General features: G+C 63.0%; 3 protein-coding genes across 3 annotated transcripts; 2 read left to right on the forward strand and 1 right to left on the reverse strand.

The window, feature by feature from the left end:
• The first annotated feature begins 413 nt into the window (after positions 1 to 413).
• NKD2 (NKD inhibitor of WNT signaling pathway 2) lies at positions 414 to 30,002 on the forward strand. The gene is made up of 10 exons (XM_032469387.1): positions 414 to 620; positions 723 to 758; positions 1,059 to 1,159; positions 24,831 to 24,891; positions 25,779 to 25,906; positions 26,290 to 26,385; positions 27,065 to 27,212; positions 27,598 to 27,682; positions 28,160 to 28,287; positions 28,420 to 30,002. Exons 1-10 carry the CDS (start codon positions 596 to 598, stop codon positions 28,998 to 29,000), a joined length of 1,389 nt encoding a protein of 462 aa, XP_032325278.1. The 5' UTR covers positions 414 to 595; the 3' UTR covers positions 29,001 to 30,002.
• Positions 30,003 to 34,690: 4,688 nt separating this feature from the next.
• Positions 34,691 to 74,869, reverse strand: SLC12A7 (solute carrier family 12 member 7). The gene is given in 25 exon segments (XM_032469410.1): positions 34,691 to 36,480; positions 37,744 to 37,877; positions 41,061 to 41,191; positions 41,193 to 41,240; positions 42,242 to 42,349; positions 43,136 to 43,267; positions 43,564 to 43,733; positions 44,044 to 44,239; positions 44,395 to 44,563; positions 45,009 to 45,140; positions 45,985 to 46,104; positions 46,677 to 46,775; positions 47,024 to 47,142; positions 47,702 to 47,876; positions 48,310 to 48,367; positions 48,980 to 49,078; positions 49,831 to 49,998; positions 51,106 to 51,317; positions 51,548 to 51,789; positions 52,746 to 52,876; positions 54,515 to 54,569; positions 55,818 to 55,964; positions 58,718 to 58,840; positions 59,247 to 59,341; positions 74,652 to 74,869. Coding segments are annotated over 25 exon segments (3,279 nt in total). The 5' UTR covers positions 74,776 to 74,869; the 3' UTR covers positions 34,691 to 36,388.
• Positions 74,870 to 78,509: 3,640 nt separating this feature from the next.
• Positions 78,510 to 86,108, forward strand: LOC116662834. Its single transcript, XM_032477360.1, has 6 exons — positions 78,510 to 78,560; positions 81,161 to 81,279; positions 82,743 to 83,152; positions 83,333 to 83,427; positions 84,154 to 85,017; positions 85,361 to 86,108. Exons 1-5 carry the CDS (start codon positions 78,510 to 78,512, stop codon positions 84,367 to 84,369), a joined length of 891 nt encoding a protein of 296 aa, XP_032333251.1. The 3' UTR covers positions 84,370 to 85,017; positions 85,361 to 86,108.
• Positions 86,109 to 111,627: the final 25,519 nt, after the last annotated feature.

Below are 111,627 nucleotides of genomic sequence, written 5' to 3' on the forward strand. Positions count from 1 at the left end.
TCACCGCCAGACAGGGATGCGGTGCCCCAGCGTTCTCTCCTGCAGAGGGCCCTTGGGCTCCTGTAGGATGCGGGTGCCTGACCTGGGATGAGAGGGGGAGGGGGTGGGGAGCTGCCCCTGAAAGCATCCGCTCGGGACCGCGGGGTCCACTGCAGCCCCCGACATCCTTACAGGCGGCTTGTCCCGGGTCCTTGTCGTTGGCAGGCGCCATCCGCTCTACGTCCCCGGCTTGGCGCGCGCCCCAGCGGGGGCCCGGACTGGGGAGGGCTCCCCTGCGGACGTGGGAGGGCCGGGCTGGAGGCGGGCGCGAGTCCCGGGGGCCGGTGCGCTGCGGACGGCGGCCGCGGGGGGCGCTGCGGCGGCCGCGGTTAAAGCCCAGGCGCGGACGCGCGCGCTCAGAGGGAGTCGGGCCGCCGCCGCCGCCGGCGCTGCGCCCCCGCCCGCCGGCCCGCCCGCCCCGCGCCCCGCGGCTGCACCCGACCCCCGCCCCCCGGGTCCCTGCGGCCGCCGGGGACGCCTGGCCCCCGCGCTGGACCCCAGACCCGCACCTGAGCGCGGCGCCGGGAGTGCGGGCGGGCCGGGGCCCGGGGGAGACATGGGGAAATTCCAGTCCAAGCACGGTGAGATGCGGGCGGGCCGGCGGGCGGCAGGGAGGGCGGGCGGCGGGCGCCGGCCACTCACTGTCCCTTCCCCTCTCCCCCTGCCCTCCGGCCGCGCCGCAGCCGCCGCAGCCTTCAAGCGAAGAGAGAGCCCCGAAGGTGAGCGCGCCGGGCGGCCCGGGCGGGACCCGGGGCCAGAGCACGACGCGGGGCCTGCCCTCAAGCCCTCGGGTTGGGGGACGGTGCCGCGGGGCCTCTGGGAGCGCGCAGCCTGCCCCACCCCGGTCCCAGACCCCGACCCCGGCGCACGCCTGAGCCCTGCGTCCCAGGCCCCCGCGGAGACGGGTGGGCGCGCTGGGCGGTGGGGCATCGCCAAGTCGCAGCTCCCCCGGCCCTCACTGCGCGTCTCCTTCCCTTCTCGGCGCCCTGTTTCCCGCGCGTCCGCCCGCGGGGCTGCAGGGGACAGCTTTGTGGTGTCTGCGTACACGAGTGGCCGCAGAGGCGTGGAGGAGGTGGAGCGGCGTGGCGGCTGCGCAGAGCACAGTGCGAGGGACAAGCAGGTAGGCGTGGTGGGCCTGGCCCCACTGAGGCCAGTGGATGTGAGTACCACAGCTGCCCCCCTGGCTGGGACCCGGGATTGAGAAGGCAAAGGCCCAGATGGCCGAGAGGGAGTGACTCCTGCTGGGCCAAGAGAGCCAGTCCCTTCCCACCTTCAGGTCCCAGGCGGGGGTCCAGTGGCACAGGCCTCAGTATCCCCCTCTGGCGCAGTGGATAGCAGGGCTGAGTCCTGCTTTCCTTTAGGATGCTTGTCCTGCACAGCAACGTCACCAGAGTTAAAGGCCACCCTGCTGCTCATCTGCCACGTGGGTGACCGCTGGCCTGCAGGGAGGCTCCTGGGAAAGCCAGGCTCCAAGCGGACAGCCGAGGCCACCCAAACAGCAGGGCCGGCAGGGGCCACAGGGGTCCCGCTCAAGTGCTCTGTCCAGAAGCAGAGAATGCCCCGGCCTGGGGTGCCAGAGGGGCCCTGGGGAAACTAGACTCCACACACTGGTCACGAGGAGAAAGGGGACGTCAGATGGGGCTCAAGTAGGTGGCCACACAGACGGCTGAGACCCTCCTTGCCCACTGCTTGCTCCCCACCCGCCCCTGGAGTCCACAGAGCACCAGCTCACAGGCATGTCCACTCCCTTTACAGAAGGACACTCTACTGGCCAGTTGATAAATGATAAGTTTTGAGAGTATCTGTAAACACTGGTATGGCATTCTGAGAAGGGGCCCAGATATGCCCTGAAACCACATACTAGAGTTACGATTCTCGCTTTCTGGGAGTGGAGTTTTAATCCCACACGTGTGAAGGTAGGAACTACGTTTTAAAGTACTTGCTGGGTCCATCTAGTGAGGTTGGACGGACTTGCGCTTCTCGTCCCTGGGGATCGGGCGGGACCTCTGGCTGATGCAGTTTGCCTGATGCAGTTTGCCTGGGAGGTGGGTGTTGGTAACAGGGCGTGTCTCCTACAGCTCGGTCCTCCTGCTGCGAGGAATTCAGCGGTCAGTGGCGTAGGCTGGCCCTGTTCTGCCAGCCGTTGGCCTGCGGCCTTCTTGGGAGGCGTGGGCACCATGGCCTGCACTGTCCTTTCAGGCCCTGGAATCACGGGCAGCGCGCTTGTGAATGGGAGTCCGGCCGCGGTGCAGCAGGGCGGCCCCCACACCAAGGCAGGGCTTCCCTAGTGGAGCGGGCTCACGGAGAGCACGCCCTTGGAAACTGTGAGGTGGCGGGGCTGGGGCTGCGCTGGTCTTCTAGGCCCACAGGGTCCGCACGCTTGGGGCTTTTTCGGGAGTGATGAGGCGCGTGGCTTGGGTTGTTCCCTTATTACTCTGTTCTCTGCTGTGGTCTGAATGTGTGTTTTCCCCCAAAATTCATGTTGGAAACCCCCAGTGTCATGGTGTCGGGGGGCCCTTCCGGGAGGTGTTGGGACCTGAGGGAAGAGCTCTCATGTTGGGCTGCGTGCCCGATGAAGACCCCAAAGGGCTCCCTTGTCCTGTCGCCACGAGAGGTCATAGCCAGAAGGCAGCCTCTGGGTCAGAAAGGGGCTTACCAGGCGCGAGTCTGTCTGGGTTGTTCGGGCCGCTGGCGAAGTGAGACAGCCCCGGCTGGTGACAGGTTCTTCTAACACCATGATGTAGGAAGGCCAAATTTCAGAACAATGGATGGTCCTTTAAGTAAAATACATTTTTTCTTTTTCCACGTTTCCCCATCTTTCCCTCATTTGGCCACAGGGCTGTGGTTTAGACCTCCTGGCCCAGGTGCCCCTCACCCCGGCACACACAGGCACCTCGCTGCTGTATCCCTGTCCCCTCCCTTGCCCGCCACCCCAGGTTCTGCCCTGGTGCTCAGTCAGAGGACACTGGGGTGTCGAGTCCTACCTCCCTCCCTTTTCTGGCCCTACTCTTCGTGTGGTGTCCAGAGCCCCATCCACTGTCCCTGCCTCCCCAGGTGATGCTTGGGGAAGGCCAGCACCCAGTGCCATCTGCCTAGGGCCCAAGAGGGGACACATCCTCCTCTCCTGAAGGTGCTTCCCTGCAGGTCAACCCTGGTGGGTCGCGTTGGCACAAGAACTGTGGCAAGTGACCTGGCGGAGATCATGTGAGTGTCTACCAGGTAACTGACTCTCGCCTGCCCTCGCCCGCGCCCCCAGGAATAGAGGAGACGAGGCTGGTTTTGCCCACTGGTTGTTAGTGCTGGCTCCTGGTGCCAGCTTGGCACACGTCTGAAGCAACCTCTGATCGGTGTTAGTGTTTTCTAGGTAGGTGGACTGCCTGCCTCACCACCTGGAGGAGTCCTTGTCGATCCTGAGCTGCGCTGTATTGCTCCATTGCCAGGTGCCCCCAGAGGGTCAGCACTGTGCCGGGTGTGGGGGTGATGAGGATGGTGGCAGGAGTGGCCCAGGGTCTAGGAAGCGGCGTGCCTGACCTGGCACTTGTGCTGCACTAAACTTATGAGGAGTGCGGGGCGGGCTCATGGCAGCGGAGCAGCCGGGATCAGGGTTACTGGTGGGGTCGGCACCGAGCAGCGGGGGTCCTGGCGAGGCTCTGTGGAGGTTGGCTGTCCCTGTCCTGGAAGTTTGTCCTTCTCCGCACACACTCGCTCCCCACGTCCCCGTCTGATTTCTCCAGCACTCCCTGAGGGGCGGGATAGTTCAGAAAACAGGCGTCACCAGTAACAATTGAGATTTTGTTGTGAATAGAACAGATTTCTGTTAAGTAAGCCTGAAAAGGGGACCTTCCAGCCACCTCTGGAGGCTCATATCAACTGAGACTCGAGTTGGGGTGGGACTCCCCGTGGCTTCACACACGGCCCGGACGCCACCCAGTCCCCAGTCAGCACAGAGCCGTGGTGCGGGGAGTGACCACACGCTGGCAGGAGGCACAGGGTGGGACAGCGTGTGCGTGTGTGTGTCCTGCCCTGCGGATGCTGTCCGGCCGCAGGCCACTTGGAAGGAGTGATGTTGCCTGTGTGGCGTTCAGCAGACAGGCAGTGGGCACTGCGGCCACAGTGCGGCTCCACAGGCTGGCCCCTGTGCTCTGGGGACACTATGACCTCTAGAGTCCCAGCCCGTGTGGGGTGTCTGGATGCCATGCCAGGACCTGCCAGAGAGCGTCATTTTCTCTTAGGAGCCCACTGCGCACTGGTCCTTGGGTACTGGAAGCCTGTTTGGCCCAGTCATGAACGAGGCTGACACGGACACACGCAGAGGCCGGGGGCTCATCTGGATTCGGGGGGCACTGACATCAGGCCAGGGAATCCCTCCCGAGGTCGGGCGGCATCCGTGCCCTCACCCCACCCCTGCTTCTGGAACTGCCCATGGCCGCACTGCACCCTCTAGACCGAGGATGCGCCAAGCGGTCCCAACTAGCCCATAGGGGGCCTCCTGCGGGGGACCCCAGAGCCACGAGGTCCCCTCCTGGAGCGGGGCGGGGAGGTGAGGACCCCATGGGGGAGTCGGCTGCTCTGTCTCCAAGGGCGAGTGGCTGACCTTTGCCTCGCGTCTGCACCTGCAGACCTGGGTGGCTGCTGTCTGTGGGGAAGAGACCCCCGGGTTGCGGGGGTACAGGAGGTGGGGCCGTCTGTGACCAGTGCAGCCAGGAGCATCTGATGCCCAGGAGGGCCTGAGGGCACGTGGACGGGCCAGACCATGTGTGCAGCCCCGCCCCGCTGGGGTGCCTGTGAGGGGTGTGCAGGGACATGGACCAGGAGAGGCTGCCGGGCACCCCGACCTCAGGCAGGGGCAGTGGACCCACGCTGGCTGTGGGGGACAGAGGCCGGGTGGCAGAGCCCGTCTCCCACGGTAGGAGGGTGGTTGAAGGGGGCTCCTCCCTGGATGCTGGTCTCTCGAGATGCTTTCCTGGTGGCCAGGGTCGCTTCGGCACGTGAAGGCGTGCTTTTTCTCGGGCAGGCCTTGCGTGATACGGGCCCTCCACGTCTGCGTGTGCACTTGGGGGCTGCTCTCGAGGAGCCCCAGGTGCAGGTGAGGGGCTGTTCACAGAAGGAGGATGCGGGAGCACACGGACACCTGCCCTGGGGACGCTGTTCTGGAGCCGGGAGCTCACACGGCGAGAGGAGGGGCCCGTGGGACTGAAGCCGGTCTCTGTAACAGCCGACTTTGCTGCTGGGTGAGCGGAGAGTTCGACTTCCTGAAGTGAAAGGAGAGACCTGACGTCACCTTGCTCTCATCAAGGACGTGACTGGCCGCGTGAGGACACTCGGGGATGCGTCCAGGCAGTGCCTGTCCCTTCTCTCCTCATCTTTACTTGGGGACAAGGCGTTTGGATGACTTTGAGGGCTTCTGTTGATGTTTCCTTTAATAATCGATGCTGGTTTGCAGTCTTCAGAAGTCAGCCCTCGGCCCCGGGAGCTGTCTGGTCAACCGTGCCCACTGTTAAGGGGGTGTGAGCGCAGATCCAGACGCAGGTGTCAGCACGGCATGCAGCCGGGCGCCGTCTCGGCTCTCACACCAGGTGCTCCGGGCCGGAGGGCGCTGTGCCCACCCCCTGGGGTTGGCAGCCCCCAAGGAGCCAGGTGCCCAAGCAGGCGTGGCAGGCGTGTGGTCGCAGGGGCCCCTGCCCCTCCTCCTCCCTGAAGAAAGGAAGCTGTGGCCGCCGCAGCCATAGCAGAGGCTGGGTTTGCCAACGCCGGTTCCGGCCGGGCCGGAGTGCAGTCCCGCTCATGAGTCTGTGCGGCGGCCGGGGCTCTAGGGGAGCTGTCTGGGTTGGCTGCACAGTGTTGCCGTCGGCGACGCCTGCATCAGAAACTCGCTGGGTTTGGAAGAAATGCCTGTGGCATCTGGAAGTTCTCCAGGAACCTCCCCCAGCCCGAGGCAGGCCTGGCATGTGGATCCCTGTGGAGCCCTCTCCTGGGCGTAGGTCCCGGCACGGGTGCCCCAGAGGGCTGTCCCGGCCGTCTGGGTGGCCCCGTGGAGGGAGAGGGCCCAGCCCTGCCTGGCCGTCGTGTTGGTGACAGCCCAGGACCACGTGTGGGTCTGCTCTCCTCAGCGGGCCCAGGTGCCCTTTCCATCCAGCAAGGCGCCCATGGACAACTCTGCGTGTGGGGGTGGGGCTGCCAGTGTCACAGCAGAAAACCCTGCTGGTGTGAGCTTCCCAGGGGAGGTGGCCTTGGCGTCCGGCTGTGTCTGGGTTTCCTGGGGCCATGGTCACAGCAGGAACTCCTCGTCCCGGTCCTGGGGGCTGGGGATCCAGGGGTCCAGGCCCTCCTGCCGGGCCGTCCTCACAGGGTCGCTCCCAAGACGTGATGTCCTCTTTGTCAGAGCAGCCTGCGGAGCAGGGTCCACCCTCATGACCTCGTCCTAAGTGAGGACCTCTGCAGTGATCCCAGCCCCGCACACAGCCACGTCCTCAGGAACTTGGGCACAGCAGCCCTAACAGGCCACAAGGTTTCCTCAGCTCAGAACTGGCTTCCGCTTCCCGCCACCCTGGCCCCTCCACGTCCACCCTGTACCGGCCCCACCGCTGCTGGGCTGTCCCGCTGTGACGGCCGAGCGTGAGGTGTCCGTGTGGCCTGAGAACACGAGGCCGTGCCCGCTCTCGGCCTCAGCCCCTGGGCTCCTTTTCCTGGCGTTTTATTAACAACCATTTTGCTGTGCGACGTCTGTGCTTTTCTCCAGGCTCCACCCCTCCTGAGACCCCTCCACATCCCCTGGTCCCGACACTTGGGCTGTCTGTCTGTCCACCCCAAGACGCGCTCTCTCCACACCGCTCACCCCAGTGTCACCTGGCGTTCTCGGCTCTGCTGTCCAGACCAGGCCAGTGGCTTGAGTCCCTGAACCAGTGCGTCCCCAGGATGGGGTCTCCTGGGGAGAGAGGACTGAGGAAGGCCTGGTCCACCAACATCAGGGGCTCCCACAGCCGCTCTGACCAAACGCTCCTCCACCCCGGCCAGGCGGCCGCTGCACCCTGGCTGCAGGAGCTGCCTGAGCGTTGCTGCTCCCCGCCAGGGTTCCCCTGCTTCCCGGAGGTCCCCCTGGAAGGGCTTCTGGGAGGTGGGGCCTGGGGAGGGGCCGCATGCCTGGCTTTCTGGTTCCAGTGTCCAGAGCCAGAGCCTGTAATCCTGCTGGCTGCTGTGCCTGGAGAAGGGCGGCTGCCTCTGCGCCGTTCCCCTGCCCCCTCCAGCAGCACTTGTGAATGCCCCCCCTCCCCCAAGAAGAAGCACGGGAAGCTCCCTCTCTCTGAGTCCTGAGCTCCTGCCCTGACTGGAAGGCAGAGAGCCCGCGGGCTGGGTGCTTCCCACACCCACGGCCTCGCCGCGCCTGCTGGGGTCTGTCTGCAGCTCCTGGCCTCTCCTCTCCCCCTCCCCCCTTCTCCCCGGCTCCTCTCCTTTACGTCCAGACCTGTGGGAGATGGGCCAACCCCGCCCGGAGGCCGGGGGCCCTGGCCGTCCCAGGGCTTGCTGCTTCCTCCTGGAGGCTTTGGGTGATTCCTCCTGCGGGGAGCTGGACCCCTGGTCTCACTCGTGGTCAGAGGACACTGGATGTTTGAAGGTAGATCATCCTGGAGTTTCTGGGACTTTGATAGCTAATCAAGGTTAGGAATGCCTTAAAATTAAATATTTTGAAGTAATTATGTGAAAAAGCAGCCTCAGGCTCCCTGTTTTGAGGTCCTGGGGCAGCTGTGACGAAAACCACGAACTGGGTGGCCTAAGGCAGCAGCTCTTTCCTGTCTCTTGGTTCTGGGGCCAGAAGCCTGACATCAAGCTGTCGGCAGGGCCGCACTCCCTCCGAGGCCCCGGGGGAGGGTCCTTCCTGCCTCTTCCAGCTGCCAGGGTTCCAGGCGTCCCTGGACGTGTGGCCACATCTCTGTGGTCTCTGCCTCCGCCTCTGTGTGGCTTCTTTGCATTTCTGTGTCTCTCCTCTCCTTACGGGGACCCCACCATTGGATCAGGGGCCCGTACTCAGCCAATCACAGCTACAGAGGCCAGCCCGTCTCCAGGGGAGGCCACACTCTGAGGCTCCGGGTGGGTGTGGGTTTGCGGGGCACCGGGAGAATGGTGTCTGGCACCGGGATCCACTCAGGCGTGGAAGGGGCTTGCACAAGGAGCGTCGGCAGCCAGGCTCTTCTGACCGGATCTGTGCAGTCTTCAGGTGATGCGTCCATCTGAGATCCTTATTCTGAGACCGCCCCAAGTGTCCCCACGAGCGGCCGAGTTGCTACGTTTTAGTATTTGCTAATTTAAGACTGTATCTCTGGATCGACTTCTAGGCCCAGGAAACCGGCCCCATACTTGTAGAACGAAGATAAGTTCTATGTCATGGCACCGACTCAGGGACAGTCACCGTTTAGCTCCCAGTCACGGCTCCCAGCCTGTCGCCTCTCTGAGATGGATTCCTGATTCTGTGCAGCCGGCCTGGAGGGGAAGGTGGCTGGCAGGGCCTCTCCGAGAGCCCAGCCCAGCCCAGCTCAGCCCACACCCAGGTTGTTAAAAGCCGGATTGTGGATGTGGCTGTGTCTGCATTTGAAACAGTCTGATTAGCTTGCAGCCATTTTAAGAGCATTGAATTACTTCACTTGAGAAGGAGACCTTGGGGGTCTGCTCTAGGCTGAGTAAGCAGCTCGACCAGGCGGGTTATGAAGGTCTTGGCTGGGTGAGGCTCCAAGCAGACACAGCTGCAGGCCCTCCTGGGCCTTGCTCAGCAAGGCCTTGCCCGTTGGGGTGGACCTGCTTGCTCTGGGGGCTTCAGGACTGGCCTTTCGTGTGCCCGAGAGCCTGGAACCTGCTTTCGTGGTGCGGAGCAGGGTTCCACACTGAAGGGGCCTGTGAAGACTGGGACACAACTGCACTTGGCCCGTAAGTCCTCTGGGAACCCAGAAGCCTCCTGAGCCGCCAGCCCCATGCAAGCTGCAGATAAATGTCCTCTCTGCACTGGAGGAACTTGCTCCTGGTGGGTGTGGGCACCTTCCCCGCTGGCTGCAGTTCACCCTTGGTCAGCTCACAGTCACTTGCCCGGAGCCTGCGGTCCCCCCACTGCCTCCCGAGCAGCCCAGGTGGGCTCCGTGCATCGATAGCCCCCGCCTGGAGGTTGAGGTGGGGTGCAGGGTGGGCTCCACACCATGGTGGACGGCCAGGACCTGGACAGCGCCTGCTGTGAGCACTGTGGCCAACGCCGGTCCACTCCCAGCGGGCTTCCAGCACCTTTTTGCCAAGTAGCGGGTCAGACATCAGGGCCTCTGTATTTGGAAGCAATCTTGACCTTACTGCCTCTGGCCAGGAACCTGGGGGAGGTGGGACTGCCGTGGTCCCTCCCAGAAGCTGTGCAGGGGCCATCCTGTGAGCTGCAGGCAGGGTGTTGGTGGGGGGAGCCCTGCTGCGGGGCTGCAGCCCAGCCAGCAATCTCTGTGACCTCAGCCAGTCTGTGTGTCTCAAGGCCCAGCGTCCCTGCCAGTAGGTGGGAGGTGGAACAGGATGCTCCTGGGAGGCGCTGTCCAGCGGGACTGGGCGTGGCCTATATCCACCATGCCCTCGACAGTCACCGCTGGCCGCGTCTGTGCTTGGAACATGGCTAGTGTGGCAGGGAGCTGATTTCTAACGTGGTCTCACTTTAATAAATGTAAACGCATGCCACGTGGACAGCACGGCTCCAGAAAGCACCGTTTGGCATCCAGCAAGCCCCATGTCTCCTTCCTCTGTGGCTGGAGTTTGGAGGCGGAGAGCCCAGGCCATCTTAGCGGGTGTCACTCCTGTGAAGGCCTCATCACCAAGGTGGGCACAACGAGTGTCCTGAGGGCATGTGCAAACCCTGCTCATTTTTGAACACTCTAGAGGCTTTGGTTTTTAAATTGGCAGGAGGCTTTTCAGATGTAAGAAAGCAAAGCAGATTGTAGCACTAGGGTTCTGCAGTTCCTGCTTTTGTGCGGCAGGTGACGCACCCAGATGTGCATGTGTGGAGGCATTCGGGGGCACTGACCACCTCCTTCCTTGCCAGGGCCACGAGCAGGGGGAGGCCGCTCTTGGTGGTCCTGGGGCCCAGGGGACCCACCGCCACCTGCTTCTCGCCCATGGAGGTTTGTTGGCAGAGCAGCAGAAGGGCTGCCGGGAAGCCACCTTGCACCACAGATGAAATTGGCCAGGACGCTGTGAGGCCCTGATTTGTAATCTGTGGTGGACTCTGCTGCAGGGAATGTGGGAGGGACAGTCAGTGCCTTGGGTCTTCCCACTGACCTGTGAGATCAGAAGTGCTGGTGTTTGTGGGTGAGGAGGGAGGGCAGTGAAAGGATGTCATGGGAGGTAAAGTCCTGGGTCCAGACTCCACAGGCATCGGTGCTGACGGGCCATGTGTGCCTGGGAATGGGCTGCTGGGGGGGCCTGCCCGAGCTGCCTGAAAAGCTGATGCTGAGGGGTGTTTAACCCAGCCAAGCTGGGGGGCTGTGTGTGTGATTTTCAGACGCGAGTTAGTGCCAGGTGGCGATTCCCCAGAGGAAGGAACCCAGCCAGGTGCCCAGATTAAAGCTGCAGCCTGGAGGTCGTGGCGTGGAACAGGGGACCCAGACAGCTCCCGAGGGCCCTGGTGACCCACTGGAGGAGAGGGGTTTTCAGAGAGTTGGGGAGCACCCAGGTCTGCTGGCAGGCTGCTCTGCTGGTGTGTGAGAGGTCGGGAAAGAACCACTGGGAAGGGGCGGCACCACAAGCCCTGGGGCTCGGGGGGTGGGGGGCAGGGGGGCGAACGCTTTGCTTCCATCAGTCGGAGCAGAACAGGCAGGTCCTCGGAAGGCATCACCTTCACAGTGTGGCTGAGCACCTAGACTACAGGCTTAAAAGCAAACCTAAGGCCAAAAATCCGCACTCAGTAACAAAATACAACATTGTTTGAAGGAATATAACCAAATCCAGCACAGACAGAAGTCACGATGTCCAGCACACAATCAAAATTTTCCAGGCATGAGAAGAGCAGAGAAGTTACGATCCATCACTGGAAGAGAAGCATTCCGTAGAAACAGACTGAACCACGACCAGTGACGATGGAACTAGCAGACGGGACGTCAGGACAGCAAGGACAGACACACTGTAAGTTCTCCGGGAGGAGGAGGAGATGTGGTCACGGGAGGTGAGAAGGGGAAGAAGGCGCTGGAAACCCAGAGGGAGTGTCTGGAGGTGAGAGAACCGTATCTGAATGAACAGTCCGTGGATGGCAAGCGACACACAGCGGAAGAAAAGATGAGTGACCTGGAAGCCGAATCAAGAGAGAGGCCGGGACGCGGCTGGGCAGGAGGGCGTCAGCCTTGCTGTGTGGCCCTGGTCACGGGGGGTGACCCCTGCAGCCTCCAGCCGTCCACCCAGGAGAGTGATGCTGTTCACTGGTGCCTCCTTTCACGGAGGGCTTAAGTGATGTGCCCAAAGTCAGAGCACGAGGGACCGTGGGGCCGAGACCACCCCCCTCAGCAGACTCCCGGTCCTGCTGTCCAGGCATCTGCGGCTCCCAGGCCGGGAGGAACAGTCAGATGGCACAGTGGTGCGTGAGAGAAACCGGAGGGGATGTCCTCCGCTGATGTGGTGGCCTGAGTACAGCGGGGAGGTGGCCCTGACAGAAGGCCTGACCCGGGGAGCGACAGGGAGGTGCCCCCGGCTCTCAGCTGAGGTGGCACGTGCAGGGGACTTGTGAAAACAGGGGAGGGAGGAAGAATGACTGGGGCCCACACCCATGCTCCCTCCTCCCAGTGTCCACATGGCTGCTTTCCAGACCTCGCGCGGCTCAAGGAGGGTCTGAGATGGCGTCGCCCACTGGGGGAGCGGCAGTGCACTGGGGCGGAGGACCCCACACCCAGCCACCCGCTGCCTCTCGGGGACTCCCAGCCCCGCGTCTTCCCAGCTTTGGGGAGACAGGCTGGAGCCCTTTCTCTCTTTCCATTGGTTTGTCTGAAACAATGTAAGTTTCTCTAAACCAGAGCTGGCTTGGCCTTCAGGAAAGACAGCGCTTTTTTGTGTTTCTCGACGTCTCCCCTGAGGCCTGAGATGTGTTTCTGGTTTCTTCCAGCACTCAGGGAGGGTTGAGGTGATGAGTCAGCTGTGTCTGGGGTCCTCGTGCCAAGGCAGGGATGCCATGGCCCCTTGTCCCTGGGGTGGTGGGGGACAAGGTGGCAGGTACTCTCCCCACGGGCTGAGCCCGCCCAGCTGAAAGGCCTCACCTGGGACTCCGCGGACCTGTGCCGACCTGTCTCTGGCCAGAGGCCACCCTCCGGGGAGGGAGCTCAGGCAATGCTGGCCTGCCGGCTGTGTGAGATGGAACTGCCTAGAAGTGCCTGGCCTGGTGCTCAGGTGCCCAGCCCTCATTTCCCGTCCTATGGCCTGTCCTGGAGAAGGACAGTGCCTGTCCTCCGGGTCCCGGGACAGAGGCACATCATGCCTGATGCGAGGTTTCTCGGGGACCACCCGGAGCAGGGCTGCAGGGCCCGGCGGGTCTCTTGCTCTTGGGGTTCAGCCTGTGCTCCCCAGGGTGTCCGGAACCACACAACTGCCCAGGCCTGGCACCGCTTTTGAGACAAGAGCATCGTTTAACAAAGACGTTTTTCCAGACACCTACAGATGGCCAACGGGTACATGGAAAGGTGCTCAACTTCACTGATCATCAGGGAAGTGCAAACCAAACCACAGTGAGCTATCAACTCCCACCTGTCAGAATGGCCATCATCAAAAAGACAGCAAATAACAAGTGCTGGCGAGCGTGCTGACGAAAGGGAGCCCTCGTGCGCCGTTGGCGGGAACGTAAATGGGTACAGCATGAGGTTCCTCAAAACACTAAAAACAGAGCTACCTGTGTGACCCAGCAGTCCCACTGCTGGGTGTGTATCCAAAGCAAACGAAGACACCGGTCAGAAAAGGCGCGTGCGCCTCGGTGTTCACGGCGGCTCTGCTGACGGCAGCCAGGACGTGGAGGCAGCCCGAGTGCCCAGCGACGGATGGCGGCACGAGGAAGACACGGAACACGCACACAGCGGAACACCTCTCAGCCGTAAAATGGGTGAGATCGCGCCCTTGTGACTAAGGAATGGATGTGGAGGGCCTTAAGCCAAGTGAAATAACTCAGAGAAAGACAAATGCCACGTGATCCTCCTAAACGTAGAATAAAACAGACGAAGTCGAGCTCATAGGTACAGAGAGCGCGTTGCTGGTTGCTGGAGGTGGGGGGTGGGTAGGAGAACTGGGTGAAGGGGGTCAAAGGGTTTAAAAGGGCACGTATGGGTCTCCTCAGAACACTTTTTAACTTTCACACGTGGGGTCTCAACTAAATCGCTTCAAGGGTGGACTTTGGTTTCTGCCTGTAAAAGCAGCTACGGTTCCGTCCCTGCTCCTTTAAGATCCGGCTGTGGCTGGGGTGAGGGTGGGGCAGACTGCACTCCCCTTTGACCCCAGGGGCCTGGAAGCAGCAGCAGAGCTGGTTCGAGGGTAATTACCTCTCAGGGAGTCTTTCTACCTGACGCTAGGGAGGAGCTTTCAAAGGAAGGGAAACCCTTATTACTTTTCTTAGTGTGGTTCAGCCCACTGGGTCCTGGGGCTGTAATCACATACACACCCGTGACATTGCCAGTCTGTTTATCTCTGCTGCGGCCCGGACATCACGTGTTAACACACGGAGCCTTCTAAACTGAAAAAAAAAAACGTAAAATGCATGGGGTTCTTTGGAATTACTGTTCCTTTGAAATAGGAAACATGAGGCTTTAATACGAATGCAAGAAAACAGAAAGTCCAGTGTTTTTTCCTGAGAAAGAATTCAGGTGGAGGAAGATGAATCTGGGTTTGCATTTAACACCCAGGGGCGTTAAACTTCGTCTAAACAGAATGATGGCGGGTGCGATGGTTCAGGCGCATGGGGCGTGGGTCCTGTCAATAGTGCCTGTGCTGTGACCTCTGCGGCCGGGCAGCGGCAGAATTTGGAAGCTCGATCACCCATGATTTGCCTTTTTCTGTGAAGTTACTCACTGCTAGCTCTGAAGAGAGAAACAGTAGCAGGCGTGACTGGGAGAAAGCTAGGTCTGCAGACAAGCTGCAAGATGATCTAGCGTTAAGCTAAAACCAGAGTTCCAGGGTGCTGAGAGCTGAAGTCACTGAGGAAGTTCCTGGCGTACTTTGTGGCCACTTCTCAATTTTCTGGGGTGGAGATTGTGTGTGTGTGTGTATGCACGTGTGTAAGTGTGTGTTCACAGGTATGTATGCGTACATGCATGTGTATATATGTTCACAGTGTATCTATGGGCCCACACGTGTGCGCACACGTGTATGTTCGTGCATGTGTATACATGTTCGTGCATATGCGTCTGTGTATATGTGTGCACCCACGTGTTCACAGTGTACACGCACGTGTCTGTGTACATGTGTGTTCATGCACATGTGTGTATGTGCTCGTGCGTGTGTGTGTGAGTGTGTGTACACATATGTAAGGTGTTTATATAGCTTCTCACTGGCCTCCCCTTGGTTATGCTTTCCCTGCACGGGTCTCATGGTGGAGTTATTTCCCCAGCAGGTGGCCTGGATCCCCCCCCCCCCCCAGTAACTCATTCATAACCGTGCCCTGTGGGCCTGCCACTGGCTGAGCTGCCCGGGGTGTGTCCCCCTGGTGTGTGTTTCCAGGCCCCCTGCACGGGCATGGCAGCCTTTCTGCGGCAAGGTCCGAGTGCAGGTCCTTGGGGACCCTCTCGGGTCAGGGTGTTTTTGGGGGTGACTGCCAACAAATAAACCTCCATGGTGTGTGATAGCAGAACTATGAACAGCTGTGGTGGGGTGAGGTGAGGATTGAGGTGAGCATGGAGACAGGAGCCATTTCCGCTTTCTGGCCTCACACAGGAAGCAGGTTATGGCAGCGTGCTGCCGCGGGAGGTCTACAGATGTTTATTTCAGGAGAACCTTTGATCCCCAACTACTGAGTTTGTAGATGTAAATTCCACATTTGGTTACTCAGCCCAGGTACACGGCCCTGACCCGGAAGCACCGATGGGCGAAGCCCAGGGATCTGGAAGCCTGGTGTGAACTTGGAAGGAAGAGGCTGAAAGCCTGTATGTGTTGTGCAGAAGCCGCCCCTCCCGGATGCCGCGCGGTCCTTACTCTCTCGCTTTAAAATCAGAAGTTCACAGTCACGTGCACAGTGGCCCTTGAATGGAAACCCTCCGTGGGCCTCACTGTGCCGGGACTGCTGAGCCCATAAAACAACACGTCACATCTGAAACTGTTCAGCCGCTGCAGCCGGGACTCCCACCGCCAAGCTGCCCCGGCGTCTCAGACAGACGCGCTGCCCCAGCGCCTTCCAGTCCGTTCTGCTGGCAGCCCAGGCGGAAAGCGCCTCCATCTCCCTCGCGGTGCTTCTGATGAGAAGGAGCCCGGGGCAGGTGCGCCCCCACCAGCCCTCGGTCCTGCGTTGGCAGAAGCCCCACCCCCGACTTGGTAAAAGAGGCCCCGGCGTTCTCTGCCACCTGAGGCCACTGTTCCCCCTCCACCTGCTGCCCCACCTGCCTCCTTCCTCTTCTTCCCCCCAGCCCTCACTGCCATCACCCTGCAGTACCCTTGACCTTTGACCCTTGGCCCTGGTGCTTCTCCCTCTCCCCGCCTTGGGGTTTCTCAAATCCCACCCCTTGCCTTTTCCCGCATGGTCCAGTTCTGTCCAGTGCGTGATGACCGCAAGCCTCCCCCACCTCTCACCCCACACCAGTCCTGTCCACGTCCAGTGTCCTGACAGCCCTGAGCAGGGGCTCAGGTGCCCCCGACCCTGGCCCAGGCATCCTGGCCTGAATGTCGCATTGTCCCCTGCTCCCTGCCCAGCCCCAGGTGCCTCCTAAACTGCCCTCAAGTGGCCTTGGTCACCGGCAGCACAAGCCTGGTGGGTGCCTCCCCTGGCTGTGCCCCTTTGCCTCGCAGGGGGCAGCCCATGGGGGAGCAGGCGGTGCGGCTGCAGAGAGGCGCCTGGGAGCCTGGGAGCTCGTCTGCTGGTGACGGGGTGTCAGAGGAGAGGTCCGGCTCGTTTCTGACTTTGGGAAACACCTGGTGACGGCACCTTCTAGATCATATATGTGGCCCCGGGTGTAGGACCTGCAGGCCCTGTGGCCCCAGACATCTGCCCAGCATTGAGACCAGCCTCTCCTGAGGGACCTGGGGAGCATCCCCGCCCTCCCCCAGAGGAGCCCCTCTCCCCTATCTCTCCCTCTCTGTCTTCCTCCTCCCCGACCCTCACTTGGACTCCCATCCACACTGAGCCCCCTTCTGCCCCCCTCAGTGCCCCTCATCTCGGGACTCGGGAATTCACCCAGTCCAAGGGGGCGGCCTTCACGGAGCCAGGATTTCCAGATCCCTAGAGGTTTTGCACATGAGGCACAAGGCAGCTGCAGCCTCCGTGGAGGGGGTCACACCCTGTTTTCAGGGAAAGGGGGCGGTTCCAGGAGCAGTGGCAGGGGGACAAGGGTCGTCCTCGCGTGGTTGGCGGCGCAGCCCCGCTCTCCGCAGGGGGACGCCCTGGAGACTTGTCACAGCAACACATCCCTGAGGCTGTTCACAGAAAGGAAACCGCGCTCTTGGTCCTCTGGACTCAACACCCAGCTGGAATTCTGAGCAGAGTCAATACCGGATGCGCCAGCCGGAAGCTCCCTGTCCTTAGGGGTCTGTGAAGGGTCCACCTGTGGGGCGGACACGCGTCTCTCCTCCTTGTGTCTCTCCTCGCGTCTCCAGCTGTGACCCTGGCTTTGAAGCCGGGCCACAGTCTCTCTGCCCCCTCAGGCCAGAGGAGCTGGTCATTGAGCTGGGGTTCATGGCCAATATATTTCTGCATTTGTCTCCCGCCCTGTTTCGGGGTGTAGCCCCCCTCGAGCATGTGCATGGTAAGAACCGCTCCTGCATCCCAGCTTTGCTCCCCATGAAGGACGTGGAGGCCACGTGGCCAGGCAGCTGGTTCCGGACTGGAGACCAGTCACAGCTTCTGGACGATGCTGGACTGAATAGCAGCCCTGAACACGTGCTCATAACGCCTTCCTGGAGCCTATGACTGACACCCGACAGAAAAGGGGTCTTGGCAGACAGGATTAAGAGAGGGATCTTGAGACGGAAGTTGTCCTGGTGGCACTGACTGCCCCCACGTGTCTCTGTGAGGGCGAGGCCGTGGGGCTCCGATGGACCACACAGGAGAGACTGTGCGACCACCAGCTGAGGTTGGAGGGACGTGGCCACAGGCCCAGGGACACCAGGGCCCCTGGGAGCCTGAGGAGGCAGGAAGGAGCCTCCCTGGAGCCTCCAAAAGGAGCTCCCATGACACCTGGATGCCAGGCTTCTGGCCCCGGAATTGGAAGAGGATAAATTCCTTTTGTTTGAAGCTGCCCCGTTTGTGGCCATTTGTCACAGCAGCCCAGACGCTGACTTGCTGTCCCCCAGGCACTCTATCCCTGACAGCTCCTGCTTACTGAAGCCCAGGAACCCCGGACCCCTGTGCTGACTCGCACGGAGCACCTAGTTTGAGCTATGCTGGGTCTTCAAAGGGAAGCTCAGGGCAGGTTTCATCTATTCGGAAAGAAGAGATGCCCACCCTTCTTGGGACAAAGCCAGGCCTGAACTGACCGCGAGGGCTGCCGCCTGGAGACCTTTCGTTCTCCTGGAGCTTCTGAGGGGTGTGACAGAAGCTCTGGGGGGGTCAGAATGTGAGCCCCAGGCTCATTAGCCACTGAGCACCTGCCACAGACCTGTGTCCACGCCAGGACCTTGGGTGGACCCTGAGTTCAGAAGCCGAGCCCCCAAGTGGATGCCGGACACACTCCCAGCCCGTGTCCAGGGCTGCCCAGCTGGCTCTGCTGCAAGGCATGATCACATGCCATGCAGCCAGAGGAAAGGGGGGGCCAGCCCGTGGGGTTTTCACAGGGGTGTCCCCTCCCTGGGGCCTCATGTTTCCAACAGACCATAAGGTCGGGCCAGGGCACCCAGAGGTTTTTAACCAGACTCTAGCAGGCAGACGATGGAGCGGGTCTTCTCATGGCACTCGCCTGGCCCAGGTCTCCACGGGGGCAGCAGTAACTCTGGCCGCCCCTGTTTCCTGGAGGACTTCCTGGGAGCCAGGAGACGGGAAACGGAGAGCTTTTGCTCTGTCAAGAGTGTGGGGTTTTCAAGGTCAGCAGGTGGCCCTGAAGACCCAGGAAGGTGATCACAGATGCACCAAAGTCTGAAGGAATATGTGAACGTTGACAGTGGAAAAGCAGATGCATTCAGGAGGTGGTTATTTGTGTCGCCAAAGGTTTCTCCTCCGATCACCGGGACATCCCCACGCCCCCGTGGCCTGAAACAGGAGTCCATCTCCTGCGCCTCGACCAGGGTGTGTGTGGCCCCCCCAGACCTGGCACCACAGGGTGGACAGCCCAGCACCGATGCAGGGTGGGGACCCCTGGACCTCCTGGGAGGCCGGGAGCTGAGATCTCAGGGGAAATCTCTGACGTCTCCGTGCCCATGGGTAGCGGTGGGAAACGTCTGGTGGGCCTTACCTGGACAGATGGGCTGTACTGGGCCTCAGAGCAGGACCTGTCCAGGTCAGGGGCCACCTCCCGGGAGGACAGAGAACTCAGTTCTGTGCTGTGGCTCGTGAAGCAGACGGCCTCGGGAGTCTGAGTTTAGGACAGAGTCATGGCAGGCTGTGTGGATGGCGGCCTCTGGGGGCAGTGACCCACGAGCCTGGGGTCTCCCCTGAGAGCCCCTGCAGGGTGAGAGGGGCAGGGATGGGACTGTGGGGGCCCTGATCCCATCCCCAGGGCCAGCAGAGAGCCTGGCAGGCACTGGAGAGTGAACACACGGTGCTTCAGGGCTGCAGGAGGTGGGAGCCGGGAGGCGAGGGGACAGCAGCCCAGGCCGGGCCTGGGGGTCAGTAGAGCCGACATCACATACAGTGCCAAGGACCCTCTCCAGGCAGGAGGGAGGGGCGAGGGTGGGGGCCAGAACGGAGTGACAGGCGGGGTTGGAGGGTTTTATATGCGGGAGACTGGGGCTCCTTTCTCGGGGGGCAAAGGGCATGAGGGGTGAGGTTGGCGCTGGGGGGTTCTGCAGCAGGAGGGGCTCAGAGTAGGGCCGGGTGCACGCTTAGCACGGCTGGGGCATCCCAGGAGGGGTGGGGCGGGCCCCGCCCCGGGGGAGGTGCTGCTGCAGGAGGGGGCCTTGCCTGGGGACGTTAGAGATGGGCGTCCGTGTGCACCCCAGTCTGGCTTGAGGGCCCTGGCTATCTGGACACTTGGGAGGTCACCCGGCAGGGAGCGGCCGCACTCCTGGCCAGCAGCCCTGCAGTGGGTTTCCGACGTTGCAATGAAAGCTCTCGGCCCTTCTGTGTCTCCAAAGCAGAATGGATTAAAGGGCATTTCTGTGTGACCAGGACGGATTCGACTGAAGTCACCAATCACAGGGACGAGCAGGGTTGCTTCTCCCACAAACGCCCTCTTTTCCCACACGGGCCCCGCCCTGCGCCTCAGAGGTTGCTGCTGACTGGGGTCCACGCTGTGCCGTCTGACGTCGGGCTGAGTGTGGGTGAACGTTTCCTCAGAGGCCCCTCGCTTCTGCCGCTTCAGGGACTATCACGGCTGGCCGTCGTGATCGCTGCGACCCCGGGGTCATCCCGGGCCGTCGGCGTTGTGTCGCTGTGTCATTATTGTGTAATTGTAGCATTATTGTGCTGTTTTTGTTATTGTGGTGTTGGGAGCGTCTCAGGGTCCCACCAAGGGTCTGTGCAGACTTTCTGTCTTGAACCTTCCGCCGGCCCAAAGCGTTTGTACCCTTGTCTGTAACCAACACAATCGCCAAAAGCAAGTGCTCACATTATTTTAAAAACAAGATTGGAACGTATTTTTGAACTTTCAGCTAATTCAGCCTTGCGTGTTAGGGTGCCTGGCTGGGCCTGTCTCCCTTTGGCATCTCTGCTGCATCAGGGGAGCGACTGAGACCCCCGGGCTGCAGCCCGCCGCTCAGGCTGCCTGCTGCCAGGCCCTGCGGGAGCTGGTCTCCGGGCTCCGGCCGTTTCACCCGTGACGTTGGCTCTTTCCGCAAGAAATGCTGTGCTCCGCCCGGCCTCAGATCCTTCCATCCAGAGTGGGCGGCTGCCGCCGATATGTTTACTTCTGTGATTGTAACCAGATGGGCAAGGGAGGCTCGGGCCGGGCTGGGATCCTCTGGAACCGTGCAGAGTCTGGGCGTCTGACCCCCGGAGCCCGGCTGGACGCCTGGAGAGGGCATGCGGTGGAGGGTCTCTTAGTGATCAGGAGTTTTATTCCTTATTAAAACAAACTCCAGCCCATGTCCCACCTGGCACCCTAAGAACCCACAGAGGCAGCCTCGTTCTGAGGGGGTGACGCGCGTGGCGGTTCAGGGCAGGGATTAGGAGGGAGGAGGATGCCGGGAGGGGGCCGCTGTGGGAGCTCCGGAGACAGACGGCAGGGGTCCCCCTCCTTCCTGGGCCCGGCGATGCCAGCTCCACCCACTCATCCCCTCGAAGCTCCGTCGGCACGGCGATGGTTCCTGAACGATCCATGTCCTCCCGCGGTGGCCCACGACCGGCCGGCTTCCTTCCCACGACGTGCACGGGGCCCCCTGGCCCAGGAGGCATCTCGTGCAGACAAGCCCGTCTCTGCCCCCGGCTCCGCCCTTGATGCAGCCCCAGCGAGCCTGCCGGGGTCCCTTCCCCACACAGAGGGCCGCTGGGCTGGGCCTCAGCACACTGGGCAGCGTGCGCCACAGTCACAGGCGTGTGCTCGGCTCCTCGTTCCCAGGCTCACGGGCTTCAGGGTCCTCGCTCCCAGGCTGAGGGGCTTCAGGCTCCTCGTTCCCAGGCTCAGGGGCTTCAAGGTCCTCGTTCCCAGGCTCGGGCTTCAGGGTCCTCGTTCCCAGGCTCAGGGCCTTCAGGGTCCTCGTTCCCAGGCTCAGGGGCTTCAGGCTCCTCGTTCCCAGGCTCCGGGGCTTCAGGCTCCTCGTTCCCAGGCTCAGGGGCTTCAGGGTCCTCGTTCCCAGGCTCAGGGGCTTCAGGGTCCTCGTTCCCAGGCTCAGGGGCTTCAGGCACCTCGTTCCCAGGCTCAGGGGCTTCAGGCTCCTCGTTCCCAGGCTCAGGGGCTTCAAGGTCCTCGTTCCCAGGCTCAGGGGCTTCAGGCTCCTCGTTCCCAGGCTCAGGGGCTTCAGGCTCCTCGTTCCCAGGCTCAGGGGCTTCAGGGTCCTCGTTCCCAGGCTCAGGGGCTTCAGGCTCCTCGTTCCCAGGCTCAGGGGCTTCAAGGTCCTCGTTCCCAGGCTCAGGGGCTTCAGGCTCCTCGTTCCCAGGCTCAGGGGCTTCAGGCTCCTCGTTCCCAGGCTCAGGGGCTTCAGGGTCCTCGTTCCCAGGCTCAGGGGCTTCAGGGTCCTCGTTCCCAGGCTCAGGGGCTTCAGGGTCCTCGTTCCCAGGCTCAGGGGCTTCAGGGTCCTCGTTCCCAGGCTCAGGGGCTTCAGGCTCCTCGTTCCCAGGCTCAGGGGCTTCAGGCTCCTCGTTCCCAGGCTCAGGGGCTTCAGGCTCCTCGTTCCCAGGCTCAGGGGCTTCAGGGTCCTCGTTCCCAGGCTCAGGGGCTTCAGGCTCCTCGTTCCCAGGCTCCGGGGCTTCAAGGTCCTCGTTCCCAGGCTCAGGGGCTTCAGGCTCCTCGTTCCCAGGCTCAGGGGCTTCAGGCTCCTCGTTCCCAGGCTCCGGGGCTTCAAGGTCCTCGTTCCCAGGCTCAGGGGCTTCAGGCTCCTCGTTCCCAGGCTCAGGGGCTTCAGGCTCCTCGTTCCCAGGCTCAGGGGCTTCAGGCTCCTCGTTCCCAGGCTCAGGGGATTCAGGGTCCTCGTTCCCAGGCTCAGGGGCTTCAGGGTCCTCGTTCCCAGGCTCAGGGGCTTCAGGCTCCTCGTTCCCAGGCTCAGGGCTTCAGGCTCCTCGTTCCCAGGCTCAGGGGCTTCAGGCTCCTCGTTCCCAGGCTCAGGGGCTTCAGGCTCCTCGTTCCCAGGCTCAGGGGCTTCAGGGTCCTCGTTCCCAGGCTCAGGGGCTTCAAGGTCCTCGTTCCCAGGCTCAGGGGCTTCAGGCTCCTCGTTCCCAGGCTCCGGGGCTTCAAGGTCCTCGTTCCCAGGCTCAGGGGCTTCAGGCTCCTCGTTCCCAGGCTCAGGGGCTTCAGGCTCCTCGTTCCCAGGCTCCGGGGCTTCAAGGTCCTCGTTCCCAGGCTCAGGGGCTTCAGGCTCCTCGTTCCCAGGCTCAGGGGCTTCAGGCTCCTCGTTCCCAGGCTCAGGGGCTTCAGGCTCCTCGTTCCCAGGCTCAGGGGATTCAGGGTCCTCGTTCCCAGGCTCAGGGGCTTCAGGCTCCTCGTTCCCAGGCTCAGGGGATTCAGGGTCCTCGTTCCCAGGCTCAGGGGCTTCAGGGTCCTCGTTCCCAGGCTCAGGGGCTTCAGGCTCCTCGTTCCCAGGCTCAGGGGCTTCAGGGTCCTCGTTCCCAGGCTCAGGGGCTTCAAGGTCCTCGTTCCCAGGCTCAGGGGCTTCAGGCTCCTCGTTCCCAGGCTCCGGGGCTTCAAGGTCCTCGTTCCCAGGCTCAGGGGCTTCAGGCTCCTCGTTCCCAGGCTCAGGGGCTTCAGGCTCCTCGTTCCCAGGCTCCGGGGCTTCAAGGTCCTCGTTCCCAGGCTCAGGGGCTTCAGGCTCCTCGTTCCCAGGCTCAGGGGCTTCAGGCTCCTCGTTCCCAGGCTCAGGGGCTTCAGGCTCCTCGTTCCCAGGCTCGGGGCTTCAGGCTCCTCGTTCCCAGGCTCAGGGGCTTCAGGGTCCTCGTTCCCAGGCTCAGGGGCTTCAGGCTCCTCGTTCCCAGGCTCCGGGGCTTCAGGGTCCTCGTTCCCAGGCTCAGGGGCTTCAGGCTCCTCGTTCCCAGGCTCAGGGGCTTCAGGCTCCTCGTTCCCAGGCTCCGGGGCTTCAAGGTCCTCGTTCCCAGGCTCAGGGGCTTCAGGCTCCTCGTTCCCAGGCTCAGGGGCTTCAGGCTCCTCGTTCCCAGGCTCAGGGGCTTCAGGCTCCTCGTTCCCAGGCTCAGGGGCTTCAGGGTGTGTTTTATGTTTGTTGTCGAGGAACCTCCTCCGTCAAAAGGACCGGTTTGTACATCTGGGCCAAAGCGTTAAGGTGTTTCTGTGGTTGGGCTTCATCTCGTTTGTGCTCAAGCCTCAGACAGAATGAGCTGGAGGTGCAGCACTGCATTTGAGGGCGGCCTGTGTCCCTTCTCTCCTGCCAAAGGACACGGCCCCCTCGAGGGGGCTGGCGGGCCTGGTGCGAGGGTGCTGGGTCCGGCTGGTGGCACCGGCCCCGGTGAGAACCTGAGAGTGTGGTGCCAGCGTCGCGGCCACATGGAGCCTCCTGTTTTCTGCAGTGAGTGGGGCACCGCAGGCCAGAGTGAGGGTGCCTCCAGGCCACGCATGGGGTCAGATGCGCCCGATGAGCCGTGAAGGTGGAGGCCCCTCCACGTGTGGTCTCCCTGACGCCAGCTGGTCCCTGGACGTGGTCCCTCCTGGGTGGGCCTGAACACCTGGGCACGCCCTCCAAGGCCTGGGCCAGCCGGTCCTGGACTCAACCTCTTGGTGAGAATGCTCCCAGTTTGTCCGGATGACAAGGAATGCCAGCAGGATGATCTGAGACAGTACCACACCGTGGAGGTGGCGTCAGGCCCTTCTGTGGACAGGGTGGGAGCCAGCCCCCTCCCCACTGCCTGTAACCGGGGTGGCAGCTGATCAGAGCCGTCCAGCAGGCGCTGCAGGGACTCTGACCAAGGTCCCAGAGCACCTGGGATGTCAGGTGACCTTGTGGGGTGACCCCACTGGGCCTCCTGCCGCGCTGGGCCCGGGCCAGGGCCTGAGCCCGCGGGAGAGAGGAGAGACCCTGTGACCCGGCTGCAATAGTGCCCTGGGGCCTGGAGGGCCGGCGGGCGGGCGGCCGTGGGGGCCCACGTCCACATGCACACAGCCTCCCCTGTGCACCCCTGGCCGTGCTCTCAGCAGCTCCGCACCCTCGGCAGCAGAAACGGAAATGCTGGGAACCGCGGCCTGCCCGGTTCCCGGGGGGCGCTGCCCTGCGACCCCCTACCAGGGACTGGGATGCTGCCTGGCCACGCTGCACCCGCTTCCTGTGTCCGTGCTCTTACTTTTGTGGCCTGTCCCCGAGGACCACGCAAATGTCTGTCCTGTAGTTTCCCGGCAGAATTGTCCTTTGGATTTGTTGGAAGTCTGGTCCCATTTTTCCATAACTGCTCTTGGGGCGGCTGTGGAAGCAGGGGGCTTCCATCTGGGACCTCGGCCGCCTGGGGGAGGTGCCGGCCCCCGGGTTCACGGGTACGTGGGGCAGCTCAGCCCAGTTCTTGTCGGGCTCCGGCAGGGGGTGCTGCAGGTGGGCTGGGGAGCAGAGGGCGGGTGGGTCTGCTCGCAGCCTGCTGTCTTCTTCGGCACCACCTCTCCTGGCAAAGACTGGCAGTGAGCCTTGTTCTCAGGGTGGCCGCGCAGTTGTGGGCACTGTTGCAGGTGCCCTATCTAGTCCTGGAGACAGTTCTGATAGAACCGGACAACACTGTGGGACGTGCGTTTGTTTTACTTTAAAAAACCCAAGGCTTAGTGAGGTGTGGGGAGGTTGGCGTTTCTGGACCGTGAGTGCCTGACACCCCAGGGCATGGGGTTCGGTTCAGTTCCCAGATCTCGTACTGGAATGTCCACAGTCTGCCCTGTTCTTTCTCCCTGCAGGAGCTGCCCAGCGGGGACCCCAAGGAAGGACATTTCCGGGAGGACCAGGGCCCACTAGAGGGTAAGGCCCAGCATGCTGTGTTAGTGTCAGGCTGTCCCAATGGTCAGCATGTGAAATGCAGCCGCCCTGAGTGGCCGCCACGCACAGGTGTCTGCGGCGGAGGGTTCTCTGTGCAGCACGGCAGATGGTCACCAGGCTTCCCTGGGGGACGGGTCCCAGGGTGAGTGTCCCTATCATGTGGGCAAGGAGTCGCTCCGGGTGCAGGAGGCCAACCAGCAGGGCTGCTTCAGAGGGGCCCTGAGAGCCCTAGTCAGGAGCTCGGGCACCGAGCATCCTCCTGGCAGCTGGACGAGTGCCATCGGCAGGTGCGAGAGGAGCACACCCGGGCGCCCACCCTGGGGAGCAGGTGCACCCGGGAGCAAGAGCTCATGGTCCACCCTCACCCAGTGGTCAGGGAGGGCGCTGCCCAGTGCACAGGCCTCCGTGGACTCGGGTTGAGGGTTGCTGGGAGACCGGGCCGTGTCGACGGGCAGGGGAAGCCAGACGATGCAGTGATTCTCCTGGGGGTCCCGCGGGCTGGGACCTCCTTGCGGGCCTGCAGGCCTGCCTTCTCCCAGCCCTGTGCTTCGAAGCGACTGCTGGTCAGGTATGGCAGAGGCAGAGGACACACCTGGCCATGGCTCAGCCGGGGCGGGGGGAGCTGGGGACACACCTGGCCGTGGCTCACCTGGGCGAGAGCTGCTCAGCCGTCTGCTCGGGTCTCTTGGTGCCAGTGTCTGGGAAGGCCAGGTTCTTGGCTCAGAACCGTCCTGGAGGGGCCCCGAGGCTCAGCAAGGACTCGGGGGCTCTCGGGCCACCCTTCCCCACGCCCTCTGCCCTGCAGCATCAGCTGGGCTGGGCCTGGGCAGACGGCCCTTCTCACCTGTCCTGTCATCTTGTCCCTGCAGTGGTGCTGCCGCCTGAGAAGGCCGAGGGCCGAGAGGGCCTGGGACAGCTCTTGAGCCCAGAGGGTGCAGAGAGGGCGGCAGCCCGCGAGGGCCCCCGAGGCCTGGGCAGGAAGCGCCTGAACGTTGACGTAGGTCTTCGCTCCTGCCTACCTCGTGGGGCGGGGCCGACGGCCGGGATGGACGTCCCTGCGCCCTGCGGCCTGGGCGGCTCCCCTGAGGGTCAGCGGGTTGGGGGAGTTACAGGGCCCTGGGCTGGGCTGCTCCGGTGGGCAGGCTTCAGGGGTGGAGGTGTCGCCGTGGCTAGCCAGTGTGGTGCCAGGTACTGAGCGATGTCCCCGGGCGTCCCTGCGGCACAGGGGAGTGACCCAGAAGCTGACTTCACAGACCATCCTGTCTCCCCCACCCACTTAGGAGGGGAGGGGTCCGTTTTCCTGGAGTGAGGCAAGGCTCGGGGGTCCCTGCCCAGGGGTGAGGCCAACCCTGCTGCCTCTGCCCCTGTGCACCCCCATAGGCGCTCCAGTGTGATGTCTCAGTGGAGGAAGACAGCCACCAGGAGTGGACGTTCACCCTGTACGGCTTTGACCACAGTGGGAAGGCCACCAGAGAGGTGACTCACTGTGTCTGCATCAGTCCCCATGAAGGGCGCTGGCAGCAGATGGATGACAGTGCCGGATCTCTGTGATGGGGAGATGGACTGAGCCTGTCTAGGGTGGGAGGAGAGGCCGGGACCCTTCCCAGGAGGCAGGCTGGGGTGGGTGGGTGGGAGGGGAGCCACCACAGGACCCAGGTGACGGATGGAGCTGGCTGGAGTCCGTGTCAGCTCCCGTCACCCTGTGCAGCCTGCATCTGCCCTGGCCAGCAGCCCCTTGGCCAGGTGGTGAGGGTCCCGGGAGTGCCCCCAGTGCTCGGTTCTGCTGGGCTGTGTGTCTTGGAGGCACATGGTGCTCCTGGAAAGGAAACAGGCACATAGGATGACTGAAATAAGTGTGTTCATGTTAAAAACAAAACTTTGATAGTTTACCAGGTTGCTAAGTTCTTTGAACATGGATCCAGTTTGAAGTTTACAAAGTCAGAGAGGTGTGCCTCCAGCAGGGCCACTGACTCGGGCCTCCCGGTGCCCACACCAGGCTGAGGAGGGCTGCTCAGATGAGCTGCCATCTCGCCGGGCTCTGTCAGGATGCTGAGCAAATCAAACAGGCAGGCAGCCTGGAGGCGGCAGCGGGCAGCGTGACTTGGGCAGTGCCCCCTCAGTCTGCCTGTGTCCGTGACACCCACGCCACCCTTAGGACATGTCCAGCCTGATGCACACCATCTACGAGGTTGTCGACGCCTCGGTCAGCCACTCCTCGGGCAGCAGCAAGACCCTCCGTGTGAAGCTGACTGTCAGCCCAGAGCCCTCCAGCAAGAGGAAGGAAGGCACCCCCACTGGCCAGGGTGAGGGCCAGGGCTCTGGGGCTGCAGCGGCCCCCCAAATCAGACGCCAGAAGACCCTGCTCTAAATGGCCACCCACACTCCCTGCAGCCACCCCTCCTGCCCCCGGCCCCCATGCTGCGTTTCCCCATCGCTCTTAACTCCTGCTGACTGCGCCATGGGCTCCTTGTTAACTGTGTCTGCTGTTCAGTGTCCCCATCAGGACAAAAACCTCTGTGGTTTCCTGAACATGGAAGGTGGGGCTTGGCATCTGGCAGGGCCTCGAAACTGTTTGGTGAAGGAATGACTGAGGGCGTGAGTACTGGAGAGAGAGTGAGTGAGTGAGTGAATGAGGGAAGAGTGAAGAGGGAGGGAGGGAGGGAGGGAACGTATGCCCACCTGTTGCAGACCGGGAGCCCACGCGCTGCAGGACGGAAGGGGAGCTCACCGAGGACCCCAGGGTGGCGGACAAGAGGCTGTCTGCGCACGTCAGGTGAGGGGCTGGGATCCAGGTCCGCCCTCCTCAGATGGGAGCAGCCCACCCAGTCCTTGCTGCCCACTGGCCTCAGGGGCCGTCTGCTCCAAGTGGCCCAACAGGATGGGCACCGGGGTGCAGAGGCTTGGACGCAGGCAGGGAAGCCTGGGCACACCCTACAGTCGGGGTGGAGGCCAGCGCTCGGGGTGGAGGCCAGCGCTCGGGCTGGGGCTGAGAGGCCGGGGGCGTGGAGGGGAGCAGTGGGTTGGCCTGCAGACGCCCGGTGCCCTTGCCCCGGTGCCCTGTGGTCCCACTCCTGCACTGCGGTGGTGACGGGGGCGGCGGCCACAGAGCCCCAGCAGGTGTCCCAGGTGAGCCCAAAGACAGCACAGGCCAGTGGGTGTGACTGTGGTTCTGCTGGTGGGAGCCTCTTGTCCCGGTGGGGGTGCTGGTCGGACCCTGAGGGGTCAGGCCCGCCCCCTGTGCCCCACGCAGGAGGCCCAGTGCGGACCCCAGCCCCTGCTCCGAGCGGGGTCCGTACTGCGTGGACGAGAACACAGAGCGGAGAAACCACTACCTGGACCTGGCTGGCATCGAGAATTACACGTCTAAGTTTGGACCCGGTAGGTACCGGAGACCCGGCCCCCGCCCCGCGCCGCCTCCAAAGGTGGGCTCAACAGGCGTGTGGGCGTGGGCCTGGTCCAGGTGAGATGTCCAGGCCCTGCAGAGGGCCTCACAGGTGCCTGTGTCCTCAGGGTCCCCCCCAGGGCAGGCCAGGCAGGAGCACCAGGCCAAGGCCCCGCACCCCCAGACCAGGTCCCGCTCCCAGGAGTCGGACGCGCACTCCGTGCACCACCGCCGGTGTCCTGCACCGGCCGACCACGCCCTGCTGGCCGCGGAGCCTGCCCCCCGCGCCCTGGACCTGCAGCCCCGGCTGAAGGGGCAGGAGAAGCAGTTCCTGAAGTCCCCCCAGGCTGCGGGGAGGCCGTCCGGGGCGCCCAGCGGGGCGGCGAGGCCCGGGAGAGCCTTCAGCTACCACCCGCCACCCCCCCCATCCCAGGCCCCCCAGGATGGCCACCACCTCCCACAGCCCCCGCCCCAGCCCCCGCCACCGCCCTACGGCCACAGGCGGTGCCGGCAGAAGGGCAGGGAGGGCCCCTCGCCTCTCAGGGCTGCGCTGGGCCAGCCCGCGGTGCTGGAGCACGAGGTGGTGCGGGACCTGCCGCCCCTGCTGCTGGGCGAGGCCTGTGCGGTGCCCGTGGTCCAGCGCCACGAGCACCACCACCACCACGAGCACCACCACCACCACCACCACCACCACCACGCCCCGTCCTAGGGCGGCCCCGGGCACCGAGGGACGCTCTGAAAGGCCCTTCTTCCCTCGGCTCTTCCCGACGGGCATCCAGAGACTGCATCCCTGCCGCTGACGTCCCCGTCACCATGCTGCTCTGTGTAATCGTAACAGCACACCTGCGCTTACAGAAGTACCTGAACCTGCCTTCATCATGAAACCAAAGTGCAGCCCCGCGGTGTCGACGGGTCTGCTCGGACGTTCTCGGCGGGTCTTCCTCTGGGGCCTCGCACTCGGGGTTCTTCGGCTTGTGGGGCTGGGGGTGTGGACTTGTCCCCGGGCTCGAGTGGGCAGGGAGCTTCGTAGGCCTTCTGGGCTCATCGTTCTTGAAGCCGGGAGCCGTGGCCTGAGGAGCAGCTGCTTCTCCGGGCCCACACGTGCGGTGGCCAGTTCTGCCACACGAGGCCGGCACAGATCACAGAGAAGAAGGGGGCCGTGTGGGCGGGCGGGCGGGCGGCCTAGGAGGCTCCCCAGAGCGCGGCAGAGCAGTCAGGAAAGGCAGAGGTCAGAGCTGGGAGGAGGGTGCCGGCTGGGCTCGGCCTCAGGGCAGCACTGCCAGCATCGTAAGTGGACGCAGAGGTGGTCAGCAGGGCCGGGGAGGTAGGGCCCTTCCTGAAACCCACTCGCAGACAGTTGGGCAGTAGGTGGGTGTCCCCTCCTCTGTGGACTTGAATCTGAACCATCGGGTTCTCGGGACACAGCTTCAGCTTTGGACAAGCCTGAGTCCCTCCGGGAGGTCGGGAAGAGGGTGTCAGACCAGCAGGACTTCCCAGAGCACGGGCAGTGCCGGTCCTGGGCCTCGGCCGGGGGCGTCCCCGGGCCGGGAAACTGCTGCTGCTCTGTCCGAGATGAGAGGCTTGTGAATTTGTGCAGCTGGCTTTGTCCTTGGCTCCTCGGCAGTTTTTAAGGATAAAGCAACTTGGTGGTTGACTTGTGATTGAGTTTTTCCCAGTCATAATAAAAATACGTGCATTTTGTAACATGTCATACCTTGTTTAAAGTGAGTTTCCAAACAGAACCGGGCCGTCCTGCACCAGCACCGGCCACCAGCACAGACAGCAGGCGGCTTGGTGGGGCAGGCACACGCTGCAATGGGAACGCGTGTCTGTGTCTGCTGATACATGGGTGGGAGGAGGGTCAACACGCGTGCAGCACACGCCACTCCACACTCACGGGTGACCCCTCCCCACTTACTGCCCTAAAGGCACAGCCAGAAACACCGAAGCCCCAAACTGGGTTCGTGGCGCGGGGACACTTCCCGCCTTTGTCTGGGGCCACGTGGACCAAGGCTCCCGTGCTGGCGCTGGCTCCTGGTGAGTACGTCGCCCGGAGGAGCCGGTGCTCCTTCCCCTCTTCTCTCAGCCCTCTCCACGGGGTGTTCGTGGCTGCTTGAAAGTCCCTCGGGGTTTCCAAGTTGCTGCCATCTCCGTGAGCCGCGTCCGGGTGCTGGGAGGGCTGGGAGACGCGCACATCGTGGTGCTCCGGGTGTTGCAGAAGCAGACTCAGGCCGTGCCTGGTGGGCCAGAGGCCAGCGGCCAGGCAGGAAGACTGGACAGGTCCATGTTCCGGCCACATTCTGTTCACTGGCTGTGAGTACTGCACAAAGAGGTGTTTGCAGAGACCTTATCACCCCCGACCCTGGTCCCTTTCCCACGTGCAGAGCTCTCACACATGAGGGGACCTTTCAGTTGGCCCCAGCAGACCTGTCCAGCCCTGCGACTGTCCACTGAGCCCTTGGGTGCATGCTGGCCGACCAGCTGGCAGCTGTGATGAGGCCTGAGCTTTGGCCTCTTTGACTCCAGACCCTGGATTTAAAGACAAAATGTGAGGGAAACACCATCAAACAGACCAGAAGCTGAGTGCTGCTTGTGGGGCTGGGAAGCAGGGAAGCCCAGCTCCCCGACACCAGTGGGGCCCAGGACGGTGCACTCGAGCACCAAAGGGACAGAAAACCACTTGAGGGTGTTGACTGCAGAAAAGATGCCCACCCTAAAAGCTGAGCTACGTTTTATTTGGTGGACTTAGTGGGGACTCGCGCCCGGGAGGCGGCTTCTCAGATGCTCTAGGGGAAGCAAGGGAGAAACCGGGACGTGCAGGAGTTTTTCAGCAAAGACCAGGTAGCTGGAACGTCAGACGGTGACTGTTAATTAAGGAACACCAGACGTCTCAAGTTGGGGAATTTAGCATTTCTCTACTCACGGGAAGATGCAGGCGTCTGGGCTCACTGAAGCCACCCCTGTGACGTGCACCTGAGCTGCCCGGGGCCAGGGTCCCGTGCCTCCCCACCCGAGTCCCCTCGGGGGCACCGCCCGGGGCGGCAGCAGAGGCCGGGCTGCCTGCTTGTCCGCATTCCGAGTTCCCTGCGAGCCCCTGGGGGCCAGGGTACTGTCTGATGACTTGATGGCACAGCGTCCTTTGTTTACTGGTGTGGCTGCCATACTTTTCACTCACGAGGTCAACAAGGAAGACCGCTTGTGAGCATTGATGTGGACACATTAACCAAACACCCGCCTGTGCAGAACCTGTCCCGTGGATGCGGTAGCTGCCCTGGGGCTGGGGGCGCGGGGCTGGGGGCCCACAGGAACCCACGTGTCGGGGAAGCAGAGGCCCCCCCTGGAAGAAAGGCTGGGGTGCGGCTGGAGGCGGAGATGGAGGAGGACTGTGCCTGCCCGGGGCCCTGGTCGCGGAGCCGGTTTCCCACGCTGAGTCCACCCTCCTTGAAGACACCACGGATGCGTGGTGAACAGTCAGGTCTTGCCACTGATTTAAGTGTCGACTTTGCAACTGGATCATCTCAAAGGTGGACCAAGCTGTATCTTACAGGCCCAAGAAGGCCCCCTGGAGAGTGTGTTGCCAAATAAACCTGGAGCTGAGTGAGGGGAGCTCTCTGTGGCGCTCCCAGGGCGTGGCCTCTGGTCTCCGGCTGACCCCAGAGCCGGTCATCTCAGCTCCTCGCCCCCCGGTTCCCCTCTGGACCCTCCGTCCACACACACCTGGCTCCCTCTTGTGCCGCTTCCCAGGGAAGGGGAGGCCTTGTCTGGGGTCTCGGGGTCCAGTCCTGTTCCTTCAGCGGCTCCAGGCCTGCCAGGTCAGTCCTGCCCACCTGTCTGGACCCATGGGCCTGTGTCTCAGCTGCCCTGCCCATCCCTGTCCTCCCAGCCCAGAGGTGGGTCCAGAGAGTGGCGCCACCCTGCCCTGTGGACCTGGCCCAGCGCAGCCTGGCCTTTCCGGTCCACAGCACGCAGGCCGCGGGGCCACAGCCTCCCCACCCCCATCCACACTTTTTTCTCTCTGTTTCCCGGATCCCTCTGAGCACAGGCAGGACACGGGTCACTCACGTCTCTGCATTCCTGGCACGTGGTGCAGGATGTGGGAGGAGACGGCCCGGCCCAGGGCCCCCCACCCCCAGCCCATCCCACCCCCACCCCGGGCCCCTCTCTGCCTCGTTTACTCTCTTCTGCCCACAGCCTCGTGCTTCTCTGCACTTGAGGGGAGCCCTGTGCTCCCACCACACGCTGGCCTCGCTGCCTCGGGTCCTGTTCCCACCTGCTCCTTGGGGCCCCACAGCTTGTCCCCGGTGCCACGCTCCTCAGCAGAGGGGCCCAGTGAGCTGAGGGTCACTGAGTGACTGGACGTATGGGCTCCCCGCCCCCGGCCCGCCCACCCCCACGACCAGATGTAGGACAGCCGCCCAGCCTGAGCCTGAAGGGTGGGGAGGGAGGCTCCCACCTCCAGCCAGCAGCTAAGAATGGGGGCAGTGGCCTCCCGTGGGCTCCATGAGCCACAGCTCCGGCGAAACACTCAAGGCCTCCGTTAGCGTTGAGGGTGGGGCTCTGCCCCTGGGAGGGGCAGACCATGGACAAGCGCGTGCCCCCAGCCCCTCCTCGCCCTCTGATGTGCCTGCAGCCCCGGGGTCTCCGTCTGGAGCTGATTCTGGTGGGGCTGCGTCCCAGCAAGATCCTAGTTGGTGCCATGACGCTGGTCCAGAACCCTGCGCAGGAAGGGGCACCCAGGGCCCTGACCTCCTTGCACCTGGTGGCCCGGGTGAGCGCCCCTGGCCACTGCTGATGCAGGCGGTGAGGGTGTGCGCCCGGCGGCGCTGGGGAGAGCAGGTCCTAGGGGACGGGATGAGAAGGGGCTCTGGAGGGAGTGGTGGTCAGACCTCACTTACCAGGAAACCTGGGGAGGCCCGGTCGACAACGTGGAGGTGGGGAGGGAGCGGTGGGGGTGGCAGAGTGGGGCGTGCCGAGAACTCCCACAGAGGACGGTCAGCAGCTCAGAAATCACAGCTCATGAGCCCCTCAGCCCTGAAGGCTCCCCAGAAAAGATTCCAGATCACGGGAGAGGCAGTAAATGCACACTGACTGGGGCCACGGGGACCTGAGGGTCCTGAGCGTGGGCTGAGCAGGGGGAGGGCCGAGGTGCCCACAGAAGGCTCGGCAAGTCCAACAAAGCCCCCAGACATGTGCTCAAAGTCCAAAAGCATTTCTGTCAGGCTGCCACCAGTCAGGAGCTAATGTTTAAAGTTACCGTGTTGGTTAATTTCATGTCAACCTGACTGGCTCAGGGGCCCAGTGCGCTGTGAAGCGTGACTTCCAGGTGTGTCTGTGAGGGCTTCTGGAAGGGGTCAGCCTTTGACTCAGTGAACTGAACAAAGATTCACCCTCCTGGCTGTGGGTGGCACCGTCCAACCCGTGGACCACAGCTGTGACGGGAGGGCCGACTCCCTCTGCTCCAACCGAGCCGTGGCCTCTGGCCCTGGGCGTCGCAGGTTCTGGGCCTGGGGCCTGAGGACTGGCACATACACCGCTGGCTGCCCGTGCTCCTGGGCCTCCAGCCTGAGGGCAGGTGACGGGGCCTCTCAGCCCCCAACGTGGAGCGACCCCCGTAATCACACCTCCTCTGACGTCTGCCGGGGTGCGTCCTACCATTGTGAACATCAGCGTCGGCCAGTAAGTCTAATGGGGGACATACGCGCCCTCCCCAAAAGCTAAGCTCCGAAGACACCCACGTGAAGCGGCGACGCAGCCCAATCGGAATCTCCAGGGGACGGTTTTGCAGCCGTCAAATAGCTGATGCTAACAGGGCAGGAGCCGCGGTAACTAAGTCAGTGTGCGAGGCCCAGTGCGAGGCCAGGCAACGGGACCAGCGGGGCAGGACAGCAGGGCACGAAGGTTGCTGCCACGCTCGGCTGTCGTGGAGCGCAGGGCCATGCACCTCCACAACTGTGGACAGCATCCCTCGGCGGGGTCGTGGGGTCACATGGTCACTCCATGTTTAGCAAACCTAGGAACCGCCACTCCCTTCCCAGGGCAGCCCCAGCTGCGCCCCCACCGGCAGTGTCCTCCACACGCCTGCAACACGGGCTCGTCTCCTCTTCCTCGGTCACACCCACATCCTAGTCCGTGTGAAGTGCTGTCCCGTGAGCCCATGTATCAGATTAAAGGGTCCCCTTTAATCAGAGTCTTTGCTGGTTCCACCCGTAGGGAAACTGCAGGCTGGGTAATTCCAGCGAGCAGCAGCGTCTCCTTACTGCGCTGCACACGTACCTGGGGGGCAGGGGGCTGCTCCCTACTGACTCCATCAGCCTGTTGCTTTGGTTTGACTCTTTCAGCCAGTTCACATGCTAACTCTCCAGCCACATGATCAGACCTGAAATAAACCCGGGGGCGGGGTGCGTTTCTCCACACGTTTAATTTTCATGCTCGATGAGACAGGGCGTTCCCCAACACACTCAGATCTTCATTTTATTCTACTGACAAAATCATACAAAGAACCTCGAAAAGGCAAACACGAAGCCAACGGCCACAGTTAAGAGTCCCACAGTTTACAGAACAGGAAGGACCTGGGGTGCAGACACAGACGTGGCAGGTGCTCGGCTGGGCCGGGTGTCGCAGAGGGTGGGGGGTCCTGTATGCGCAGCTGCTTCCCAGCCTTGACCAACCTGCCAGCCGGTGCACAGGGACCCGGGACCCAGGAGAGGGGCCTGAAGAGGAGGTACAAGTCACCACTGAACTGAGACCCCCGCCCCAAGCTCAGCTGTGGCGTTTGGCACACGCTCTGGCCGTGGTCATCCTGACGGTGACGCTGACCCTCCATGCTGCCTGACTGCCCCTCAGAAACATCTGGAAACACACGCTTAGCCCCTGCCTGACCTTAAGCCCGTGGACAGGGCCGATTCCCTTGGGAGCCCATGGAAACCAGAGAAAGCCAAGGGCCTGGCTGTTCGGAGCCCATTTCACAGACACAACCTCCTTGTGGACGACGTTTATCACTGAAACTCCCCCGGGCGTTTAAATAAATAAATAACCCATACAGAAAGTGAGGCACAAATTACGGCAGCAACACACGGTGAACATGACAGCGCGTGTACAGTGCAAACAGTCCAGGATCACGGGAAGGTGCCTGTCGGTGCCCTGAATGTGGCGGGGACACCCCTGACCCCACAGCTACAATGCCCCAGGCCCGGCGGTGCCGACGGGAGGTGACAGGCTCAGCTGGCAGCCGTGTGCAGTGGCTGCAGGACCTCCCACGGCTGCACCCCGTCCCCTCTCAAGAGTGCGAAGCATGGAAACGAGGTTGCAGGAGCCAGTGCGTCAGACGCTGAACCGTGTGGCACTCCCCATCCTGAAGGCTCTTCCACTGCCGCCTGCAGTGGGGGATTCCCGGCACCCGCCATTTCTAGGGTCGCCCCCGGCCTCCCCCAGTCACCCACACCAGGTACAGCAGCTCTGGGGTGCCAGCCGGGCCGTCAGTGCGGGGAGACAACTGGTCACGAGCACGGCCCGGCTCTTCCACCGGCTGCTTCCTGGCATGAACCCCACCAGGACCCGCCCACCCACCCACAGACGCCTGCCCTGCGGTCCGCAAGAACCAGCGCATCAGCCCACCGCCGAGGGGACAGTCTTTACTCTGCCTCCATTTCAGAAACCCCAGCCCGGCTACTGAGAGGGGCAGGTGGGCAGCATTGCCCGGGGAGCTGACATGAGCCCTCAGCCACGGGTCAGCTTCAGCCTGGGGGCTTCTCCTGGCACCGTGGGGGGGCCGGGGGTCTGAGTGACCCTGACCGCACAACAGCCTGCAGGTCCAGCCCAGGGAGATCAGTTTGAGAGTCCAGGTGCTCCCTGTCTCACTTTGCCGTCAGGAGACGGACGGGCACAGACCAGGTCACCGCCAGCACCCCCGGGAGCACGGGGAGCACTGAGGGTGTCGCAACCTGCCCTGGGATGCGGGGAAGACTTCAGTCACGCGTCAGCTCTCAGCCTGGAGAGCCCCGGTGCTATCTAGAAACTTCTACAGGACGCCACGCACTGGCCACTGCACACTGCAGCACCGACCCCACCTGCCCAGTGCACCCCCAGGGTGGCCGAGCGTTAGGAGTAGATGGTGACCACCTCCCGGCCGCTGCCCCTGACCAGGAGGACCCGGTTCAGCCCCTCGGTCAGGACCTCGAGGAACTCCATATCTGCGGTGCGCTGAGTTAAGGACACAGCTGACCCAACCATGCAAGAAGCCAGAAGTGTGAAAGGGACAGCTTTACTCACCCTGGTCCTGTGTCTAGTCAGGATCGGTTTGAGAAAGAGAGGGAGGACGGGGGCGGCAGGCCCGGAGAGGGAGGGAGGGACTGTGCGAGGGGAAGAGGGGTGCTGACCCCGCCCAACAGAGACCTCAGCTAGGGCTGCGGTCGGCCTACACCTGCAGCTGCCTGACCAGGAACCTGGAGGGACCCCCGTCCTTGCCCAGGGGCTCTGGGCACAGATCCAAGGGGAAGGATGCAACAGACACGTCCACCACCAGGACACCCAGACAGACCGGAAGTCCTGGCTCCAAGGAGGCATGGATCCCTGGGCGTGTGGTCCTCCTGAGGCTTAAAGCCTGAGGACCAAGCTGCCGGCCTCCTCACAGCTTCCTGCCTGCTGCCCCCCAGGGTGGGGTGGGCTGAACCCAGATGGCCAGGCTGCACGCCCCCTGGGTGACCCAGGGTGGGGAGGACCTGTGACCCCCGAGGTCAGGCCTGGCAGCCTTGCTCCATGCAGCAGCTGACGGGGTTCCATGAGTGAGGGGCACTTGGTGCCGGGAAGGGCTCAGAGCGGAGCCACCGGCAGAACCTCGTGGACTGGGCCCCCAGGCTCTGCCCCGTCCCCCAGATGACTGGGAAAAGGCCGGGACAGGAGCTGGGCAGGCAAGAGCCTGCAGCCCAGAGCCGATGCTGTCCTGGAGCCGAAGCCGAGGCAGGAAGGCAGGGTCAGTGACACGGTTTCTGGGCCCATGTTCACCCCACTCATCACCTGAATTCCCCAGGTGTCAGCCTGCTCTCCACGGAGGCCTCTGTCACCCAGAGCACCAAGCACGTCTTCTATCTCCTCACCTCCACAAGTCCACACTGTCTCCTCGGCCCCGTGCTCACGCTGAGTCAGTGAGGGGTGATTCCTGAGACTCCCCAAGCCCAGCTTCCCTGGCCATCAATAGCTCAAATGTGGGGACCAGGCAGATGACAGGAACTGGGTCTGCTCACAGCCTCTGCGCCCGCTGGCCCACAGCCCCACACAGCCCCCATGATACAGCTCTGGTCCAGGCACCTCAGGTCACCCACATCCCACGCTAAGGGCCCCACAGCTCCCAACCCCAGCCCCAGGCGCCTCCCCTGAGCAGGAGCGGGGTGAGGGGCCCTCCCACCACATGGCAGCTGTCCCCCACCTCAGCAAGGGCAGCATCTGGGAAAGGATACAGTTCTCGTCCCCCTGTCGGTTTTTGGGGGGCCCCGGCATGTTGAGCAGGACCAGCTGGGCATCCTGGGACTTGTCGAGGATGACACCATTGAGCTTCACAGCCGTGTGCATCCTCCGGACGTTGGACTGATTCCTGTGAGAGGGAGACAGTCACACGGCACCTCCAATCTGCGGTCCTGGGCACCAGGCTGTGTCTGAGCCCCAACTTGCCCGCTTGGCTCCCATCAGAAAGGGCAGGTGGAGACAGGTGAGACCCGCCACCTGGAGAAGCCACAGGATGCGATGCCACGTGGGGCAGAGACAACAGCCGGAGGCCACTCCTGTGGGCGGAAGCGGAACCTCGGACGGCACAGCGAGCCCGTTTCCAGGTTGAGAGGCGTCTCCGTCGAGACCCCTGCCCCGCGGCCAGCCCGTCCTTAAATGCTGCCCCATGAGGAACCTGCTGCCGGAGTGAGCACCACCTGCGGCCACCAGCCCAGTGGGTGAGGAAGGAGGGCCCGGCCCACCACCAGTGCCTGAGGCCTGAGCCCCTCTAACAGAGCTGGGGACGCTGGCCCAGTATGTGGCCACCGTGAGGCCCGCCCCGGCTCGTGGCCTGCCCGGACGCTTGCTGCTCCTGGCCGATGGCAGCCGCTCCCACACCGGTGACCAGACCCTGTGCCTCACGTCCTCGCCCACTGCCCAGGCCCCACAGCCTGCTGCACACTGATGCCTCTCACGGTGCTCTGGGCAGCCAGCCTCCCAGGGAGGCTCCTCGGGGACGCAAGACTGGGGACGATGCTACCCTGCGCCCGCCAGCAAGCCCTCCTCCTCTGCATCGGCCCCTCAATGAGCTGCACCCCGGGAAGCACACAGCAAACCCCAACTGGGAGGACCCAAGCCCCTGCGCCTGCACCTCCCTCTGTACAGCTGCCGGTGCCAGAGGCCACGTGAGGCAGAATGGGGGGCCAGTGCAGGGGCTGCAGCTGGAAGGAGCTCACCATGCCCAGGACACAAGAGGGGCGGGCGGCTGGGCAGGCAGACAGACAGACAGACGGAGGCCGCCACGCGATGGTCGGGAAAGGCCCGCAGGACGGGAGCCTGGGCCACAGCCTTTGATCAGCTCAAACTTTAAGCCAAATAAATCCAATTACAACTGCCAATTACCAGGAGAAAACGGGGAAATGGAACCCTTGGTTTTCTCGCTCCAGTTTCATCTGATAAAATTACAGGCTGGGTCTCTGTTCTCGGCACAGCCAGGGGCCTTTGGTTCCGAGAACCATGAATTAGTTGCCTGGATGGATCCTTATTATCGGTGTGTTTGGGGACACAACAGCAATTCTAGAAACGTGTCTGTGACATTATAGGGCCTCGGGGTTAAGAGTCTGACAACACATATAATCTTAAAATCAAGGGCCAGGCCTGGACATACCCGCGGTTCCAGGACTGTGGGCCCGTGGAGGCCAGAGAGGCCCAGGTGGCCCTCACGTGTCCAGAAGGTAACAGACACTTGCACTGGTTACCCGACAGCCAGCCGTGAAGACACCAAACGGGGAAACGCGTCATCACATGCTGAGTCTGGTGGAGAAGCGCTTCCCCAGCCAGGCTCTCTGAGGCTGGACCTGCGGTCAGGCTGGTGGGCTGCCCGGGGCGGGGGAGGGCGGGGGAGGCCCGTGGCCGGCGTGCTGGCAGGGTGGGATTCTGGCCCCTGGCTGCTGACAGCACACAGCCACAGTGTGCCCGCCACGGGGTCACCTGTGGGCTGACCTCCCACCTTCTGGGAGCTTCCCGCAGCCCAACCCCTGCGGCAGAGGCAGACTGGCTCTCCTGCCCGCTTCCCGCAGGCCCGGGACAGTGGCAGCTGGCTGCACTCGGGCCAGGCCTGCCGCTCGCAGCCCCTTTGACGGGGGGTTGGAGGGGACGCCTACTGCTGCGCTACGGGCTTGTGCGTTCTTAATCAAATGCTTCACCTGGAGATCACTTTACGTTTATGGAAAAACAGAGCAGGCAGCAGAGTCCTGTGTACTCGCCCCCGGGGCTCCTTCGGGGACCCACACTCCCGCGGCCCCTGGGGCGTGAGCTGCTCGGGTCTAGGGGCTGAAACAGGAAGTCTGGCTACCGAGTCACGAGGCTCCGCTGGGCACCGGAGGGAAGACAGCCCGGAAGTCACAGGGGAGCTGGGGCGGACAGACAGACAGACAGCAGCCCCTCCAGGCCCTGGATCTCTGGCCCTAACCCCCAGGGCCAGCCCCAAAAGAGGATTCACACACATCCCTTCTGACGAGATCAAACGCGGTTGCTTCCTACAGGGCAAAAAGGCACCGGGCGCTGCCGAGACAGAAGGAAATGCTGTCCCCACACAGCCGAGACTGGGTGCATCTGAACCCCGGGACCCTGAGGAATGTGGGTGAATCAAACTAACAGCTACCAGAACACTCGCCCTCCGCTCTGAGGCCTGCTCAGGACCAACCCTCCCCAGACCTCGTCCACAGGCGCTGTTCAGAGAAGGAATGTCGGGTATGTGCCCCAAGCCACTCCGGGCGAGGGAGTGAGTTAAACAGGAAGTTCCTGAAAGCCAAGCAGCGCAGGGCTGAGCACGGACACATGGACACGCGCACGAGGCCAGGCATGGAGAAGGGACACGCGCACACGGGGCCGTGCACACACAGGACTGCACATGTGTGTGCTTACGGGCACATCCACACAAGGGGCCCTGCACACACACACACACACACACACGGGGCCGTGCACACACTCTGACGTGCACGCGCGGGTCGCGAGAGGCAGTGCGTGCAGCGCATGCCAGGCAACCAAGTCTACGAGGTCCCAGGACTGGGAGGACTTACAGGTTTCCCCACTCTCTATGCGGAAGAGAAGACAGAGTGCACGTTACTTCCAGAGCAAACACGACGCGCCCGCTGACTGTGCTCCTCCTCCAGGGCATCTGTCCCCTCGGCCCAGAGAGCCCCCCAGGCCCTTCTGACAACTCGGGCTATGCTGAAGACCCGGGAGATGCCGCCCTGACTCTCCCATCCGGGACCCTCCTCAGGCCCAGCCACATGCCCACTGGGGTGCCAGCCCTGGGCTCCCAGCTCAACGCCACAGGCGGAGCCCTGGCAGGCGGATGGGCCAGCCTGATGGGCAGCCTGGAGGGTCAGAGCGGGGAGTCCGGCCCGGGGGCAGCCCCAACCTCCGGGTGCTGCAAGAGCCCCTGGAACACTGCCTGCCACCTCGCCACCCACTGCTGCCCACTTCCCTGCTAACTGGCCTGAAAGGAGACCGAGGGGCAGCGAAGGGGCCCGTCCCCACTGTGGGTCAGAACAGGGCTGACACTCACGGCTTCAGGCTGAAGAGGTCCTTGAACCCAGACACAGCAGCGTCCTTGTTCCGATGCTTCTCGGCGATCAGCTTCTCCTTCGTCCAGGTCATCTGCACTCTGTCCGGTGTGGATGGGGCCTGGGTCCTAGCTGGCCGCCGCAGAGTGGGACGCGGTGTGCCTGTCATGGATTAGCTGGGCCTGGCGGGAGGGCAAGGCAGCGCCAGTCTCACTGTGATGCCAGGTACCAACCCCCAGAGAGGAGCGAGCGGGCAGAGAGGCTGGCAGCCCCACATCCCCGGGGACGCCTGGATTGGCCCTCCCAGCCCCACGGGCATCCAGACCAAACTCAAGGCTTCCTCCTTGTCTCCTCCTGCCCCAGCTTTGAAAGCCCAAGAAAGTACCCTGGTCTCCACATTGACAGGAGGCACTGACACCCAAGACTCTACCTGATGCAGCTCCACGTGGACACGTGGGCTCCACCCCGACCTGCTCACCTGCCTGCCCACCCACCCTCCCCCTCAGCCTTCCAGCCACCTGTCCACCCACTGACTCATCTGCAGTGCAGAGACAGCCAGGGTGCCCAGGCCCCGGGGAGGGGCAGTAAGAGCTGCAGAGTTTGGGGGGGGGGCGCAGCAGCACACAGGCACCCTGGGAAGCTGCGGACGAAGACGGCGCTGACTGGCAGCCAGAGGGAGTCAGGGAGGCCTGTGAGGATGAGCGGTCGGCCCGTATGGCCAGAGTGAGGTCTCTCAGGTGGTGACGTGTGAGGTGGAAGGGAGCTGGGAGAGGGGCAATGAGGTGGCCCTGAGGGACTCATGTGGCTGCTGGCTTGGGGACTGGGGTGTCACGGGAAAGGGGGCCGTGGTGTTCAGTAAAAGATGGCTCCAGACGGGGGGACTGTGCGTGAGCAGGATGGCTGGGTGGACGCCAGCTCTGTGTGGACCGCACGTGTGAGCCCAGGGCCGCAGAGCCCCTGAGCCCGGCCTGGGTGGCAAGGAGGGTGTGACGTGAGCTGAGTGGGGAGGTGAGGTGGAGCAAAAGCCGCATCACCAGCTTTTCACAAACCAGGTGGCGGTGAAGGGCTCACAGTGACCTCAATGATCCCAGTCCCCATGGTCACGTGGGGTCTGGAAAAAGGCAGGCCAGCCTTTTGTCGAAGGCTCCGGGACGACCACCTGTGCAACGAGCCGGACACGCACCTCCCTCTCGCGCTCCGTCTTGGACAGCTGCATCTGCTTTAGCATCTGGGACCTCTGCTCCATCACCAGCGTCTTCTCATAAGTGAACGCTGAAATGTCATTCTCAACCTGCAAGTTCCAAAGCGCAGAGATAAACGCCAGTACAAAACTGATGCGTTCTCACCAGGCAACCCCAGTTACACAATGAGTGTGCCGTGCGTCCTCAGTGCCCTCGGCAGGTCTCAGAGCCCCGGGCCCCGAACTCCCCAAGGGGGGTGTGTGTGCACTACGTGTGTGCATGGGCGACCAGGAGTCTGTGAACGGCTGTCAATCGGAACGCCCTCTGCCCACCCCAGGACCCATGTTCACTAACACACGAGACACAGAGAGGAAAACACCACAGCCGTGGCTCTGGACAGGAGCCCGCCCACTGGAACCAGGAAAGCAGGTCCAGGCGTGGCTGACAGGAGGCGTTTTCGGGCTCAGGAGAGCCGCTCGTCAGCGCAGGGTCAGTCTGTAACTCCCCGCCCACTGGCCCGAGCTTGGTGGGGACGGCCCCGCAGTGCACCATCCCACGGTCCTCAGTCATGTTTGGTCCAGCTGGGGTCTTCCTCCCACAAACCCACCACCCAGTCCAGCCATGGGAAAAACGCCAGGCAAACGTAGACTGAGCGACACCGCACAAGGTGCCTGAGCCTCCTCAGAGCTGCCAGGGTCACAAGAAAGGGGAGAAATCTGAGAGGCTGCCACCACCAGACAGGCACACAAGGACTTGGGGGAAGCTGGAAAGCCAACAGCCTGGGGGTGGAAGTGAGCCAGCAGCCCTGGGCGGTGGGTGTCCCGGGGACCCTGCAAATCAGAGCTACACCCTTGGGGCGCAACATGCAGCCCTGCCCGGCGCCAGCACGCCCTCACCATCTCCACCACCTCCACCTCGGCGCTGATCCGCAGGTGGTACAGGAACATCTGTAGGTCCTTCTTCATCTGGATGCTGTTGTCGTCCACCTGGGCCACCGTGAAAATGCGCATGCGGCACTTCCGCCACACCTGGTGGCGAGGCAGGGTGGGGTGGTCAGTCCCACCGCTGTCCACCCCCAGCGTGATCCCGCCCCTGTATGCCCGCCCTCCCCCACCCCACATGGACCTGCCCCGTGTGCCCCACCTCACCCCATGTGACCCCACTCCCATGCACCCTCCCCTCCACGCATGGACTGGCCCCATGTGCCCTACCCCCGACCCACATGGACCCGCCCCCTGGGCCCCCACCCCACCTACGCTCCCCCACCCCCGCATGGACCCGTCCCCTACATGACCCCACCCACAACCTGCCCTGAGCACTCCACCTTGTGCTGCCGCAGCAGGAAGGGCAGCAGCATGAGCAGACCCCCGTCGTGCACGATCCACCACACATCGATGTTCCCGTCGCTGAAGCGCTCCTGGTTTTGCGGGAACAGATCCACGTTCTTGGCCACCAGCAGGGCCTGATGAGCTGCTGTGGTGTCTCGGACAGTGTCTGCAGAGAGATGGGCACGTCACCACGTCACAGGCCCTGGACTGCGTAATGGCTGAGCCTGGGGTCCCCACAAAGCCCCACACAGGGTGCACCCCGCGCTCACACCCTCATCACTCCATGGCCCTGGCCCAGTAAGAAAGAGCCCCCGGGAACTGCCAAACGCGGGCTGGGCCCGGGGAGGGGGCTCCCGTCTCCAGGCTACTGAACGGCTGCTGGTTTTCTAGAAACAGCACAGCCAGGGCCTCTGACGGCCCCCGGGGAGCAGGTCTCAGCCCAGGACCCCGAAACCCAGCACAGGGCCCTGACCCACCGACAAAGTTCTTCCAGGAGAAGGGGCTGTCCTCCCGCTTCCAGGACTGGGGCCAGGCCATGAGCACCGTGTTGTGCTTCAGGGCCCCCAGGCCAGCTGACTGGATCAGGTGGGACATGCCGTCCCGCAGGCTGGACGACACCACCAGCTGGCAGAAGCCCTTGGTCTTCTCGGTGCACATGAGAGCCCGGATGTTCTGGGGACACAGGCAGGTCAGGGCGGGCAGGTGGGCGGGCCCCTGGCCAACGTCCCAGCCTCACACGCGGAGGCCGGAGGCTCAGCCCCACGTTGGTCCCCGAAGCCCAGGCCCAGTGCCACCCCCGCCATCCCTCACCTGCCACCCAGCCCCACCTCCTCGGCCTGCTGGGCCTCCGTGTGCTTGTCCAGGAAGGTGCCCTCCAGCACGGAGCCCACGATGGTCAGGCCCTTGCCGGCCTTGAGCTGCGAGGTAAAGGACAGCAGGCGGGGGTGCTTCACACTCTGCTCCGCGTCCAGGTTCAACATCACGAGCACCTGGGGCCTGCGGGGGGGGGGGGGCAGTTACCACGTTCTCACTGACAGGCAAGACCCCTCCCGGGGCCGCGTGCCTGAGGACCTCTAGGGCCGAGGGGCTTTCAGTGCAGGTAAAATCCCAGCTTCTCAGGGGAGCCTCCCCATCTTCCTCCCAGAAGTGAGAAGACTCGCAGGGGTCCTCCACCCACAGCAGGTCCTCGCTAGGTCAGCTCAGCTCGACCCCCCACAGCCCGGCCCGGCAGAGCCCACCTCCACCCTCGCCAAGTCTCATCGCCAGGCAGTCAGATACGCGCTGATCACGCCCAGGCTGATGCACCATGGGCTCAGATGCCAGAACAACCGAGACAACAATGGGAGAAGAGGACGATTCCTCTTGGTAAAGTCTGACCTTAGGACTCCGTGACCTAGGACTCTGTGGGGCCAAAGGGCATGAGGAGGCTCTGGGCGCTCACCTCCAGTTCTTGGTGTGTGGGGGGCCATGCTCCACACGCAGCAGGGCGTAGCGGGCGGCGTTCAGTGACAGTCCCCTGATGCCATCACCCCACTCCTTTTCAGGCCCTGTAGGAAGGGGCAGCAGTGAGGCCCTGCTCCCCGCATACCCAGGAGGTACCTGAGGGGCAGTCTCCCCGGGAGGCCCTGGGGTCTCAGAAGGGGCTTCCCAGACCAGCCAGGAACAGGAGGGAGCAGGATCGGGGGGGAGGGGCCCCCCTGGGTGGAAGGGCAGGGGGAGGCGCTGGCAGCTGTGTGGGACCTCAGAGTTGGGGCCATCAATGGGGCAGAGGGCGTGCGGAGGGGGATCTGTTGGGCAGGCAGCAGCCGGGCTCACCAGCAAGAGAAGTCACAGCCCCAAGACCCTCCTTCCAAACCACTCTGGAAAAGCTTGGAGGGGACTTCAGGCAGCACCGCTGGCGTCCCCCCATCCCATCCCCCCCAGAAGCCCCACCCCCAGGACCCCACCTCTCTCCCCCTGGAAGCGGGCCAGGGCGTCCAGGGGAAACGCCCCATGATGGACCAGGGGCTCTAAAATGCAGTTAACCTGACCATCATTTTGGTTTTTCATGGTGTACCTTTCAGAAATTTGGAAATCCCGCGCACGTCAGTTAAACGGATTAAAATGGATTAAATGGATTTCAAAGCTTACAAACAGCACGCTAAACAGGTAGGCTTTTTATACTCAGACGTAGATAAACCTAACGACTTGTAACAGATTGGAATCAACTACAAACAGCAAACGCGGCTCTCCACCTGTTAAAAGTCACAGGCAGAAAATCCTGGCGCCAAGTGTGGGCTTCGACGGCTTGGCCACTAGAGGTCCCTGCGCACTGCCCATCAGGAGGGGGCCCCACAGCATGGGCCAGCAGACCCCGGGGAGGCGGGAAGGAGGCGGGAGGGTGGCCCGGGCGCCGCGATGCAGCGGCGGCAGCTCACCCGCGGTACTCGATGTACTTGTAGATGCAGCCGGCGATGAGCATGGCGACCAGGGCGTAGTACCAGGAGCAGATGAACATGAGCGCGAAGCACAGGCTCATGCCCAGGAAAGAGAGGGTCCTGCGGGGACACGCAGCTCTAGGCCCCGCCCCTCGCCCGGCCCCGCCCCTCACCATCGGACCCCGCCCCTCGCCCCGGCCCCGCCCCTCACCATCGGACCCCGCCCCTCACCCCGGCCCCGCCCCTCACGGCCGGAAACACCCCCCCCCCCCCGCAGGCATCTGAGTGGCTGCATTGAAAAGGTCCCTTGGCCCCAGCAAAAACCGTTCTCTGTTACAGCAGTAACACAGCAATGACGCGGGTGATTGGCGCCTCCACCCCCAGGTCACCCACAGGAGACCCACTCAGAGACCACGCTCAACGCCCACTGCGCTCCCGGACGTGCCAGCTTCACGCATTCTCTAGGGTGTTTGCCGCACTGGGCATGTGGAGACCGGGCAGCCCCACACTCCAGCCCGGGGGGACAAGGGCTGAGCACCAGGCGCCACGTGGCTCCCGATGCCCGGGCGTCCAGGGTGACAACATGCACATGGCCCTCCCCAGCCCGGCCGGGCTTGTTCCGCAGAGCACCAACAGGGACCCAGGCAGCCACCAGCCTCGCAGAGCCACAGCACATCCCCGGGCCTGCTCACCAGTGGTAGTACTTAAAGCGTGGACGCCAGTTGGGCGTGCGCAGCAGTGTCTGCAGGGCGCAGGCCAGGTTCACAAACATGTAGCACATGAGGAAAAACCTGGGGACGCAAGAAGCAGCATGAGGGGCCCAGCCAGGTCCCATGGGGTCCCTCCGAGCCCCAGTCACCGCCCCTCCTGTGGGGCCTGCCTGCCCCCCTTCGCCCACCACGTGGCCCCCTGCTCTGCCCACGTGACTGCCTGGCCCCCGTGCCCGCACCCATCCCTGCTGTCCCCTGGCAGAAGGCAGCCCCGGAGCAAGGGCTCACGTCCCCAGGGAGGCTGACAAGAGGCACCAGCGGCCACTCACATGGACAGGATGGGGGCCACGCTGTCCAGGGAGGCGATGAGGATGCCAGTCTCACAGATGAGAGCTGTGAGCAGCAGAGCCCACGTGGGCTCCCCGTTGGCCTTTCCGTGGCCAAACACCTGCAGGGAGAAGGGCAAGTGGGCAGGGGGCTGAGGAGTGGGGGGCTGTGGGAGGCCAAGTGGTTGGGTCCAACACAAGAGAGGTCAGGGATACAACAGAAGCAGAAATGGGCTTTCTACAGTGCATCCCAGACCTCCCCAGCCATGAAGAAAGCCTGACACCCTGCAGATGGATGATGGCCTGGGTACCAGCAGACCCCAAGACCCTTGGAGAAGGCCGGCCAGGATGCAGGGCGACATCCCAGGGTGCTGGTCGGGGGTCTCCTCACATCACCCCACCCTGGGAGACTTCTGTGAGGGCCCTTCACCCCACGTGGGACAATGGGCTTCCCGGAAGGAAGCCTTTCTACCTCCCTCCCGCACAGCAGTTCTGGGAAGGGAAATCCAGACACAAAATGCAGACCTCAGGGTAGGGGCTGCCACGCTGCAGGTGGGGATTGGGTCCCACTGTCTTTAACTGCTTTAAAGATCTTGCTCTGGGGCAGACCCTCAGGACCCTCCAGACGCGGCCCTTCCCGAGGGTCCCCTGCCCCCAGGAGGCCATGGCTACCATGCTTACCTGCAGGAAGGGGACGATGCCATCCCGGGCAATGGCCTGCAGCAGACGTGGGGCCCCCGTCAGGCTCTGCAGGCCGGCCCCACAGGTGGAGAAGAAGGAGCCGATGACAATGACCCAGGGAGACGGCCAGGCCAGAGCGCCGATGACGAGGCTGCCCTGCAGGGCCTCCCCGAACCTGGAGGTGGGCAAGCTTTCAGACACCAGCTGAACACAGAAGTGTTCTCCCACCCTTTGAGTGGGACGATGGTGTCTCCCGGGAGCCCCTGCACCCCTGCTCTACTGGGTCCAAGGCTGCTCTGCCCAGCTCCAGGCTTCTCAAGTAGGAGAGGGATGGACAAGTCAGAGCCCAGCACACGGCCCCGGGGCTTCCCACTACACACATGCACACACACAGACACACACACATGCACACACACAGACACGCGCACACACACATGCACACACACAGAGACACACACGCACACAGACACACGCACACACAGACACACACACACAGAAATGCGCGCGCGCGAGCAAAGCTAGAAACCCTGGAGCTAAAGTTGTCTTCAGGAAAACCAGTGCTGACCCCAGAAGTTTCCAGAAGCCATACATAAATGAGACCAACATACTTGTCTCGTAAGACCACGCCTTCGATGCAGGCCCCAAAAAGCACAATGCAGGAGAGGTCTGCGCTCGGGTCAAGGAAGCGGTGGGCGCGATGCACTGGCCGCAGGTGTGCCTAGACCGGCCCCACGCCCTCCCCCCGCCCCAACCCTGTCCCCACTGGGCCCCGCCCTGGGCACATGGCTGCATCCTGGCTCCACAGGGACCTCAGGGCACTCAGGAGGGTGGGCCTGGCCTGGAGCATGACCGCTGCAGGGACTGGGCAGGGGACCTCACTGGCTGGAAAGGGACAAACCCAGCGAGAAATGGCTCCACTGGCACCTTAAAGCCAGTGACCCACGGACAAAGCCGTGACAAGGGTGCACAGGCACCACTGTCACGGGACAAGCGTATCACTACATGTTACAATGTGTCACTAACATGTAACAGTGTGGCTACTACACGTGGGTCACGGACACCTCACATGCCACAACCAACCAAGGCTGGGGTCCTGATGTCCTATTCTCCATGTCAGGCCACCGGCCCAGCCCCTCTGAAGGTGGACGTGTGGTTAGGACTGCATGCAGTAGAGAACTCCCCCCACCCTGAGGTGCCAACAGCGCAGCAGGGAGCAGAGCAGGGTGTCGGGGCCACCTGCCCCAGCCTGGCCTTCCACTCTCCATCCCCCAAGGATACAAATAAAAGATGTGGTCACAATGGCCAAAATGGTCCCCATGGGGATGGACTTCTGGGCATCCTTGAGGTCCCCAGACCGGTTTGAGCCCGCCATGATGCCTACGGAGACAGACAGATAGCTGATGGGTCACAGTGCAGAGCAAGATGCTGCCACCCAGGCCCGTCTGGGCAGTCAGAATGAGGCCGGGACTCTGCACGACGCCAGGGAGACCCCGCGCCTGCATAGGCCGCCGTCCCTACGTTGGGCCTCCCAGAGCCAGCCTGGGCCTCACTGTCCACGCCCTGGGATGGCTGCGGCAGGGAGACAGGGTGAGCAGCCCCGGTGGGCAGCCTCCCCAAGTCTGCGGACAGGCTCCAAGCAGGTGCAGGAACAGGAGGGACATACATGCTGACAGCCGCAGGCCTCTCAGCCGGCACCAGCTGGGTGGGGGCCACTGATCCCAGGCAGGCTGAGGGCCGTCCAGGAGCGGGGGTGTGTGTGTGTGTGCACATGCGTGTGAACCCATGTGTGCCCATGTGCATGTGTGTGTGCATGTGGGGGAGATGGGGGACCAGTCTGTGTGGAGCGCCCCCCGAGAAGTCAGCTGACCCGCTTAAAAGGACAAGGACGGCCGCAGCTCCCAGCCTGTCAGCCCTGGTGCCCACTCCTAGCTTCCAGCATCACAGGGCCACTTCTCACAGCACGGGCCTCTTGGGAGAGCATGAGCAGAGCTCCTTTAAGCCACATGCCTCCCCGAGCTGCACTCCCAGAACAGACAGGTGCGTTTCTTGAGCCAAAGCAAAGAGGAAGGGGAGCGGTGTGCGGCGGAGCTGCGGGCGGCACCGCCCCACCGGGAACACGCAGGCCTCACCGGTCACAGACGGGAAGTAGATGCCGACCAGCAGGGTGAAGCAAGTGGCGATATCGGTGAGCACGTACGGCGGCCCGCCAGCCCCACTGTCCTCCGGCACGGCCACCGAGGGCAGGCCCTTCTTCTCCACAAACGCGCCCTTGTCCGCGTATGCGCTCCACAGGTTGTCTGTGGGGACACAGACGGGCTGAGACTCCAGGACCTGCTGGCGGGGTGACCACCCCCCACTGACCCCAGACCCCAGCTCCACACAAGGACGGGGACACCTCACTCAGACTGACTGTTCTCTGCTAATCTCTAGATGAGAGATTTTAGCCTTTCAGTCAAGTTTGAACAAGAAAGTTACCTCCTACAACAAACGCGGCCCTGACAGCCGCCTGCGGGACCCCAGTGAAGATCTCTATTTAGAGGGAGTCAGTCAGTGATGGAAGACCCCCAGCACACACACACACAGCTGAGGTAAGCAGCTGGGCCCCCTCCCACCTGTGCTGACACCAGCCTGGCAGCCTCGCCTGCCCAGACCCTTCCCACACAGGGACCCCCCCCTCCGCAGACATCTCACCTCACCTCCCTCCTGCCAACCCCGGCCCCTCTGCACGCTGCCCTCCCCGCCCTGGGGGACCTGTTGGTGGCTGCCCGTCCAGGGGTTTGCTCTGCAACTTCCACCGAGAAGCCAGAACCCAGAATCCAGAAGAACCCTCTGGGCGTCAGGACCCCTGTGCTCCGAGGAACATGTAGGTGGGCAGCACGACAGCCCCTTCCCTCCCCGCCCCCATCTCGGCCCCGCCCAGCTCCACCTGCAGGACGAGGATGGTGTTACGGCCTCCATGTGCCCGACACCCACTGTCGTCTTGGCCTCAGACGGACACACGACAACTGACCGCCCACCACAGAGCAGGCAGCCAGGATCAGCCTGGTCTCTACCCTAGAAGGGCAGACCTCTCACCTGGAGCAGGGAGGACCAGCTCGATTTTTCTACGTGGACGAGCAGAGACAGCAAAACAAGTCACCTCTCATTAATTATTTTCCTTATTAACACCGTGACCCCATGCGTGTTGCTATGAGTTCCTAAAGATAAAGCATCCAACTCGAAGCCTGACCTGTTGTCGCCATGACACACGCGGCGTCCACGGCTCGGGCAGAATCAGCCCAGACAGGGGCCCCAGTGGGTCAGCAGCAGGGGACGAGCTGACAGCCACAGCTGGGGCAGAAGGACGGGGCCCCAGGGACTGGGCCTCGGACCACCCGCCCTGGCAGAGGCCGCCGGACGCTCACCCAGGAGGACGCCGCTGGCCACACCGGGGATGCCCTGGATCTCCGTGACATTGTTCTGGAGGAAGTACTGATCGCAGGAGGTGCTGGCCGTGGAGCTGTTGCAGAAGAGGCCCCAGAGCGCGGTGGCCATCGAGCCGTTGTTGGCGGCCTGGACTTTCGCACAGACGTCGAAGCCACGTCGGGACAGCGTGCGGTTCCCCAGCAGGCAGACCCTGGGGCGGGAGCGGGGAGTGAGCCGTGCAGCTCCCCCGGGAACTTACTGCCACCCGGGGGCTTCCGTGAGCGCTAGGGGAGCTGCTGGTCGTCCTCAGGGCCGCGGCCACCGCACGGCCCTAGACCGTGCCTAAGCCTGTCCTGTCCTTGCAGACAGCACGGCTACAAGAGCCTTATGACCCGCTCGCCCCCAGCCCGGCCAGGGAGCAGACGCGGCCCCAGGACTCACGAGATGTCCGGAGGGTCGAAGGCGGTCTTGATGACGCCGGCGTAGATGGCAAGGATGGACAGCACGACGCAGGCCAGGAACACCAGGGCCAGCTTGTTGACGTACTTGACGCCCACGAAGACCACCATGGCCATGAGGGCCAGCGTGCAGGTCCCGTAGACACGCATGTTGTGCAGCATGGCTGCCGCCTCACCATCCGCCGCCTCGGCCTGGATGATGGCTGCGCTGGGGGAGATGTAGGTCTGCGGGGACAGAGCGAGGTCCACAAGGGCCAGGAGGGACACGCGAGGGACAGGCTGGATGCACTCCAGCACCTCCAAAGGGCCTTCTCTGGTGGGGCTCAGCGCTGGGCTCCCCCCTCCCTGAGAGCCCCCACCCCACCAGAATGCATCTAGGACAGGATCTCAAAAAACAGGGGCATTGGATGGCGGGGGATGGAGCACTTTTCCAAGGTGAAACTCGGGCGCCCCCCAGGGAAGCAGAACACAAGGACATCCCGCTGCCCCAACTGAAAGTAAAGGCAGTGTTTTTCTGCCAACAGGGATGTGATTCCAGCCTGGAGAGCCAGCGCAGCCCTCTGAGAGCCACGCGGGCCCGAGGGAAGGGTGACAGACCAGGAGCAGTCACCCCATCGCCCGCCATCAGGAACCTGGAGGGGGTGGGGGCAGCACCAGTGTCTCCAGCCTCCACAGCCATGGCGACAGAGCAGGAGGAAAATTGGGGCAGGGTGGCAAGGGCCGGCAGGCTTCCCAGAGACCGTGACATCGGAGGAGCCTGGCAAACCGGGGGCTCTTCTGCCTTGAACCCACTTATAAGGAGCGCTGGCCTCGGGGCTGGCGGGCTGGGGCGTCCCTTGGCCGCACCCGAGCTCACAGCCTGCAGGCCTCGGGGCTCCCACTCTCCAGTCGGCCACACACCACCCACCACCCGTGCCTGGCAAGCCTGCCGGCTCGGGAGGCTCCAGCCTCACCTGCCGAGCACTCTGGGCGGCCGTGCCTGGCCGTCACATGCCCAGACAGAGATGGACACACCGACCTGCAGAGTCTGAGGAGACGTCCAGGGTGATGAGGCGAAGGGACAGCTCAGGGAGCAGCGTGTCCCGGGAAGGGGACGGACACACAGCCCCTTTCAATATCCCGTCAGCTGATGGTTGGCTGTGGCCTGGGCCACGGAAACCAGCCCAAAGCAAAGCACTTACCAAAAAAATCTCAATGGTCCCCAGGATGTACATGGCCCCCGCGAACGTGGTGCCCAGGTAGAAGCAGAGGCCCACAGCGCCCCCGAACTCCGGGCCCAGGGACCGCGATATCATGTAGTAAGAACCGCCAGCTGCAAAAGACGCCAAAGCAGGAGCGGCAGGTCACAGACGCGCCACGGGCCGCGAACGCAGCGGGGGCCGGGCCGAGAGGGTGGCCGGCCGGGGACACGCCTGGCCCACAGCCCAGCACCTTCCACACCAGCCGCCGGGTCTGGAAGCTGTGACTGATGAGAATACGAGCAGCCACGGCAGGAGGCCCGCCCCCGAGCGCCGCGCCCCAGCCTGCAGCTGACCCACACCGGACACCATGATTCCGTTAACTTTTGCCCAAAAGGGTTTCAAAACAACGAGGGCTGCTGGAGCATCACTTCTGCATCACACCTGAGAGCATGCCGACACCCAGGGCCTCGCGGGCCAGGCCTGGTCACCCTGTCGGTCAGCTAAGACCCGACTCAGACCCCCACCAGGGGCCACGCGTGACCCCAACACCTGGAGAACGTCTCGGGATGCACTCCCTTCTGAAAAGCAAGCTTGACCCATCTCCCCAAGGGCGAGGGTTGCACCCCCTCCTCCAGTGGGAGCGTGGGCGCTGCCTCCCAGCCAGGCCTCAGGCTACGAAGGTGCTCCCCCGAGACGTGTCAGCCACAGCGACACAAAACTCGTCCCCTCACCAGGGGTGGACCCACCAGGGAGGCCCCTCCAGCACTCCTGTGGGCAGAGAGGACAGACACCCCCGTCCCCACTCTGCTGCCCGCTGAGAAGTCCTGGGGGCCGCCCTCCGAGGACTCGGGGCGCAGACCCCACTGGGCCTCAACCAAACACACACAAACTGAGTGACTTGCAGAGGCGGCCTCCTCTCGGGTCCTCGAGTCCAGGGAGGCTCCTCATTGCCCCTCTGCTCACAGAGCAAGCAGGCCTCAGGCCCTACTGCACACCCTATCCTCCGCCCGAGGCCACCCACCCACAGGCGCTGCCCACAGCGATGGGGACGCTCCCCTCACTGCAGGGGAGTGACAGCGAGCAGCCAGGGTTCCAGGCTCGAGCGCCCGGGGGGCCGCAGGGAGCTGACCGACGGCCCCCGGAGCCCTGCTGCCTCGCCCGCTTGGCCCACCCCCGCCCCATTCTGGTCAGCCACTGCCCGAGCAGAGACCATGTCCTGTGACGCTTTGGTCCTGGAAACGCCTCGGCTTAAAAAAGGAACAAGCTTGTGGGAAATCAGAATTCAGAACTGAAGGGCAGCAGGGCTGGTGAAGGGCCGGCAGCCCCACCTGGCCCAGGGGCAGCCGTGTGACCTGGAGGAGAGGGAGCTCAGAGGCCTCCCTGCAGGGTCCCCCTCTGGGGAGAACCCCAGCCTCACAGCCACCCCAAGGGCGCAGCCAGGCTCTGGGGGACAAGGGGCAGGGTAGCACCCCGTCTGCTCTTAGAAAAGCCCGCAGCACCCTTGCTCCAGTGGGGCCGGAGCTATGAGCACTGCTGCCTGCAGGCAGGGTCCCGGCTGAGGGGCCGAAGTGTGAGGATGTGTCCCCACCCGCCAGCCCCTCCAGATGCGAGGCCTGTCCTGCCAGGCAGGCGATGGCGTGTCCACACCGGGACCCCCTTCTGCCTCATCTGCGGCTGCTGGGGTCGGAGGGGGCGAAGGTCGGAAGGAGACCGTGTGCGCAACGCGGTCACAGAAGGGCCTGCTCAGCCACCCACAGCCGCCCCAGTACCTGGGACCACGCCGTTGGTCGCGATGGCACTCATGGAGATGGCCGTCAGCATCGTCTGCAAGAGGATGGGTGCCCTTCAGAAAACACAGCGTCTGAAGAGTCACCCGCACGAGGACAGCTCCGGCTGGGGCGGTGCCCACCTGCAGGCTGGCTGCCAACTCCCAGCTCCTGACCTCAGCTCCCCCGGGCGCCAGAACCTCAGCCCCACTCTCTCCCCCTCGACCCCCGAAGCTAAGCTCCCGAGGGCAGCTCAGAAAACAACTGACCCCGGACCCTGTCCCACAGTGGAGGGCTGGCTTCTCGTGGCGCTGACCTCCCTGTGGGGTGTGCAGGACCCCGCCCAGTACTCACCTGCCCAGGGGGTCCCTGGGAACCCCCTCTAGGTGCCCACCCCCCATGGGGTTGGAGGACCACCGGACCCTGCCCAAGGCGGGCTACCTCCGGCTTGCAGCACCTGCTCAGGGAAGGGGCCACACCTGTAGCTTGGGGAACGATCACTTCACAACCCGAGGACCAGAAGAACAGCCCTGGGAAAGCGTGAGGCCTCAGTGACCCCCTGACCCGTGCCTGCCTGGGCACGTTTCCAGCCTCACGAGGCCCTGCCCCGTATCCTGCTTTCTGTCTGTTTTGGGGGCAGTTGCCCCGAAGATACTTCCAGGCTCATTAAGTGTAAGAGGCACTCAGGACAGGAAGGACAAGGCGTGACCTCTGGGCAGACAGCCCAGGACCGTGGGCACGGAGGGCCCCGGGCGGGGGGCGCAGTGGGGACGCAGCAGGGGACGGGCGGGCGGCCGAGCGACCCCACTGCATCGCTTGAGTCTTTCAGACACTGCATCTCCGGGCAGCACTTGGGCTGAATTGCCCTCCTGGTCACAAATGAAGGGGTAGAGGGGAGCAAGGCAGGTGGAGCTGAGTGCTGAGGGCACGTGAAGGCTAAGCCAGGCCCGACAAACTGTGGGAAGAAGACACGTGCTCCACGGAGACGCACCTAGGACTGAGCGTGCCGCCAGCGAGCGCCCCTTCCTCTCCACGGGAGGCCCCGAGAACAGCCACCTGGAGGGGGACCCCGTCTACTCGCAGGACGAGTGGCTGTGAGTTGTGCCTGGGGGGGACGCACACCCTGCGCTCCTGCAGATGCAGCCCCAGACACCCCCTCAGGCTCCTCACGGGCCTGGTCCCGCCCGCCCGGGAGGCCATCGTCCTGTGCTCACACAGCCCTGGGAGGGACTGCTCGTGGGGACAGTCTACTGGCCCAGCGCAGGGGCCCCTGGAGTGCCCCAGCGAGGGTGCCAGGCTCACTCACGCAGGTGCAGCACATGGACACGATGAGGAGGGACTCCAGGACGCCGGCCGCCCCCACGATCCAGGTCAGGCGCAGGAAGAGGATCACCCCAAGGATGTTCTGCAGGCAGGGCAGGTAGACACCAATGAAGGTGCCCATGCGGGGACCCTGGAAGAGAGCACAGCGGGTGGGTTCCGGGGGCCGCCAGCCCCTCCCCTGTCTCCCCCAGGAGCCGAGTCCACAGCGTGGGCCCTGGGGGCCGCGACGAGGTCGGGGGATGGGAGGGCGAGGAAGGAGACCAGCAAAGCGCACAAGCTTCAGTTACAGGGAAAATGGGAGAAGCAAGAGCGAGAACCCTGGCTGCCCAAGAGTGGGAACCACGCCAGCGGGCAGACGGGGGTGCAGGGCTTGGCGCCTCCTCTGTGGGAAGGTGGGCGTGTTGGGGTGAATGGGGAACAAGCTGCCCCAGGCTCTGTTCACTGCACCCGCAGCCCAGATAGAGCCTCCGGAAACCAGACATGAGGGAAACGAGACAGAGAGGAATCCTTAGGGTCCAGCCATCGTTCCCAAAACATCAGGAAGTACAGAAACACCAAGTCCAGACAGAAGTCTACAGCATCTTGCCCACTTGGTGGGAGCGACCAAGGGACCCGGAGCTCAGAGAAGGCGCACTCCGGAGTCACCCCTCCCCAAAGGGCCGCCCAACGCGGGGTGACGTCGGGGAGGGCGCCTGACTCAAACATCTTCCGCAACCTGGAAAGGCCACAGCCAAGCAAACCAGCCCAGAGGAAAGCTCGGGGACAAGGCCAGGGGCCTGCCCGGCCTGCCCAGCGCCAGCATGACACCGCAGCTGGGCAGCACACCCGTGCCCAGCAGGTGATAAAAGCTGCTGTGGGTCTGCAGCCTGCACGCGGGGCGGGCGTGCACGGTCTTGGGGGCTTTTATCCGCACAACAGGCGGCAGCAGCGCCAGCTCTGCTTCATGGTCTCGGGGAGCGCGAGACACCGGATGCAACCCCTCCTGTCTGAGTGGCAGCAGGGCCCCCGCCCGGCCTCAGGCCCAGCTCGTGCAGGGCTGTTCTCTGTCCAGTGGCTGAGATGACCTTGAGTTGTCCTGAAAGGCCGGATGGGGCCTCCAACCCTCTCATAAAAGGCAGCTTTGAGGGTCAATCTGACCCGGTCACAAGGCCCATGATGCCAGGGCCACCCGGGCCCTGGAGAAGGTGCCTCTGGGGGGACCAGCACCTCACCTCTGTGCCAGCTGGTCAGACAGACATGCAGGGGGCTTCCGCCCTCTCACCCCAGGGGACCGACACTCAGTCCTAAGTGGGGCTCCGGTTCATCCCCACCAAACCCACCCAGCTGGCCACACAGCAGTTGTGCTGAGGGTTATGGGCAGCAGCTGGGTCCCTCCTGGGGCAGAAGCCCAGCTGTGGCACCTGGTCCCAGGTCCCCGGGGACGGAGGCCGGGCAGCTGCCTGCCCCAGGGCAGGTACTTTAGGCCCTGCCCTGCCCATGCTGTGTGCTGTGTGCGGATTCCACAGCCTGGACAGGGCTCACAGCACAACTTACAGCAGCAGTGTGGGCTGCATTTCCATCTGTGCGTGAGGAAGGCTATGGGGAGACCCGGCAGTGGGCTGGGGCCACGGGCAGAGGCCGGGGGTCGGTCCTGGGAGCTTTTCCCCAGAGCAGGGCAGGGCTCCCCTGGGACACGATCTCTGACAGACAGACAGAGGGACAGACATGCAGCACAGGGACGGCCTGTGGCTCCCATGGTCCAGAGCCAGAGCAAGAGCCTGAAACCCCAGAAATGTGCCCGGAAGCAGTTCACCCACAACCACGGCAGTGGTCACCTCCCAGCGTGGCAGCGTCCCCCACTCCCGGGAAGGCCCAGGGAGGTCCTGGTGGGGGTCCACTGAAGTGGCCTCCGCCCCTCTGCCTGGGGAGGGCAGCCAGCGCGAGGCTGGACAGGAGCGCGCTCCAGGCTGCCCAGTGGAGGCTGAGACCCCACATCCCGCCTCTGTTACGTCCTCCCGAACAACAGGTTCTTCCCTCGCACAGGCGCCCTCAGGTGCACAGGACGCAGCCTGCAGCCTGCTGGTTTACAGGAGGAGGAAAGAGAGGGGGTGCTTGCCCGTGGCCCGACTTCTGACGGCCGCGGGGGGCCGGGGTCAGTCTGGACCAGGCACGAAGGAGGCCCTCGGGGAGCCAGGCACCTCGGCCCAGGGATGGACGGACCAGCAGGGCAGGGAGGTGGCCAGGGTCGCCCGCCAGCTTTGTCTCAGCATCCGAGCTGGGGGCCACCCCTCAAGGCAAGCCGGGGCTCAGGCCACACCTGCCCTCCTCCTGCTCCCTCTGAGAACAGGACCTGCAGCCTGCTCTCCAGCTGAGAGCTGGGGAAAACAGAAGGAAATGTTACTGCTGAGGACTGGGACAGCCGAGCCGCCTGCAGCAGAGTCGAAGAGGGTAAAAACCGCTGTGAGAGGCCAGGTTTTTGGTCAAGATTCCAGAGAGGAAGGGACGAGCATAACTCTTCCGGAAATTGGCCTGAGGTGTTTTTCCTGAGCACCCTCCCGAGTTACCGCAGGCAGGGCGGGTGTCCGGCCCCGGCCGCCCCAGCCCCACGGCCCCTCTCCTGAGCAGCTCCATGCTTCCAGGTGCGGCTCCTACAAAGCCTCCCCAGCAGCATCCTCGCTCAGAGCCCTCAGGGCTGCGTGGCTTCACCTGGCACAGATTCCCAGAAATAACCAGTAGGAAATAAAGCTCCGATGAAGATGGGTGCAGGGTAAGTCCCACGATGGGAGACAAAGTGGGGGGGGGGCCCAGGAGTCCCGGGGGGCCCAGGAGTCCCGGGGGGAGGGGGGCCCAGGGCGGTGCGGGCCAGGAGTCCCAGGGCGGCGGCGGGGCGGTGGGGGGCCCCACCTTGGCCTCGCGCCGCCGGCTGTCCTCGGCCTCCTCGTGCTCCACGACGCCCTGGCTCAGGTTGGTGTAGTTGGCCAGCTTGTTGAGCAGTGAGGACACCATGGGGTTGCTGTCCATTTCCTCCTGTTTGGGGCCAAGACGTGGAGCTAGACACTCACCCCCAGCCAAGACGCCCCCAGACCAATGGGATTGACCACCCAGTGGGGACCCTGCCGACTCCGGGGCTGTCTGGGGCCTCAGCTCCACCTGCCCTGAAGCCAACAGACCTGAAAGGGGTCTGAGGCCCCAGACACGCGCTCGGCAGGTCAGAGTCAGGGGCTCGAGGACACGCTGAGTGGGGCCACCAGCCGAGAGGGAGGCCGGGGGTCCCCAGACGGCCCAGATTCAGCTTCTCTGAGGGGCTCCCTAAGGCCTCTGTATGACCCGCGTTTCTCCATGATACTGGGGGCCTCGAGACCACGGCCTCTTTTCTTGAACTAACCACAGCTACTCTCGCACCTCCTGCTCCGAAGGGGAAAGTGCGAGTTACCTCAAACAGCGCCATGTTCTTTCGCTCAAAGAGACTCTCCCTGTCCACCTCGACGCCGTGAATGAACGGGCTGTTCTCCCTGGGGGTTCCATCTCCTGCAGGGAGAGATCGGTCAGTTTCGGAAGGGACTGAAGGAGGCCCCGAGGGGCCCTGGGGAGGGGCTTCCTTGCATGCCTCTGACTCTCGGGGCAGGAGGCCCGGGCAGGAGACAGTCAAGGACAGCGCTCCTCCCACCAGGGCTTCAAGCCCCACCCACACCCTTTCAAGTCCGCAGACCCCAGATTTGCTGAAATTCCCAGGATAAACGTCCCAGGACCAGCAGCTCCCGAGAGCCTGGCCGTGACCGTCCACGGTGGACGGGGCGGCACAAGGTTTGATGTCTGTTTCGACAGCAGCTGTGGGTTTCCAACTCCTCTGATCCCGTCGGTTTTGGTGGCCTCACCGGTGATTCCCCCACGGGGCTGTCACGGAGCCCAAGTGGCAGGTGGCCCAGGGCTGCCCTGCTGTCTTCATGGCTGTTTCTATCCAGAGGGCCTGACCCTCCAGCCCCAGGCTCGAGTGTATCAAGGCCTCACCGTGGCCAGACCACAGAGGAACAAGGGTCAGCCCCAACTCAGTCTACAACGCTCCCAGACCCTCAAACACTGGCCCGACCGCATGCTCCAAATTTAAAGTTTAGAGAAAAACCAAAACGGCATGGCTCTGATCCCCAGCCCTGCCCATCCCACTGCAACGGGGCAACACCATCCCAGAAGCCACCCAGCAGGGACAGGCCGGACTCAGAGAGCAGTGGGGCTGGGACTGCCTGCACCCCTGTCTGACCCTCCAAGTAAGCACCACCCATGGGCCTGGGGGCCCCACAAGGCCTTCTGCTTGCAGCCTAACCCCACATCAGAAGGACCAAGGGAGGACGCCAGGGAAAGGTGTCCAAAACCGGCTTCTCTCAGGCCCCTGGGGCTCCGAGCCAACCTGAGCATCAGGCCCCCAGGGTCTCCGGGCCGACCTGAGCATGAGCTTAGCAGGGAATCACCGGCCCACACAGGTCCGGCCGGGGGTGACTGGCCATGGCCTGACCTCCTGACAGACTCCCCAAAGAGACGGGCAGGGCACTGAAGTGTGACGCTCAGGGAGGTGACGCCCGCAGTCCGTCCTCATGGAAGCTCTAGGTTATGTCCTCGGCCTCTCACAGGGAGACAACGCCAGGGGCCTTGGGGGTCCAAGGCCATGGCCCTTCACCCCCTCTCAGCCGACCAGTGCCCCGAAATCCCACAGACCCCGCTCAGCCCCACACCCACCCACCAAGTCCTCCCGGACCCTCCCCAGAAGGTTTCCCAGGGCTCCACCCGTGGGGCCACATGACAGCAGACCCCTGCCCACTGCTGAACCCCGGGTGCCTCCTCACTGCCGGGCCCCAGCTACCAATGTGGGAGCAGCACGGGCAGAAGCCCTGCTGGACCCCGAGCTGCAGTGATGGTTTGGGGCAGAAACTGCCTGCAGACTCAGGGAACCCGGTGGGAGGTGGAGGGAACAGGGCAGGGACTGCACCCAAGGCCCACAGGGAACCGACTCAGTACAACAGGGGTGGCAGGGGGTGCAGGGCAGTGCCAGGAGGAGAGACCCACTCACCCACGCTGGGGCCAGGTAAACACGCGGTCACAGCTGACCGATACCCGGAGACACAGTGTCCCCGAGCCCCATCACAGGGAAGCCCCAAGCAGACCCACGGGAAGGACAACCTTCAGCACCGGCCCTCCTGGGGCAGCCAAGAGAGAACCAGGCCGGCTCCAGAAAGTTCCGGAGGAAGGAGGGCACAGAGATGGGACGGCAGGAAGCAGCGCGAGGACCAGCTCCTCAGGTGAAGGGCATCACTGGGCTGAGGGTGGGAACCGTGTCAGACCTTCAATCAGGGCAGGCTTCCCACCTTGGTGACTGCACCGCAGGGATTGTGTGTTTTAGTAAACACGCCCAGAGAGGGCGTCAGACCAGCGCTGTATCCTCAGCGGTTAGGGAAGGTTAGGAAGGGTGTGAGACGGGGCAGCAAAGGAGACGCAAGCACGCGGCCACACCAATACGCGGGCCCAGGACACGATTCCCTGCTCCTCCTGGAAGTTTTCTGGAGCCTAAACTAGGTCCAAACAAAGCTTGAAAATACAAATACATTCAAATAAGAAAGAAATAATTTCTAAAAGTCCTCTCCCCACACCACCTCGGCCCCTGGCCGGGCCTCCTTCCTGTTCTGCTCAGCATCCTTCCCCGGTAAGAACGACTTTATTTTCTGGTAAGAACCATCCTTTTCCTGGGACAAGAAATCAGCGGCTCCAACCAGTAAACGGAAGATGAAGAAAGCTCTCTCCAGAACAGACTCGAGGACAAGCAGGCCGGGGCACGGCCGCCCCCCGGGGTGGGGGCGGGGAGAGGGCAGACCCAGTTTTGGGTTCGCCCTCTGCCACGACCTTGGACAAACTCTTGGCTCCTCGTCTCCTGCTTCTGGTCCGGGGAGGGGCGGCAGAGCGGGCAGGGCCTCCTCGCAGCGCAGCTGTGGGCAGCACAGCCTGGGCCTGGGGGGATCTCCAAGGTTCACCTGAGCACCCGCCAGACTCAGGGAGGGCACCTGCAGTGACGTTAAAGCCATAGAAGCAACATCTTTCCCGGAGCATCTGATGCTCCCGGAGCCGCCGGCTGGGAAGGCCAGTCACGACCTTGTAAAAGGAGAGCTGAGACAGCCCGCCCGCCTTCCCGCCGTGACTGAGAGCACCCAGAAGGGAGGACTCGAAAGGAATGGAACAGGTGAGAAGGGCACCGTGAATGCTCCCCGGGACCCGGAACGACCGGTTCGCGTCAGTGCACGTCAGCAACTTATCACACACAGGAGACCCGAGGACCGAGACAAGGAACGGAGAGGTGAGGCCCCACGAGACCAGGACGGCCACGACCCAGCGTGGACAGTGGCCGGTCGCGTGTGCGCAGGAAGCCCAGCACCCGACTGTGAACCTCAGCTTTGCCATTCTGCTGCTGATTTATGGCCAGAGTAACACGTACGCTGCGCACAGAAAGTGGGGGGGAAATTCTCACAAAATAAACAGGTAACAGCACACGCCCTCAGCATCGGGGGCGATCCCTCCCGCTGGGGGCCGCACCAGCCACACCGCAGCCCTGCTGCCAGGGTGGCCGTCTTCATCACCAACCCTTACAGGGAACACACTTCATTTCTCAAGGACCACTTCTCCAGCCAGTCAGCCCCCAAGGACGCTCTCACAAGCGGAAAGGAAACCCGTCTGGGAGAGGGTTTCCAGGCAGAGGCCACAGGCACAGGGCAGCAGCCCCGGGCGGCAGCCGACTCCTCGGTTCTGCCGGAGGAAGACTTGGCTAAAAACCAAACACTTCTACCTGAGGGCCTCACCTGCACTTTCGTAAAAACGGAAACACCGGTGACCCGTTACCTGGGTGAGTCTCAGCGTCTCCTCATTGCCTTCACCACTGGAGGACACGCAACTTGCAGCTGTCACTTTTCAGGGGAGGACAGGTTACAATGAAAATCTGCACAAAGGAAACCACAGTCCCCAAATCCCCAGGGCCTGATCCTTTCACATACGCAGGGGGCTCTGAAGGCCCCACCCCTCTGTGGACTCTGACAGCACCAGGCACGACCCTGCCGGGTCTGGTCGCTGCTCCAAAGGGCAGGGGTCCTCCTCTGCCAAGACTCTGTTTTGGGGAAGGGGTCACTCACCTGGGCCTGTGCCCCCTTCATCACTCCGCTCGTTCATGACATGAGGACGTAGGACAAGCCTGAGTGGAGGAAATCCTGGGGGTGCAGGTGCTGGAGGGCGGCTGGTCTCACCAGCCCTCCTGGGACGGGTCCCCCATGGTACCCCTGTCAGGCACGCACCCCCGAGGTCGCCGGGTGCCTGAGCCACACAGTGGCTGCCGGGTCACATGAGGAGGCAGGGCCCCACAAGGGTCAGGTATCCTGGGCCAAGGCAGCTAGGAGCGTAGGACACACATCTGCTGTCTCTGGGCAGGAGTGCTCAGGACAATGGCCCGGCGCGGCCACGGCCATCAGATTTTTAACCACAGACACGGCCTGGAGGCTCCCTCCACCGGCCAGGTCCTGACTCGCCTACACAGCCAGGCTCAGACGCGGCTTTAAACCTGCTCACTTCCTGTGACAGATGCGACTCTGGTGCCCACCCCACAGAAATCGCAACCCACGTGATCAAAGGTTGCAGGGCGTGCGTCCAGCCATGTGGGTGCAGCGGGCGGGTGGCCCCGTTGTGACTCGAGCCCCCGTGGAGCTGGGGTGAGGGTGGGGCCAGGCCGGCGGCTCACTCCTCTCATCATCCAGGAAACGGTCTGACTCAGTTTTAAAACGAGGATCCTTCAGCCAATAGAACCCGCGTGGAACAAACAAGGCTCAGAATGTCACGCCACCCCTCGCAAGGGCCTGCCCGTGAATGCCTCAAAACGACGGGGCTCCCAGCGCCAGAGACGCCCCTGGGGGAAAGAGAGGGCCTAAGGGCACCTAGGATCCAGGGTGACGGCAGGGACCTGGGAGCGCTCACCGACACAGCCCCACGTGCTGACACCAGTGGGGCGTTGGCACCCGTGCGCAGGGCGCTGCCTCGTCAGGGACCCCAGGAGCCTGTGACGGTCCCCCCGCCCCCCCCCCCACAGGTGGTGAATTCAGCAGAAAAGCCACCAGAATCCAAACACCTAAAGACACTGCGCACCAGCGCCACGTGGCCTGAGCACGGGCCGCTGGCACGGGCCCTAGGCCCTGGGCCACACAGCTGGCTCTGGACCCCCACGTCCACTCACACCCGTTCTGCCCTATAGGACGTGGCGGCCACACGCTGTCATTCATCTTTCCACACCTTTGAAATGCAGCGTGGCCCCCAGAGACGGGGCCGGCTGAGAAGCAAAACCAGCTGTGGTGACTGGTCCCAGGCCGAGGAAGAACTCCTAAAACCAGGCCTCACGGGTTCAAAGGCGAATGAGAAGGCTCGGGGAGGGGGGCTGGACTTGATGTCGTGTTTCCTGTGAACAAATGCGGCAGAAGAGGGGCTTCCCTGGGGAACCAGCCTGGTGACAGCGGGCGCCTTGTCAAACGGTGAGAATTCAGCCCTCCGGGGGCTTCCTCCAAACCCACACCCGGCCAGCACCGCTCAGAGCGGCCCAGGGCACAAAACAGGAGGGTCTGAGACACGCTCACGGCCCAAGAGGGGCCTGCGGAGAGCCGCCTCCCCTCTCTGGTGCCCCCGTGCTTGCCAGCCCTGGGAAGCCCGAGGAAGCCAGGCCCTGGTGTCCACACACCCGCTGGGCTCCCTCAAAGTCTAAGGGAAGTTCCAGCAGCACCTGGGAAACGCGCACCCTGAGCCCATCCAGCCCCAGAGGTCATGGCTCTGGACGGGGGATGGCGGCCAAGCAGGCACTTCCTGACTGACAGCAACGCAGCTGGGCCTCCGACCAGCCCTCCCAGAAATGGATGGGATGGCCATTGAGAACCCAGGGCTCAGGGAGCCAACACGGGCCAGGAAGGGGTCAGCAGGCAGAGCCCTCGGCCCTGACCCCCATCCCAGTGAAGGCAGCGGCAGGGCAGCTCTGCACAAGCTCATCACAGACGCTCTGAGAAGGCCCCGCGCCCGCCAGTGCTAGCCACGCAGCCGCGCGGACCCTCCCCAACCGAGACCGGACGCGGCCCAGAGCACAGCAGCCACCCCACCTCCGTGTGCCCGGCCCCGCGGAGACGCGGACCACCCCCGACACCGCAGCCCAGAAGGCCCCCGCCCAAACCCAGAGGAGGCCTCTGCTCTTTTTCCCACATCGGTTTTGATGCCCAGTTTCTGGCTCCATGAAATGCAAACTTAACTCTGACATCAGTAAACATGAAGTGCTGAGCAGAGACAGCACGCGACGTGGTGCTCTGGGCTACGGGGTGGGAACAGGAAGCCGCCGGGCACGCTGGGCCGGTCCCTGGAGAAGAGCATGCGTCCTTGGCACCGGCGAGTGACGGCAGCAGAGCCTTCTGTGGGGCGGGAGGCACAGGGCCGGAGGGGAGGTTGCCCCAGCTCAGCATCAAAGCAGCGCTGTTAGACCCCCGTCCAGCCGGGTCCTGGGAGCCCAGTCAGCGGTCTGCTGTGGACGCTTGGTTGAGTCCCTCGTTACAGCCCCCATCAGCCTCCCCATCTCCACGCACCACCTCCTCTCCCGTCTCCCACTCCCGGCATGCCAGCGCTCTCTGCCCCGAGTCCTCCCCCTCCAGGACTGGCTTGGGATTTTACCACCATCTCTCCCAGGACGGCTCCCAGGGGAGGGGCAGGCAGGGCCCTGAGCCAGACAGCTTCCCAAGGGTCAGCTGGGCCTGGCCACCATCGGCAGCACGGCCCCTCCCTGCCATCAAGGGCAGGGTCTGCCCTGTGGCACTGGCAGTGGGGGAGGGATGCATGATCTCCTGGGGTGCTGCCAGCAGAATGGGGCCTGTCCCCGGACCCCAGGGCACCCATATAACCACGTCCACGGTGGCAGGTTCTCTTTGCAGTGATCAAGCACTGGAATAGAGTCTGAGGTCAATTCCTGACGTCTGGCCCTTGCCTTCTGCCTGCGCAGCCAGGATCAGTGCTGGAATCTGAAATCCAGCAGCCTGGCAACCCGGGCGGTGGGAGTCCCCAAGGGACATGGGCTGAGAAGAAACAGCTCTGTGTCCAGGCCCAAGGCCAAGAGTCCCCATGCTGTTAACAGCAAGTTTCTGGTTAAAACAGAAACCCATTCTATGGCAAAAACAGAGGAAACATTGAGAGTCCAGGAATCACCCACAGCCCTCCAGCTAGATGTGGCTGCTTGCCTGTGGCATCCCCTGGAGGGCAGGCCAGCCTCTCTCATCCTGGGTTTCCAGCGGGAGAGGCATCTGCCCGCAGGTGGGAGCCCAGAGGACAGAAGGGACGCACCCCTTGTGCCCTTGGACCTGGTCCCCCCAGAGCCTCCACGTGTCCCTGCTGGACCTCGCATGGCCTGCGGGGTCACTGTGCCATCCTACACAGGACCAGACACCCAGAGATGCTTCTTCCCAAAGGCCCTGATGTGTGACTCTGGGCACAGGCCCTCCTGCCCTGCCCTCCAGCCTCCTCCAGCAAACACAGCCCTGCTGCTCAGGACTAAAGGCAGCAACGTCCAGGCCCAGGGACCAGGGCGGAGGCACGACTTGTCCCCATGCCAGGGGCCCCAGACCCGAGTGACAGCCACAGGCACCTGGACACCGGAGCCCAGCACCTGGCCGGGGGGGGGGGGGACATGCCACTTGGAGAGGTGGCAGGGCTTGTCACAGCACCTCTGCAGCTTCCCTGAAGGGACTCAGCCCTCACTTCCAGAAGCATCCTGTCTCCAGCAACCCCTGACACCAGGCAGTGCAGCCTCAGGGCAGAAGCCACCTGGCCCAGGTATATCCCCCGCACACCCCCACCCAGCATGTCCCACAGGGCTCCCACCACCACTGCCCACCCCACAGCCCTGGGGTGAAGGTTCTCCTTGGGGGCTCTGAGAGGAGTCAGGAAGGCTCTGGACGCTGGAGGGACGTGGCCACCCTTCAACCAGGACTAACACTGCCACCACTGCCTCTGGCCACCACCAGCTTCCTCTGCCCCCAACCAGAGGGCCTCGGCCCAGCAGTTGAGCCAAAGACTCAACTTTCAGTGGCTCATCCCACTGAAACCTGACACTCGCACAGTCGGGAAAGCAAGGGAAGACGCACTCAGCTACAAAGAGGCACCAGCGCGGAGAAACCACGTGGACACGCACCCACACGTTAACACACGTGCACGTGCACACAGGCATGGCCGGGACCATGGCTCCGAGACCTGCTCAAGAGCAGAGACTGTCTGGGGACTTCCCGTCTACAGGACACGCCCTCCCACGCTGGACCTGCCCCCTCCAGGGAAACAGCGGGGCTGAGCCTCCGGTGGACTCCGGGAACCGGCTCCCGCCACCGCTCGGTCCCACGGCTGCCTGCTCACGGTCTGGTCTGCCCTCCCCGTCCTCGGGTGGCAGTTGTGATCCGAGCCCGGGGGTGGGATGCCGATCAGGGCGGAAGGGCTGGCCCTGCTGCAGGCAGAGGCAGGAGGCGGGCGGCCAGGCCCCCACCAGCCCCCCGGGGCGGCTCCCGTTTCCAACACAGGCTCCTGTCTGGCTGTGGTCGAGACCCTTCGTCAGATGAAAGAGGAAACCCAAGAACCATCTGGCGCTTGTCTCCTCTGATTTCGGCTCAACGTGATCCCTCCCCAGTGACCGTCCTGAGAGCCTCCCTGAGAACCCAGGCCTGACCCGCAGGCGCCATGACCGGACGGAGCCCAGGACGGGGCCACCCCTGGGACAGGCCGGCTCCAGGAGAGAGAAACGAACAGGAGGACACTCTGGATGGCCATGGGGTTCAAGTGGACAGCGGGGGCGCCCCCACCTTGCGGACGGCGCCAGGCTACCACCACGTGCTGCCCGCGCACGTGGATGCCCAGACAGGCTGGGCTGCAACACGCTGCCTGACCAGCTCAGAGCGGCTGCAGGCCGGGCGGACTGAAAGTGATTCCGGCTACGCATGGTGAACGCAGGCTCAAGGGGGCCGTCCAGCTCTCCTCCCAACACCCAACAGAGACTCCCCAGGGGCCACATGCACACGGAACCAGGACCATCGGGGATTTTGCTCCAGAGGAACTCAGAACCCAGAAGGCAGGAAACTCGTAACTGCCGCCTGACCACGATCACGGGTCTCACCCCAGGCCACACGTAGCTCAGAAATGGCACCTCCACGGCCCCCCCAGTTGCGTTCTCAAATAGAGACCACCCGAGGGAGGAAAGGGGAAACAAACCGCGGCAGCAGCCGGAGCAGAGGCGCCAGGGCCTCGCCTCTGAGCCCCGCGCGGATGCCGAGACCCCGGCAAGGCCCCAGCACCAACAGCTCACACCCTGCCCAGCCGGGCGCCCAGCCCTGCTGACACCCTGCCCCGGCCGCCACAGGGCCCCCGGCAGGAGGCTCTGGGACCCACTTGGCACCTGCAGCCACGCTGGGGGAGCCGGGCCGCCTCATCGCTCCGCAGGTCTGGCTGGCGCTGCAGGCCTATCTGCACGGCCCAGACCTCTGCTCTGAAAAGGGAGTTCCCTCTTTCTCGTAAAAGAGAGGCATTAACCCTTTGTACTCTGCTCTCTCCACAGAGGGCGCTGCCCCAGCGTCCTCCAGAAGGGAGCCCCACGCCCGGCTTCTATTCCTGAGTGCCATCCACTCCCAGGCCCCGCCGGACCCCAGACCGCACCCTGGCCTCAGCCTGGCAGGGCCCCATTGTGGAGGGGGTCTTCCTTCTCGGGACCCCAGACTGGCCTCACTCTCTCAGAGCGGCCTGCAGACGCCTGCCCCACTGCCCCTGCTGCAAAGCGGCCCTGCAGGAGGGACGCCCCAGAGCATCTGCGGCCTGGATGCTGGTTAACACTTAACGCTGAACATCAGTCCTGCCCTCCAGCCTCACATCGGTGGCCAGGACTTGGATCCACTTAGATCCCAGCACGGGTGATACAGGAGGCGCGGGCAGCTGGCCAGTGGCACACAGGAGTTCTGTCTACACCGCTGGACATCACACATCTTCCCGTGGGCCTCCGCTTCCGAGTTCCGCCCCAGCCTGGCTGCCCTGCTGCTGCACCCCAGCTGCATGGCGGGGTGGAGAGGCCGTCTGCAGCGGCCTCGTGGACAGCAGCCCAGTGGACAGTGGCCCTGCAAAGGTAACCCCAGCCCAAGGCCATCCCTCCCCCATTGCAGGAACCTCCTGAGGTCAGCTCAGGACCGGGGCCCCAGGTCTGCTGGGCAGAGGCCCCCTCCATGGCAGGTTCTGCAGCAGGAGGGAGGCGAGGCCAGACCCTTGCCCATGGGGCCTAACCTGGCAGACACCTCTGGCCGCACCAGCCATCCCCTCCGTGGTCTGTGATGCCTCAGCCCTGACCAGCTTGGCCCACACAAGGCCCCTCACCCTCCCCAGGCACCCCCTCTTTCCAATGGCCCCGCAAGTACTTCATCCAGCCTCCTACCCGGTAGCCTGTAAGCTCGCTCCACCCCTCAAAGCGGGGACATTTGGGATCAAGTACTTGAAAGAAATACCCTGAGATTCAGTAGAGCCTCAGCCACTGAGGGAAGGACAGACGGTGCCATGTGGCTCCTGCCCCTCCCAGGTTCCATAGTGAGAAGGGGGCGCACTCTCCACCAGCACACAGGACACCACCAATGAGCAGGACCCATCCAAGCGCTGGGACAGCAGGGAATTCCAGGGCCCACCCAGCCCCGCAGGGCTGCCGGGCAGAGGCAGGTTAGCACGCCCTAGAACACTCGGCACACATCCAGCCCCACTGGCCCCCAGGGCCCTCTACTTCCCCAGCAGTGCTGAGAGCCCAGCTGAGCACACGGCCCGGGACCCACACACCAGGCAGTCCCCCCACAGCCCCCCAAACACGCACGCGGGACAGTACGGCTGCCCCAGTGCCTCCAGGCTGCCCTTCGTGGAGTCCCCCTGGGCCAGCTCAGTGCCCCGTGGCCTCAGACCCTGACTCACTGCCCCAAGGTGCCTGTCTCAGGCCAGGCTCACCTCACAGGCCACAGCACTTCACTCAACGCAGGGGCTGCACCCCAGGGGGCTGCATGAGGGGGGCTGATTTCCTGGGGTGGAGACTGCTGGTCCTTGTTACCATCCCGCTGGCCCACACGTGGGGTCAGGCCCAGCACACGATACACGGACAGCCACCGGCCACATGCCCACATCAATGGAGGTGGCCACACAAGCAAACAGTCTGTCTGCAGGGCCAGCTGCTCCCCACTCCAGGCCACAGCCCACCTTATGAATAGAGACAGGTGGGTGGTGGGTTCGCCTGGACGGAGCCCCTTCTGCCTCCTTCACTCCCAGTGACTGGGTGCCCCCACCTGCACGAGGAGGCTGCAGCTCAAAGAAGCCCACTTGTCTGGACAGTCACATGGCCGGGACATCAGAACCAGAATGGCTCCAAAGCCCGTGGTCTCCGCGTGGATGGCGCTGAGGTTCACATCTGAAGGCCACCCCCACCTGCTGGTGGCACTGTCCTCAGTGCCCAAAACCTGCCTGCACAAGTGTCCCCTTCTGAAAGACCATGCTGACCACCGCCCAGGTGCTGTGGTGTCCTGCTTTCCCCATCGCACCATAAATCACGTGCTGGTTCCTGCAGCTGCTGGAACCCCCAGGAAGAGGGCAGAGACCTCCTGGTCAGTGATACACCCCAGGATCATAGTGGACCCGATGTGGACACTCACAGTGTTCACTGAACAGACCGTAGCTGATGGAAACCAGTGCCCAGCGGCCCGGACTAGCCCAGCCCCTCGGGGCGCTGCGGGCAGAGCTGGACCCTCGGAGGCACCCCTCACACCCAGACTCCCCACTGTCCACAGATGCCCACCCAGCACAGCGTCGAGATCAGGAGGTCCGGGAACTTCCCGGAGGAAGAGACCACAGAGCTGGATCGAAGAGGCTTCCCACGCTAGGAAAAGGGCACGCAAGCTGGGAACAGAGTTCAGATCAGGACGCAGGTGTCAGCACAGCCACCCTCTGCGAGTGCGATGTGGCTCCTGCCATTCAACCAGCAGGGTCTGCTGGGGGCCGAGAGGGAAAGAACAGGAATCCTGACACCCCAGTGTGTGACCCAACGCTGTGACCGCCAAGCGTGCTCTACCCACCAGCCCGCGAGCACACACACACACCTGCACACAAGCTCATACAAACGTGCACAGAAGTGCGCTGTGCACACACACCCACACATGCACACACGCAGAGACACGGGTGCCCACGTGTCACGCAAGGGCTCGGCAGGAGAACCTAGAACATTCTCCCTCCATTTCTAAGAAAAGGACCAGCTGCCTGGAGCTGGCCCCGGAGCCCCTGTGAGCGCCGGGGGTGCAGGACCCAGGCTATGCGCCAGGAGGCAGCGCCCCACTCTCCGCGAGTCTCCACCCCCTTTGCTGTCCTTTGCCTTTAAAAGCAGGATCCGGCACAAAACACACGTTCTGTAACCTCCCCTGGCCCTCCGTCCAGCATCACGAAATCTTCCCGAATGACGTCCAGAGCCTGGACCACCCACGGTGATTCCCACGGAGACCGGGCAGACGCTGACCCCTCAGCCCGAAGGGACAGCTGGACAGCCGGCGCCGCCTGCCCTTCCTGCTCTGCTCCAGGCCAGCGTGACGCGTCCCTTCCTTCCTGCAACCCAGTGAGGGAGCTACTGCTCCGAGGCCTCGCCCAGCCGGACGGAACCTGGAAGCTTTGTCTCGGGCCCAATCTTCGGCCACACGGCCCCCGATCTCCACGTCCCCAGGCCCAGAGCCTCAGCTTTGTGGTCTAGCCATCTGGCAGCGGCAGCCCCTCAAGGGTCTCACACACAACAGCAGAAAGTGTGCTGACAGCCTCCGAGGTCCCTGTGCCTCCTGAGCCCCCGCGGGTCAAAGGTGATATTCCCCAGGGCAGCCTGGGTCAGCGGGTGGGGGACACAGCGCCCCTTCACAGAGGGTCAGAGACCCCCGGGGGGCCAGCAGGACCTGAGCAGCAGAGCACGAAATCACAGAGAAAGATCCAAAAAAGAGGAACAATGAGGAAGGAAGAGGAAGCCCAAGTAGAGCTGCAGGCAGTTCCTGGAGGAACAGGCCCCAGCCGGGGCGGGAACACCACCCCTCCAGGGCTGCCCCACTGGGCCCTGCGGAGGAGGGCAGGCGGGGTCGGGCAGACCCTCCTGGGGGCGCAAGCGGCAACTTCTAAGACACTGGGACCCCCCCCTCGCACCGCCCACAGGCCTGCTGCCGGAAGGACTCAAGTCAAAGCAGCAGGGGCAATTCAAGGGCAAGGCCTGGTGTGGGCCAGCCGTGCGGATGGAGGCGCAGGGCTCCAACAGCCGGAATGGGTCCGGCCCCACATGCGGACAACAGGGCTCCCATCAGGAGCAGAAGCAGCCCAGGATGGATGCACGGACGGACGGCTCCCTCCACCTCCAGGTGTCACAGGTTCATAACTAGGCCCTCGGCCTCGGCCGGGCAGGCCCAAGCCTGCTCTCACTAAGCTCTGGGCCAGGCCAGGTGGGCCTGCAGAGGGGGCTGCTGCTCCCCCCTCACCTAGGGGTCCCACGCCTCCTACTTCCACGGCAGCCCCAGGGACACCTAGGAAGGGTCTCCCCAAACTTGCTTCACCACCACCCGGAGGCCTGCCCAGGAAGCCAGGTGCCTCCCTGTGTGTTCAAAGGCCAGTCACGGAGTTGGAGAGGAACTTCAGTGAACGCGGGCTGGACCACAGGGCAAGGACCCCCACATGGGCCCTCAGAGGGGGCTCCAGCCAGCTGCCCAGCTCCTGTCCCATCAGCAAGCAGGGGGTGACACCACTTCCCCAGGCCCCCCTCATGGAGCCCAACAAAGGACCTCTCTGGGCAACAACTGTGGCCTGACGGCTTACAGTGAAACTCAAGTCCAGCCAAGCAGACCCTAAAAGACAAGAGCATGCATGCCTGTGGCCCCACAAGGGCTCGGACCCAGTCTGGAAGTCTTCCTGCCCAGCGCAGAACACAGAGCACGCAAATCCTGGGTTTGAGTTCTGTGCCAGCTCAGCCACGTGTCACAAGTTCAGCTCAGACCCTAAAGGGTTTCTTGAAAGGCGTGCAGGGAGCCCGCCCTTGGCGTTTGCCAGTGCTCCTGCCTGAGATCACGCAGGCAAACAGGATTCCAGATGAGCTGGTGGAGCTGAAGTGGGAATAGGGCTGAGAAAGCAGGAGCCTCGGAGTGAGAGGGGCTGGGGGCTTGAGGCCAGCCGGGCGATGCTCGCAGGCCCGGGGGCGCCGCTCGACAGAAAAGACAATGGGGCCAAAACCAGCCACACTCCAAGCCTACAGAGAGCGAGCATGGCCCACCCGAGAAGGGCCAGCAGACTGGGAGCCGGGCATCCAGGAAGGTGCCCAGGGTCCCCTGAGGACACAACAGCTCCTGGTATCAGGTGCGGCCAGGCGGGCTGGAGCAATGGTGAGAGAAAGGCTGGGCCGTGGACTCTGGTTTTGTGCCTCCCAGCCAGGCGGCAGTCATGACCAGTCCCGTACCCACATGCAGGGGAAAGCGGGATGGGCGCCTTAGGAAGGGGGCAGGACCCCACCAACCCACCCCCGCCCACCGGGACAGCACCTTCACAGGGGCTCCTAACAGTGCCCCAGGGGCTGCCCGGCTTTCCTGCCAGGACAGGGGGCTCCAGAGGATCAAGGCCTGGGCCCAGGACCTGCTGCCTCCACTGATCTCAGCCTGTTTCCTGCTTGGAGCAGGGCAGCCCCTCCCAAACACTGGCTAGTGACCCCCAAATTCTACAGGGGTGCTGACCCAGAGATGAAGCAGCTCACTCAGGGTGACCCATCCCTCAGCTGCAGAGAAGTGGGGCTAGGAGCCTGGATGATGAAGTAACAGGATGGGGACCACCCCCACCCCGCCCGAGAAAGTGAAAGTGCCAGGGACCTCCTGATCCCAGAAGCAAAGACAGCGAGGACACTCCGCCGGAACTAACTCCGTGGGATTTGGCGGGGCCCCCTCCCCGACCCGCCAGGGCCCTGCTGTCCTTCTGCCGATGGCCCCGCAGAGCCTGGGCCTAACCACGGTCAGCCGGGCTTATCTGACTGGTGGCCCTTTGCCCCAGCGCGCAAGAGCAGAGCCGAGGGTGGAGGCGGCCGGGAAGGAAGCAGGCAGGCGCTCCAGCCCCGGGAAGCCTCACCACGAGATCCCGAGGCCCTACTGGCTGACAAGCCTGGGGAGCCTGGGGGGCCTGGGGGGCCTGGGAACTCGGGTGGAGAGAGAGGCTCCTCCTCCGTCTCCATAGCTACCCAAGGCGTCCCACACCTCCCCAAGTGCCCCATCCCAAGTGAGGGAAAAGTGCTTCCTGTGTCCCGAGGGGGTGGGCAACGGGGGCGCAGCAAAGGAGAACCCACAGGCCCCTGGGCCCTATCGCCTTGCGCCCCCACCACGAAGCTTGGTGACGGGGCTCTGGAGGCAGGAGGGGAGGGGGCGGTGAGAGGGGAACCACAGGAGCAAACAGAGCAGTGGGGACTAGTGAGGAGAAGAGGAACCGGTAGGGGGCCGGGGAGGCGGGGAGGGGGCGGAGAGCAGCCCCAAACCCCTTCTTCGGGCGGCGTCCCGGCCCACCCCCTCCGGGCCTCTCCCGGGTCGCCCTCCCCCTCCCTTCCCCACCGCGGGGAACTCTCCCGCCTCCCGGGCCTCCCTCCTCCTCCTTCCAGGGCCGCCCCCTCCTCCCTGGCCACCCTCCGCTCCCGTGCCGGCCCTGGCCACCCCAGCCGGCCGTGCGCAGCCCGGCCTCCGCCTTTGTCCCGCAGGCGGGCAGGTGCGGCCGCGCTCACCCGGACTCGGGAAGTCGGGCCCGCCGCCCTCGGGGGGACCCGGCGCCTCGGTTTGCTCGGCCACCTCATCCTGGCCGCCGTCCTCCCGCGCCTCCACAGGCACCACGGTGAAGTTGGTGGGCATGGCGCGCTCGGCAGTCGGGCCGCTCAAAGCGCCCTGCTCCGCTCCGCTCCGCTCCGCGCGCCCCGGCCCGGCTCCGCCCGCTCCGGCCGACGCGCCGGGACTAGAGCGCAGGGGCGGGGTCCGCGAGGCCCGCCCCCGGCCCGCCCGCCCCACGTGACCGCACCTGCGGTTCCCTCGGGCCCTGGAAAAGTTTGCGTGCCGCCTGGCGGGGCGGGGCGAGGTGTGGCGGAGCGCCTTCCGCAGAGAGCCCCCCTCTCCCAGCCTGCTCCCGGAGGCTGCCTGCGCCCCCGGACCCCAGTGCCGCCGCTCCCCCAGCGGCTGACTCGGTTCCTGCACTGCCCGCCCCACCTCCTGCCCCAAGCAGGCCTCTGCCTGCTCTGTCCCCCCACCAAGCCCGCACTTCCACCCCCTCCCGCAACTGCACCCACCTCTGCCTTCACTGTCCCTCCCCAGTCCTCTCTGTCCCCCACCTGCAGCCGGAGAGTAGGACTGACCACCTGGGGCGGTGATCCGGTCTCCCCTCCCCTCCCCCTCGCTGGGCTGAGGCTCACCAGCCAGGGATCCAGGGAAGCGCTTCCAGCAGGGGGGCCAGTCTAGGGGCTCCGTGCACAACGGACATAACCCCACAGACACAAGTCACCAGGGCTCTGGGACACGACCTCTGCCCACTGGGGACCCCAGGCCCATCCCCGCGGCTCAGAGGAGCCCTCCCCTGCCCATACCCCACTGGGGCACATCTGGGCAGGCCCCAAGGGTAGCTTGCAGTACAGAGCAGGAAAGGCCGCAAGGTGGGCTTGGGACCCCAGCCAGGCACTTACCAGGATCTAGGGGCCTCGTATCCTCCAAGCACCTGGAAATTTATTAAAGACACAGGAAAGCCGGCAACAACCAATGTCCATGAAAGAGAAGTTGGTCCAAAAAGTTGTGACATTTGGATGCAATGATCACCCCAAAACAGTTTTACAAAAGTAGAGCAGAAATACAGGCGGTGTGGGCAAAGATGGTCACAACACACTGTAACAACAAGCAGATGCGCGGGTGGGATTGAGCGTGAACCTGCGTGGGCTTCTCCGGGCCTGAGGCAGGGAAGCGCTGTGTACGTCGGGGTGGGGGCCCCAGGGGCTCTGCACTTCCAGGCACTGTGCTCCCCTCAACAGCCAAACCACAGAAAATCACAACGAGGAAAGCCACGCGCAGCAAAAGACAACGGAGAAGCAGGTAGGGAGTCTCAGTTCGGCAGAAGCTGGGCACCTGGGCCCTCCAGGGATGTTTCCCTGTGACCCCGCCCCCACCCAGCACCAGCCTTCTGAGTTGGGCCACGCTCACACCCACCTACACATAAGGAAGGGGCTGGAGTGTCACATGGCAGAGGTCAGGGCTGCGGGTGGCACTAGGTGGCTGTTAGCTCCTTCTCCACGTCAGCAGCATGGAAGGTGGGAAAAAGACCACCCCAAAAGACAGGGGGGTCCCCAGGTGTCCTTCCCAGGGAGGCGGCCCGCCCTCTTGGAAAGGTGTGAGCATCAGTCTGCGAAACCAAGGATGTGGTGCTGAAGTGGGTGGTGGGAGCACAGGCACCTCATAGGGTCCCCTGCACCCCTGCCACTGGGTGCTGGGCACACCCTCTCCCCAGGCCCCGCAAGGACCCCATGTCTGCCCCACATGCAGTGGCTCAGAAGGGGCTGTGGCCTCTTCCCTGGACCTGGGAACCTCCACACCTGAGACCCCGGCCCCACATGTCCTCCAGGACAGCAGGTCCGCAGCCCAGAAAGATGAGGCCACAGCTGACTCTGGGGTGGCAAAGTTGGAGGACCAACCACAGCCTCTGAAAGAGACAGGAGACACCCTCCCAGCCCCCTGCAAACAATCCTTCACCTCTGGCCACAGTTTCCTCATCTGTAAGATAAGGGCTGGACCTGTGCTGGCTCCTGTGGTCATCAACACAGCTGGACGGAGCCGAGACCCACCCTGGGAGGTGGCTGCCCTCCTGCCCTTGGGGCTCTGCCAGTACAACCTCACCCTCCTTCGGGTGGCAATCAGGGCTCAGTCTGCAGAAGCCTTTGCCAGTGTACCCCACAGCCAGCTCCCCACTGTGACCCCCTCTGTGACCCCATGTCCAGGCCCTTCACCCCCAGACTCCCTCAGATTCTCACTGTGACCCTATATCTGGGTCCCTCCACCCCCAGGACTCCTGCTGTGGTGCCCCAGCCCTGCCCACTCAGAAGCCCGCAGTCCACCCTGGGAACACATCCCCCAGCGCCTCGCTGGTTCCAGGGTTCTGCAGAACAATGGCCTGGCTGCTGAATCACATCATTGTCACCTGAGAGTGCAAACAGGACCCAGCCCTCAGCGGGCGGGCGGGCGAGAGGGGTGAGGAGGTGAAGGGGAAATGGAGGGGCAACTGTGAAGGACATTATGGGGCACATGGGAGTCCTCACACTATTGTTGCACTTTCCTGGAGCTTCAGAATTTTTCAAAATAAAACCATGTTCTAACTCTAGGTAGAAGCTCCTCGTTGCAGAGTGACACACAACCATATCTTGAAACATGTTGTCTCCACAACCTTCAGTGCCCCCAGGGAGTGGTGCTGACGTCCTGATCCCAGCTGGGCCCACTCTGCCTGTCCCCGGCTCAGGATGTCTGGTGCTTGTGGCCGAGTGGCCCAGTCCCGGTTCCAGGATGTCTCAGGCTCACCCCCCTGCTCCACCACCCCCAGGCCCGGGGTGCACACAGAGGAGCAGGGAGCAGACCCCCAAGAAGTATTGTCAGGTTTGATCTGAAGACGTCCAGGTGGGACCCCCACCCCCACCCCCGCTGCAGACCCCGAGCCCTTGAGACCTCGCTGGGCTTCATTTCCTACAGAGCAAAGGAAGTCACATCAAAAGAAGGAGCAAGCTAGAAAGCCTGGGACTCGAGCGCCGGAGAGGAGTCACAGCCCTTTCACGGCCGGCTCGGGCTCTGTGCCGTGGGAGCCGTGCCCTCACTCCCGCCCCTCTCCCAGGACGCTGCCAGCTGGAGCGAACCGGAGGCTCCAGTATCTTTAAAGTCTGAGATGCCCAAATGCCGTCTTGTCCTCCAGCTCCCCTTCTGGCTCCACAAGTCATCTCTTTTCAAATGAGTCTTGGATAAATGCTTGCTGTCAGCTCAGAGGAAAGTCCACACCAGTGTCCAAATGGGTTTAGATCCATCTGAACCGGCACTGAGAAGCCAGCTCCAGAGTCGGACGGAGGGTGAACCTGGGACTGACTTGGGGTCCCCGGAACTGTCGACCTCCCCTCTGCAGCACAGGCAGCCTCGGCTGAGGGACGGGAGGGTGGGAGGTGGGGGTGTCTAGTGGGTGGTGGGGGTTGAGTGGAACACAGCCTTGGCCAGGGGTGGGGAGAGCTGGGCCTGCAGCCTTGGAAGGGGGTTCCTGCCTGTCCTCCTCTAGGAGGACCCAGAGCCCGGATGAGAGTGTGCTAAGGCCCCGCCCGGAGAACTTTTCCCTGTAACCTGAGGACTTTGCAAAGACGTTCCAAAAACTACAGCAAAAGAAAGCAGCCTGCTAAGTGAAGCGGGGAGCCGCCGCCAGACCCAGCAGGGTCCTCCGCAGTAACAGCACGGATGTTCAGGAAAGTAACTGGGAGCCAGACAAGTGGACAAACCCTGACACCAGGGCCAAGGACCTCGCCCTGGGCACGGGCAGTCTCGGGAAGTCTCCCACTGGAGACAGGGTGCACCCCACCAGGAAAGTGAGAATGCGTCTGCAGGAGGTGGAGCCCTGGCCAGCACGGCCCGAGGGGGCTGGGGTGAGTCCTCAGCCATGGTCTTGAAAGTGGAGGGCCCTGGGCGACCACACTCAGAACAAACTGGGCTGAAACCCCAAAGACGCTGACCATTGAGGAGGTTCTTCCAGGGGTGGCGAGGCGACTGGCGGGCCTCAGCCTGATTTCCGGGGAAGGCAGAGCCAGTCCAGATCAGCCGCTGGAGGGGCGGGGAGAGAGGCAGGCCCAACTCCCGGGAGGCTCGCAGCCTCCGCGATCATAGACACGATTGTTTAAATTTTCAAAAAGGAAAGTGGCCTGCAGTTGTTGGGGACGAGCATGCCAGACCGTCCCCCACGGGTAGCCTGTTCCCGAAGAGGGTGGAGCAGCATTTTATAACTGGCCCAGAAAGGAGGACCCTGCCTCTTTCTTGTGAAACCAGAGTCTGATCTGTGAAAGTACAAGTGTTGCTCCCGACCTGAGACTGTACACGGAGGAGATAAAGAGGTTTTGGCAAGCTGGAAGAATTCACCCTCTGTTTGGCAGAACATGAGAGAGGTGCCACCGACACGTCGACATGTATCAAGCCCCTGGGCACTGGGGATGCAGACACCAGACCCACAGCTGCCACCACCCTCTCCCAACCCTGTCCACGGGCCACGGCTGGAGCCCAGACGCCTGGCACCCACACGGCGGTCCCCAGACTCCCCGAGGGCCGTCAGCCCCACAGAAGCGCTGGAGAGGCACACACCTCCGCTGGCCGTGTGGAAATGTCTGAAGCTACCCCTCCGTCCACCGCTGCCCACATACACTATTGTGTCTCACCCGTGTTCGAGGTCCCTGGGGGCCCAAGCAGCCAGTCCCGGCTCAGCCGTCAGGCCCCAGGAACAGCAATGACTCTCAGGCCACGGGGCTCCGGGCCAAGTATCTCCCCTACCCTGCCGTCCCTCTGCTATCTCTGATCCAGCCCCTAGGCCCCTGGGCTCTCCCCAACCCCCACCCCCAGCCCGGCCCGAGATGACTCAGGGCATGGGCAGGGCCAGCACCAGAGCGACCCCGCCCTCTGGCCTCCTTGTACGTTCACAGGAGTGAGTGGACTTGACGCCACTGTACTGCACACTCGCATACGGTTAACATGGCCAATTTTATGTTATGCGTGCAGGGAGCGAGAGGGCCACCATCACCGAGGGCCACCATCACCAAGGGCCACTGTCACAGTCACCAGCACAGGGCCGCTGTCACAGAAAGCCCTCTCCCCAAGAGGGCCACACCTGAGCTCCCGCCATCAGGTCATCCCATCTTCTCCACAGAAGCCTCCCCCCTCGCCCCTGTTGGGGGGCCCCCCAACCACTTCTGCCAGATTCGAATCCATGTTCCACCACGAAAATGTTTCATGTGCCTCAGTCCACCTCTCCCCACACGGCGCACAAGCATCGCTGCCTCGGTCTCCAGAAGTGTCTCGTCACGCACAGCTGAGGCTCGCCCCACTGGACTGTGACTCCCCGTCCTCTCCCCAGCCCAGGACCACTGTCTGCTCTGGGTCTCTATGGATCTGACTCCTCCAGACCCTTGGGTAAGGGCAGTCCTGCAGTGTTTGTCCTCTTGTGACCAGCTCAGCACAACGTCCTCGGGGTGCACCCCTGCTGCAGCCTGTGTCAGAGGTCCCTTCCTTTTTAAGGCTGAATAACATTCTGCATGTGGACTGGCCACGTTGTGTTTGTCCATCACCCACGGACGGACGCCTGGGTTGCTTCCTTCTCTTGACCGTTGTGAACACATTTTCTTTACCACGTGACTTCCCTTCTGTCAAGTGGTGTGGAACACTTTCCAGGGTATTTGTCTAAGTGAGAAACAGAAGCGTACATACTGCGTTACTATTTTTGTAAGAATCACACGCGCACACACACGACTCTGGGAGGATACGGGAGACACCTCGGTTGACAGAGGAAGGGGGCTGATTTCCGCTGGCTGCGCCCTGGACCCTCTAGGTTCCAGCACTGCCGAGACAAAAATACTTCACAACCATTTAAACTAAACGGCCGCCGCAGCCAGGAGATAAGCAGGTCACGCTCGGGCGCCCAGGAAGGTGATTTGTGCCCTATTATTACCCACAGCGCAGATAAGGTGAGGGAGGCCTGTCCCAAGGTCACAGCCGGGGTCCTGTGGCCAGGGGAGAGGCCCCGCGCCCATGGGCTGGGGGCTCCAGGCTGAGTCTCCGTGGGACACACGCGTGTGTGTCTGTGCGCCGTGGACCCGGGGCTGCGTGGGGGCCGGGGGGCCACAGGCTTGATTCTGCGAAACGTTTCCCAAACTGGCCGAGGTGTCACCGCATGTTTTAAACTTCAAATCTGCCTGACGAACTGAACCAGACCACCTCTTCTTCTGCACTTTCTTCCCCACGAAGGGGAGAGAGAGGGAGGGATGCCCCATCAACCATCTCCAGGTTGGGGAACTGTCTCTTGGTTTAATCCCCTCGTTCATCTTTGGCGCGACTCACGTGAGAGCGGACCGAGGGCGGTGCTGGTGGGGGCAGCTGTGTCTGTAGAGAACAGCTTTTTTTGTGTAAATAGTGCACATCATTGATTACTATTTTCTCAGGGCAACGAGCTAAAAATACATTTAAAAAGCCCTGATTGCCACTGAAGGGTGCCGAGGTCAAGCGGGCCTCACAGCTCAGAACCACCAAGTCAGCCTGTGCCCAACGCAAGAGACAGACGCTCTCGGAGACAACGTCCACGGGCCAAAACCTGTGGTCACAGGAGCAGTGAGCTGGGAGGGCAGGCAAAGTCAGGGGACAAGACCTTCTAACGGCGACACTCGTCTTCCGAGGAGAACGGGGCCACGGAGCAGAGAAGTGAACCAGCAAGGCGCTGCCACCTCAGCCCGGAGGCCAGAGAGGCCAGCGGGCCGGCGGCTGCCGCCCAGACTCAACACCAGCAACGTGGTTGGTAGTCAGAGAGGAAGGCAGAATGAAGACGCTTCCAGGTGGGTGAAACCTGAGAGAGTTCCTCCCAAGCTGAAGGTGGCTGGAATGAGGTTCCCAGCAGAAGCACAGAAGCACAGGACAACCAGAGGGTGAGGATGGAGGAAATGCGTCAGAACACGGACCTCGTAAGCCAGCAACAGCCCAGGGTGCGAGTCTAAGCGGTCGAAGCGTTAAATAGGTTTGTGGAGTTAACACGCAGCAACGTCGGGAGGTGGGGGAGGCCCCGGCTCCTGAGCTCCGGGAGAAAGTGCTAATTTCCCCAAGCAAGCAGAGGGCAACCCCAGGGAACGAGAGAAAGCGCAGCTGACCAGGTATCAGAGGGAGAGAACCGGAAAGTAAAAAGCACACGCTGACAGCCAAGGAGGCGAGAGGAGGCGAGAGGAGGTGAGAGCGGGGCGCCGTGGGAGGCGAGCCCTTCCGGCTCCTCAGCTCCAGACGGCAGGCCTGACAGAGCTCCAGCGAGAAGCGGGCGCTGCCACACGGACAGTTATTCTGAGACGCTTTCAGTGGCGGACAGAACAAGTGGGCAGAAGCAAACACACGAGAAAACCAAGCTCAGCAGAGACAAAGTCGTGAACCACACACACGTGTAACGAGAGTGACAGGAGAACGCGCACAGAGGGCTGAAGACGCTCAGAAGTGGCCCTCTTTGGATACAGGGCCATTACAGATGCAAGGCCAGGTCTTGGGGACTCTGGGGCCCTGATCCAACACAGTGGGTGGCTTTAAAAGGAGAGATGTGGAGTCACCAGAGAAACACGGGGCGGGAGGTCAAGTGTCCACAGGGGCTGAGGGTGGAGGGATGCAGCCACAAGCCAGAGATGCCTGGAGCCACACGGGGCTGGAGGAGGGGCTGGAGGAGGGGCTGGAGGAGGGGCAGGAAGAGGGGCAGGAGGAGGGGCAGGAGGAGGGGCTGGAGGCGGGGCAGGAGGCGGGGCAGGAGGCGGGGCAGGAGGAGGGGCTGGAGGAGGGGCAGGAGGCGGGGCTGGAGGATGGGCAGGAGGAGGGGCAGGAAGAGGGGCTGGAAGAAGGTCAGGAGGCAGGGCTGGAGGCGGGGCAGGAAGAGGGGCAGGAGGAGGGGCTGGAGGAGGGGCTGGAGGCGGGGGCAGGAAGACCCTCCCCCGGGCCTCCGCTTGATTCAGGAGTTGTAGCTTCCAGACTGAGAGGATGCGTTTATATTGTTTCAAACTACCAGTTTGTGGTCATTTGTTATGGTAGTTTTAAGAACTTGATACACATAGTAAGAAGAGATCATGGAATCACCTCCAGGGTCCCCCGCAGAGGGAAGGGGTGGCCTCCAGGCGCCTGCACCCCAAGCGTCACTGGCCTCAATCAGGGGCCGGGCCAGGGTCTCCAAAGTCGCCACAGAACAGGCGCGGGAGCGCCCAGAGGCCACGGTCTCGGGAAAAGTCTCCGCGTCGGCTCCAGTGGGCTGCGACCCGCAAGGTTGCACAGGAAGGAAATAAAAGATTTCGGCTGAGATTACACTCGAAAACACCAGGGAGCCCGGCTTCCAAGCGCGGCATTACTCTTCTGCCCCGAAAACCAGGAGATTCAAAAGGAAAAGATGTCCGGCTGTCGGCGGTCGTCAGAGGCTGGGAAGCAGTGCTGCTCACTGTCACCGACTCCTGGCTGGGAGCCCAGGGGCAAGGTCAGCCCATGTGGGGGGGCGTCCGCGCCAGGGCAGCCCGGGCTCACATCTCCATGTCCCCTAGCAGAGAGAGTTAAAAACCCGAGGAGCTTTTGATGGCACCTCCACAATTTCACTTCTGGGCGTGTTTCAGAAGGTGGGCTGAAAAGTCACCTAACACTGTGCTTGTGTGGTTCACAGGAGTCTCGTCTGGTGCCTTCTGCAGCCGCATCAAGGTGGCCGACTGGCAGCTCCAGAGCCTTCAGAACCTTCCAGAGACCACAGAACTTGACCAGGTGACCGGTGGGGGCCCCCAGGGGAGGCTGGCTAGAAGGAGGTGCCCCCTCGGCAAGTGTCCTGGGTGGGCAGGCCAGTCTGAAGAGCCTCTGCGGGGTCAGGGGAAACTTGATGGGGGCCCTGAGCCCTGACACATGGGAGGACCCCCCCATATGGGCAGCAGAGTGGAAGGTCAGCCTGAAGTGAGGGAGGGAGGGGCTCAGCTCAAGTCTCCAAACCCCCAAGAGTGGACACCTGGTGGACCTTGAGTCGGGTGGTGGGGGGAGGGGTGGGGGTTCCACCCACCCCTGTGTGCAGCCTCGGACACACCTGGACAGGTGCGAGGAGAGACCCCCAGGCTTCCAGGGCCTGGGGAGGAAGCAGGGGGAAGCAGAGGATAAGGACCACCAGGCGTGAGGGCAAGGGGACATGAGGGGATGCAGCCATAGCTGGCAGAGAGGGAGGCAGAGCTCAGGCCAGTCTGAGGGGGGTGGTCCAGGGAGCCAGATGGTGGGGGCCAGAGGCCTGGCAAAAATGTGTCCAGGGAAGTGTTCTGGGGGCTGCAGTGAGCCCAGGGTGGTGGGGTGGGGATGGGGAAGAGACAACCCTGAGTTGAGCTGCAGGGTGAGCAGGATGGGAGAGGGTCTGGGAGTGAGGGCTGTGAGGCTGGGCTGGAAGCTTCTGGAACACCTCCACAATGCCTGGCCTCTGGGCAGGATCTGAGAGAAACCATGGGTGACCAGCAGGGTGCAGCATGGTGGACGGGGGCCCAGAGCAACCCAAGGACAGGAGGCCTCACAGGAGAAAGGCTGCAGGCAGAGCCCGCGCAGCAGGACTCAGACCTGACTGGGAGGCGATGGCTTGCACAGTCCTCCCGCCCCCTGCTGGCCATCCTGTCACTCGCCCCACGGCCCCCTGGAGGCCAGACGCCTGGATGCTGGAGCCTGCAACGGAGGGCCTAGGAGGAGGCCAGTGTCGGCACCACACGTGGAAGATTCTGGAAACTCAACCCCTTGCTGGCCTCACAACATACAGAGCCCCACACAGCCACCCTCCTTGTTGGCGGTCACCGCGGACCCTGAGGACAGCAGAGGCAGATGGCCCGGGGGCTCCCGGCCTGCTCTGAGCTGGGGCCTTCCCTGACCTCTCTCACCTCGTGGCCCTCACCTGGACCAGGTATGGTGCCGGCTCCGCCCTGCTCCCCAGCTGGGCCACCTGGGCTCACAGGCAGGCAGCCCGGCAGCAGCCTCCCAAGTGACAGTGCTTTAGGGCCAACCAGTGGGCCGGGAGGTCACCTGTGCACAGTCCTGTTTTCTCCTCTTTCCTTTCCATGGAGACTCCAGCTGCTCCCTGGACCCGCCCTTGGGCCACACTTGCCAGTTGTCCCAGCGTCCAGCCTTCTCTAGGGCTCACAGGGCCTCAGGAGGCGGTCCCAGGAGGAGGCTGGACCCTGCTCTGCTCCCAAGTGGCCCTGGACCACCGCCCCCCTGTCTCCTCCATCAGTTCAGGCCCCTTCTGCTACGCGAGGTCCCAGCCTCCTTCCCTCCAGGGGTCCTGAAGCCACTCTAGGATGACATCTGTGGTGCAGGCACCAGTAGGGGGGTGGCCAGGTAAGCACAGGGCGTTGGTTACATTTGAATTTCAGGTAAATACCGAGCTTTTGGGTATGCATGTCCCACAAATCGCCTGCCATGAGAATTACTTGTGGTTGTCTGAAACTTAGCTTTCCCAGCTCCTGGCGTCATCGGCGGGTCTGGCTGCAATACGTGGTGGCGGTGGGGGTGCAGGCAGACAAGCCTGCCCCGGCTTCAGGCCTCTGCGCCCACCTGCCTCTCCCAGGGGGTGGAAGGTTCTCACGTGTGCTCGTGGCACTCCACCCCACAGCCCCCTACCCAGGGACAATTCGACAAGAGGCGCCCAGCACTCAGGTGCACGTGGTCATCTCTTTTCTAGTCAGCAGGCCCTGCTGCAAGACCGGCAAGAGTGCCTGGCCTAGTGCCTCCAGGGCAGGTCCTGAGAGCGGTGCTGGCCTGCCACTGGGGGGCGCTCGCTGGCTGGCAGCCCCACGGCCGCATCACCGGGAAGCACCTGGAGACGGTCCTCAGCTTCAGCTTGGAGTTTCAAGCTTTCTTCTTCGGTGGAAGCTCAGAGAACTTAGCGACTGGGGGCTTGGCCCAGGAAGCACGGTGGATTCACACGGCCCAGCTGTCACTCTGTCATTACCTTCCTGAGTACTCCCAAGGTGAGCCGGGTTACAACCCTGGCCAACAGAGGCAGTGAGCACCTGGACAGGCTGGCTGGGGGTACACAAGTGCAGCGGAGAGAACGCTTGGGGGTGGCCCCAAACCTGCCCAGCCCTCGGCACCGAGGGTGCTCTCAGGACAGACTCCGGCCACCAGAGAGCAAGTGTCCGGATGCCCTGGAAGCTCCGGGCTGGCGTTGCTCTGGGGGAACCAGTCCTTAGTCCCCACGCAGCTCCAGTTCCCAGATGCCAGGCCAGTGACACGGTTCCAAAGTGTTCAAAACTTCAACACCTGTTAGGATGGCTATTATCAAGAAAGCAGACAATAACAGGCGAGGATGTGGAGAGATGGGAACCAGGTGCACTGTTGGAGAGAATGTAAGACGGTGCAGCCACCGTGGGAAACAGTGTGAAGATCCCTCAAAAGATTAAACACAGAATCACCACTCAGTCTAGCAATCCAGCGCCTGGTATTTACCCAGGAGAACGGCAGGCAGGGTCTTGGGGAGATAACCGCCCCCACGTTCACAGCAGCGTGTTCCCAGGAGCCGGGAGGCGGGAGCCACCCTGTGTCCATCAGCAGAGGGTGGGCGAACACAGCACGGTCCAATCATATGAGGAGATGTTATGCAACCTTAAAGCAGAAGGCAGTTCTGACTCCTGCAGTGACTGGGGGACCCTGAGGACGTGATGCTCAGTGAAAGAAGCCGGTCACAGCGGGACCCCACTTGCATGAGGGACCCAGGGAACCGGGGTCACAGAGACAGCAGGCAGGTGGTGGGGCCAGGAACGGGCTGGGGCCGGGGAGTTAGCGTTAATGGGTGCCCCTATCACTCTGGGGAGATGAGAATTTTCTGGAGGTGGTGGTGGCAGCCGCACACTGTGTGACTGTGCTTGACCCCACTGAGCTGTGCACAAAAATGGTTGAGAGTGAACTTTATGTTCTGTGTATTTTCACCACAGAAAGAAAGCTCTAGCCAGTGGGGGGCTCCTGCAGGTCCCACCCACCCCCAAGGTGCCCGAGGTCCAGCTGGCTCGGTGAGTGGTCACCAGGAGGCTCTTCTGGCCTCAGCACGCAGCATGGGGCCAGCGAGTCATCCCAGGCCCTCAGCCTGGCTCTAGCGCCTGCGGCTGTGGGACTGTCAGCCACCCCCACCCCGTGATGTCCACAGGGTCCCTGCCCTGAGGTGGGCTGTGCAGTGGGGTCAGCACCTCATTCCTTGCCCCCAGGACCCCTGATTCTCTCCTGAAACTTACTTTCCCTGCTCAGCCAGGCCTGGCTCCCCATCTCCTCACCCTGAGCCCATCCTTGGGAGGGCCCCACGGCCTCCTTCTGATCAGGCCACTTCCTGCTCCAGTCCCTGCTGACGCCTTGGCCTGTCAGACCCAGGCCAGCTGCCCACCTGGGCCAACTCAGCCCCAACACACGTGCACACGTGCACACAGACACACACGCACACACACACAAACAGATACACACGCACACACACGTACACAGACACGCACACACGTAAACAGACACACATGTAGACATACGTGCACACACATGTAAACAGACACACGTGGCACACATGCACACAGACGCACATGCACACACGTAAACAGACACACACACAGACATATGTGCACACACATGTACACAAGACACACATGGACACAGAGACACATATGCCCACACAGAGAAGTACACAGGTGTGCACACACACAGATGCACAGACACATGGACATACACAGATACCTGCACACACACACACCCACAGGCACACATGTACATGCACAGATAGGCGACACCCCCTAACAGACACCCTCCTTCATCTGGGCGTCGCTCCTGCCCCCCCAGGAGTGCGCATCACCCTCCAGTCCCCTCTCCCCCGGCATCCTCTCTGCGCCGCCATGGGACCCACTGCTGCCCAGCGCAGGGAGGTGAGTGGACCCTCTCGGGTGGCAGCTGGGTCAGACCAGGCGTCACAGCCAGACACCAGATGGGGTCGGGCTGCTCCCCTGGGACAGCTGTGGGAGGACCCTGGGGTCAGTGGTGAGCTGGGGCAGCCCGGGAGGCAGGGCTGGACGAGGGGAAGGAAGAGGCAGCGGCAGAGCCACCGCGCCCGGGCCCAAGGGCTGCAGGGAGGATGAGGGCAAAGGGCACCTCCGTCTGCAGGGTGTTTCCACTGCGGGCACACCCAGGGAAAGGGGGACTTCCTCCCCACACCCGTGGGCCCCCATGGCCGCCAGGGCCCGGCTGCGTGACAGGGCACTGTGTTCCTGTGGCTGCGAGCGGCTTATGACTCAGCGTCCACGGGCTTCTCTGAGGAGCAGAATGGCACCCTCCAGCCGCAAGGAGGCCAGTGACCTGGGAGAGGGACAGTCAGGGCCCCGAGAGTGAAAGAGAAAGCAGGAGGCACGTGCCCGCCGCCGCCCGCTTCTCCATCCAGCGGAGCAATCACCCCGGGACTTCTGCAGCGGCGGGGGCGCGGCTCTGGGGTACGTGCCTCTCTCGGACGGCAGGCGGGAGCGCCCCACGGGGCCTGGCCTGCAACGTTCCCCTGGTCACTGCGGGGCTCTGTCCCCCCGGTCCCCCTGAAGCACACTCTCTCAACAGCGGGGTGTCCACCCCCACGGGTGGGCACACGGGTCCCCTCTGGGAACCTAAACACAAGCCAATAACCGAAACATTCGAGTCCAGTAAGACCCAGAGCCCACCCTCCTCGCAGCCCCACCGCGCGCCCGAGACACAGTGACAAGGATCCACGGCCCACAGCCTCTGCAGCCACCATCCCCAAAGCCAGACCACAGCCTCAGCAGCGATGCCTCCCGAAGCTCGGGACTTGCTCAGCGATGCCTCCTCCAGCTCAGGGCCACCCTCGCCTGACCTCAGACGACGCCCACTCCTCACGGCCCCTCGGCCTCCCCAGGCCACGGCCCCATCGGGACACCTGCACCCCCTCTTGGCGGGGACCCCCTGCCACTCCTCTGCCCGTCGGCCTCTCTGTCAAACGAGTGGCACGGCAGGGCGACCCCCTCGTCCTGCTAGCTCGGGGGCACGGCCACCACCTACCCACCAGGCGGTCTTCACTCATGTCCACAGCCATGTCCTAAAGCTGGCACCGCTCCAGGGCCTTTGTCCTTGGTGGACACTGGGCAGCCTAGGGCACTGTTCCTGGAAGCAACCTTTGCAGCCGAGGCCCTTCCTGCTCACTCCGGAGCGTCACCCGTCAGGACCAAGGGGGAGGCAGCCGCCCAGTCCACCAGCTCCAGGACACAGCGATCCCTTCCCTGCAGGGCCCCAAGCCCGGGGCAGGTTCACAGGTAGGAACCCTGCAGACAGCATGCCCATGGGGCAGGTGCACACCCCAGAGGCTGGGGTACCCCTTTCTGCAGGCCAGTGTGCACAGGCTCGTCCATGGAAGGCAGCCTGCCAGGGGGAGACCCAGGCCCATGGGCCTGTGTGGCCCCAGGCTAGTCCTGTGGAGGAAGGCAGCCCCCGTGTCCGCCCGGGCAGTGTGGCCTGGCAGTCCCTGAGTTAGTCCTGACTGCCCCTCTGAGGGCCCCTGTGGAAGACCGTCTGGGCACCCTTGGCTCATTAACACCCCCAGGCCAGTGGACACAGGTGGACGGGAATGGAGGTGGGCCACTGGTATTGCCTGCTGGTTCCCCGGTCCCTCCCAGCAGCCCCTCAGAGGTGTCCTTCCTAAACGGGGGATGGGGGATGGGGGACAGGGCTCAGCCGCCACCCAGAGTGCCCAGCATGGCCTCTGCTCAGGATGGTGGTGCCGCCTGGTCTCCATCTAGTCCAGGGGGACAAGAGCTCTCGGGTCTCCAGGCAACGGGAAGACAGCAGCCCGGCCCTGGGGAGGGCTCAGGTGGCCAGCGGGGGAGGGGCCGGGAGCCAGTGGAGGAGGCTTCAGGGGAGGGAGCGTCGGTCCTGACTGTGTCAGGAGCACCTGACACAGTCCCTGTACATCTGTGATGGCTCAGAGTGACCTCGGGTGGACCACTATGGGGAGGCTATTAGGGGAGCCAGCTGGGTGCTCAGGGCAGGGTCACCGAGGAGGCTGAGCCAAGACAGGCCTATCTGGCGGGGGCAGTGGGTGCCTGCGGCCCTCATCAGCTCAGGCGGAACAAACCGTGTCCTCACGTGGTCATCCCTCTGTGCGCATCTGTGTCCTGGCCTCTCCTTACCAGGACGAGCTGGAAGGGCCCCCTTGTGACCTCGTTTCCCCTAACAGCCTGTTTAAAGTTCCAGCTCCACAGACAGTGACACGCGGAGCTCCTGGGGTTAGGACTCCTACAGAAGAATTTGGGGACGTGACTCAGTCCACAGTGGTCACAGTGGTCACAGCCATCATGGTGTCTCAGGTGTCACTGAGCTAAGGGTGGGTCTGGTGGACCCCCGCTCTCAGGGTCCCTGGAAGCCCCTCTGGAAGATGAGCCAGCGTGCAGTGTCCCAGAGCTTCCTGGGACACCTGGGCCATACCGGGCATCCTTCCCAAAAGAAGCCGGAGAAGCTCTGAGCTGTGCGGCATGTGCACCTCCCCCGATTCTCCCACCTCCCAGCCCCGCTCGTCCACCGAGGGCCCCGCCTGCCCTCGAGCTCAGGGCAGGGGCCCGGGCACCACAACCTGGTGTTGCACAGAGGCTGCCCGAACGGGCCCGCCAGCCACACAGACAGCAAGTCCAAGGGCAGCTGCACAGCAAGAAAGGACGGCTGCCAGGCTCCCCTCCCCTGCAGGGGCCTCGCCGCCGCCCCACCAGCTCAGTCTGCCCGGCCCAGGGGCATCCTCAGCAGAGGCCCCTTTGAGTGAAATCCACAAGTCACAAATTCCAACTTTAAACTGGTCCCCCCGCCCCGGACAGTTCTTGGCCTGAGCATCATCACTGCAGTTTGGAGGCAGGAATGCAAGCACGGAAACGTCGTGGCAGGTGGAGGGTGCGTGGTGGGGACACACAGGATGGTGATTAAATGATGGGGCAGGTTACCTGTAGGCAACTGGAAAGTGACGTCCGGGGAGCAGAGGCCACGGCTCTTCACCACCATGACGAGCGCCTGTCCCCCAGTGTCCACACTGGCAGGTCACCAGCTGGGGAGGGGCAAGGTGCACACAAAGCCACCCCCAGGAGAGGTTTCCACGGCAGCTGTTTCTAGCACTTTCTTCTCACTGTTGTGGTGGTAATTTTATGTGTCACCTTGGCTGGGCCATGGTGCCCAGATCTTGGGTCAAGGATTTTTCTGGATGTTTCTGTGAGGTGTTTTTGGGTGAGGTTAACATTTAAATTGGTGGACGGAGTGAGCAGGCTACCTTCCCTGATGTAGGTGGGCTTCGTCCAATCAGTTGACAGCCTGGACAGAATGGAGGCTGACCTCCCTGAGCAGGGGACCTGTGGACTCAAATGTCAGCCCTTCCTGATCCTCCAGCCCACTGCCCTCCCTGCAGATTTTGGACTCTCCAAGCCAGGGTCTCATGGACCAGTTCCTTAGAGTAAATCTCTCTCTGTATCCACACATACTGCTGGGCTTCTTCTCTGGGCCCAACACTACACATCCCACATCTTGTCTGTGAGCATCGCTGCTCCGTCCTGGCTCTGAGGGAACTTCCCAGAGCCCTTCAATGCAGGCTCAGCTCCCAGTGGGGATGATGTGGGGCCAGGTTGCTACAAGGCAGGGCTCTGGCTTCCCCACCTGGAGGACGGGGGCCTGAGTCTGCCCAGCTCTGGAGAACGTCCTGGAGGCCAGCTCCCCTCGTCCCCTTGCTCACTGGGTGGTCACAGGAGATGATGACGTGGTGTGGCCTAGCAACTGTGCCACTTGAGGACCCAGTGTGATGGTGGCTCTGCTGGGGCAGGAGAAACCTCACTCATGCATGTGCACGCCCAGAGACACACGTGCACAAACACACACACGTGCACACAGACATGCGTACACACAGAGATATATGTGTGCACATGCACGCAGACGCGTGTTCGCACACATGCACACACACACGTGTGCATAAACACATGCACACAGACACGTGTGCATACACACATGCACACAGACACATTCCCTGACCAGCTGGAAGGGTCACCCATGGAGTCATTTGAAACAGGAAGGTCCCTGGACAAACTCACTCCTACAAGAGGCCTGAACTCACACCCTGCAGAGAATAATTCAGATTAGCAAGGACCACTCCTGGGAACGCCTGCGTGGTGCGACTGGATTTAATCAATCTGGCCTCTCCCGGAAGACGAGACACAGGGCTCTGTCAGAGGAACAGGTGGGGAGGGGTGTTTCCTCTCAGCCTGGCCCTGCTCTCCTGCTTGCACTCTTTTGAGTACTTCCCTATATCATGGTAACACACAGACAATATAAAACGGAGCATTTTCAGGCATTTGAAAGGGCCAGCTCAGTGCCGTCAAGCACAGCCACACCGCTGTGTCACCGCCACCTCTAGAGCCACCTCATCTTCCCAAACTGATGCTCTGTCCTTGTGAAACACTACCCCCCCAGCCCTGGCCCCCACCAGCCCTCTGTCTCTATGGATCTGGCCTCTCTGGGGACCTCACAGAAACGGGCTCAAACAGGATTTGTGCCTCTGTGACCGGCTTCTTTCACTGAGCAACACGGCCTCAAGGTCATCCGTGTGCAGTGTGCCAGAACGTCCTTCCTTTTCAAGGCTGAATAATACTCCACCGCATGGATGGATCACGCTGTGTTTGTCCATCACCTGCTGACGGACGCCTGTGTTGTCTCCACGTTCAGCTGCTGGGAGCGACACAGCTGTGCACATGGGGTGCAGGTTCTGTCCATGTCCTCGCTGTCAGCTCCTCTGTGTGCACACCCAGGAGTGGCATCTCTGAGCCTCATGGTAATTCCCTAACTTTCTGAGGGACTGCCGTGCCCTTTTCCACAGGCCCGTGCCATTTTGTGTTCCTGCCAACAGTGCACAGTGCTACTGTTCCTCCACTTCCTTGTCAGCACCTGTTACTTTGTACTTTTTCACAGCAGCCATTCAGGTGGGTGAGAGGTGGTTTCTCTTTGTGGCACCGGCCTGCACTTCCCTAACGACCAGGGATGCTGCTCACCCTCCCATGTGCATATCAGCCAGCCACGTGTCTTCTCTGGAGCCAGGTCCATTCAATTCCTCCGGCCACATTTAAGTTGGTTTGCTGTTTGTTGCCGAGCTGTGGGGGCTCTGCCGTGTTTCGGGTACCAACCCCTCATCACATGTGCGAGCTGCAGACGTTTCCTCCCTTCTGCGTGTCGTCTTCGGTAGCGTCCTCCGATGCCTGTCTGCAATTTTCAGCCCTGGGTCTACAGATACCTTTTTACTGCCCCCCCCCCCAATTTGCACAGCAGCCAACACCCATGGGCACACGTCCAGTCGCCCAGCCTGCGCCCACGTTTGCAGGCGCAGCCTTCGCTCATGGGGACATGGCCCCATGTGGGAGGGGCGAGGGCAGGGCAGCGGGGGCCCCCAGAGGCTGGCCTGCCCTGGCAGCCTTGCGGCGGGTGAGGGACGTCGGCGTGGCCGCCCGGACACACACGTCCTCGTGCTTGTTTCCTGCGCGAACCGAGCAGGTGTGGGGCTGGGCAGTGAGGACGGGGGCCGGGCTCACCCAGGGCCTCCGGGGCCGAGGCCCCGCCCTGCTGTGTGGATTCGACTCTGAGACCAAGTCCTGATTCTCTCTTGGGGGTGTTACAGCTTTTATTTAAAGAAAAGTTTGATGTGTAAAGGGAGCTGGTACCTCAAAGCCCACCACAGTTACACCCCCCCACCCCCCCAAAAGAGAAGCCGAGCTGGACGTTAAGCAGTAGAGAAGAGAAAGGCTGGACATGCCCATATGGTGCCCTTTAGGCCGTGCCAGAAATCACCACGCCGGGCCCTTCAGCAGCAGCTCGGAGCCCGCGAGCGGCGGGGCGGTTCCCCCAGGAACACGCGGCCGAGAGCCAGGAAGCAGTTCCGCCAAAGGGGCCAGGTTGGCCCGGGGTGGCGGGCATTCTGACTCCAGGGCCGGGGCGGCCTCCCCCTGGACCCTGGACAGCAGCTCGGGTGTGTCCCCTCGGGACAGGGTCGCCAACCTCGTTCTGATGCGAAAGCACTGATTCAGGCAGGGAAACAGACTTTTCCCTGAAATGCACCTTGAGCAGAAACTACGACCCGCTCCCCGAACCTCCCTTCAACACGCACGAACCTTCAGTGGCACCATCTGGGCGGGGAGGTGGGCTCCCCCACAAGTGCAGGCCGCCCCGAGCCCATCACGGAAGTGGACCTGGGGAGCCAGCTCTCCATGCATGGAAGCGTCCTTGTGCCTGGCAGAGCAGGGACCGTGGGCAGGACCTGAGGACCGTTCTCAGCCTCGTCCCCTTCATGTCCCGGGGCCCCCAGATCCCAAATCATGAAGAAGCCTCGTCCCCTCGAGTATGAGCCTTCTGTCACACAGTGTTGTTCTCCAGCCAGAGCATCTCCAAGGCTTGGGGGGCAGCCCTTCACCCCCTAGCACTGAAAACCAAAGTGCACACAGAGACAATAGACACACATGGACGCACACACACAGACACACACTCACACAAGTATTCGGAGCTGGCGGCCTGCGCTACAGCCCTCCAGGTACAACTCTGAGGGAGGGTCTGTGGGACTCTGCTGCCCCACTGCCAGGACAGCCCCAGCGTCAGATCCAGGTGGAAGCAGGGTGAGGGCAGGGAGATGCCTGTGGGCTGTGCTGGGAGCGGGGAGCCAGGGAAGCCGGGCAGAGGGCGGCCCATAGAGTGGGCAGGATGAAGCTCTCTGGAGCCCCTCTGCCTCAGGCCCCTGTCCGCTGCTCCCAGGCCTGCAGACCAGCTCAGGCCAACATCGGGTAGGGGCGTCAGGCTCAGACCAGGCAGGACAGAGGCTCTGAAGGCCCCGGGCTGTGGGTGCTGCTGAGAATCCCAGGGAGAGCCTGCTGGGTCCTCAGCCGCCTTGCCAGCCCACACCCACCCTTGTCCACGGGCAGCTTTGGGGCTGGTGGTTGAGATGCCCACCCACCCTGGCTGAGGGTAGTGCCTGACCAGACTGGGTCCCTGGGCTCCCACTGCCCAGATGGACGGGCTGTCTGGGCCCCGTGTGTCCCCTTGGCCAATGCCAATGGCCTCCCGCAGGCCCTACAGCCAGGAGGATGTCCCTCCCCGTGGAAGGGACAGGCCACTGTGCACTGGCCCTGAGCCACGGCGCCTGGCCACAGCTCCCACGTCCAGAACCTTTCACTCAGAGTCTGTTTCAGACGCAGCCCACCCCGGCCACAGAGAGGCGGAGGTGGCCGAGGGGAGTGTGGCACTCAGGATGGGGGGGAACACGGGGGAAGGGGGGCAGGTGGGGGCCCTGAACCCCCCTGTCGATTCCCCTGAAGGAACTGCACTGGGGATGCTCGCTAGCACCCCTTTCCCGGGCAGAGTGGGAGGAAGACGGTTCACCAGGCCCATCCCCCGGCCACCACCACCCCTCCCCGGGGCACTCGTGACACCGTCACCACACGGAGCCCGGCCTCTCTTCTGAGACGGAGGCTCTGCAGGTGCCCCCTGCCGCCCTCAGCCCCGCTCCTGTCTGCTCACAGCTCAGGGGCTGCAGGGCGGTGGTCACACCTGGAGACAGCAGCTCCCGCCTCCCCTGGGTGAAGAAGCCACCGGCGGCTCCTGTCCCAGCACAAAATCTCGGCACCTCCGCGGAGCGCACAGAGGTGGCTCTGAAGCGCAGCATCAGGCCAGGTGTGTGCCGCCAGCTTGCGGAGCCGGGCATGCGGGGTGATGGCCACCAGAGTTGGTGGACACCCTGTCTGAGGCAGAGGGAAGGGAGAGCCCACCGCTGGCCAGCGCAGCCCAACCAGACTCCCCCCAGGGAGCGGGGGCCACGCCTGTGACCAGACGTGCTGGGGTCCCCTCCGGGTCGGGAGCGGCAGGAGCCCAGGAGGGCTGACACAGCCTCCGCTCGGCCACCGACACACACCCGAGTGTGAGAGGGAGACAGGACGGCATCCCACCGCTCCGCTTCCTGGCTGCCCCCCAGGGCCTGCCGACAGAACCTGCGTTTGCTTTTGTAAACTTAGGCTGCATGGTCTTCACAGCAGCGTCAGACACTAGGTCTTTTATTCTCATGGAGTGGGGATGACAGAAAACCACTGATTGATCCTTGCTGGCTGGGTGCCCCTGCAACTCCCGCACCACTGGAGCCCATGGCCGACTGGCATTGGCTCAGCACAGTTTCCACACTGGAGGCTGGGAGTGGAGGGCGGGGTGGGGTGGCCCACATCCTGCCTGGGTCCTTCTGGCCCCAAGTGAGGGCAGGGGAGGGAAGGAGGAGGAGGACGGACCCTGGACAGCTGGCCCACGAGAAGAGGGGAATGGGTATGAGCAATTCTAGGGTCAGGTGGATCCCTGGCCCCGAACAGCCTGCTTTCTCCCCCACGCAGCGTCACGTACCCTGGGCAACACCCTCTTCTCCCCCATCGGGAGAGGATGAAGAGGCCAAGAACCAAACAGGGGGCTTCCCCAGGGCAAAGGCCAGCACCGTGGGCACCGTGGGCAGGCACAGAAGATGGGCCAGAAAGGGCCACAGGTGCAAGGAGGCCCGGCGGGTCAGCCTGACCCAGGGCTGTCCCCACGGCCAGGCTCTGCTGGCAAAAAGCAGCCCCACGCAAGAGGGTGCCCACTGGGAGGCCAGCTGAGAGGCAAGGCTGAGGCCCGTGGAGGCCCCAGTTTCCGTGGGGAGGCGTGTGGGGGCCCAGCCAGCCCAGCCTGAGGTCAGTGGGGAGCCTGGACTGGGGCCCTCAGGGTCCAGGAGAACCGGCACCGCTCACTGTGCTGGCCACAGTCAGCAAGACCCCTCCGCTGAGTGCTGCTCTCGCTGGGACACCCTTTGTCAAAGACACTTCCCCTAGAACGGATTGGATGCTGACACAACACCCCAGAAATAACTAAATAATGAGTTGCTCTGACTCATACTAATCGACGACCTGTGGAAATCAGCTGCTCACAGAGAAACAGAAAAGCACCTGTTCCCGGGTCTGCGCGGTGTCCGAGGTGCCGTGGGGAGGGTCCCCTCGGCTCTGGGGTTAAGACCACAGGCCACACATCAGGTGCCACACACCCCCCTCCTGGAGCCCACGAAATGGCTCCCGGGGCCAAGAGGGTGACCTGAGAACCAGCGGCCACTGAGTGACCAGTGTTGGGTCCACACCTGACTCTGGCCTCAGAGCAGGTCTGATGGAGGCGCGTGCCCCCGCGCCATCACGCTGACCAGAGTTCTCAAGACCGAAGGTGAGTGGCAGGTGGTTCAGTGATTAAAGGCAGGGATGGGGCACAGGGAAAGGACACAACCCAAGGGACTGGCCAGAGGGTGGTGCAGTTACACAAGCACAGCTGTGACCCAGGCCTCACTGACCAGAAGGCCAAGTGGTGCCAGCCTGACAGGAGGAGCCGGCGCTTCCTTGGTGGTCTCCAAGCTCCCCCCACCCCCCACACCCAATGTGACTTGGGCTGGGCTCTGCACTCCAGGAGCAATGAGGTCAGAGGGTGCCCCGGGGGCTAGCACCAGCCAGTCCCAGCAGACAATGACCCAGGACTCACAGTCCTGTCCAAGCCTCGCCAGAGGGGGACCAGTGATGGGGGCATCTGGCCAAGGTCCCCGGGAGGAGAGCCTGGAGGGCCCTGGGGCAGCAGCTCGACACCAGCTCCACCACGCAGTGACACTCGGCTATCCCCAAAGCCAGCACCTCAGCAGCCCTTCAGCCTGACCAGCGGCCACCAGCCACTGCCCGCCTCCCACCGGGCCCCGGACGCGGAGGACGAGCATCCCCGAGGGGACGGTCCGCACCTACCGTAGCGGCTCGGCTCGCGGCAGTAGTGCAGGATGGGCAGCGCGTCCATCCCCAGCGGCTGCGGAGAGGCTGCGAGGTCCGAGTCGGGGGCTCGGCCGGAGCCGGAGCTCTGGCTGCCGCCGCCCCCAGGCCTGGGCCCTGCGTCCTTTGCCCCGCCGGCCGCGGGTGTCACCACGAAGCGCTGGGACATGGTAGCCCGAGCGCCGCGAAGGCTGCGGGATGGGAGCCAGCTGGCCGCGGGCGGGGCCCCAGGCGTGGGAGTGGGGGGAGGGAGGGGGCGGGCAGATGCGGGGGCGGGGCCGGGAGGACGGGGCGGGGTGGGGTAGGGAGGCGCGAGGCTGGAGGGCGGGAGGGGCGGGGAGGGGCGGGGCGGGCACCGGGGGAAGAGGGTGGACGGCCTCGAGCCGGCAGGGACCTGGGAGCGAGCGGGGACGTCGGGGAGCGGCGAGGGGACAGCCAGGGGAGCGGCCAGGGCGCGGGCAGCAGAGAAAGTCATGCGGCGGCCGGGTAGAGGCAGTGGCCCACCTTCGCGAGTTCTCCTGCCCACCATGAGACACAGAAGCCTTGAGTGCCCCTTCAGAAAAGCACAGCCTGGGGTCTCCTTGCAAGACCTTGGAGGGCCCACCCCCGGCGCCAGAAGTCAGAGCACCACGCCCTGGTCTGGGGAAGGGACAGGCCAGGGACGCTGGAGACCTGTCTTTGGTGTGGGGAGGGCGACCACCCCCAGTGCCAGACACTGAGGGTACCCACAGAGATTCCCAGAGTGAACTGAGGGGAGGCCTCCAGTGGGGAGGGTCTGAGGGAGGGAACCTGGCCTGGCATGGCCACCCCCCTGCTCCCCACCAACTTTGGCCTCATGGCAGCCAGGGGTCCGGCCATTCAGCCCAGGAGGTCAGGTAGATGGCTTCCCTGGAACTTCTGCCTGGAAACAAGCCCCTGGAGGGCACAGGGCCCAGGGCAGAGGCGGGGGTGGGGAGGCAGGAGGAACTGGGCAGAACCAGCCCACTCTGTTCTCCAGGCACCCCAGGCGCTCTCCAGTTTGCGTTCCCTCCGAGGCTCAGGTCAGTATTGCCACCACCTCACATTCATTTGTGTTGCACTTAGCAAGACTCAGTGTGTTTTTCACATTCATTCATTCGTTCAGTGAATGTTTATTAGTGCCTAGAAATGCCAGGCCTGTGGATGGCAAAAGACAGAAACCCCTGCTTCTTTGAAGCATGCATTCTAGAGGAGCAGCAGAGATAAGAACTCTGAGTAAGAGGCAAACAAAGAGGGGTCTGGTGGGGGGGCGGATTTTAAACGGGATGTCTGGAGCAGTGCTGGGAGAAGATGATATTCAAGCAATAACTTAAAGGAGGTAGGTGTCAGCTGTGTATGGTTTCCATTCACTCCCCTCATGATCCATGATGGCTGCTTCTGGTCCAGCCATCACATTTGTATTCCAGCAGGGGAGGGAGGAAACCGTGGAAGGGCAATGAGCACCCCTCCCAAGAACATGACCCAGAAGTTGCACACAGCACCTTTGCTTAACGCATTAGCCGGAACTTTGTCATGTGACTACACCCGCCTGTTAAGAAGACAGGAACTGTGCCTGCCAGTGTTTGGTGTCTCTGGTAATGAGGAGGAGTGAGAGGTTAGGTATTAGAGGCACGTTGAGCACAGGAGGAGAGTTCAGGGGCTTTGGACGGTGAAGCCTCCTTTCTTGCACCCAGCCTCTCATCACCCCCACCTCCCTTCACATGGGAGCAGCAGGGACAGTCAGGCCTGAGTTCTCACACGTGCAGGCACACCTGGCCGCCCCCTCTTATTCCTGCACAACCTTCTTGGGCTCTTCAGCTTCCACAGGTCTCCAGTTCTTCATGATTCATGGGGACCTGCCCCCCCCCACTATCCCAGTCTTCAATATTCTCTCCCCTCTCCATTAATTTTTTTTCTCAAGATGAATGTTGGAATCATTTTGGAAAGTTTTCCCCCAAGTACTTTTATGTTTTGATCAAAAGGCATTCAATTTAAAAGTAAATTTGCTGGAAACATGTCTTTCTGGTGTCAGTGCTTTCTACCCTGCTCCCACACGGCTTTCTCGTTAAGTTAATTCATATGCATTCACATTTTTTGTTACTAATGTAAGGGGTCTTGCAACTATACTGAAATATAAAAACAAAAACAAAACAAACATTATGGGCTGTTGTGTATTTATTTTGTAACCTGCCACCTCCCAGAACTCTCAATTCTACTACTCACTTGTTTTTCCAGTTCAGCCTCTGAGGTTTTGCAGGGGAATCTTTTTACCTGTAAAGGACGATAGCTTTGTCTTTCTTTGTTTTCATTCCTCCCTTTGTTCTTGTTTTGGGATTTTCGAGAAATTCCAGGGCAAGGTGAAATCACATGTTGGCTAGAGCTCCTTGTCTGGTCAGAACTGAGATGGAAACCGCCCTGGTGGTCGCTGTCAGTCACCGGAAGCCCCCCAAGCCGCTGAAAGGCCACCAGCCCCGCTCGGCCCTGAGTGCCAGCCTTCGGACCCGGCGGCCACTGTGGGCCGGCTTGACCAAGGAGGTCTGGAGCGAGGCTTCGGGGAGGCTCCGCAGCGCTTGGCCCTCAAGCCTGTTCCTCCCTCTGTCTAGGTGCCATCAGGGGAGGGTCCCTCCCAGCCTGGGCTTGTGTTTCCAGCTTTCCCTCTGCAACGCCCACCAGAGCCTCGCGCCTGGATGACCTAGAATTCCGGACCACTCTGGAAGTGCATGGAAACCACTGGCCATGCCGACCTCGGCCAGTGGACCTCGGACGAATGGGCTTGCTGCATCCACCATCCTCTCGGTGCCACGTGGGCAGTGGCCGCATGGCCTAATCTGAGAGGTCCTTGGCCAGGGCCCCTCTCCCTGTCCTGGTGGTGTGGGTGGGACCATGTGACTCCAGAGCCTGCCTGCATAGCAGCAAGAGAGAAAAAACGGAAAATATTGATTTTTTCTTTAAAATGTTTGAAACAGAAAAATACAGCCTGGCCCACGTAAGTTCCCTCGTGCCTGGTGAGAGAGAAGTGAAGAATGGAGGGCAGAGTGATGGCGGCGGGGGGACACCCAGCGCGAGAGACACGCCGGGGCACAGGAGGCAGCCCTGGGGCAGGGCATGGGGCTGGGGTTGGAGGAGGAGGGTGAGCTAGCTGGCGTCCCGTTTCCCTCCTCTCTGGTTCACTGAGTCTGCTGCCGTCCCGTGACCTCCTCCTTTATGCTCCTTTCTACTGTCGTGGTCTGGATACTCAGTTTTAAAAACTTGATCTGCATTATGTCTTGGTAAATAAAGAAAAGATTGAAGACCACACTTTTACTCTGAAAATACATTTGGCCTCATCTCTCAGGTTGATCTTTTCTGGGTACCTTCTCAGTGTCACTGTTTTATATGCCACCTTCGGAGTCACAAGCTGCCAGTGGGTCTCCTGGCGGGATGGGGCAGTGAGGAGGCCGTGTGGCGAGGGGTCCACGCTATGGACCGGCCGCCAATGCGGGAGCCGGCAGTGTCACAGGCTCTCCCTGGCTGCACTGCAAGGGTCTGGACGTGCATGAAGCAGACAGCCTGACCTACCGCCACACGGCCCATCCACCCACAACCCAGCCTGTCAGAGGGTTTCAGCAGCAAGTGTTCAGATTCCCTTTCATCTGGTAAACCCAGCTCCTCTGCTGCATCCCTGCGTCCTGGTGGACACAACATTGGTGCCCTCAAACGCCTGGCTGGAGGCGGATCTTCCGGGGGACACAGACCTGAGCCCACCTTGTGAGGAAAGCACCGTCCTCCTGTGAGGGGCCCCACCACACGCCTGGCAGGGAGCGGAGGGGGTGCCTGCGTCCTCGTGCTCTGAGGACAGAGCTCGGATCCCGTTGCAGTGAAAGTTCTCTCTGTTCTGTAGCTGTCTTTTTAATGCTGCCCACCCCACTGCACCCCACTGTGTTCTGGGGGACAGGCCAGGTCAAGGGGTCCCAGCTGGCAGGACAGTGAGGCCTTGGCCTCTCCCCGCCCCCAGCCCCTCAGTCCAGTCTTTTGAGCCCAGGAGCCAGGAGCCACCTCCTTCTCTCACTAATACTCAGGCGAGTTCACGAAGGAGTGAACATTACATTATGACAGACTTGAGTTAATAACGATGTATCAGTGTTGGCTCGTCAGTTGTAACAAACTAAGGCAAGGTGTTCCTAGCGGAGAAACCACGTAGCGAGGAGAGGAGGCGTACGGGGGCTGCTTGTACCCGCGACCGGTGTTCTCTGCAAGCCTAGACCTGCCGTAAGAGAATTAAGTCCGTAAGTTTAAAACATCAAGGGGATGGGAAAGCGCTACATTCTGTAAGACACTGAAGCGCGCCAGCTGGCTACGACGTCCTGGGAGATTCGTATTTTTTCTCAATCCGTTTATTGAGATGTAACTGACACGCAGCCCTGCATGTTTCAGGTGTGCAGCATAATGAGCTGATTTACATGCATCATGAAATGAGGACCACGACAAGTTGAGTGAACACCCATCATCTCATGTAGGTACAAAATGAAGAAATGGCAAACGTGTGACCCGTTGGTAACCAAGGGGAGGCAGGGACTGCCGAGAGGAGCAGGAAGACAGGCTTCCTTCGTGACTCCAGACTTTGAGAGGCAGCGACCACCTTGTCTGCTGAAGGTGAAGGATCCCTTTGGCCGGCTGCTCCCTGTGAGTCTATGGAAGGCTTGGTTCCTGTCTGCAGCACTGAGACGTTGCCTGGAGAGGGACAGGCTCAGGGTTGGGCTTGTTACGGGAATGGCCCTGCCCTTGGGAAAAGGGGGCCCCTCCGGCTGCAGGACACAGAGCCCTGACGGGGAGGTCGGTGCCTCCAACCCCGGGCAGGGGCACCGGCTGAGCGGTCCCTCCTGCCTCAGGACTCACCTCCCCGCAGCCAGGAAGGGCAGAGAACCACAGCGGCCACCCCATCCCCAGCCCTGGAGGTCGGGCTGCCTCCTGGGCCCTGGAGCACGAGGGCCACGTTCCGGCCAAGCTGGCCAGCCTGGTCCTCTGTTGCTGACCATCAGGAGTCTAAGGGAGAGCAGCGGTGAGGGGGGTTTGGGTGAGGCTGGGGGTGGGGGTGTGATGGCTGGTGCTGGATGTGTGCTGAGCTGTGACGCTGGCCAGGGAGTGATTTTGCTGAAGACTGAGGAGGTGACGGGGGGCTCAGGAGGAGTCAGAAAGATGATTCCTGACTTGAGGGTCCTCACTGTGCCAAGAAGGAGGGGAAGTAGGGCTGGACCTGTACATGCAGGGCCACAGCAGGTGCCTCCCAGAGTCCGCAGGAGCTAGTCCCCAGGGGGAGCTAGTTTTCTTTTGGGGTCACTCTCCCACCTTTAGAATGTTCTCTTCAGGTTCTGAACCTTTCCGGTGGGTCCTGCCAGCCCAGCACACCTCTCTGGGATGAGGCAGCCGCCTGTGGCCCTGGTTCTCCCAGTGGGCCCTTCTGTTCTATTTCCTGCTTTGCTCCAGCACATGAGATGGTGTGCAGTGCCTCTGACGCTCAGAAATTAGCGTGCAGTGATGGGTGGGTGGATGACGGAGAAACAGAGGGGTGAACGGATGCAGGGAAGATGGATTGTCGATGGATGGAGGGGTGGATGGATGATGGGTGGAAGAATAAATGCCTGGAGCCTTCTTTCTAGCACAGCTGGCACTCAGAAAACCTAATTTTCATCCTTCTTTTCTTCTAGAAAGTGTCAAAATGGTTTTGGTTTGCCCTGGACCCTGATGGCTATTTGGCTTAAGCTCTGCCTCTCTACCTTGAATTGTGTGCTGAGATCAGGCAGTGTAACTGCCCTCAAGGAGTTTAGATGAAGAGAGGGAGAAAGAGAGCAGTCAGGAACCAGGCCCACGGGAGGCGGGGTGTGGGCAGGGGCACGTAGGGGAGATGCCAGGCCTGGTCCCAGGGATGGTGGGCGACCCTGAGGCTGCTGCGATTTTCTCTGAGCAGGGCTAGGGAGATGGAGCAGGAGGGGCCGGTTGTAGTGGGGGGTGGCCTCGCTGCCCTCCCCTCCGCGGTCATCCCCTCCCATCATTCTGCCCTTCTGGGGAAGCCCGGGTTTGTCCCGGCTGCTCCCTCTCTGGAAGGACTTCAGCAGGTGGCGAGGCTCTGAGCCCATCCCTGCAGCTAACCCCCCCCCCCCCTGCTTTTGCTGGGCAGTGAGCTGGGGGTGGGGGTAGGTGTGAGGGTGAGGGTTGGGAGAAAAGGAACATTTCTGAGAATGATTTCTGCAGGGCCAGGCAAGGAGGTCGCAGCTGGAGAGGCACTTTCCTCCTCAGGCCCGGGCAGGGGTCTGGGACTTACGCCTGGGCATGGGGTCTGTCTGCTTGCTAGTCTGTGGCCAGTGCAGTTAGAGGTGGCCCCGGTCCAGTGTCCAGTGCTGTGGGGGTCGGATCAGCCTCAGACAGGCCTGCCTGGTTCTAGATCAGTGTCTGGGGATGAGGGGTCAGGGTGCTCAGGACCCTCCATGGTGGACCCATGTGCCTCCCCGACCTGGAAACCCCAGTCTTCCTCTGACCACGTTGTGCCCAGGTCATCGAGTCAGTTGTCAGCCTTGGGACCCTCCCTGCAGTGAGACCTGCCCCACTTTGGACGTGTAAACACGGAAACTTGGGCCACCCGACCTGCGGCCGCGCTCAGCACCGCGACCTGATCCCTTGGGCTCCTCCAGCCCCTCCTCACTCCCTTGGAGGGTCAGGTTTCCTGGGCTGGGCGGCTCAGCCTGCTCAAGCGGCAGAAGCCCGGGGTGACCCTGGCCCTGAGCCTCCCTGAGGTCACTCCCGTGGCTTGGGGGTACAGTGGTGCGCTGCAGCCTGTGACCCTCAAGCCTCAAGGGACAGCAGACACCAGTTGGCTCTGCCTCCCGTGCTGAGTGGCCGGGCACTGCCCGCAGGTGGGCAGTCTGAGTCTCAAAGTCTCCTCACGTCACAGACAGCCTGCTCTTTGAGAAGGTCTAAGACAGAATGTACCTAGTGCACGATCCATACTTTCTCACCGTCTGTCCATCCGTCCGTCCATCTGCAGCACAAGGCCTGCAGAGAATGGGATGGGGCACACAGGCCTGGGGACACTAGTGGGAGCCCCTGTGGTGGCTCTTCTGAGGGGCCTGCTGTCAGGAAAGCGGAGGGTGAGTAAGGCGCCAGAAGCAGGGCAAAGTCGTGGTAGGCAGTACATAGGGAAGGGCGCGTGGGGCCCACATTCCCGTCAGGCCAAAGATGGGGGTTCAGAGCAGATGGGAGAGATGCTGAAACAACTGAAATGACCAGACCCAGGTGCTTCCTTTTCTCTGCTCAGGTGGTGCTGTCTCACACCCTGGGCCCCTCCCCAGCTTCACGGGGCAGGTGGTCCCTGAGGCTCCTGGCCTCTCTCCTACTTGGCCTTCAGTTGGCTTCACGGAGAAAAGCACCCCCCACTGTCGTCCGGGCTGGGGGCCACACCCGATGGACGTGCCTGACGCCGTCTTTGTAGAATCCCCCAGAGGCATAAACGTTGCAACTTACAAATGAGGATACAGGCTCGGAGCAGGCGACAACTTCCCTGGCTCCCAGCTGGTGGGTGTTGAGCCCGCATCCCCAACCACGAGGCTCTGCATCAGGTCCCGCCGCCCAGGCGTCTGCTGGGGTCTGAGTCCCCTCCCCGTGGCCCTTGGCATCGCTTTTCAAGAGTCCTCCCCTCAAACAGCCTGGCTTAGACGTGCCTGCTTTGGGGCTGCCAGGCCTGGGGGGTGGCGTCTGTGAGCCCCCAGCCCCGCACAGGGCAGGAGCTGCACTGTCTCCCTCTTTTTGCAATGACAGGCTCCCCCCGTGGGGCTGACTGGGGGGGTTTACGAGGATGTATGTGTGTGTGTGTGTGTGAGTGTGTGAGACAGTGTGTGTGCGTGCGTGCGTGTGTGTGTGTGTGAGAGAGCAGGTGAGTGACCTCGTGGGCGCAGCAGGTGTGGAAAGACTCCTGGTTTCATCTGGGGGCCCCACTGAGCCGGACCTGATGGCTCCCCTCACCCTAATGAAAGGTACTTGGCTGCAGGGGGTCCCGAGGCCCCAGACTAGGGATTCCCCTCCCCCAGAGCCAGGGCAGTGATGGGGAGGGGGGCGAGGGGAGACCTGAGTGAGGGTCTGGAGACAGCCAGCCCCTCCATTGGGCCGGGAGGCCCTGTCTTGAGGGTGTGTCTGGCTCGTGTCTGGGCTGTGGGACCCCGAAGCCTGGGGAGTAAAGGGGAGAAGCTCCCACCCAAGGTCTGCCTGTGCAGGGCGACAGGAACCGGTGCCCGGGGCCTGGGCTGGACGAGGCAGTGCTGGTGTCAAAGGTACGTGGCAGGGGTCTCTACACAGCCCAAAAGTGCTCAACCCCGGAAGGGGACCCAGTGACATCACCTCAGAGCCCCCCTCCACAGCGGGGGGGAACCTTGACCTCACTTCCCCTTCATGCACCCCACATTCTGTTGGAGAAACCAGGGGACAAACACTGAACTTGCTTCCTATGTAATACAGCCCCGGATACAGGACCCCACAAGGATGCACACAGGACCCCCAGCAGCCCTTACTGGGGGAGCCCCCATCACCAGTCCAGGCCACACAGAGCAGTGGAAGCCTGGCCTCTTGGGGGCCTGGAGGCAGAGGGCACGTGGAGGTGAGGGGCTTGTGCTGAAGGGAAGGGGAGGGCCGCCCATAGACACCTGTCCCCCCGGCCTGGACAGAAGCTCCCTGTCCCCTTGGGACGTGGCGTGAGGAGCTGCCATCTGCCCCTTTGCAGCGCTGGGCCTGCTCTGCACCCCACACAGGTTGGCCCCCCTCCCTGTGTCACCCCAGTGTCAGTCGTGGGCTCAGGCCTGGGCCCCCTCCTGGATGCGGGCACCCCGTCCCAGTACAGGAGCAATTGCTGGATCCTCAGGAACTGGGGGCCCACAGTTAACCAGGGGTGGCTTGAAATCAGCCACGTGGGATGCCTGTACCCCAGAAGGTGGCAAACACTGCGAACTGTGCACTGCTTACATAGGGCAGGTCACCAGCCTCACTAGGAGGTGAGCACTGGGGCCATTCGCAATGGCGGACAGCTCCTGGGGGTCCTCACGAGCCTCCACAGGGGCCTGGTCCCAATCGCAGGCAGAATTCCAGGTTGAGTCGGCTCAAGCAGAGCAGAAAAGACCAGTGGGGTCTGCATGGCAGAGAACCACCCCCCACCCCGGATATTCTGGACCTGAGAGCAGAGAGCACGCAGGATGGGGAGGACCCCGCAGCAGGTCAGGAGGCCACGGGCCATGGACTGAGGACCAGCCCCACAGCTGCCTGGAGGCCCAGAGACAGTGGACATGGAGGACAGCAGACCCACGCTGATGCATGGCTGCCCGGCCTGGGGGGCCGTCAGGACAGGAGCAGACATCAAACCCACCTCAGTGCCCTGCGGGAGGGGCCACCACAAACACCCACTTGGCTGAACTGTTGAAAACCCGCCGTTAGGCTGCTGCTCCCAGGCCTGGGCACATGGGTCTGCGTGGGGCACCTGCAGACCCCCCGGGGCTGAGCCCTCACCCTGCATGCGAGGGGCCTCGGGCCCATGGCCACCAGGCTGGCACACACTCACTCTGGGTGGGTCTGAGCCATCCCGCCTGAAGAGGCTGGGCCAGGCGGGCACCAGGGGGCCCTCCTGCGGCCATTTCCTGCCTGGCAGCCCCAGAGCTCACCACCTGCTGACTTAGGGCCACAGGGTGTCCCTGGGGCTCCTCCCTTCCCACCTCCACCCCCACCCCCAGGGCCCTCTGCACTGACCCTTCCCCTGCTGGATGACTGTCCCCTCCCTGGGAGCACCCAGGCCCTTCCTGGCAGCGGGTCTGAGAGACACAGAGACAGAGGCTGAATGTCATTTCCAAGATCTTTGGAGCTTTGGGAGCAAGAGCTAAGTGCTACGTGTTGAAGAATGAACATATTTTAAACTTGAATGAGACTTTGGTGCTTCTCTCCCCGGAGAGATGTGCTGAGAGTGTGTGGAGCTGGGGTGCCGCAGAGGCACAGCGAAAGGCCCTGAGGGCTCCTCGGTGTTGTCACCCCTGCACCCAGGCCTGTCGTCCTGGGGAATGGGAGCCTGGGGGCGAGTCGACCGTGGGGCGGGTGCAAGCAGCCCCGCCCACCCCCAGGCTGCCGCTCCCGTTGTCTCCCGGGTCCCACGGAGCCTGGGTCTGTAGGGGGACCTGCTGCAGGGATGGTGCAGTGCTGGGTCTGCATGGCTTTCATCAGATGGCTTGCAAACCTTAATCTCGGGGGAGGGGTCTCGGGGGCCCTGTCAGTGAGTGTGCGTGTCCGTGTGCATCTGTGTCCATCCGTGCCCCTGTGCCGTGTGAGTAAAATCTCATTATCTTGGAGTGCTTGCTCCCCCTGCTGGCTCATTGTGGAATTACCGCCCGCGCCATTCCCCGCGTGACCTAGTGCAGCCAGGACAGAGTGTCAGGGAGCGACCCACACCCAACGCCCGCAGGGGTCCAGAGCCTGTGGGGTATACACAGGGGACTGGCTGAGAACCCGGCCACCCACCTGGCCTCTGGGCAGAGCAGGGGTGGAGTCCCGGGGGACAGGAGGCGTGGAAGAGGAAGGAAGAGACTGCAGTCGGAGGCCAGGGGGCATGGAGGAGCAGTGGGTGGGCCAGGACAATCTGTGCCCACCATGGGGTCAGCCGTGGTAGAGGGGTCAGGACCCCCTGTCCTGGGGTGGAGGGGCAAGGGGAGAGGAGGGTGTCCAGGGCGGGGCTTTTGGTCCTGCAGTTCAACCCCGGGGGTGAGCGTGCTGGCATCCAGCTGGGAGGGGGCTGCCCCTGGAGGGTGTGTGGGCTGCATTCCCTGAAGCCATGGTTGGCTGAACACCCCCTCCCCCCCGTGCCCTGGGTCTGGGGACCCTCCACCCCCACCTCCTCCAGGACAGCATGACCCCACAAAGATGGCCTGGCTTCATCTGAGAGTTTCCCATGAGTGCAGGTGGTGGGGAGCAGTCTGAGACCCCTCCCAGGAGGCGATTCCATAGGCTCCCCTCCCCTCCCGCTGCCTCAGCCGGTGGTCCCTTTGCTGGAACTCTCCCTGGCACCCCTCCTTTGGTTCCCCCCCGCCTCCGCACACTGAAGGCTGGGCACTATCCCTGCGGTGGAGACAAGCTTGTCTGTTGGCACTGCAGACTGCCGTGCAGGGCAGGGGTCAGGTGGCTCCGGGATGCCTCTCCTGGACCGTCTTCCTGGGCCGTCCAATCTCACCCTTGGGTAGGCAGAGGCCCCGGGAGACCTGCTCCAAAGATTGCAGTTTTCCTGAGCTGCACGGCAGGTGAGACTTAAGTCTGAGCCGCGGTGACTAAGGGCCTATGGGGGTGCCAGGCCTCCCCCGGGGCTGAGGTGAGCCAGAGGGACAGGGCGTGGGGCTGACCTGGGGAGTCCCAGGGCCAGAGGGAGCAGGTCACACATGCGGCCCCTCCTCCTTCCTCCACCCTCTGACCTTGCCCTGGCTCCCTCCTCTGAAGACTCTGGTCAGGCCCCCACCCTCCTGGACACTTTTCCCAGCCTCTCACGTGTGGAGCTGACTCAGGCACTGTCCCCTAACCCCCGTGACCTTGCCCTCTGAACCCTGGCCACCACCCAAGACAACACCCAGGCCTGATGCTCCCCAAGCCCACCCCATCCGGGGTCATATCTGACCCCCAGACCGTGTCCAGCCCAGAGCGCCTGGTCCATGACCTGGTGCCCTGGGCCCAGATCCCCTAGCTCGGCCCTGCCAACTCTGACGCCCTGTTGGGCCGGGGGTGACTTCCCTGACAGGGCCCTGGCCCTCGGCCTGAGCCACCTCGGAGTTCCCTGAGTCGGCTCTGGGCAGCCCTATGTCCTCCGGGGGCCCTCTGACCCTCTGACCTCCAGGAGGGTCCCCAGAGCCTGATTTCCTTCCCCCCCCCCCACCTCAGGCTTTCCTCATGTCCTTGACCCTGACGTCCAGCCTGGCCTCTCCTGACCACCTCCCTGCCCCGAAGTTTGCGGGTGGGGTCTAGATCCCGTAGCCCCACTCTGTGTGCTGCTCCCCTCCCCCTCCTCGCCCCCCTCGCCTGCCTCAGGCAGCCTGAGTGGCGGAGCTGACCGCACCCCTGTGGCGGCTAATCCCCACTGCCCGTCCCTGCCAGGGAAGCTCTTCTAAAAGAATTAACTCTCCTTCACACGAGTTCTTGCAAAATGCGCAGCTGAAGTTGTGAAAGTGGTCTCCTGTGCTGGGCTCCCTTCTCTCTCTCACTCTTCCTGCTCAGCTATCTCTTTAGAGTCCACCCTTGAATTCCAACTGCTGGGGTCTGCCCGCCTCCCTGCCTGGGAGCCCCAGGCCTGTCCTCCAGTGGCTGCAGAGGACAGGAGGTGGGTCATCTCCCACACCCGTGTGCACCTCAGGGAGGCTGGCACACGGGGCAGGGTCTTTGTAGCCCCCCTCCTGTGTCCCTCTTGGGGCATCAGCCCCAGGTCCTCCAGTGTCCCCTAGACATGCGTGTCCAGGCCCCACCCCCGGCCTGGGCCCCAAGGCTCCCTCCTTGGTGGGGTTGTCCCTCCGCCCTTTCCACTCACACCCTCACTGCAGCCAGCACCATCTCAGCCCCAGGAACTCTGATGGGGAGGGCTCCCCCAACCTGCCTGGCTTGGAATGCCTCTCACCCTTGGGTAGTGATCCTGGCCTCTGGCCTGACCCTTGCCGGCCTCTCAGGCCCTGCTCTCTGCCCCTGACTCCGTTGGTCCTCCCTGAACATGGTGGGGGGTGCCCTGGGGCTCCTCGCCTGGCTCTTCTCTGCTTCCGCCCCGCCCCCCCCACCCCCGGGCCTGTCCACCACTGAATGGCACCTGATGGGGCCGTTGTGTTGAGGGCCATACAGGGCATCTCTGCAAGGCACTCTAAGATCTACCAGTGAACGCAGCCACACAGACGCCAGCTTCTTGGCTCGGCTGTGCCCCATCTGTTAAAGGGGCCACGGGAACCCCGGCAGAGTCCACACTGAGAGAGCCTGAGAACCAGCGCTCTGGCCCGCGGTCAGTGTAGCCTCCAGTGAGGTCCGTCTCGGGCGGGCCCTGGTGCACAGGAGCTGTGGGATTACGGAGAAACGGTTCCAAAATGGTCGTTGGGGTGAACCTCGAATTTTGTTCTTGTGATAGAAATGTTCCTCCCAAACCGCATTCCCTTCAAAGCGCCTCTGTTACGAGGCTTGGGTGCACTGGCACCCACCCTGCCTGCCAGAGGTCAACAGTGAGCCTCAGCCAAATTCCAGAGTGACGGGTCCTGCTCACATGCAGCTCACGTGTCCCCGAGGGCACGGCAGCGGCTTGTGGGCGGCGGCCAGCCTGGAGGCTGGGCATGGACGTAAGGGCACAGTTGTGGGCTCTGTGCCCCTCCCCACGATGGACCCCCGGGACCTACTCTGTGTGTCTCTGTGCACCTAAGATCTGCTCTGAAACCCAAACAGGGCAGCTGTGAAGTGGGGAGCCCTGCCTCCCCGGGGGGACGCAGGGCGCCCAGTGAGGAGGGGGCTGTGGGGAGGGCAGCCCAGGGCTGGGGGTCTGCTGAGCTCGTTCTGCGAGGACTGAGGAAAGGCTGTCAGCATCTCGAGGGAGCTGGGTGCAGGAGGGGGCTGACTTCCAGGGTCAGGGGCGGTTGCAGGGGCCTGAGGCTCTGGGACTGGTCCAGGTGAGTCCGGGAGGGCAGGACGAGGGCTGAGGGGCCAGAGGTTTGTGGAAGAGGGTCCTGGAATAGGGGTGGGGGTGTCATGTGGGGACCCTTGAAGGGGCCACAGGTGTAAAGGCCAGGTTCCCAGACTGTCCCACCCCCAAGGTTCCTGCCCACCCCTCAGGGTTTCTCTCCAAGGACACTAGTTAGGGGTGGGGTGCAGGGTCTCGTGGAAAATTACTGGGCTGGACGTCCGCTGAGAAGTCATCTCCTCAGGTTGATGGTTAATCCTGCTCGTCGGCTGGAAAACAATCTGACCCGTTTCTGGGAATGCCCTGAGCAGGGGCAGCTGGTGACAGCTGGGCACTGACCGTGGGGCAGCCCTCCGCCCTGCTCAGAAACTCCCGCCTCGCTGGGGAGGGCGGGTCAGGCCGCTGCTCTGCTCTGGGAGGCCCCGGGGCCAAGTGCTCTGAGCCTCGGGTGTGACTCCC

The sequence above is a fragment of the Camelus ferus genome, chromosome 3, assembly GCF_009834535.1.
Source record: "Camelus ferus isolate YT-003-E chromosome 3, BCGSAC_Cfer_1.0, whole genome shotgun sequence".
NCBI classification, from domain to species: Eukaryota; Metazoa; Chordata; class Mammalia; order Artiodactyla; family Camelidae; genus Camelus; species Camelus ferus.

What these genes read in the sequence shown, in the direction of transcription:
- NKD2 (XM_032469387.1), top strand. Translation starts at nt 596, where the DNA reads ATGGGGAAATTCCAGTCCAAGCACG. An exon ending in ACAGTGCGAGGGACAAGCAG is followed by an intron (nt 1,160 to 24,830) that starts GTAGGCGTGGTG and finishes TTCTCCCTGCAG; the next exon opens with GAGCTGCCCAGCGGGGACCC. An exon ending in AGGCACCCCCACTGGCCAGG is followed by an intron (nt 27,213 to 27,597) that starts GTGAGGGCCAGG and finishes CACCTGTTGCAG; the next exon opens with ACCGGGAGCCCACGCGCTGC.
- LOC116662834 (XM_032477360.1), top strand. Translation starts at nt 78,510, where the DNA reads ATGCGTCTGCAGGAGGTGGAGCCCTGGCCAGCACGGCCCGAGGGGGCT. An exon ending in AACCTGTGGTCACAGGAGCA is followed by an intron (nt 81,280 to 82,742) that starts GTGAGCTGGGAG and finishes TGATACACATAG; the next exon opens with TAAGAAGAGATCATGGAATC. An exon ending in AGACCACAGAACTTGACCAG is followed by an intron (nt 83,428 to 84,153) that starts GTGACCGGTGGG and finishes GGTGACCAGCAG; the next exon opens with GGTGCAGCATGGTGGACGGG.